The sequence below is a fragment of the Anolis carolinensis genome, chromosome 1 (assembly GCF_035594765.1).
Source record: "Anolis carolinensis isolate JA03-04 chromosome 1, rAnoCar3.1.pri, whole genome shotgun sequence".
Taxonomy (NCBI): Eukaryota; Metazoa; Chordata; class Lepidosauria; order Squamata; family Dactyloidae; genus Anolis; species Anolis carolinensis.
The window spans coordinates 311,662,373-311,788,631 of record NC_085841.1 but is presented as its reverse complement, the minus strand read 5'-3'; the positions used below and the strand labels follow the sequence as shown (position 1 = coordinate 311,788,631).

Sequence of the window (126,259 nt, the reverse complement as noted above, 5' to 3'; positions counted from 1 at the left end):
ACTTCTTTTGTAAAAAAACAAAAAAACAAAACATGAATTCTTTAAACAATGTAATTGAGAAGTTCTTACACAGCTTTTGCTTTTTTTCTGTTGTATGTTTCACTGTCACTTTATATATTACTACGTCTTAGCCTGCCCAAAAATGTGACATCCACCATAATTTGCAAGAGATTTGCTTTCCCCCTTCCAATTTGGCAACATTATCAGTAAATTGGCTCATTTCTGAGTGATCTTCTTGTACTTTCCAGTGTTTCAAATTTTTATTATTAATATATATCCTTGTGTATTAAGGTAAAGGTTTTCCCCTGACATTAAGTCTAGTCATGTCTGACTCTGGGGGTTGGTGCTCATCTCAATTTCTAAGCCAAAGAACCAGCATTGTCCATAGACACCTCCAAGGCCACGTGACTGGCATGACTGGAGCACCGTTGCCTTCCCACCAGAACTGTACCTATTGATCTACTCACATTTGCATGTTTTCGAACTGCTAGGTTGGCAGAAGCTGGGGCTAACAGGGGGGCTCACCCCGCTCCCTGGATTTGAACTGCCGACCTTTTAGTCTGCAAGTTCAGCAGCTCAGCGGTTTATTAGCTGACCTCATATATAACTTGAGGATAAGGTTTTGATATGACCCATGGATTCTACGAATAAGGGGAACTGCCAGCACCCCCTTGGTGGGCCAGCTGCTCCTGAACATTGGCACCACCTCAATTTTCCCACTCAGGTATTCAAAAAGGCCAGAAGTGCTGCTGCAGATGAGAGAATAGATCGGTTGAATGCTTCCTTTAGACTCTCCCAGGATTGACCAATTTCTTGCATTTTGCAACTCTATTCAGATAAAGGAATCATCTCTTTTTTGATAACACATGGATAAGTCTACCCAGTTCTACTGGCTGCTTTTTGACAAAGATTTCTAGGATTATACACAATTACATGAAGTAATTATTGGATATTCTGAAATATTATATTGACTGCTATGTCTGCCTGCTGGACTGCCCTTTCATCTTGATGTAATTCTACTCGATAAATCCTTTTTTTAAAGTTTTCTTTTCTTTCTATACACATGTATACAAATAGTGAACTAAACAGTTCACTAAAAGAGCCATAATCTCAATTCAGCTGTCTGTTTTATTACTGACTGAATTTCTTCTATATTCAATTCATACAATATTATGCCATATCCAGTCCGTTCCAGATAATCCTGCTTCTCAATGGTAAGAACATTTCTCAGGTAAGGGTAGCAGTCAGTATTAAAACGTATGTTTAGCTGCAGCAATAATGAGAATCATCACTACTCTGGAGCCCACAGTGGCGCAGTGAGTTAAACCCTTGTGCCAGCAGGACTGATGATTTGAAGGTTGGATTGCTGGCCTAAAGGTTGCCGGTTCAAATCCAACTCGGGGAGAGCATGGATGAGTTCCCACTATCAGCTTCAGCTCCATGTAGGGACATGAGAGAAGCCTCCCACAAGGATGGTAAAAACATCAAAACATCTGGGTGTCTCTTGGGCAATATCCTTGCAGACAGCCAATTCCCTCACACCAGAAGTGACTCGCAGTTTCTCAAGTCGCTCCTGACATGAAAAAAATCACTACACTACTATTTATCCCTATTATGTATTTATTATAATACTTTATACCTTGTCTTTCTGTCAAAAAAAATTCAAGATAGTTAACGGTAAACTGGTTTTTTCATAGTACAGGTGAAAAATAAAATCTTGATTAAAACCATAACACAAAAACTCTGTAGTAAAAGAAATGAACAGCAAGTAAGTAAGCAGTTAAGTCCTCTTCTTTGATGTCATAGGTCCTAATGGGTAAAAAGGGAGGCAGCCTAATCTTCCATGACAGAGCCAGGAGAAGCAGGCAAAGGCATTTTACAAAATAACAATAACCAAGAAAATCTGAACTTACCAACTCTTGTAAAAATGTCCTTTGAATTCAAAAGGCAACGATTCAGAGCAGTGAAAATAATTTCGATCTAGAGAGATATGGACTTATTCTTATGCTGAAAGTGAACTTTGAATGCTGCAGTAGCAAGAAAGTATATGTAAAACTCCACACCTAACAGGAAGGAAAAAGTTCACAGGAATATTGGGGCTAAAGGTTCTTAGTAGCATGGCATATCTGTTCAAAAGCTGATACAACATACTATAATAGGAAATCAGATTCCTATGCTGGCAGGTACTATGATAAAGAAGATATATACCTCCCACTGGTATGGGAGTTTCCAAACACCATAAAACTCATAGTACAAACATGAAAATATCATTCTAATAGGATACATTTTAATAAAAGTTTTGTTTTTGTTTGTTTTTTTAAAAAAACACCAACAAATATGCCACAACTGTTCAGTACAATTATTTCTTTCCTTTCTGAAAGCTTGCTGCAGATCAGCAGCCAATGGCTTGAATAGTACAGTAGAGTTTCACTTATCCAAGCTAAACAGGCCAGCAGAAGCTTGGATAAGCGAATATCTTGGATAATAAGGAGGGATTAAGGAAAAGCCTATTAAACATCAAATTAGGTTATGATTTTACAAATTAAGCACCAAAACATCATGTTATACAACAAATTTGACAGAAAAAGTAGTTCAATATGCAGGAATGTTATGTTGTAATTACTGTATTTACGAATTTAGCACCAAAATATCACGATAAATTGAAAACATTGACTACAAAAATGGCTTGGATAATCCAGAGGCTTGGATAAGTGAGGCTTGGATAAGTGAAACTCTACTGTACTAGCATCCCACAGACCACTGCTTTGAATAAGTGTGGTCTAAAATTAATCAGATGACTAGGACCTTGGGCACATCCACAAAGACCATATTATCCCGTTTCGAGCCGGTATTGAAGAAAGTGGTTTTGCTGTGCAGATAATTACACAAGAAATCCTGGAACCAGTTTAAGGCCCGGTTGTTGATTACACAAACTGATGCACATTAAGGGCTTTCTTTTGTGGGCTTTTGTGGGAGTTTGTTGTCTGGCTACCACAGTTTGAAGCTAGCTTTGAACTGCTTTAAATGATCAGTGAAGATGGATGTTTAGAGAGGCAATTAGACAAAAACCTGCATCTTATTCACTACCTGGCCCTATGATATTCTGATGCACTATTCCCAGCCTAGTCCATCATAGATAGCCATGTCCACTCTGGTCACTAGTATATTGAACTCATTGATGGAGCATATTGAAACTGGATTTTAACATTTGTGGGTTGTTTTGAATTGTATGTTCATGTTTTATTAGGTTTATTATTTTTATTGTTTACATTGTATGGTCAGTTGAATGTTTTGCTTTATGTTGGAAACTGCCCTGATTCCTCCTGAGGAGATAGGGCAGTATATAAATAAGTTTTTAATATTATTATCATTTAACACTTAAGTTAAGATTTTTCATGCCATTGTATTTCCCATTCCTATGTATGTGAAGACTGGACAGTGATCCATTTGAGATATTCTGGGAAAGATTTCTGAGGTTACCATGGACTGCTAAAAAGACAAGTGGCTTCTAAAGCAAAGCAAATCTGAACTCTCCCTAGAAATCAAGATGACTAAACTCAGGTTGTTGTACTTTGGCCAGAAAGTGAGAAGACATGATTCACTATAAAAGACAATAATGTTTAGTAAAGCAGAAGGCAGGAGGAAAAGAGGAAGGCCACATTCCAGATGGATAGACTCAGACAAGGAAACCATGGCTATAAATCTGCAAGACCTAATCTTTTGAAGGTCTCTCATTCAGAGTTACCATAAGTTGAAGTCAGCTTGTCAGCAATTAACAATAACCAAAACTATAATGTAAATCTTAGCTACATTGAGCATCCAATTGTATCATGCCAGCTCTTTAGATTAAGGTTAAAGCTCAGAACCTGAAAAAAAAAATCACTAATTGCCTTTCCTGAGAAATTCTATAGGAAGCATACCTTCTCTTTGTCCAGATTAGAGGCAAAGCTCTTCTTACATCATTACCAAAGTGGCTTGGTAGCTCTGGCATTGTGTCCATTCACTGGAGTACAAAAGTAACAGTGAAACAAAACTCATGTGGGATCTGGCCATATCAGGATTGCCCATTCCCCAAGCTGCTGCAACCCTGACATGGAAAACAACTGTGTAAGTTAGGTTGTAGGGTTCCCAATTCACTGGATTCAACCAAGAATCAAACAAGACTTATTATACCTCAAGGCAACACAAATTAGTGCCCTTTCTCTAAGCTATTCTTTCAACTTTGTTCAAATTTGGAGAAATGGCAGCTTCGATTTCATGGTGTAATATCATCAGTGATCTTTTGTACCCTGCACTATAATAGATCTGTTTATAGACCCATAAGCCTGATAATCATGACTTTTAAAGGATGATTTTAAAGGAAAATCATCAATGCTGAACACTTACGATACATTTCATGAAATGCTAGTTTGCAACAATTTCTACTATACGTGGATTATAATGGTTGTTGAATAGATTTGAATGTGAAACAAATACCCTGTTGCTTCTTGCCTTCTGTTAAAATTGACACAATTTTTCACTGCCTTCACAAAGGAGATGAAAGGATGACCTACCATACTGGCAGACACAATTGGTAAGGGAAATCAGAGAATTGAAATGGGTTCCAAAGAGGAAATTCAGCCAAGCATTCCTAGCAGGTAGCTGTCTAGCCTCCATTGAAAATGAATAGAGAAGTGACTCCATCACTTTTCTAAGCAATTGAGCCAATTATGAAATTGTTTTGCTCTCAAGAAGCTCCTTATAATCTTCAGTCAAAATCTATCATCATGAAACTCAAAACTATTAGACATGGTCTTCTGGGGCAGCAAGTAATACACCTGAACCTTCCTCTCCGTGATAGCACCTTGTTTTCAAAGACTGCAATCATGTCATCCTGCAATCCTCTTTTCACTAGGCCAAACAAACCCAGATCTTTCAACCGTTCCTTATACATTTTGTTCCTTACACATCTTATCGTTCTTGATGCCCTTCTCTGAACTTATTCAAACTTATCAATGTCTTAAAATGAGACATCCAGAACTGAATACAGCACTTCAGATGAGGCCTGATTAGAGCAGAATTTAGTGGGACCATTACTTTTTTGTCTTCAAAACACCAAAGATAATGTTGGTTAAAATATTATTTAGTTTCTTTGCTGCAAGATCACACTGTTGGCTGTTATACTGCTTCACAATAATTCCAAGTTCTTTTCATAAGTACTGCAACAAGCCAGGCATCTTTATCCTATGAGTGCAGTATTCCTATCTGTTGCAGTATTCCTTTTGCAACGCCAGGTGGCAGCCCCTTACAGGAATGAATAAATACACCAACCATAAGTATTTGTTTTAATTTTATTGACCATCATTTTTCTAATACAATTACAAAAAAAATCAATAGCAGATTAAGAAGCACATACAAAAATATATTACAGTTTCTGTTATTTTTGTGCATATAATCAAAGTGCAATACTAAGAAATTTAAACCTTTGGGGAAAACATGTGCACCAAAAGTTTGTTACTTTGAGTTTTAAAGAAAAATGTATAAAATATTATCTCTAGTTTATGCCTAAAATATTTAACATCGAGACAAGGACTAGTCAATCAATGTGGATTTTTCAAAAGCTGATTTCGCTTCTAATTAGTTAACACTAATTAAATAGAAACAACACTTTGATTAAATAAGGAAATTCACATTTTTAAAGACACGTAGACCTATTAACCTTCATAATCCTGAAAAAGTCCAAGAGTGCCTTGGGCTACAACTCCCATAACACTGTTAGGGGATGGAGTGGCACCATGTTTTGGAAGGCTGCATTAAAATAAAAAGACCACAGTTAGCGTGAGCTATATTTAAACTAGCAAAGACCAAATTTTGGATGATAAATATAATAATTTTTGTTTGAAATAAGTTTACATAGCTCAGGCACAATAAAAAGGAAGGATCAAGGTGAGAAATAACATTTAGGTTTAACAACTTGTTCAAGGTTCTAGGTCACAATGGGAGCATGGGTCATTTTAGTGAGCTGAACTTGCCAATTCAACATTGAATCTTATGTTGCCAATGCCATTTATCACTTCACAAAAAACTACAGGTTTATATTTACAGATTCCACTGGTCAGAAAAACTGGATTTCCATCAATACCATGGGGCTTTCTTGTTTCCTTTGTATGTATTTTTATGCAATTTTGAAAACCGGACATGTAGCTGAGGAAATCACAGCTGTATGGAAGTTTGTGGAAACTGGAAAAGGCAAGAATGGGCAAGGTTTTTTTTTATTTCTATGATTAATTTACAGCCTTAGGTCCTTGTTGTTTTGGCAACAAAACACCACAGACCTTTCAGAGGTCCATTTCTGGTCTTTGAAAATCGATTTTGAAAATGTTAAACAATGCAAGGAACACTGCAATCTATTTAGCAGATGAATCTTTATTCTTGGAGGCTTCCAGAAAAGGCTAGTCCAGGAAAATATAGGAAGCACATCAAAGGGGAAAACTTTGTCAGGGCACATTTTACTAACACCTGAAATAGGCAAAGGTGACATCTATTTGTATGGTGGTATTTTTTTTAAAAGATTCTTAAATATGGCCAAGAATGTGAAGGCATCTGTAATGAAATCCCAATTATCTAAATGCATTGCAAGAATGCAAGTCCAATTTACAATGCCCTGGTAACCACATTTTGGATGTAACAATAGAATTGCTGTGTCTCTGTGAAAAAGGGAGACCATGTTTCTAATGTGGATACAGCTTATACATCTCCCAAACAGGAGTTGTGCAAAGGAGACACTCAAGATGCCAGGTGCATGGGGGAATCACTCATGTAATCTTGTTCCAGGCTAGTAATTTTGTTTCAAACCCGTAGCTGTTGAAATAACAAAACCACAGCAGAAAAAAGACCTAGTACACTCCTTTGTGCATCTTAAAGACACTGCTGTGATGTTTTTAAAGCCATTATGGCATTCAAACACTGAAGTTGTTGAACAAGGGTGTTTTTAATCATTAAAAAAATGGAAAACAAAACAAAACAAATTTTGGTTGTAAAACTCCAAAATGCCTGCAGAATAACACAATAAAGAGGAAAGTAATTTCATAAAAAGAACTAAAGAAATTTCAAAAGAAAACAGTGAATTGGAGAAATATTCCCCATTGCGCTGGATAAAGGGAAGAAAGATGATCTCAACATGGCAATATTCAACCATATACATGGCTCTCCTTGAGTGAGGATCAAATGAAATTGGATGAACATGTTTTGTTCTTCCTTTGTCATGGGAAAAATGATATAATCCAGAATTTAACATCATGATGTCTATTTAATGCCCCATGGTTTACTATTTCCTATTGGTATTGGGAGGTAAACTTCCAGTCCTCATGGACTGTAACAAATGAGAACTACTTGCAGAAGAATCTTAACTAAAGATTGGATTTTCATCTGATCTTCCAGCTATTATTTGGGGCTGTGACCATGTCAATCCCCTCCCAAGACCTCCACATTCTTTCAATTTGCTATTACTATCCGTGGGGGGGGGGGGGGGAGGATGACAAAAGGTTTTCACAGATTATCTGAAAATCTTTAATTCCAAAGAGAGAGAAAAAAAGATCACACCACAAACCTAGACTTGTTTTTCTAAGCAAAAAATGCATCCAAGTAGGTAACATAATCAGGGTGTGAGTTGCTAGTCAATTGATATTTCTGACATGAAAAGATATACTAAGCAGATAGTGTCAGCTTTTCAGTTGTCATATGGTAATGAACCAGTTCCAAAATATAATGCATGGGAAAACTGCTATAACCAAGATGCAAAAACAGCATTATTGAAGTAGATGATAGATCACTGGCTGAGCATATGCTTTCCATGGTCAAATCCCTAGAAATTCCACATTAAAAGATCTAGGGTGGAGGGTTGAAAAATGTCCTATTTTGTGAAAAATGATTCTACTCTTCAGGGATCTTCCTTTTTCATATGATATCCCTAGACTTGAGACTGCCCACACGGTGAAAGGAGTGCATAGAAGACCAGGGGATGAAAGAAAGCTCGCTATGTGTATTTTCGGACTGTAGCCCACAGCTTTGGTTGCACAAAGTACTATCAAGTAGAACAAATCTTGCCAAGAAAACCCTGTGGTAAGATTGCCATAGATTGGAAACAATTTGAAGGCACACAACAACAAAGTTTGTGTCAGCACATATTTTACTGACACACGATAGCCCCATAAAATGTGCAGGTGTCTTTTGTAAAGTCATACTTTGGGATGAAACTGAGATTTTTGTAAACAAACATTGCAGAAAAGAGAAAGTGCATTGTTTTCAGTACAACATACTTTCTTAAAGCAACAAAAAATTCCAAATTAACAACCCCAAAACAAAATAAGGATTTCATAGTATTACAAGTTCAAATTAACTCCCACAATATTTGACAATGGTCACTAACCTACATCTATATATATAAAAGGGTAATGACATTTCAGCCTAGGACAAAACAACAAAACTAAACATCCCAGAAACACTAAACTTGGCAGCACAACCCCTCATCCATGCCTCTACGTTCATACAACAAAAAGAAAAGAAAAATAAAGTCCTAATTAGAGGGAGAGGAATAATTGTTTTTATCCAATTGCTGCCAGTTAGAAGGCTAAGCTCCGCCCACTTGGTCTCCTAGCAATCCACTCAGCCCAGGGGACAGGCAGAGTTAGGCCTCACTTAGGCCTCTTCCACACTGCCTATAAAATACAGATTGTCTGATTTTAATTGGATTATATGGCAGTATAGACTCAAGGCCCTTCCACGCAGCTATATAACCCATTTATAATGGACTTAATGTAAGGTAAAACCTTTACCCTTTACCTTAACTACCACCAATACTCAATACTTTATTTCCCATACCACCATACTTCGCCACAGCAAAGCATGGCCGGGCACAGCTAGTAGCTTTATAAAACAATAGGACAGTAGATACTTTGCCAATAGCTATCAGAGATGATGCAGGATGGAAATGTAGTGATCAGAGATAGAATAACTTTCAACTCTCTGTACGATTCCCAAAGACATTTATATTGGCAACATAGGGTTGGATTAGACAGAACCATGGTCTGATTCAACAGGGAAATTCTGGGCAGCCATAGTTATAAAAAGTTAAGGGGTAACTTCTATAGTAAGTACAAAACTCTGTTAGGATTTTGAATGTAAATGCATATATAACTCATTATAGCAATTGGTTGTTTTTCTAAATTGAACTCTATGTTCATACAAAAACACTTACACAAGAAGCAGGAATTTTGTAGGCTCCCAGATATTGTAGGACAGGAACACATGGGCATCTTTGCTATTGCCTATGCTAGATGAGGCTGCTGTGTGTTTCAGTCCAACAATATTTGGTAGGAAACATAGACTGAAGGGCGATTGCTGACTGCTACATCTTTATTTGCAGATATTTGGTACAAGCCTTTAATTTTTAATTCCAAGAATAAAGCTGCATCAAACTGAATCCTTATAATCTATGAATTTCAGACTACAGATATCATTAAGATAGTTCAAGTATCATTAATGAATAAATCAGTATCTTCTCCACAATGGTGGCTTTCAAAGTTACATTTCAATTTAAAGGGAATATATAAGCAGTAATAAAGAAATTAATGTACAAGAATTAATTTTCAAAGTTAAAATTATTTTACACCAACCCATCCTATTTCAGTGTTTTGACTGTAACTATGGCAAAAATGGCAAGAGCGTTGTTCCTGTTTGAAACAAAAAATCTTTCAGAAGGTCACTGAAAAGGCACTTTTAATATGCACATTTCAAAAGCAGACTTCCAATTCAACCCCTTGTTACATTGCTGGTTGCTCTAATTTGAACATAATGTAGCATCAAAATCCAGGGCCATGTTAAACTTATGAAGGCATTTACTTGTAGAAGGAGTAACAGCTACCACACCCTTTATCACAAATTATACATACACTGAATGTACTTGACACACAATGAGAAGACTGCACTAATAATCATGTATCCAGTGCACATACTTTCAGTGAAACAGGCTCTGATCACTCATGGATTTCATGGTTTTCTCCCAACACAACTGTGATTTTTATCTCTCTCTCTCTCTCTCTCTCTCTCTCTCTCTCTCTCTCTCTCTCTCTCTCTCTCTCTCTCTCTCTCTTAAGTAGCCAAATATGCTTGTCAATAGCCTTATTTTCAAAGGGTATTTAAAAATCCATCGTAGGTGGTTTTTAGAGTAACAGAACACAGCGGTTAATGTTTTCATAATGCACTGATCATTGTGCTCCACGTAAAGATTTTCTATGTGAAGGAGGTACCAGATGGACAGGCAAGCTACTGGGTAGTTCATATCCCTCCAATTTTATTTTGATGAGATGTTTTGCTAAGGCAAATTCTTCTTCATCCAACATGCCATCACTGTCACAGTCAGCAAGCTTCCAGATTTTTCCCAGAACACTGTTTGGCAGTTTGGAGGTCAACATTTCCTTCTTTGCGTTGGCCCCAGAGACTCTGCCATTGACTGGTGAGAGAGTGTAAAAGATTTCATCGTATACAGGTTTATCTTTGGCGACCACCCACTCGTCCTCATCTGCACCTTCCTTGGCACCTTCCCCATAGCCACGGTCAAATGGCCCTGCTGTGGTGCCGTCAAATGCTCCACCTTGCACCTTCTGGTTTGGCATACTTCGCTCTTCTTGGGTCACCAGGGTCATCAAGAAGGCAACCTTATTGGCCAGCATGTTGTCCACAGCTTCAATCAGCTTTGGCTTCAGAGAATGGAATTTGGTGAAGTCATAGTCTTCTAGAAGTTCCTGGGAAATGATAGAAACACAGTAAGCCAGAACACTTGTCAGCAACACTCTGATGAAATTCTTGGGTTTTGCTGAGACTGAAGCAGAAGACAAAGTTAGATGAACCAAAACTTAGAAAGAAATATTTTGAAAAATGCATATTTTGACTGCATCAAGGAAAATGATTCACACATAGTGTTCCATGAAGTTTCAAGGAGAAAATTGGAGCATAATCATACCCTCACCACTAATAAAGCCTTGAGTCTTTATATTGAGAGAAAGGCAGGATAAAAAATAAATAAACCAGCCAACAAACAGCAATCATGTTTCTGTGCTACTGTGGTCGAATTTATTTACCAGCACCAAACATAAGCACTCTCTTATGAAATGGCTGACAGGGGTATTTGAGCACAATGAAGTTGTCATAAATTCATGTTTCCACAAACCTCTAGCATAATGGAATAATCATATGATATTTACAACCTGTCACAACACACTGTACAAGATCATAGCAACAGTTCAAAATGTGGTTTGGAGGAAGAATTAACAGAGTCACCATAGGACTAAATTAAAACAGACTGGGGGCAGGGGGGGGATAACTTGGTATAAACAGCTCTGGCTGCTTGACAATACCGTAAATTTTCTGGCGTTTGTGTGTGTTGCTTCTGTTTTTGCTTAGGAATGCCAATTTAAACAAGCAGCTCATTTCCCTTTTGTCATATCTGTTCTCCATTCTACAAGTGTGTTGGCAGAACAGAATAGAAACAGAAACAGAGAAATGTTTGTGGCAATATTTTCACAACCTATAAAGGCATTTAAGGCCATACAAAGCATGATGATGAGCCATGTAGATTTCCCCTTAAAGTTTACTCCGTTTCAACTCAAAATGCCTATATATGTCTAACTTATAAAGTAATTTTTTCTTTCTCCTTCAGCAGTTTTCTCCTTGAAAATTGCCCCTTGTCCGTCAATCTTGGCCAGAAATGATATTGATAATGTATCCCCATCACTTGAGCCATAATAAAACACTTGGAGGGTGAGTGGTTTTAAAACCTTCCACCATTCTGCCCCACAGGTTACAAACCATCACAAGCAGTTTTGCCTTCAGAAGGGGCTATGCAACTGTAAGTAGCAGCTATTTGTAAGAAAAGCTGAATTGTTAGCAATCTTATTAAAGTTCCTCTTCTATACTCTTCTAATTTAAAACCACTCATTGTTTGAAAACAGTAGAAAACCCGATTTCATTTGGTTGCATTCCTTCAAGTCAGTTCTGATTCATGAAGACCCAAAAGCCAACCTATCATGAGGCAAGGTTTTGGTGAAGTTTTTTTTGAGGGGGGGTGGGAGTGCCCTTGCCTTCCCTTGAGGCTAAGAGAGTGTGACTTGCTCAAGTTCACCCAATGGGGTTCCATGGCTGAGAATTCAACCCCTGGTCTCCAGAGTCACAGACCAACACCCAAACCACTAGACCATACTGGCTCTGTTATATATACTGTGACACACACACACACACACAAACATACTTTGATGTGTATACTTTAGTCTGAAGAAGGGTATACAGTGGGAAAGCCTGCCATAATTTCAACCTGTAAGGGACCCCTTCATCTGTCCTATGGATATCCACTTCTGGTTTCACCCTCATCAGCGGAACAATACAGCAATTCTGTCCTTTTCAGTAGTAGCGATGCTAGAAATCATGAACTGGTGGAAAATTGGTAAATAAAGACCAACACCAGAGTCTCAAAAGGATCCTTCCAATGATTTAGCACATGTACATCCCTATCAAAATACAATCTAACACGGCAAGAGATTCTGGAGATTTTTGCAATGCCAGGGGTCTAATTCTGTGGGAATTTAGCACTTTCCATCAGGGGTAAAATAAAACAGTCTGATCCATTTGGAAGCCAGTGTGATTCAATGATTTCTCCTATTTTGTGATGTAATGATTTGAGTGTTAAGACATATGTGACAACTGGAGTGGCTGATTGCCTGGGAAAACAAATTACCACTGGGCCATGAAGTTCATTGGGTAAAACTAGGTTAATGCCAAGGCACCTTTATAGCAGGTGAGGCAGAGGGTTGGCACAGTCTGAAATGGTACGGTAATCTCCTTTCCTTCACTGACCATGTACCACTCAGGACTGCTGTATACTTATATGTGTGGTGTGTTTATATGAGGAACCATATATTCCATGTTGGGTTACTTAGAAGAAAAGTGTTATCTATGACGCCCATATCCACAGGAGATACATTGTTTCCACCGAATTTATAGTAGAAACAAATTATGGATAATAGTGAACCCAAATGAATGGGTTCTGCCAGTCCCATGGGTGTGAGGGTCATCCTGTACCAAATAAATGGCAGTGTCTGACTTCTGAGCCAATGTACCTGCATCTTCTTGACTTCTGGGAAATCTCCTGGTGAGATTTGGTGCTCTTGTTGCAACTGACGATAAATTTCAGGTAGCTTGCTGATCAATTCCTTCTTTTTAGCTTCTTTTCCAAATACAGAGGGCATTTCTTTCTTCAGCTGGCTAATGATATAAGCATGTACCTAAAAATAAAACAACAATGTGGTTTAGGGCCATATATATCTTTCCAATGCCTGCATTAAATGTAAACAACAACAACAACAAATTATCAAGAATATACATTTCTTGCAGCTCTGTGAAGGCTAAAAGTGCTACTATAAATCTGCCAAAGAAATATGAAATTCACTTACTTTAAGTGAAAGGAATAAGATTCTAGGTTTTGCAACAAGCTAGGCAGAAGTGCCACTTCTTAGTCATGATGGCCAGGAAAACCACAAGGACATGCTTCTGCCGGTAGTCAAGACAAAAGGGGATTTTCACAAAAGTTGTGGCCTTTCCCATTATTTGCTTCAAAAGTCTCTACAAAGCATAACTATATAGTAACCTCCCTCCCTGCAACAAATTACAGAATCGCTTGGTTATAAAAGTATGTAGTGAGATCATTGTCTCACTGTGAGACAATGATCTGGATGAACTGCATCTAAAATGGAAGCAAAGTATATGTCCAATGTAAAGAATCTATAACTTTTGTATTTACAGACAATCATGAAGAGGACTCAGAGTAAGTGTTACACTGTAATTAGAGGAAGCCGTGAGCACCATTATAAGAAGAAAAATCTGTGGAAAAAGTAAAATACTTTACTGTGTATTATATTTAGCAGAGCTTTTAAAATTACTGAAATTCATGGCTTATAAATGAAGTTTGGCTGAAGTTTTAATTTTGTCATCACAAGAATGACAAATCTTGTGGCCTCCTTCTTCATACTCCTCACACAATCACTCATTCCACCAGTGTGGTAGACTTCAAAGACATAGCTGTGTTAGTCTGGGTCACTATGCAATGGGATCTTGTAGCAACTTTGAGACTGAAAGAAAGGTACCAAGACTGATAGCTAATACTGATACGCTACTGACTTCATTATTTCAGTTTATTTTAAAAATGCTACAAGATCCCACCAGTGTCATCAATTAACTAAACATACCTCCACAAAGTATATTAGAGGCAAAGATGAAGTACTTTGGCCACATAATGAAAAGACAAGAAAACCTGGAGAAGATAATGATGCTAAGGAAAAAGGAAGGAAAAAGGAAGAGGGGCCGACCAAGGGCAAGATGGATTCATGGTATCCTTGAAGTGACTGGCTTGACCTTGAAGGAGCTGGGGTGGTGACCCAACAGGGAACTCTGGGGTGGGCTGGTTCATGAGGTCACGAAGAGTCGGAGGCGACTGAACGAATAAACAACACCTCCACAAAGGAACAAAGATAAGTAGAGTGCAAAAAAAAAAAAGCAAACAAAATAAACAAGGTGAAAAGCAGGGAGCCAAGTAGAAAGTCAATCAAGACACTTGATGAACAAAAGAAGAAAAGATAGCTTGCCCTTATAGTTCAAGCAGCTAAAGGAAATTTATATATCATAAATGTTAAAACTGATCCAACAGGTCAAGACTTTCTGCAGGCAGTACATTCACATGGGGCAATGCATACACAATCCATGTGTCCAAATGAGTGCTTTATGTGGTCTGTACACATTGTAGAATGTGTCATTTGCATAAGAAATATACTGTACGATGGGATTTGAAGTTTAGCAAGAAACACTTTTCCATAAATCACCTATTATATCAAAAGTGAAGACTTTTCCAGAAGAAAATCTGTGATCTGCTGCTCTACATATATCTTTTTACACCAAAATTTGGTGGATAACGCATGCTGAGCAAATATAGAACGATACACTTCTATGAAAGATACATATGTGGGATATAAATAGCTGGAATGCATTCGGAAGAACTCCCTCTGTTCCCAATCAACCTTCCCTCACCATCCATCTATCTCTCAAATAATTATGTCTCTTCAGATAGTTCACATATCTTTGAGAGATAAGTTCACATATTTTGAGAGATAAGACTGTATGCAGTGTGCAAAACATTCAGGTCTGACCAGTCACATGTGGCTGAGGCAATGTTAGAAAATTTGATAAGACCCTAGAGTTGGGAAGGAGCCAGCAATTCACTTGCTTTATTTTGACATGAAGGGAATTTCAAGAGTGACTTGGGAGGGGAAGGCAGGAGTAAAATAAGGAACTACCATCATGCTTTTTTATTTCTTTTTAAACACAGTATCACATAAGTGAAAGTCAGCTCAATGTCGTGGTTTGGGTACTGGACTATGACTCTGGAGATTAGGATTTGAATCCCCACTTGGCCACGGAAATCTCCTGGTTGACCTTGGGCAAGTCACACTATCAGAGGAAGTCAAAGGCAAGCTCTCTCTTAAGCAATCTTACAAGAAAACCCTGTGACAGGCTAGCCCTAGGGTTGCCATAAGTCAGAAACAACTTGAAGGCATACAACAGCATTACAAGTATTACTTTCCTGACTAACAGCCCTTTGAAGTTATTTCAATCCTTCAATTCAATTTGGGCTAAAGCTATAGTTTACACAATTAACTGCTGACTCCTCCTCGGGAATAAGTTGTTTTTCCTTCCTTCTTTGGCTGAATCCCAATACTAAAAGCAACTTAATATGTTACTGTGTGCTCTTTCTACTGATTGTCCAGTACACCAATCTGTTAACCAGTGATCACATTTATACTGTCAACTCCATATATATAGATAATTCATTGTTACACAGGCAGATAAAGTTGGGAACACATTTTACCTTTGCAAGTCGTGACCTCTTGATGAGATCATTCAGTTTTCTCACAGTTGCCTTTTGTGGAAGGTTCTGGATATCCTGGAAGAGATCCTGTGCTTCAGCCTCAAACAGTCTTCGGTTTTCTGTATTTTGAAGGGGCTGGGCCCAAAAAGAACCAATGTAGACCCGTAATACTTCTGGAGTGTTAATCACTTTCCCCAAAGACCACATGAGTGCACCATACACCCTCATTAATTGCTGAGTGTCGACTTGGTCAGCCTTATTCAACACCACTCGGATTTTATCATCCTGACCTCGGAATGCTTTGATTGCTTCTGAAAACTCATCAGAAATATCAAGTTTATGGGCATCAAATAAGAGGATGATGCGATCAACTCGCTCACCGAACCACCGTAGGACCTCACAAAAATCATAGCCTGGAAAAGACAGCAAATAAGGGAAAATTATCAAATATGACAATGTTTTGATTTCTTTGTTCTGATGCGGAACAATGGCTTCAAACTACAGGAAATGAGATTCCACTTGAACATTAGGAAGAACTTCCTGTGAGAGCTGTTTGGCAGTGGAATTCTCTGTCCCGGAGTGTGGCGGAGGCTCCTTCTTTGGAAGCTTTTAAGCAGAGGCTGGATGGCCATCTGTTGGGGGTGCTTTGAATGTGATGTTCCTGCTTCTTGGCAGAGGGCTGGACTGGAAGGCCCACAAGGTCTCTTCCAAATCTATGATTCTATGATTCTAACCTCAACATTCTTTAGAAGCCACTCTAATTTTCAATATCAATCTTGAAGGTCAGGGCATACTTTAATAATGCATGCAACGGTTAAAATGTAACATGGTCAGATTCTGCAGTGTGGGCAAGTGTCTTAAGTGTATGTTTCAGGTAGTATTACTCAGAGAAACTGTCTGCAGTTCAGATAGGTTTTAATGAAGAAAATTGTTGTTTTTTTTAAAAAAAATCATCAAATGTTGAACAACGTAAACTGTCAATAACACAGACAATTTTTGAAATATATATGCCTAAATCCAACTGTCAGTCCCTGTGATGTCTCATGGGCCTTGTAGTCCCGTTCCTAGTACTATTGTGGCAGACGAAGAGGAAAACATGGGATTTACACCGTTTCAGCCAGAAACGGAGCCCCTGCACCTGCAGGATGTTTGCCCTCAAGAAGTTAGCCAAACAAGCCTTGGGCAGAATTCTCCCCCGTTTTCTCGAAAGGACAATTATAATAAAGATAGAGGCGCTAGGGAGGCGAATCGCCGAAGCGCCAGAATCGCAGCCAAACAATTAGCTGATTAGGTCTGCTTCCCTTGGGAAATTCTAAGGAGTCATGCATCTGGACAGAGATGAGTTTCACTTCTAGTTCTCCAGGGAAAGTGTTCTTCTGGTGGGAAACGAGACCCTATTTAGGTGTTTTGCCGCGAAGGAAACCTTGCGGAGTCAATTCGTCAGCTTGAGGAACGAGATCGTGTGTAGACTTCGTACTCCAGTTCCCTGTTTCCCGGATCAAGTTCCCAGCCTTGCCTTGTTCCACGGACTTCTATGGACTCAGTTCTTGTTTCATGTTTGCCTTGTTTCAAGTTTGATCTTGCCAAGTTTCAAGTCTTGCCTTGCCTTGCGTTTTAAACCACGGACCTTGCTTCCTAGATTCAAGCCTTGTTTTCCAGTTTCCTTCGGATTTACCTTAAGCCTCGAAAGACTATGGACAGTTCCCCACACTATTGCTTGCCAAATAGTGTGTGTTTTGGTCAAGTGGATTATAACTTTGGACTCTAATATCACATATTGGACATTGTTTTCCTGGACTATATTTGACCTTTCCTGAAAGGTCTACTTCTGAACTATATTCTTCACTTGTTTTTATTGACTTTATATATTTCCTTAATAAAGATATTAGATAGATTCTGGTCTCAGCGCATGGTTATTGGTGTTCTGCAGCCTGGGTCCTGACAGTCCCAAATAAATCAGGACCAGAATGGAACTTATATCAAGTGTTGACATCAAATTCCCACTGAAATTCAGTGTGTCTAATTTAACTGCTAGTAACGACATTTATATCATAGTGAATATGTCTTATAGCAAAGGTCCATCTAGTCTAGTACTTTCTATCCTAACCACCAGAAGCTATCTCCATGGTCATAGGAAGATGGTTTTAGCAATGCTGTTTTACACAAAAGGTAGGATGTCTATCTGATGAAATTGCTTTATGTATTTTTTGTAGAGAATGTACTGAATCACCCTTGTGGTCTCTTCCAATTCTATGAGTCTGGGAATTTTAAAGGTTCCAGTAAATAGTATGAATAATTAATCTATCTCTCTCTCTATATATATAAATGTTCTGACTGTTTTTCCCTTAACTTAAACAACAAAACTACTGGAGCAAATGACACCAAATTTGGCAACAAAAGACATAGTCATCCAGTCTGTGTTTTTACAACAAAAAAACCATAAAAATACTACGTGGAAATGACAGAAAAAACCCAAAAACGCAATAATGCATTCTGCGCATGCTCAGAACAGCCCCCCTCCCAAAGGAAAAAAGGCACTGACGCAACACCATCTCATGCTTGCGCAGAGGAGGTGATGGCGCGGGGAGGGTTTTGAATTTCTCTCACCAACCAACTCCTCTTCCTTCCCCATTCCTGTGGGGATCTGCAGTAGGGCCTGGTTGAAGGAGGCATACTCGGCCAGGACAGGCAAGTCCTCCAGCGCCCAGGCCTGAAACGGAGGAGGAGGAGGCAGGGGAAGGAGAAGGACAATGACGGAGGAGGCAGCATTGCTGCTTGGCCCAGTTGATGGAGACATACAAGTCCTCAAACGCCCGGGCCGGAATGAGTATGGAGGAGGAGGGCCCAGAGGAGGGAGGAGGACGACAGGGGGAGGTGGCTCTCCTGCTCCGCACTGAGCGCTGGGCCAGCCAATGGAGCACTCACATGGGGGAACTTTTCCATGGCGAGGCCAGGCCAGGGCACTGACAGCTCTCCTCCTCCCTCTCCCTGGCTGCTACTGGAGCCAGGCGGCGAGTGAGGCCTAGCTATGGAGTCAGGAGCCTCTTGAGAAACTGTGCAAGGGAAAAAAAAACACCCATGCAAAAAGGCAAGAGCTGGCAGGTGAACGGGTAGAGGGAGGGAAGGCAGAAGAGACCAGAGGGAAGAACAAGCGGCAGATTTCCTTGAGATTCCCCTCACTTGCCAGGCACGCTTAGAAGGGCAGCACCATGGACCCACTCCTCCTGTCAGCTGAGAGCTTTTCACCCCTGAGGGAAGGCTGTGCCACTTGGCGGCGGCACTGCTGCTTCCCAATGGGGAGCGTGGGCATAGGCCTCCCCGCCCAGCGGCGCTTACAACATAATTAGGATAATAAATATAATAATATATTAAAAAATATGGTATATTAATACAGGACAATATAAACTCTAAGATCAGGACAGTAAATAAACAGCAACACTCTGAAAACAGGGAAATTCCAGAAAGAAAACAAACACAGCCAGCTAACACCTCCCAATAAAGGAATCACCCAGAGAGGAATCAGCCAGGCTTTGAAACTACAAGGCCACTAAAGGCTAATCAAGGTGACTAATTACAGCATTCATTCTTCCCTCCAACAGACAAGAGATCATCCTCCCACGCTAAATATTATTCCACAGGTATATAAACCACACTTACCTGCCTGTTTCTTACCTAGGTAAATCCATTGACAATGAAAAAAACCTGGCTCCCACCATAAAACATATCTAAAACCAGAACAGTAAATACAGAACTACAATCTGAAAACAGGGGAATTCCAGACAAGAAACAATCAGCCAAGCTAACACCACCCAACAAAAGAAATGCCAACTCAATAGTTACAAGAGAGTAGGATTTAATAAACCAAACAATACCAGACAAAAACATCAAGGAAAGTTCTCACCAAGCAACCAGAATAAACTGCCAGGAGGATTAATCTGGGAGTACCCAAAGCAATAGGACTTGTTATTACTTCTAAGCAATTATGTTTGGGATAAATTGTTAGTCTCTTCCTTGCCCTCCCTTAAACTGGTGTACCACTAACTGTATTTTATTTAATTTTTGAGCCCAATGCATTTAGGAAAGGACTTTAGTGATGTTGTGCCTGACTGCTTTATTGTTTAAAACATATTTGCAGGTTTGACTTTTGCTGATTTGTTTATTCATGGAAGTGTGCCAGTTGTGCTGGAGGACCTAGAGATTCATAGAGGGGTGCTTTCTCAGGCAATAAAATGTGTGGGTTTCTTCTTGTTTTCCCACTTTTATGGGGGTTTTGAACCCTTAATCCCTATGAAAGTGGAAGACCTACTGTACTTCATTTTAACCTTATTTTATTATTTCACTTTAATTTGTTTTAAGTGCTCAGTGGGAAAGAAAGGGAAATATTTGTTTTATTATCAACAAGCAAGCAAATTACCTCTACTGATTCGCTGTTTCTCGCCTGAAAGAATGCCTGGGCTATCGATGATGCTGATGCTCTTCAGAACCTGATTAGGCAACTGAGCACACATGAACCTACAAAGAAAAGAAAAGTAGCCCATTATAATAACACACTTCTTTCTGTGCTCACTAGAAAAAAACATTGTTTCTTACAGCAAACGATAGATGACTGCTTAACCATGCTCTCAGTATATGTAAGATGACGATAGCGTTATCTTAACTGATATATGTGAAAAAAGATTCATGCTTTTAGCATGATACAGCAGGGGACTGTGGGGTGCTGTGAATTACTTTAACTAGAGTAATAGGAATAGAAAAAGAAAAAAGGCTTTCAATGTGAGGAGAGAAGCTGGACAATCCTGCTCAGCCCCAGCCAATCACAGTCTTTGAAATGCTGTAATGAGAAGAGGCTTTGGGGGATTTAACGTGGAAGCCTGTCCTTAAAAGAGTCAGCCAGAGCAGTCAGAGACAGGGTTAAAAATCAAACAGATTTTTGGGGGGGATTTAGGAATGTGGACAGAGTTCAGAGATGTGTCACCTATTTGTTATACTTACAGGTTTTTTTTTTACTTTTTATAGCTGTGCCCGACCATTTACATTTAAGAACTGAAAGGGGATACAGTACAAAACTGATAGATGAACAAAGTCACGTGTCCAGTATAGAGGCCATTTAGCAACCTGAATACAAAATTCAGGGTAAAAGGCAAGTGATGGGAACCCAAGGACTGCAATGGTAGGGCCTCCCCACCATTCTCAATATAAAAGACAGCATTTGGAGAAACTCTATATGCATGATTCACCTCATGCTCACAACACAATGCTGTCTAGCACCATCGTATGATCCTGTTTCTGGACACATGTTATGGCATATATTTCTATGAACAGAAAGAACAAAAGTGCCATTTTATTATAGCAATTTTCTTTTCCAGAATAACAAAAGAAACAACACAGCACAGAATGGTCCCTTTAATTGGAATTCATCTCTACACATCCAGTACACCTATGTATGGATGGTTTATACAGATGCATGAAGTGCCATGCTGTACAGAGACTGTTTAACTGTGACATCTCTACTTGAGTTTCACTCAGCCAGAGGCTTTATTTAATGCAGCCTTCCTCACTCTGGTATCCTCCAACAATGTTGAACTACTTAAGGGGCAACCCAGCCTGCTGCCATTCAGCCTTTCCTGCCAAGGAAGAACTGGGACAGTTTAAATGTCACAATAAAATTGAGGAATATTGAAGTAGAGAACAAAATACTCTTCAGATTAATTAATTATCCAATTGACTTTTAAATTTGATTTCTTTTATCACCATCCAGATGGATTGAACTGCAAATGCTTCTAGATTGTACAACTATTCACCATGCTGGCTAAGAATGCAGGGCTCTAGGCTGAAGAACATTGTATGACAAAAATAGTGGGAGAGATGAAAGGGAAGGACTCAATGTTGACAGACATTTAGAAGATACACATGTCACTTACAAAGTTCTATGCAATATATTATGTGAACAAGTCTGCATTCTGGTGAAAAGATTGAGAAAACAGAGCAAACTAATACAAATGTACAGAGACATTTATTCTCTTTCTTTTCACACATAATTAACATTTTTATTTTTACTGTTTTTCATTATTTAAATTGGAGGGCTTGTACATTTTTTAAAAGAATTTAAAATGACAAGTAATAATTAAGTTGAAAAATAATTTAAAACAGACTGACAATGTATATGAATTCTGGGTTTTATGTCAAATACAGTGGGATCATTGAATCTGCTGGAGTTTGGTTCCAAGACTAAACACTAAAATTGGTGGATGCTCAAGTTCCATTATACAGAACTGCATAGAAAAACTGTGTCCCTTATATAAATTGGCAAAATCAAGCATTGCTGTTTTTTTCAAGCAGTGGATGCAAAATCTGTGAATATGGAGGCCTTACTATATATGCCTTTGCCTTAGTACTGACATCTAAAAAACTTAAGTATTAGGAGAAGACTGGTTCCTTTATTCCAGCTGAACAATGACACAATGTTTTAAATGTTCTAGATGTCAAGTGAAGTAGAAGTAGTGGCAGGTCTTTCCAGAAAAACAAGAACTGCAGTTATGTATGGTGACAGCACTGTGTAATACACTCAGACTATCCATAGGTAAACAGTAAGGACAATAAAGAAAAGAATAGGGCAAAGATATTTTGCAGTGATAGGAATGGAAACTTTCTGCAGTTTCTAATTTATAGCTGGGGCATAACGGCTTGCTTGTGTGGATACAGGACACTGGCAATGCATCAATAAAGATACCAAACAGCAAACCTCACCACCAGAATTCAATATTTTACACCCACTTTCAGGACTGATAAAAATACGGCATTGTTATATAGGAGTATTTAACAGTACCCAATGAAGGTGAAAAGACCAGGCAAATTAGGGATTAAACTTTTTGTTTCTCAGAATAAAGAAAGTAATAAGGCAGACTGAGAAGCAACAAAATCAGAAGAAAAATGGGACCAAACTTGGGTTCCAGGCATGATGTTAGAGCTGCATACTTGTAGGGCTGAATAGATGAAAAGCGAAAAAAGAGAACCTGAGCAATATCTTTGCTCTTGTCACGGACAGTAGGAGCAGAACACAGACTGTGTCATCAGATGTCTAGCTCTGATCATTTTGTCCTATGGATCAGAGATTTTCAATTCCTATTGGAAAATGTTAAGTCATCTTCCTTGAAACACTGCAACCCTTTTCAAGACATCAGGAGAAAGGTTTTGTAAACAGCAGAACATTTGATACTTAAATAGCCATTCAAACTGCAACAAAGTAATTACATTATCAAAGCTTATAGAAGTAATCCTGTGTCAATTTTAAACTGGAGCTATGTATTCTTTTTCCAGTAAAGATAACTGCGAAACCTTCAAAAATTAACTACTCAAATTTTATGTTTTGAAATCTGAATCAAATATTATGCCTCTCACTCTATCTGTTCTATGAAGAGGAATTATAACAAATGAAAGAGAATCCTAGCAACGGGATTGGACGTATTATAAGAAATAGCATGTTGCCTTTCTTTACCTGTTCAAAAATGCATTTCCAAAACGGTCAAGTTTACGAAATGGCTTCTTAGGGTCCACAACAAGAGCATTCCCTGGTGTACTCCCTTCAGTGTCTCCATACATGACAGCAATAAAAGAATCTGTAGTTGGTTCTGGACCAATCCTCATTCCTGGAAAGTCCTGCTCCAACAGATACCTAATTATGGAAGAGGAAAAAAGAATACAAAGTTGAAATGAACCACAGTCATTGACAAATAAAAACAGTTAAGGGTGGGTTTTCTTAATGAGTTGAGGGCCAGCCATACCCTCTGAATATGGATCTCTCCATCACAGAGCCATCCACTGTGCATCTGCTTTTGTTTATTAATAACTGTAAAGTCTTGTAATAAAAATGATCCTTAATATTTGGAGATATGCAGAAGTAGAGAAAGAAAACAGTCTACAATCAGTCAGGAAAGATTTAGAGAAGAAGTGAAGTAAATATAAATGAAATGAAATAGAATTAACTTTATTAGAACTAAAATGAAGTCTCAGCATTAGGTTTAGGTTAATGATAAGCAAATTAGGTTTTTCATTATTACTGTGCAGCAATTGCTTTATTTTAAAATATTGTAAATTCTTCTAACTCATAATGATGTTAGGTAAGATTCTATGATTCACTGCATGTTCCTTCCCTTTGGCTTTTATCCTGGAACATCAAGGTCAGCTCAGAGTTCCAACTTTTTAAAATCAAAACTATAAATAACTTAGGAAAGCATTCGAAAAAGTCATTTTGAAAGCATTTGTGCCAAACAGGATACAAACCAGTCTCTCTTCATCCTTTGCACTAACTAAATTGTAACCTCTATCGGTGTCATCAAATTTATCATCAACATCTTATTCTCTTTGTTCATCTAAATACCAATCCTATGTTCTTTTTCCATCTTAAATCGGAGTGCAGAGTGATAAGCTTTTCATGAATCATTTTGCCAGGCTGTTTGATTTTGCTCTTGAGAACCTGCAGAGCTATTATTCAAACTGCCTTGTTAACAAATGACACTATCCTGAATCATTTGAAAGGTAAAATACCAAATGCACACTGCCATTCTTGTCTTTATGAAATAACACTAAACAGGGGTCCAGTAAGACTATCTGACCAGTTAACTGCCAGAATGACAATCCTAAAGAATATATTAGACTTAGCTTGTTAACTATGGCCCTAAACTCAATTATCTAGTTATTTTAGTACTATCAATGAAATTCCAAGCGTCTGACAGCCACAATGAAATGGGAGTAATTCAATCCTAGCTGGCATGTCAAAAATCATTACTTCCAGTCATCTCTCAAATCTGTACCGATCACAGGACAACAATTTCCTCTACGGATATCCTCAAACAATTAGCTAACAATATTTTATTCAGTTTCACTGAGCGAAAACAAAGCCTGAATAGAAACCATGATGTATCAATTTTGCTGTGCTATGTTCTAGCCCTCTTGCATGTTCCCACTGAAAGAAAAAATGCCAATTCCTTTGTAGCATGGTAGCTCTCCAAATGTTGTCAGACTGCAACTGATAGTATTACCCGCCATTGGCTTTGCTGGAGGGAGATGCTGGCTGACACGTTTGGAAAGCTGGAGGATTCCCACTTCATTTTACACATTCTGGATTCTTTGATCTCTATACCTCACTTAGCATCCATACACAATCCACTCCACCTGCTAACTTTACTAACAGACAATTTAGTAAGACATCTACTAATAGTTCTATAGCAATGAATCAGTCAAATGTAATGTTAAATATTATTAGAAAAGGAAATGAATATTCAATAGCAATCATCATAATGATGTTCTAGAAATATAACAAGAAATTTCATAGAGCTGACACAGCAAACACCAACTATAATGATCAAGGGACTTGATCTTTGTCTCTAGGGATGCATTTGCTCTGTAGATTTAATGCAGTCTGACATCACTGACTGCAATGGAATTATAGTTTGGTGAGACACCAGGACTATTTGATAGAGAAGCTAGATGCTTTGTAAAATTACAACTCCCAGGATTCCGTAGCACTGAGCCATAGTGGTTAAAGTGGAGTCAAATTGCATTAATTCTACAGTGTAGACATGCTCTAAGACAGGGGTCCCCAAACTTTTTAAACAGGGGGCCAGTTCATGATCCTTCAGACTGTTGGAGGGCCGGACTATAGTTGGCCACAGAGTAATAATAATAATAATAATAATAATAATAATAATAATAATAATAATAATAATAATAATTAATAATAATAATAATAATAATAATAATAAAGAGGGTTAGAAGAGACCCTTTGGGCCATTGAGTCCAATCCCCTTCTGCCTTTGTGCACCAAAAGCACAAGCAAAGCATCCCTGACAGATGTCCACCCAGCCTCAATGTTAATAATAATAATAATAATAATAATAATAATAATAATAATAATAATAATAAAAAGAGGGTTGGAAGAGACCCCTTGGGCCTTTTAGTCTGACCCTCTTCTGCCTTTGTGCACTAAAAGCACAGGCAAAGCACCCCTGACAGATGGCCACCCAGCCTCAATGTTAATAATAATAATAATAATAATAATAATAATAATAATAATAATAATAAAGAGGGTTAGAAGAGACCCTTTGGGCCATTGAGTCCAATCGCTTTCTGCCTTTGTGCACTAAAAGCACAGGCAAAGCACCCCTGACAGATGGCCACCCAGCCTCAATGATAATAATAATAATAATAATAATAATAATAAAGACAGTTGGAAGAGACCACTTGGGCTATTTAGTCCAACCCTCTTCTGCCTTTGTGTATCAAAGGCACAAGCAAAACACCCCTGACAGATGGCCACCCAGCCTCAATGTTAATAATAATAATAATAATAATAATAAAGAGGGTTAGAAGAGACCCTTTGGGCCATTGAGTCCAATCCCCTTCTGCCTTTGTGCACCAAAAGCACAAGCAAAGCACCCCTGACAGATGGCCACCCAGCCTCAATGATAATAATAATAATAATAATAATAATAATAATAATAATAATAATAATAATGGTTGTAAGAGAAGAAGAGAGCCCTTGGGTCGTTTAGCCCAACACCCTTCTGCCCTTGTGCCGTGGGGGCCGGATAAATGGCTTCAATGGGCCGCATCCGGCCCCCGGGCCTTAGTTTGGGGACCTCTGCTCTAAGAGGAAAGGACAAAGAAGAGAAATGTTTATTGTGAGAGGATATGGTAACAATGTACTAACTTACAAATGCTATGAACAGAATAGCTACAGAATATAGGTTTATTTACATTTACTTATCCTATACAATGCAAAATTTACTTATACTTGAATTATATTAAGTTATAATGGCATGACAATCATTGGTTTCAAATATTTTTAAAGGACACTAGAAAAATCAATATGCTTAATTATCAGGCATAGCTTACTTCCGACTGTTAGACACTGTGAGCAAACAGAGCATGGTGATAATTTCACATGCCACCAGCACACACCTAAAGCTTAGGGACAAAATGTTGGCCAAGATGGCCTATTCAGGAGGGTGTTGCTTTTATCAACTGACTTTAATAGGATTTGGTATTATTTAATTTCATACAGAATTCCAAGCTTAAAGACAGCAATTCCAAAGCATATATTGTATTTGCATTTCAAAACATCTGCCTCACTTCCTCCTCTTTGCAGTTTTTCTCACTCATGCCCTCTCTTCTATTAATGGTGCTGCAAATCAGCATGTTGGATGTAATTTTAAACACATTTACTAAGGAATAAGCTCATTTAACCAAACAGGATTTACTTACAGATAAACATGCTTACGATTGTGCTAACAGATAATAGTAACACAATCTAAGGCAGAACTAGCAGACATTCATTTTTAAACTCTCCTTTAACAATCTATATGCTTTTAACCTAAGGAAGCAGAGGGAAATTAAAATGTGGTGTACTGATCTGAGTGCAGGACTAAGACACTGGGAAACCAGGGTTCACATCTCTTCTCTATCATGGAAAACTACTGGGTAGTCTTGGGCAAGACACTCTACCTCAGCTTCAGGGAAAAGCAAGGGCAAACCCCCTTTGAACAAACTCTGCCAAGAAAAAAACATGCTAGTTTACCTTGGGGTGACTGTAAATCAAAAATGACTTGAAAGCACACAACAGCTACAGCAATTTTCTTTACAGAATCACAGGAAAACTAAGAATTTATGGGATCAGTGGCTATGGCACAGACAAGAATTAAAAGGAAATGAATCCTAAACTGCAATAATAGTTTGCCTGCAAGTGTAAGATAGTGAGCTGATAACAGAGAGTTTAAAATGTATCTGCTGCTTCTGTCTTAAATTATATCATTCGCGTAACTGGTAATATGCAACATAAACATTAAAAGAATGTGTTGTCAAAGGCTTTCATTAAAAGAATGCTTCTTGTCTCCTAAGCTCAGTAAATGGAGTTAGTTCTTATAGATGCCCAGAAACAGTACTTATGACCAATAATTCTGTATTTCCAATTTGAATAGTCCTTGTTAGAATAGACATCTGAAGTAGTCATTTTCCAGTTCCATTCTAGGAAATCCTAGCCTAGCTGGAATCTCCTCATTGAGGGGGAAAAGCCCTGCCATGCTTTTCAGTGTTGACAAAGCCAGAATATATTCCAGGGACAACTGTGTGGTCCAGTTAAACCCAGACAGAAGTCGGCTTGTATTGCATCTTTAATACACAGACTGTGGAGATTACAGAATACAGGGAAGCAACTCAGAGGGTGATCTTTTGTATCCTTCCAGTGGACTAATATGTTATTGAAGGATGTAGGAAAAGGCCTTCTTTGCTGCAGCACTCCAGTTCCAGAATTCTTTCCTCTCGGGACTACTGTTAGTGATATTTTCCTGACAAGTAAAAGCATGACTCTTTGCTAAAACCGTGCGAGCTTAACTGAGACTGCCAAAGCCAACTGTGGTTTAAAATTGTTTTAACTACTTGCGAATGTTAAAAAGTTTAATATTTTTTAAATTATTTTATTGTTTTAAACTGTTCCAATTGATTTTATTGTATACCATCCTATGATCCTTACTTGTTGGTTTTTGTTGTGTGCTGTCTAGTAGTTTCCTATTGAAGACAATCCTAAGGTCATCATGGGGTTTTCTAAGCAAGATGTTCAGAGGAAGTTTTGCTTTATAGTTTACCATATCTATGGGATCTATGTGAATTCTGAAACATTTAAACAATATTAAAAGAAACTGATTAAATTTAATGCACAGGGGTTTGGTGGCAGACACATAAAGATACAACAAATAAAAAACCACCCATCTAAAAGATGGGTTGAACCAAGAACCCTCTAGCATGAAGTAAGACAATTCCAAGAAATTGTTCTCTTAAGCTGATGTAGAAAAAACAGGGATGATGTCTTTCCTCTTTCATAAGCACTCCATCCAATTACCAGGGTGAAAACTGTTTTTTCTATAAAAGTGCAACAGGGCAGAGGATGTCTGCTTAAGAGTGAGAATCCTGTCTGAAACAAAACTCACGACATCTGGAACTGCTAAGAAGGAAGTCCCATACTGAAAAAGTCAGGAGGTTAAAAATGATAAGCAATCTTAGTAGAACACTGTAAATACAGGCAGTTGCGGAACATTTGGCACCCAGTGTTCAGCTTCAAAATCAAGAAGGGTAACCATTAATAACACATTTCTCCATACTACAAGTACATGGGTGTTCTGAATGGTGAATGCAAGAATTTGGCAACCACTTGTATTACTATGGCTACTGTACATTCAACCATCAGAGGATGTTACTGGCTCACTTTATGCATTGTCTGGTTCACACAGTAACTTTTCTTCTCACAACCATGTATCTGTGATGTGCACATCATCTTTCCACCTTCACTTCTTTTATTAAATAAACTGGGAAATGATATAGTGTATTATGGACCTGTTAACATACTGTGCTACATACCATGGCTATTTGCAAAGAGACGACAATTGTCAAAATGGGGAAAATACCATCTAGCCAGAAAGGGGAAATTTCATACTTCCCAGAGTTACTTAATACCTATGATGTCTCTGTATATTCATTCTACTCTGCAGCCCTTTCTTTTTTTCCTGTTTGTAGGTCTGTTTTAAGCAACTTTATAGGTTTAAATTGAAGTGTGCAAAGACTCCGGATTTTAAAAAAATCTAAGCAATCACTGAGTGGCCAAGAGTCTTTCCTGAATTATGCAGTTGAATAGGTCATTGTTTTTTCTACTTATATTGAAACCAATTATCCAGATCTATTATCTGGCTTCTGACCCATTTTTAAAATTTAAAAAGCCTTCATTGCACAATTGATATTAGGAAAAAGAGGAAGGAGTTACACAATTTAAACTCTTCTACATCTCTGACCACCTGCTGATAACATCAGCTATAATATTCTTATGAACCATTTGTTCATGTTGTGATCTCAGGCCACTAAACATTAGAGAACTTCCCACCTAGTTGAACAGTCAAATACGATAATGCAATAATAATAATAATAATAACTTTATTTTTATACCCCGCCCCATCTCCCCGAAGGGACTCGGGGCGGCTTACATGGGGCCTTGCCCGATACAACAATATAATAACAACAACAAAACAATAAAACAAATATCCCAACAATAAAAACATCAGCATCAATAAAACAGTCATTAAAATCAACATACAGCATAAAATGTTAAAAACAAGAGACACAGATCTAGGCCAAAGTGCAGAATATTCCAAAATGGGGAGAGGTAGTTTCACAGCTAAAATGGACAATAAAGTGCAATGTAATAATGGCAAAGCATCAACGATGGCGCTATTGTAGAATGGGCAGATAATGCAATAATACTAGGGGACATCTGCTCAGGTCTGCTGCATTTATGCCATGCAAATACAAAATAAGGTTGTGTCCCTCCAGAAGCTGCAACTACTTTCATATCTCACCACAGGCTATGGCACAACATCTGGAGGGCCACAAATTGCACCCCCCTGTTCTGGAGGTTTAAGTGTTATGTTCCATTAATGTTTAACATGCAACATTTGGAAATGGTTGTCTGAGATCTGGAGCAATATGTCATTAGCAAGGCAGTGACTGGTCTTCAACTTTTTTCCTTAAACAGGTGAGTACAACATGTATGAGCAGGGACTTATAACTGATAATTGACTAAACGAGGGCAATAAACAAAAGCTTCAGATTGGTAAAACTGGTTAAAAGAAATGAGTGTCTTGTAAATTCTGCATACACACACCTACATAGGACCATTCAGAGAGCAACAATGAGAAATTCCAGAATACAAACATGATCAGATTGTAGGCTTGATTGATTCAAACACTCAACTTGAAGAGAGAATGGACAGTGAAATCAGTTTCCATGTCCATTCAAGATTAAGCCATTTGAAAATACTTTATATTTCGACAGAGGAAAATCTTCTCCCATGAGGATGCTGGTTAAAATCAGGCATAATAGGGCAGTCTGCATAAGATAAATATCTTACGATATTATCCTCGGTAATAAGGATGTTAAGGGTTTTTACTCTGACATACCATGGAACTGAAATATATCTTCAGTATCTATAAGTGAAATGACAGCTGGATGCATGCAGCCAACTGTTCAGAACAGTACACACAGATCTAATTCAGAAGCATAATAAATATTGTTTCCTATCCTAAACATATTCCTAAATATGTAGAGGAGAGATGTATCTGCCAGTGAGAAGTGGAAGAGGAAGTAAAGTTTGCAAAAGGAAAGACAGCGCAGCTAAACTAGAAATGATGGGTGGAGGCTATGCTTATGCTAAAACAAAACCTAAAAAAGGAAGATAAGTTTCTAAACACAGAGACAGACTTCTTTCAGCTGCTTTAAGATCAACACAGGAAGCAACTGAGACAAATCAGAGAACATCCTTTCAGAGGAGAATCTTTTCAGGTATACTAGCCAGCAACTCCCCTCCCAACCAAAAACCAGAGTCAGACAGTCAATTCATATTGTGCTTCTCTTTGATAGGGAGGTCTGTGTAATACAAAGCAAGGAGAGATGTATAATTATTGATCAGTATATTCATATGTGGAAGTGTACATTATACTTTTTGTAGTTATGTGGTTATGTACATACCCATGATACATACACACTGCTCTGGCTGCATTCTGGTGCATTCTTTTCAGCTTTATTTAGGAAGAGTAAGTGCAAAAGCAATTCAGTAATGCACACATATACATATACTCATATACAAAACACTTCATCATGTAACGGTGTGTCACGCAACCCAATGGCAAAGCCTCATATTGTTACTGGGAAGTCAACATGCCTGAATAAGTGTTCGAATTAGTTCTGGAAGCATTCTTAATTCTTCAAGGCTTTGGGATATGACAGGCTATTAGTTAAATAAATAAACCTGTAATGTGTTATTTAGCACGAAACTATGTAGTAGTTTTCCAGGAGATAATCCGGCTTAGTGGAGCTCAGAAGTGATGAATCACAGGCAAGCAGTTATGCTTTGGATAAAGAGTGCATAACAAGGCCATATTTAAATGGCACAAGGGAAAATATTTCATACATGGAAACACTTCTAAGTTCCAGTGGTGTCCAAAAATTACCTTTCGGGGAAATTGCCTAAATAAAATTCCATAGGGTGCTTTTTATCAGTTATGCCATTGTGTGAGAGCTAGTGTGATGCTGTGGTTTAAGTGCTAGACTAGGACTCTGGGGACCAGGATTTGAACCCTGACTCAGCCATGGAAACCCAACAGGTGACATTGAAGAAGACACCCTCTCAGCCTCAGAAGGAGACGAGGTAAAGACAAACCCTCTCTCAATAAATCTTGCCAAGAACATCTAGTGGTGACATCACCGTAAGTCAAAAACTACTTGAAGGCATGCTATGACATCTGCAAAACACGCACTACAACAAACCACTTCATCTCTTCCAGCAGAACACCGGAAACCAGTTGGGGTGGGGGATGTGTTAACTTGGAAAAAATGTGGTTAGGACTGCCACTTCCACCACCCATCTGGGACCCTATACTTCTAAGAGTGCATCTACAACTTTAATAGTGTCAAACTGCATTCATTCTATGGATCGATGCTATGAACCATCAGAGTTATAGTTTGACATGGTCTTTAGTTTTCTTTGCTACAGAGTGCTGGTGCCTCAGCAAACTACATAGCCCAAGGTTTCATAGCATTGAGCTACTATGACATAAATTCCACAGTGTAGATGCACCCAAAGTCTCGATCCACTTGCTAAATGTATATTTAGTATTAAAAGTACAGCACATGATGGGTTTGGGCCAAGAGATGTTTGCTGAGCATTTACTATACTTTAAGCTTTATAAGTCAGTGCATAATGGGTAAAATTGTACAAAACTGCATTAAATTCCTACAATGTAGATCAGGCATGGGCAAATTTGGCTGTCTAGGTGCTTTGGATTTCAACTCCCACAATTCCACAATTTGGTGCTGAAGTCCAAAACACCTGGAGGGCCAAAGTTTGCCCATGCCTGGTGTTGATGTACCCTCAGACAAAGGATTCAGAGGAATATTTCACAATTCAAGTGGCATGACATTGCATTAATTCCTAGAATGTGGGTGCACCTTTCAAAGAATTGACTCCATTCTCTGAGGAGAAGAAGAGAAATCAGAGAGAAGAATAATTTCTTTTCATAGTGTGTTTAGTATTACCAGTCACCAGTATAACACAGTCTAAGGCAGAGCCAGCAGATATCTTTTGAAACTCTCCTTTATCAGCTTACTATCTAACACTTTGTCAATGAAGAACTCCCAGGATTCCATAACACTGAGTGATGGTAGTATGAAGCTGTGTTAATTTCTACAGGGTATACCAGGCATGGGCAAACTTCAGCCCTCCTGGTGTTTTGGACTTCAACTCCCACAATCCCTAACAGGTTGACACCTGGAGGGCCGAAGTTTGCCTATGACTGGTGTAGATGCACCCACAGGCAGAAGGCGGCCAGAGAAGAGCCTGGCAATTCAAATGGTATGAAACTGCGTTAATTCCAACAGTGTAGACCCATCCCCAGGCAAAGGCCACCCAGAGGAGCACCTGGCAATTCAAGTGATATGAAACCTCCTTAATTCCTACAGTACAGACCCACCCAGAGGTAAAGGGTGCCCAGAGGAGCAGGCTACGGGCCATTAGGGATTGTGGGAGTTGAAGTCCAAAACACCAGGAGGGCCCAGGTTTGCCCATGCCTGATGTAGACCCACCCACAGGCAGAAGGTGCCCAGAGGAGCACCTGGCAATTCAGGTGATATGAAATTGCGTTAATTCTGACAGTGTAGACCCACCCACAGGCAGAAGGTGTCCAGAGGAGCACCTGACAATTCAAGTGATACGAAACTAAGTTAATTCCTACAGTGTAGACCCCACCCGCTGTAGGAATTAACCTAGTTTCATATCACTTGAATTGTCAGGTGCTCCTCTGGGCACCTGCGTGTGAGTGTAGATCCCACCTGTAAGGAGCTCCGGTGGCGCAGTGTGTTAAAGCACTGAGCTGCTGAACTTGCAGACCGAAAGGTGCCAGGTTCAAACCCCAGGAGCTGTTAGCTCCAGCTTCTGCCAACCTAGCAGTTCGAAAACATGCCAATGTGAGTAGATCAATAGGTACCGCTCTGGCGGGAAGGTAACGGCGCTCCATGCAGTCATGCCGGCCACATGACCTTGGAGATGTCTACAGACAACGCTGGCTCTTCGGCTTAGAAATGGAGATGAGCACCAACCCCCAGAGTCAGACATGACTGGACTTAACATCAGGGGAAACTTTTACCTTTACTTATTCTCCGAAGGCCTGATCGCACAGCCAAGTTTTTACCTTTCAGAAGTTATTCAGCACAAAATTCCCTCATGGGTTTTTTCTATGTGGAAAACAATGTTTTCTGGACATGAAATAATATTTATGTGCAAGCAATTTTTCTGCACATAAAATACTTTTTATGGGGACAAAACACATGGGACAATTTTGCAGACTATTTCTTGAGTGACAGCAAACCTTGGAGATGAGCACCAACCCCCAGAGTCAGGCATGACTGGACTTAAGGTCAGAGGAAACCTTTACCTTACCTAGACCCCACCCGCAAGTAGAGGGCGCCCAGAGGAGCACCTGGCAATTCAAGTGATACAAAACTACGTTAATTCCTACAGTGTAGACCCACGCCCCCCCCCCCCGTCAGAAGGCGCCCAAAAGGCGCACCTGGCAATTCAAGTGGTATGAAACCGCATTCATTCCTACAGTGCAGACCCACTCTGACAGAGGGCGCCCAAAGGATCAAGGAGGCGGCGCGCCTGGCAGTTTCAAGGGGTCTAGGTAAGGTGAATCTGCATTAATTCCACAGTGTAGGTGGAGGCAGGCCTCCCCTCCACGCCAAGCCCTTTCTTACCTGATGAAGGTGGTCTTCCCGGTGCTGTACTGCCCCACCAAGAGCACCATGGGCTTGTTGTCGAAGTCGGCCTCCTCCAGGGCGGGCGAGTGGAACTCATGGAAGCGGTAGTGCTCCTCGAGGGGCAGCAGCTTCTTGGCGTAGAGCTCCTTCAGGCCTCCGGTCACCGTCTCCACCACGTCCTCGCCTTCGCCGGGCCGCGAGCGCCCGCCCTGCTTGCCCAGCCAGCTGAACATCTCGGCCGGCCTTGGCGGAGGGAAAGAATGGCGGAAAGAAAGGCCAAGCCGGCAATCCAGAGGCGGCCCCGCCCTTCCTGCCGACGCCTCTCCGCGGCCTCCTCTGGGGCGAGGCTCAGAGAGAGGCGGTCAGTGCAGCCACAGGCCTCCCCGATACGGATTTTCTCTCAGACATGGGCAAAATTGGGCCTTGCCGATGTTTTGGACTTCAACTCCCGCCATTCCTCACAGCCTCAGGCCCCTTCCTTTTCCGCTTAAGCGGCTGAGGGGGAAAAGGAAAGGGCCTGAGGCTGTGAGGAATGGCGGGAGTTGAAGTCCAAAACACCTGGAGGGCCAAGGTTTGCCCATACCTGCCATAGAATCATAGAGTTGGAAGAGACCCCGTGGGCCATCCAATCCAACCCCCTGCCAAGAAGCAGGAAAATTGCATTCAAAGCACCCCTGACAGATGGCCACCCAGCCTCTGCTTAAAAGCCTCCAAAGAAGAAGCCTCCACCACACTCTGGGGCAGGAGCCAGTCGGTTAAACCCTTGTGCCGGCAAGACTGGTGACTTGAAGGTTGGGACGCTGACCTGAAGGTTGCCGGTTCAAATCCAACCTGGGGAGAGAGCAGATGAGCTCTATGAGCTCCAGCTCCGTGCGGGGACATGAGAGAAGCCTCCCAAAGGATGGTAAAAACATCAAAAAACATCCAGACGTCTCCCGGGTAACGTCCTTGCAGACGGGCAATGCTCTCACATCAGGAGCAACTTGCAATTTCTCAAGACAGTCCTGACACTGGAAAAAAAAACCTCTGGGGCAGAGAGTTCCCCTGCTGAACAGCTCTCACAGTGAGGAAGTTCTTCCTAATGTTCAGGCGGAATCTCCTTTCCTGTAGTTTGAAGCCGTTGTTCTACGTCCTAGTCTCTAGGACAGCAGAAAACAAGCTTGCTCCCTCCTCCCTATGACTTCCCCTCACATATTTATACATGTCTCCTCTCAGCTTTCTCTTCTGCCGGCTAAACATGCCCAGCTCTTTAAGCCTCTCCTCATAGGCCTTGTTCCAGAAGCATTCTCTCCTGAAGTTTGAAAGGCACTGCAGACTAACTCAGCCAGAGAAGTCAACCATAGCAGAGCACTTGATGAACCAACCTGGACACAGCGTATTATTTCAGAATACAGAAATGCTGGACCACTCTAACAACCACCATGTCAGACTACACAGAAATCCACAAGCATGTGGGCAATGTCAACAGAAAGGAAGAAACCATAAAAATGAACAAAAGCTGGCTACCAGTATTTTAAAAATCTAGAATCAGGACAGTAAATAAAGAAGAACACTAAAAAATCTTGGAATTCCAGGCAGGAAACAATTAGAGCCAGCTAACACCTGTCAATGAAGGATTCCCCCAGGCAGGAAGCAGCCAGGCTTTGAGGCTGCAAGGCTATTCAGTGCTAATCAAGGTGGCCAATTGCAACATTCACACTTGTATCAAACAGACTAGAGTACTTTCTCCTGCCCTGGACATTCCACAGATATATAAACCTCACTTGCCTAGTTTCCAACAGCCCTCACAACCTCTGAGAATGCCTGACATCGATGTGGGTGAAACATCAGGAGAAAATGCTTCTGGAACATGGCCATACAGCCCAGAAAACTCACAGCAACCAAAATGAATTTCAACAAGGACAAATGTAATATATTTATTTTTATTTATTTAATTACAATATTTATATCCCGCCCTTCTCACCCAACAGGGGACTCAGGGCAGCCTAAGATATTACACTTAGGCAGTAAAAATGAAATTCAAAGATACAGGATGGGTGATGCTTAGCTCTTCAGCAGTCTATGTGAAAAAGATCTTGGAGTCTTCATGGACAACATGTTGAACATGAGCCAACAGTGTGATGCAGCAGCTAAAAAAAACAATGGGATTTTGGGCTGCATCAGAAGGAGTATAGTATCTAGATCGAGGAAAGTGATAGTGCCTTTGTATTCTGCTTTGGTTAGACCTCACCTGGAATACTGTGTCCAATACTGGGCACCACAGTTCAGAAGAGATATTGACAAGCAGGAAGGTGTCCAGAGGAGGGCAACTACACAATCAAAGGTCTGGAGACCATGCCCTATGAGGGGAGTCTTAAAGAGCTTGGTATGTTTAGCCTGGGAAAGAGGAGACATGATAGCCATGTATATGTGAAAAGGTGTCATAAGGATGAGAGAGCAGGCTTATTTTCTGCTGCCCTTGAAACTAGGACTCGAGCAATGGGTTCAGATTCCACCTGAACATTAGGAAGAACTTCCTGACCGTATGCGCTGTTCTACAGTGGAACTCTCTACCTTGGAGTGTGGTGGAAGCTCCTTCCTTGGAAACAAAGGCTGGATAGCCATCTGTCAGGGAGACTTTGATTGTACTTTTCCTGTATGGCAGGGGGTTGGACTAAATGGCCCATGTGGTCTCTTCCAACACTATGATTCTATTATTTCTATTCCACCCTCTCTCCCCATGAGGACTCAGGGTGGTTCACAACAGACAATGGCAAACATTCAATGCGAAATATATATACACGTACATACATATATATACACATGCGCGCACGCACGTGCAGGCAGTCCCCAAGTTATGAACAAGATAGGTCCTATAGGATTGTTCTTAAAATGGAATTTGTTTGTGAGAACAGATATATTTTGAAGTGTAACACCAACCAAAAATATGTACTTTTGTATAGCATAGGGATGGGTAAATGCACTTGTGATGTTTGCTTTGCTCTCTATGCCCCTCCCTGTTCAGGAGATTTCACCTCACTTTCTGGCCCTGTGATCATTGGATTTTGAAAAATGTGGCTTGTTGTGGAAACAAGGATCAGAGATAAATCTTCAGTGGAGACCCTTTTCCCCATGATAACTCTTCTAGAAGTGGATTTCCCTTCCGAGGGGTACATTTCTTTTACTTCCTGTTGTCTCACCCCTGTTCTTAACTAGGAGTCATTTGTAAGTCTGATGTTCATAACTCAGGGACTGCCTGTATCTGCTTTGAATTAGATTATATGACAGTATAAAAAAGCAGATAATCTGGATACAGAAACTGGGTTATATGGCAATGTAGATCCAGCCTGGAATTCTTAAATAACAGGCAAAATGGAGGAAATAATATTTCAGATAAAAATAAGATCAGTTTTTAGTGGAAATGAACATTTAAGTTTGGTGTTCTGCAGCATGAATAAGCCCACACGTATGTTAGTGAAATTCATGATGTTGAAAAGTTTATTTATTGTCATTTAAATACAATTATTGTCATTTAAATAAAATAAAAATAAAATTTAAATAAAATACTGCATCCACAAAGCTGCTTTTATAAAACAGTAAAACTGTTACTTTAAGTTACAATGGTCTTTATTTTTCTTAATTTGCTTTTAATTACTGCATTTCAATATTAAGATCAAGTCAACACAGTGTTTATGGCAAATAATAATAATAATAATAATAATAATAATAATAATAATAATAATAATAATTTTATTTATTACCTGCCACTTCTGATGGCTCGAGGCACGGTACAACAAAGTCAAAAACATATGAACATGAAATATATAAAATAAATTACGTAAAGACACACAAAATATAAAAACTTGCACCAGACAGATAAAGAATTGACATATTGTAGCAATCGAATGTGAATCAAAACTCATGATTGAAAGTTGACTAGGTTTAGATTATTGTTACAGTATTGGGCCTATAACTCAAGCAGCCAGAAACCATCTACCGTTCCCCATGGTCATTTAACGAGAAATCTTGGATTATTAGAAGAGTTGAGTATTAAATTAGTACGGTGTAGCTAAAATAGATTAGAAGTTTGGGTGAGCTATGACCTTTTCTTAGACAAGGAAGACTCAGGGTGCATCTACCACTCTAACTCCCATGACTCAATGTTATGGGATCCTTGGAGTTGAAGTTTTACCAGATTTTCTCTGTCAAAGGTGACTGATGCCTCAAAAACTACAAATCCTAGGATTCCATAACATTGAGTCATGGCAATTGAAGTGGGGTAAATTGCATTAATTCTACACTGTAGATACGTCCTCAGAAGTGCTTTGCCATTAGCATCCTCTGTAATGTAACTGAGAGCAGCTGATATTCTTTGGTGGTCTTCTACTGAAATACTAACCAGGACTGACTCTGTTTAGCTTCCAAGATCAGATGGGATCTGTGCCATCAAAGTATATAGGCAATAATCAGGATGTTGTTTACACTTATCTCTAACAACAGTGATTCATTAATTGGAAATTATTTTATTTGGAACTACCTCTGCCCCTTTTTCTAGTGGAAATTATGAACTGCCATGATATGAATCATGTGAAACATTGTGACATAGCTAGTGTTGAATCATACATCTTTTCCTCCAATTCTATTATATCAAACTTCCTTTTATTCCCTTTCCATTGCTACCATTTGATGTCTAGGGCATCCATGCAGTGGTTACCGTTCCCTCCCAACCCCCAAAATGTTCTGTATTTAAAGCTTCTTGAGCAAAGCACCTTTACACTATGGTAGTTCCAATTTGTAAGCCCATATTTATATATTTATGTATGAGGGTGGGTCAAAAAGCTTTGCCTCCTGTGTCATAAAAACGTTATGAATGAACATATAACAGCAGACGTTCTTACAGATCATAGCCTGAGCTTTCCTCTACACAAAACCATCAATTTATACACATTTGCACCATTGTTTAACCCAGGCCTCAAAACATTTTGGAAAAATTCCGGGATTTGCTTAGTGACCCATGATTTTAAAGCTGTTTTAACATCATTCAAGTCATTGAATCTGAAACAACAGATTGTCTTTCTGGACCTCTGAAAGACAACGTATGTATTTTCAGATTAAATGACTTGAATGACATTAAAACAGCTTCAAAATCATGGGTCACGAAGCAAAATCCGGAATTTTTCCAAAATGGTTTTGATGCCTGGGTTAAATGTGTACAAATTGATGGTGACTATGTTGATTGGTAGTTTTGTGTAGAGGATAGTTCAGACTATGATCTGTAGTAACTTCTGCTGTTATATGTTCATAACATTTTTATGATGCAGGAGGCAAAAACTTTTGACTCACCCTCTTATAAACTAACTAGGAGTGACCCAAGACAGTTTATTATTTGAAGTAGATAAGCAAATGATCCTTCCACCTAGGTCAAGACTCACATGTTCCCTTCTTATGGGAGGGCACTGGGTCTGAATGCAAACACCATGTTCCCATTTCTCAAAATATATTTACTGTTGCTAGATAGAACTAGTTAGATCCAGTAAATGAGAATGTATGTACACAAACAAAGGTGCAGCCTGTTCCCACTCATTTCATTTTCTTTTAAAAATCATATTACATCAAACAAAGTATTTGTAGGAAAAATTGTTGTTCATGCATAATTTATACAGAAACAATTGAACAATATGTAAACATATCAAATTGGTTGGAAAAGTGCATACATTCTAGAGTAAAGAGTTGTATCTTTTTTGATGTAATGCATACATTGAACAAAAATACAGCACCACAAGCTGTACGACTATCTGTATAATATTTTATTCAAAAGTTCGTTGCTACTACAACTAATTTAGAGCACTTCTAAATAGGTTCAGAGTAGAAAATTTGTTTCCATTTCTTGATCACTCTTGCTCAGTTGCTGATACAGGTTAAATATCTCCTATCCAAAATGGTTGGGACCAGCGATATTTTGTATTTCAGATTTATTTATTTATTTGGATTTTGGCCTACCTGTATTTGCATATGCTATGTAATGAGCTATCTTGGAGATGGGACCCAAGTTTAATACAAAATGTACTTATGCTTCATGCCTGTCTTAAAATATAGACTATAGGTATTTTCATACAATATTTGTAATGATTTTGTGCATGAAACAAAATTTGTGCACCTTGATCTAGCAGAAAGCAAAGATTTCTCTGTCTCAGCCACCCATGTGGACAGTTTTGGATTTTAGAGTATTTGGGATTTCAGAATTTTGGACAAGAGTTGCTCAACCAATATAGAAAATATATTCTTTAAAATAGTCTTTATAATTTCATTCTGGAATGAGTCCTGTAGTATTTCTGAACAAAATGTAAAACCTTTGCTGAACACTCTCTCAAATATGATCACTACAGGTTATAAAGCAGCTATCTCTTATGCTGCCTTTTCCGTCCCACAGCTGCATGCAAAGCCTTCAATAACATATCTTTGTTGTTTAGAATGTTATATTCAGTTAGTTTAGTTAGCTTTTCAAAATCTTCTTCAGGATATCGCAAAGTGTATACATTGTAAGGACCAAGAGTACTGGTAAGATCAATGTCACCATCTTTCATTTCCTCAGGACTTCGTTTCACACCTATAATTGTAAATAAGAAGAAATGGTTATTCTTTTGTCTTGTCCAAATTATGTATCTCAGGTTATCATCAGTTTGCCGGCTATGAAAGCGTGCTGCAGCAGAAAGACTGGCTTTGTGTTTTGAAACCCAGTTGTCACCTCTGCCTTGGACTTAGGAATGGGCAACTTGGGGCCATCCAGATGTTTTTGACCTTCAGCTTTTCTCAGTCTATACAGCAGGCATGTGCAAACTTCAGCCCTTCAGGTGTTTTGGACCAACTCTCCCATTCCATCATTCAAGGAACCAAGTCAGTCACAATGAAATGAAATCCAAAGGCACACTAGCCATGATGCAGACTTACCTGGCGCTTTGTACTCTCTGAAGGTGTCGCAAACCAAAGGGAAAAGCAGCACTAAAGGAGACTCAGGGCCTTCTTCTTCTCCCAGCAAATAGCACTCCTTTACGTGTTTTTCTGTTTCATCTCTTGGAACATTTTTGGGGAATGGGATTCCTTGTTTTAAGAAGTAATCTGAGGCCTTTGACAGGGGCTATATTGAGGTTGAGTAAATATAAAAACAGGATGTTAGAAGTTGATCCTTTCACAAAAGGAATGAAGCCAGAATCAAACTTGTACCCACTATGTAGCTCATACTTCAAATAAGGTCCATCTTTATCTTACTTTGCTTGCCTCATTCATAGCTCCAAGAACTGAGTCCCACTGATATATTCCATAAGCACTGCAGAGTTTGTGCCTTGTCCATAACTAGGTGTGCAATTTAAGCAAATCTCTCATAATGCCTAAGGCCTTCGAAATTTTGTCTCAATGTGGCTTATATACCATAGTTATAGAAATTCTATAGGCATCACAGGATGAACTATTTTTGCTATTAATCATCTTTTTTAAAAGGTGAAACGTGCCCCTAGCATTGATCGAGTCATGGAAATAATGTTTGGAAACTTCCTAGAAAGACTTGTTGCCCTATCTTACAACATTGATTTTGTCTGATCTTTATTTGATTTCTGGAAAATTTATTTTTGTTCTTAGTGGAATGCGTGAGTATCTTTGATGCTTAATTTGTAATTTCTAATCAGTGATTGCAGTAGCCAAAGCAAGGGATTTTTTCTTCATAGTAGAAAGGACTGCCAATAAAGTTTTCAACTGTACAGGAGACTTTGGCTTCCCTAATACCATTTTTGTAGACAGGATGTGATAACACGAAATAATGATATTTTCCTGTGCATTCATGTATGTATTTTATTTTGTGTTATTGTAATTGCCTGGGCTTGGCCCCATGTTAGCCGCCCCAAGTCCCTTCGGGGAGATGGAGGCGGGGTACAAAAATAAAGTTGTTGTTGTTGTTGTTGTTGTTATAAATAAAAATAGTGGAATATTCTTTTCTTCTCACTTTCTTCACTTTAAACAGTTGTTATCTCACTTTCATCAGACAGGAAATAGTCAGCAAAGACAGACAGCATTTGTCATTTTCTTCCTCTCATAGCCCTCAAGTTGCTGATGGGAGAGGAGGAAGCAGCTGCACAAAGAAGATTTCAACGGAAGAGATGGCAGTGAGTTCTGACAAACAACTTCCTCTTTATATCAGAGAAACAGAAATGAGTCACAAGAGCACATTAGTTATGCACAATTATTGCTATATATATATAAGAACTGTGAATCTTCTCACCAGTAACTGTGATCCTGAGCTGTAATTTAAATGTATAATTAAATCAACTTTTCTCTCTGGTCTCATGAGTGGTGGATAACTGGTATCAAGGGAAAATGCAGTATCTACTAAGTAGAGATAGTCTTCAGATCCTGTCAACTGGTTTGGAAAATTGTCAAGATCACAGTCTAAAAGAAATGAAGTTGTTTTTAAAAGCAGTGAAAATTTTCTCTTTGCAGAAAAAAGTGAATGAAACAGAAAGCATAATGTAGATTCAGTTTGTCTTTACTTCTATACATGTAACTTTTCAAATGGTTATCTATCCAGCTGCCCTACTTAGTAAGCCTCCTGCTAACTAAGTAGCTAACTAGGTTAGGGATCCAGAACCCTCCCTGTTTTCTCCCTTTCCCTCTTTCTTTCTTTTAATACTTTTCCCTCTGGAAGAAGAGCAATGAGTGGGGCTCACAAAATGACGAGGAGAAGTACTATGCCATTTAGCCAATCGTCTGTTTATGAAGAGGAGTCATCAGTGTTCAAAGGAAAGCAAAGGTACCCGAGGCCGTCCAAGTACTTTGATTACAACTGCCATCAGTTCCATCCAGCATACCATATGGCAAGGAATTCTATGGCAGTACAGTTCAAAATATTTGGAGGACCAATCTTTGTCACCTTTGCTTTAAAGCAGTGGTGACCAAAGTGCAGTTCGTAAACTGTACATGGCCCCCCATAACCACTAAGGATCATTAATTAAAAAAAATCATCCAAGTGCATATTGACTGCCTCTGGGCCTTTTTAAAGACCAGAGTTGCCAAATTCAGTAAAGTTCCAGGTCCTGAAGTTTTGGAGCCAAAAACAGATTGATTGACAACTCCTACCACCTCATTGCACAAGGAGAAATTAGTGTCCTGGCACATTTCCAGAACACTTTCTTCTCCGAGCTAGCTGGACAACATCACATGAAGCCCAGTGGGGCTTCATGGACAGTGTGGTAGAATGCTTACCTCAGAGATTGGAGATTCTCTGTGTTCTATAGACAACAACAGAGCCAGCATGGGGGGAAGCCACACAGTGTGATGGGGAAGCACCTCTGTGGCCAAGGCAGGGTGCAGGGCAATAGGATTTCCCTGCAGATTTGCCACGGAGCCCGGCATATCACCCTGTGCACCCTCATCAATGTGATGAGGTCCACTGTGATGTCATTATACATAATGTATTAAATAGCAACTGCAGTTACAAATAGGCTGTCATTCAAACATATGCATATGCACACGTGCATAGAACATATTTCTCTGTTTGGAAATTGATAGTTAGAGCTAGCTAAGAAAAGAATGAACAATATAATATTGAAAATGAAGAACAATTTTAACCAACATAAATTTAACAGTATTTAAGTGGAAGACCCCTGGGGCCATCCAGTCCGACCTCCTTCTGCTATGCAGGAAAAGCACAATCAAAGCAACCCCATTAAGACCATTGATAATAAATTGCTCTCTAGATATCTGTTGTGATAAAAACCATTTATGTGCTCAGTGTTAAGAAAGAAACTTGGATGGAAGCCATCCTATGAAAGATTGAGAAGTCCCTTGCCTGGCAAAGGGACAAGAGTAAGCAACAGTCTATCCAGGTAGATTGTCCCTGCCATCTTTCAGACTGGCAAGGTTAGCAAGGACATCTCCTTGTCTCTAGTCTGTTGCAAGGATGGGGGGAGGAACATTGAGGAACCAAACTTCTCTATCCCTATTGTAAAGGCTTCTTGCAATGTCTAGACACCAGACATTGGCCATACAAAGTGTTGAAAGGAAAAGTTTGTTAAAAATGAAGTTTTCACAATACCTTTCCACTTAGAAAAATCACTCTCTAGATATCTGTTGTTCATTGGGCAGCCCTTCAGAAAATTAGGGATAACTGAAACAGCAGGTCGCCACATTATAATATCTTGAAAAACATTGGCAAGACTGTTTGGAGGACACTCTGTACGAGTAGGTAGAATATATGCCTCATTAGATACATCTGAAGAAGAAACAAACAAATAAAATAATTATATTTTTATTAGCTTTTGACAGTAACAATTTGTTTTGTGATTTTTTAACGTTGATTTTATCCTTTTCTCATGTTATCAATGCTTCCTAAAAACCTTCCTATTGTCTTTATTCTGGTTAAAATATCAAATTAGAAACCCCCCAGTGGTGCAGTGGGTTAAACCCTTGTGCAGGCTAGGACTGCTGACTTGAAGGTTAGGTTGCCGACCTGAAGTTTGCTGGTTTGAATCCAACCTGGGGAAAGCGTGGATGAGTTCCCGTGGATCAGCTCCAGCTCCATGAGAGAAGCCTTCCAACAAAGATGTTAAAAACAAAACATCTGGGCATCCCCTGGGCAACATCCTTACAGACGGCCAATTCTCTCACACCAGAAGCGACTTACAGTTTCCAAAATCGCTCCTGACACCAAAAAAAGTTCTTCTGGGATAGTCCACACATTTACTTTCCTCATATGAAGGAAGCTGGAAAGAAACTCCACCTTATGGTTTCTTTATGTCACTGCTTTTATTGTCTAAACTAAAGCATACAATTTTTCTGTGTTATGCAGAGCAGCTTTCCATGGTTTACTCAATAGGTACACCAAGACTACAGCTCCCATTACTCAACTACCAGTGTAGTTGGCTATGAGAGCATGGACATAATGAACCAAAAGATGGGGCAGGGGAAAGCTGATACAGAGGGTTTCTACTCAGGCCATTGCACTGTATGTCATGTGCCTCACACGAAGAGATACCACTAATAGGAAGACATGGTACCATTCTTGTGTAGATATAGCATTTCTGGTGCCACTTTGGGTTCTGCTCTGGGATACAGGTGGCAAATAAATTAAACAAACAACTTTCATCATTAGATTGATGGATTGATTAGAAAGGTATTGACTGACAAGTGTTACAAATGCTACAGGGGACAACTATGTAGAAATGCCATCATTTGGTTGTATTCCACCCTGAACTCTTTTACAGTGCAATTCTATTCATGTCTACTCAGTGTTAAATTTCACTGGGTTTAATGAAGCTTATTCCAAATAGGATTTAAGATTTACTCCATGTAAGAAAAAAGTCTTATCATGTTTGTAATGATTGAGAGTGCTAAGGTGATATGATACAAACATGCTTTGAAAATACATGCATTGAAAGAGTCAGAGGGTTTTGTGTGTGTGTGTGTGTCGGGAGGAACTTGAGAAACTACAAGTTGCTTCTGATGTGAGAGAATTGGCCATCTGAAGAGACGTTGCCAAGGAGATGCCTGGATGTTTTATCATCCTGTGGGAGGCTTCTCTCATGTCCCTGCCTGAGGAGCTGACAGACGGGAGCTCACCCCGCTCCCTGGATTCAAACCGCAGACCTTTTGGTCAGCAGATTGCCAGCACAAGGGTTTAACCCATTGCACAACCAGGGCCTCCAATCGGAGGTGGTTGTACCCCTCAGCTTATAGTTAATGGAAATCCTAGATATCCGTCTTTGTAATTAATTTTGAAGAATTTGTCTTATTTGTTGTGCTATAATTATACATCACCTTTTAGGGAAAAAAGCCCCACAAAGGTAAAGTAGACCAAATAATAATAATTGGGTGCTGTGCCAAAAGATCTCAGCCGGCATTTGGAAACAATAGACATTGACAAAATTACGATCTGCCAACTGCAAAAAGCCACCCTGCTGGGATCTGCGCGTATCATCCGAAAATACATCACACAGTCCTAGACACTTGGGAAGTGTTCGACTTGTGATTTTGTGATATGAAATCCAGCATATCTATCTTGTTTGCTGTGTCATAATAAAATAATAATAATAATAATAATAATAATAATAATAATAATAATAATAATAATAATAATAATAATAGCAGCAACAGACCATATCCTACATATCTATCAACTGCATTTCAGATGGCAGTAGAACATATAGCACAATTTCTCCAGCAAGTCCTAAAAGGTCAAGGCAATTTTAATTCAAGATCAGGACAGAAGCCAATTTCAGAAGAATTTATTGTGAATAATACATTATTGTAAGCTGGGAGGTAGAAATTTCTCATTAATGGCATCCTGGTTACTTAACCATTAAAATCTGCATCCCGCCTTTAAGACCTTGGTTAAAAAAAATTATCAGTACATGCTTCTAGAAGGAAATGGAAGTGTGGTTAGCTTTTCACTGCTGCTGTTTTTATTTTTAACAGAATTTCAGAAAACATTTGTAATGTATGGTTTTAAATATTTGTAATTTAGACATGCAATTCTGTTTTTTTTTTTTTTAAGGTAAGTAGTTTTAGGTGTTTCAGGTGATGTGATTTTAATGATGTCAGAATGCAGGAGGACAATGCAGGTAACCTCCATCTGCATTAATAAACAAAATATCAACTTGCCAATCTCAGTTACTCTCTCTCTTGTCCATGCCTCCCAAAAATCCTCTGAACTCACAGTAAGGAACCAGACATCCATAAGACTCAATGAAAATACACTACTCCAGATTCCTGTGATGTGCAAGAAAAGAAATAGGAGTAATTCATGAAGCCTTACGCATTTTGACTAAGGTAATAATAACAACAACAATAACAATAATGATGATCAATTTTGGTTCTCTGTTAGTTCATCATGTTGAGCCCCCAAGAAATTATTGGAGAATATCACTTTCCGATTCTCCAGAGAATATTCAGTAAAGTGGTTCTCACAGAACAGTACCAGACCTACATTAAACCCACTCCGAAGCGGGTTTAAATCCGCACACTCCGGGCAAACAAACAGGTTTTCCCTTGAATTGTCCCCATTGCAGAATGGTAGTTACTGTGCTGGAATGGGGTGACCACAACTCCCCCCAAACCTTAAAAATAAAAAACCCTTACCGGGCTGCCATTAGGGTTCTCTGGAGCTTCCTGGAATGCACCAATGACACGTGAGGAGGCAGGGGCCATTAGCAATTTGGTTAAGGTTTTCTTTCGTAAAGCTTTTGGAGGTGGGTGAGAAAGGGCAGGCACCATCTTGCATCCAGGAGCCCAAAAGATGCAAGATGGATGTGTGGACTGACCTCTGGGTAGTCACGAGACCATAGCCCCTTAGAACCACGCCTTTCAGAAAGGCCCGTATCTAATGGGCTATCACATTAATTTGGGACAAAGCAGGGTTTTCCTGCTTTGTCTCAAATTAATTTGCTTTTACTGGAGGCGTCCAAATGAGAGGTGTGAGAGCTTACGCATTTTAGGCCCTGTATGGATTGGCCCACAGTTTTGCTATCAGCTAATGAAGTGGAGAATATCCGCTAGATAGTTCTCTTGGTTTTGCAAAGACTTTCCCATCACATTTGCATAAACACATGACACCTTCTGTTAGGAAATTGAGATAGATTTATCGTTATAAAATAATTTGTACTGAGGTCTATGCAGCATATTTAGCAAAATTCTGAATTGATTCAGGGCAATGTGTAGAAGATTCAGATCAGATTACATTGGCCCTTTATATTTCTAAAGCAAAACAGATGGTCTGGAGTTTTTGGAACATTCTTGATATTTTGATGTCAAAAATAAGTAAGGTCCCATTTACACTGTTATATAACATCCAGATTATTTGCTTTGAACTGGATTATATGGCAATGTAGACTCATATAATCCAATTCAAAGCAGATAATGTGGATTAACTGTTTTGATAATCTGGATTATATGGCAATGTAGAAGAGACCTAAAACAAATCTAGAAAGAATTATTCCAACATGCCAGTTTAAGAAAAATGTCAAGATGGTGGAGGAGAAGGTCTTTATGTACGTACAATTCTAACATGCGTTTTAGAGCAGAATATCATCTTAATTCAATAAGCATAGTATTTGGGAAGAGTTAGTGCTAGTTATATAATCAGTTATCTCCAGTACCTCTTCGTTCATTTACTAGATTCCATTGTTAGTAGCAGATTAGTGAGAAATGTGGTGAGGATTTGAGAAATGTGCTGATGGGCACATAAATTTGCTCTCTTTGAGGGCCCTTCTACACTGCCATATAATCCACATTATCAAAGCAGTTAAATCACATTGTCTGCTTTGAACTGGGTTATATTAGTCTACACTGCTATATAATCCAATTCAAAGCAGATAATCCAGATTTTATATGGCAGTGCAGAAGAGGTCTGAATCAGTGGGATTTATATAATTTCGGAGTTTAATTTGCCTAGTTTATTTTAATTTGGTTGTAGTCTAGCTAGGACTAAAAACTGGACTTAAACACTATATATACATTCAAGATATATATAGAGAGCGGGGGGGGGGGGGGGGGGGGGGGGCGGGGAGGGAGAGACAGCTCTATATATAGAGCAAGTGCTATAAAACTATCTATCATCTTCCAGAGCTGTGTGTACTCATGTTTCTAAAAACCCAAGTAACCTTCTAAAGAAAAGGATTAAAGACCTGGAGCTGAAACTATTTGTCATACAGTCCTGGTATTTAGGGAAAGTTACTATAATGGAAATTTGCAGTCAAATTACCTTCTAAGTAGCAGATTCGTGATTCAGGAATTTTCTTCATCAATTGGCCCATGAAGAATTCACTGCCAAAATATTCAGCAGGAATGTAGGCACCATATTTTTGAAATCCTATTTCATATGGCGTAAACTCCATCCATTCTTTAAAAAAGAAGATAAAGAAATTATGAGTGTTGCACCATGGTTGTTTGATGAGAAAGTCTGTTAATTTTTAAAATAATCTTGTGTAATATTTAACTGAATTGTAACAAGTATATATAAAACATGCAGGATAAGAAGAAATCTCTTTGGGGGATTTAGCTGAGCAGTGATGAGTGAAATGGTACATGATCAAACACTTTTGAAACAATGCCAGTTCATACCAAGCAAGGCAGGAGGCAGGAATTGGGGTCTAATGAAAACATGTTCATCAGATATTTGTTATTTTTTCCTATCATGCACTATGCTTAAATGAAAAATCAGTTCAGAGTATGAGAAACTTAACTACATTAATTCATTTGATGCAATGTATCTCCCCAATAACATCCAGGCTTGGAGTCTACCACTGCAGAAACACTACCAGTGGTAAATCTTTACTTGGAGGACTTCCTTGGGGTTTACCACTGTCTTTGTCTAAATCAGAATTTCTCAAACTGTGCTCCTCCAGATGTTTTGGACTTCAGGTCCCACATTTCCTAACAGCTGGTAACCTGCCTGGGATTTCTGGGAGTTGACACCAAGACACCTGGAGGAGCAGAGTTTGAGAAACACTGGTCTAGAAAAATGAAAGCCCCCCCCCCCTTCTCTGAAAAAAAATTTCCCTCATTTTTTCCTGAAGCCTTTTTTCTCCAGAAAAAAAATTAAAATTGGTTTATGGAATATTTTCTTTTACAAAATATAATCGTTAATACAAGGTGTCCACATATCACCCCTAATTCATTTCTGAAAACTACATAAGAGGAAGACTATATACAATATCAGATTCTTCCAATTGCTTGTCTTAGTTTCCCTTATTCATTTCTTATTATGGGAAGGAGTGAACTGTATTTCCTTGGCACTCTAGGAAACTAGTGGAGACAAAATGATTTTCTCTGTTTTACTAAAATTGACGTTTTCTTCTCTTTCTCATATGTTTGTGTGTGTGCCTTTTGACTTGCTTCTCAAACTGGTAAAACCAAATAGATTTTGGTACTGTTCCACTAACAATTCACTGTTTTCCTGTAGTTCATGAGCTTTTACATTATTCGTAAAACATTTTTAAAGTAAGTTCAAATTGTGCATTTTAAAATATGAAGCACAATACTTTTATGCCAAATCAAAACATGCAATATACTTAAGATTCCTAAATTAACAATTTGAATTTCGGTCTGTTAAAGCTGTTCATATAGCATTTTTTATTTTTTCTACATTTCCATTTGTTCTCAAAGAAATGCTGAAGAATAATCTGCATGCGAATTGAGGTGTTTCTGGACCCTTCTACACTGCCATATAATCCAAATGATCAAATCAGATAATCCACATTATCTGCTTTGAATTGGATTATATGAGTCTACACAGCCATATAATCCAGTTCAAAGCAGATAATCTGGATTTTAAATGGCAGTGTAGAAGGGGCCTCTCTCTGGCAACCCCATTCTAGGAACCAGATTCAAAGGTTAAGATTACAGAGGTTTTTTTTGTAAATTTGCTCTCAGATGTATGTCTCCTATGGAGAGTTAACACATAATCTAGTCAAACACTATTTTTTACCCATAGTCTTTTCTGAATTCTATGAAGCTCTAAATTATTGTTATAAAGAATTAAGTTCCTAAATCTAGAATATACCATTACCTCTGAACCCGTGATTACTTCGTTTCTCTTTCACATTGAGACACAAATATATTGGGAGAGGGTTCTGACCATGTGCCAATGCTTGCTGCTGATCTGTGAGCTTATGAGGATTTTCCTATTGATGAAAACATACAATTTGAGATGACATTTTTGAAAATACAAAATAGCCTCTTTGAAGCATGATTTAGCTGTGCTGATTTTAATGATCTAGTGAGTACTTCTATTTTTTCCTCACTATTTATTACTACCGGGTGGCATATTCTGTGCTAGCAAGCACTTCAATCTTGTGGCTCAGATTACTTTTTACAATCAAGAATAATTCTGGACCAATGCCCATTCTATAGCTTTCTAAATTTGTTCCACTTGAACTAAGGGCCCATCCAGACAGGCCCATATCCTGGGACCTGTCTTGGTTTTTACCAGGGGCATCCAGACGATGCTTCTGGTAAAAAGTAGGGTTGCTTACCTGTAACCGTGTTTCTTCGAGTGGTTATCTGTGAAATTCGCACCTGTAGTATTTCCTGCATCCACACAGTTGTTTCGGATTGTTCCAAAAAGCTTGTTTAACACCAGCCCTGCCCATCCCCAGCAATGATATAATCAGGCAGTGGGGCTTGAGCCCTCAGTTCCGTACCGCAAAGAAGCAGTCGCAAATGAAGGCATGACAGAATGTGAGGAGGATGGGCGGGTTGTGCGAATTTCAAGCAACCTTACTTTTTTCAGTGTGGTTTCTATGAAATCCACACCTGTGGTAGACTAGCAAGCTGTCCCATGGATGGTGGGCATCAGGTCAGTGCAGAAAAAAGAATAGCTCTCCCAAAAGCCACATGCTTCTTGGTGGCCAAATCCAGTTTGTAATGGGAGATGAAAATGTGCAGTGTCGACCAAATGGCTACCCGATAAATGCATCCAGTGGCATTCTGTGCAAGAATGCTATAGACGGTAGCCACTGCTCGAGTGGAGTGTGCATGGATCTAAACAGTTAAGTCGAGTCCTGCCAGCAGATATGCCAGATATGTTCTCAATGCCCAGAACATGAACGGCACTGATGGCGATGTTATTGGCTATATACCAGTCCCAAATTCTGATTGTGAGGGCAAGCAAAGCATGAGAGCATATCCCGCCCTGTTTCTTGATACAGAATACCACTGTGGTGTTGTTGGTAGTAAGGTGAACAATATGGTCTTTGAGCAAATGACGGAAAGAGTGCATTGGCCTGTCTAACTGCAAGTAACTCCAGATAGTTAATATGTTGTGCACCCTCTATGGCTGACAAGGGACCATGGGTGGTGTGACCCTCGAGGTTAGCTCCCCATCCTGATAGGGAAGCATCTGTTGCTAATATCATTGAGGATCTCAGAGGACAAAAAGATATGCCCACACACAGATTGGAGTTATAAGTCCACCAGTTGAGAGACCTGTGGAGGGCTAAAAGGATGACAAGATGTTTGTTGGAGTCATCTTGCATGGGCTGGATTGCCCAAAAAAAGCAATTCTGGAGGGGCCAAAGATGCAAATGAGAGAAAGGAGTGACAAGGGGCACTAAACATCCGTGGCACAGATGTAAGACTTCTGTCAGAGTCAAAGAGGTAATGCTCACAGATTCCAGAATCTGTCCTCTGGCAAGTAGGCCTCTGCATGCTTGGAGTCCAATATGGCCCCAATGAATTAGATTGAGGAGTAGAGAACACCAAGTTGTTGCTGCTTTTGTGGGCAAAAGGAACTGAGGGCTCAAGCCCCGCTGCCTGATTATATCATTGCTGTGCATGGGCAGGGCTGGAGTCCCTTATTGAACAAGTTTTTTAGAACAATCCGAAACAGCTGTGTGGACGCAGGAAATACCACAGGTGTGGATTTCACAGAAACCACGCTGAAGAAATGAATGAATTAAAAATAAACCAAGTTATTCTGAATTAATTTGACACCCCATTAGATCCGGGCCTTCCTGAAAGGCCTGGGCCTAATGGGATATTGAGCCAGCAGGGACTACCTAGGGATGAGTCCCCATTGCCATCCTGAACCTTTTGAACTTCTGGAGCACAAAGGTCTGAGATGGTGCCCACCCCTCCCCCCAAACCCCAAATTTACCCCTAAAAAATTAAGTAAAACTTACCTGTCCACCATAACTTTCTTCCTCACGTCCTCTTGGCATGAGGAAATGACACGCCAGGAGAAGGGGGAAGAAGGATTTTTCTCCTCACCCCCAGTCTCCTGCTACATCATTTTTCGCACTAGGAGTGCACGTAGAGGAAAGTTATGGCAGCCAGGTATGTTATACTTAATTTGTAGGGGTAAATTGGGGGGGGGGGGAGGGGGCTTTGAGGTGGCTGCATGCCATCCCAATTTTAATTAAGATTGCATGTATCCACCCCCCCCCCCCCGAAAGTCTGTTTTTGTGGGGGAAGTGCGGATTTTGGCGTTGTCTGGAATCTCCCTAAGGGGTTTTGAAGCAACAGTTCACCTCTCTTGAACCATGGCTTTAAGTAGAATTAGATGCTGCCTGGAAAAGTCAAAAATTTAAAGGTGAACAATATAGTACCCCATCACGTAGCATGGATTCAATTAGGAGTCCCCAGAGGTCTGTAAAAGAGATGCTATGACCTTCTTGTTGTCGCTGCCATAAGTCCTTTGCATAGTATTCCAGGCGTTCTGGTGAAAAACAGGCAAAGAACTTGTTTTTTCTCACTTGTTTGTGGACATCACTGAGGGTCTCTTCTAAATTCTTACATGACCAGTAAGGATCTTCATACAAATGTGACATTGTCCTGGAAACAAACAAACAAACAAAAAACTAGGCGTCAGCAACATGAAATATAGATAGGTGCTTTGAAGAACAAGTACATCTATTTTTTAAAAGCCAACGAATAAAACATTGGTCACAAAATGTCATCATCATCATTTAGAAACTCTCTTTCTGACAAAGAAACAATGGAATTATTATAGATGATTTTCAGTAAAGGTATGCAAGCACTTGAGAATCATATTTCTCACTTGATGTTGTTTTCTTTTGCCTCCTTTTTCTTCTCTTCCCGCTATTGTTCAAAAGACCATACATAAAACATTGTTTTATGCATAGTTTATTTGACTGAAATCTGATCAAAACAATAAAATAGCAACACTTATCAATTATAGATATAATAAATTTATTAGTTATCAAACTCTTCATCTTTTTCTTATTATTATTACCTGCCTCTTCCCATGAAGTGGGAAACAACACCAGATTAAAATACCATTATAACAACAGTTTTATAAAATGAAACATTAGTTAACATATAAGCCCGCTAAAACATATAAAATCACTTTAAAAGAACATACAAGCAATACATATTAGGGTAAAGGTAAAGGTTTTTCCCTGACAAAGTCTAGTTGTGTGCAACTCTGGGGGTTGGTGCCCATCTCCATTTCTGAGCCGAAGAGCCAGTGTTGTCCATAGACATTTCCAAGGTCATGTGGCTGGCATGACTGCATGGAGCACCGTTACCTTCCCGCCAAGGCGGTACCTATTGATCTACTCACATTTGCATGTTTTTGAACTGTTAGGTTTGCAGAAGTTGGGGCTAACAGCAGGAGCTCACCTTGTTCCCCGGATTCAAACCACTGTCCTTTACCTCAGCAAGTTCAGCAGCTCAGCGGTTTTACCCACTGCGCCACCGGAGGCTCCCCTATATATATTACTATTCATTATTTAAAATGTATAATTTTAGAATCAGCTATAGGGAATTTCTGGAAGAGAGTGTTTTAAATTTAAAATTTAGGTAGCATATTATTCAGCTCTTTTAATAGGTCATTCCACAGTCTGGGGGCAGCTGAAGAAAAAGTCCTTTGGGTGACAGTTTCCAACCTCGTCATGCCTGAGCGGAGCAAACCTCTTCCAGAGGACCTAAGTACAGTAGAGTCTCACTTATCCAAGCTAAACGGGCCGGCAGAAGCTTGGATAAGTGAATATCTTGGATAATAAGGAGGGATTAAGGAAAAGCCTATTAAACATCAAATTAGGTTATGATTTTACAAATTAAGCACCAAAACTTCATGTTATACAATAAATTTGACAGAAAAAGTAGTTCAATACGCAGTAATATTATGTTATAATTACTGTATTTATGAATTTAGCACCAAAATATCACGATATATTGAAAACATTGACTACAAAAATGGCTTGGATTATCCAGAGGCTTGGATAAGCGAGGCTTGGATAAGTGAGACTCTACTGTATATGGAGCGGATAATATGAGAGTAACTTTATTTAAACTGGACCCAACCCCAACCATGTAGGGATTTAAATATAATAACTAACATGTGCACTTTGCCCAGAAACTAATTGGCAACCACTAGAGTGATTTTGGTGTAATATGATCACTCCTAGAGGTACCATGTTTTGAATTAATTGGAGTTCCCAAACTTGATACAGAGGTATCACAATGTACAGCACAGTACAATGCAGAAGTCCAGCCTGTGTGTGCACTGCCATCTTTAGATCCTCTCTAGCTTTAGGAAGGGACACAGCTGACATAATAGTTAAAGCCGATCATAGCTGCTCCTGGCCATAGCATCTAACAAGAGTTGTGTTTTGAAGTGATGAAGCCAGAAGGAGTTCCAGATTGTGATTACTATACATCCAGTATAGGCATCTGCAAAAGAGGTGGGTTTTCTAATGGATTTTTGACAGGTAACAATTGAAAATTGAGGTGGCGGGGGGGGGGGGGAGCCTTCAGGGCAACAGGGGACTCCTATAGGATTGGAGGACCTCACTTTTTCCCATGATGAACTACATGTACTCTTGTTCACATTTGCTTACCATGTTGTTCCAGATAATCCAGCCAGATAGGAAATACAGTCCAAAATATCAAGACTCTGGATTGTCAACAGATGGACATAAAATGCTGTAAGAGCTCTGATTCCACCACCTGTGGTCATGATCGCTACCACTGGTACCTGTTTAACATACAAAAAAAAAGCTAAGCATTAATCCTGATAGTTTACTGTGCACAAAAAACAAACTGCATTAAAGTAAAGCTGTAATTAATGTTGAATATTTGAAAAACAGCAGGCATAAAATTTCAAATACAAAATGTATTGAGGGTTTTTTCTACCATGGTGAGTTCTACATAATATAGTATGACTTCATTTCAGATTAGGAGCATATTCAACACCATCAAAGACTTTCCTCAGGCTATAGCAAATAGATTAAATACAAACTTTAGTATGAAGAATAATAAAGAAAACCCCTAAGTGATTGCGGGATTTATTTCATATTGATAATTGTAAAGTAAAATGGGGACAAAACATATTCAACATACCATATATACCCCATCTATTTTTTTGATTTTTGACTTTTTGCAAATAATAATAATAATAATAATATATTATTATTATTATTATTATTATATGCCTCAAGTACCACCTCCCAGCTGCAAAGAACTGGTGGGATCACAAACCTGCAAAAATATTGGAAAATGAGCACGCAAAGATACTGTGGGACTTCCGAATCCAGACTGACAAAGTTCTGGAACACAACACACCAGACATCACAGTTGTGGAAAAGAAAAAGGTTTGGATCATTGATGTCACCTTCCCAGGTGACAGTTGCATTGACGAAAAACAACAGGAAAAACTCAGCTGCTATCAGGACCTCAAGATTGAACTTCAAAGACTCTGGCAGAAACCAGTGCAGGTTGTCCCGGTGGTGATGGGCACATTGGGTGCCGTGCCAAAAGATCTCAGCCGGCATTTGGAAACAATAGACATTGACAAAATCACGATCTGCCAACTGCAAAAGGCCACCCTACTGGGATCTGCACGCATCATCCGAAAATACATCACACAGTCCTAGACACTTGGGAAGTGTTTGACTTGTGATTTTGTAATATGAAATCCAGCATATATATCTTGTTTGCTGTGTCATAATAATAATAATAATAATAATAATAATAATAATAATAATAATAATAATAATAATAATAATAATAAACTTTATTTATACACCGTCACCATCTCCCCATGGGGACTCGGGGCGGCTCACATGGGGCAAGGCCCGACTAGCACAATTTACAAAAACAACAGCATAAATACATTGAACAATATACAAAAAAAAAAAACCACAGTAAGACAATAAAACAAGAGTTAATACATCAGTAATAATATCAATCAACCACCAAGTACAATTCAGTCGACTTCATTGATGGGGGGGGGGGGGGGGGACTGCAGCAGCAATATAAAAATAACATCATCAGTTAAAATACCAGAATAAATGGACCTAATAAAATTCAGGATAGAGTTATAATAATATAGCCTGTTATAAATTTATTTATTTAATCCATTCAATTTATTTTTAGTTTTGTTAACATATTCGTCTTTTTTTACAGGCATGGAATAAGAACATTTATTTGTCTACATGAAATTCCAATCTGCTGACCTCATCATCCTGCAAGTCTTCCTCAAGCTGGAGAACCTGCTTAAAAGCAGCTGCTGCCACTCTTTTCCGTTTCTTGAGAAATTCCTGTTCTTCTGGACAGAGATCAAACCCCAAGCGTACATCAGGGCATGGTGGGCTGTAACAAAGATGAATGTATATCTTCTTATCTGAACTTGCATACTAATATGGTGCACACTGATTCAAGGGCTGAGATCCTGCATCAGAGGCTGCAATTTGCAACATATTGATAATGTAGCTGGCTATGCTTCTGGTACAAGTGAATTGTAGCTATGCATATCAGGGCACCTTGTAAGACACTGTGATGTTATGATTTCAAAGATGTAGCTGCAACTCTACTCCCCACCTAAGAATATGAAAGCTGCACAAATGCACAGTCCAGCTTTGCATAATTGTAAGAGAGTGTGTGTGTGGTGTAGTGGTTTCAGTGCTAGACTATGACTTGAGACCAGGATCTGAATCCCCACTCCGCCATAAAAACCCACAAGGTGACCTGGGGCATCAGTCTTTTAGCCTGGGTCAAACAAAAGATGGGAAGGCGCACATTTAAAAAAATCCAGTCTATAGGGCACAAACAAAAAAAAAGTATGTTTTCTTCATGATGCATGCCTGGGCTTGGTAAGGAGTGCAATCAATGGCTTCTTTTGCCTGAAACCTTGCTTGTTGTGTGTGTGTGTGTGTGTGTGTGTGTGTGTGTGTGTGTAGTTGCATGGTGTGAATGAGTGAGGTATCGGAAGTGGCAAAAATGTCCTTAGTAGCATTGCTATTGAAAACCTATGGCATAAAATAACTGACAATGGACTCAGATCAAAATAAATAGATAAATATAATACTTCAAATGAGATCACACAAACACTTTCAGCAAATTAACATTCAGATCTCACTTGTGATATTGCAGAAACCAAGAACTCTGACAATATTTTCTCTGCTTCTAGAATGACAAGGGGAACATAATCTTCAATTCAGTGAATCTCAGCAAAGGTAATGGAAATAACCTAGCTGCAAATGATTTAAAGGCATTGCTGGGTTAATCTGTTTCAGAATAAAAAGACTGGAAAAAGGAAATTTCTAGCATAAACACTTGTGGACTCCAGCATCTTCATTACGTGCAGAAAGGAGTTCATGTTAGTCATGAAGGAATTCATCCCAAACTGAAGGGGAATTGTACATTTTCTCAAAGTGATCTTACCTTAATTTCTGGCTCATATATATTAATAAATTGTCAAGTCAAAATTATATTATTTCCATTTCAAAATTTGATTCCTAGAATTCTCCTTAGTGTTGTGCATCTGGGATTCTAGAAACACACATTGGGTGCATGGATGCAAAGAGGCAAGAAATACATACACAAGCAAATGCTTACCAATCCTTTACTTTGAAGTGTAAATTACATCCTTTCTCCTGAAAATCAAGAACAAAAGTAACTAAATACACCTTGCAGCATTTTAATTTTTGTATATTTTCATCATGTTTTAATTGTTTTGTTTTATAGTATATTTGTTGCTGGCCGTCGTGGCAGAATGTAAGCCGCTCTGAGTCCCCTTGGGGAGGAGGGTGAGGTATAAATGCATGTAATAAATAAATAAAATAAATAAATATACCAGTCATATTACTCCATCTTAACCTTTATCTGAGATGTCCATGCTATTAATCTACTGTATTTATTGGAGTCTAATGTGCCATTCAAAACCTCCCTATCAACTGGTTTACTTGTGAAAATTAATGCACCATCAAATCTAATACGCACCTTAATTTTAGAGGTGTAATTTAGCCACAAAATGTGCATTAGGCTCAAGTAAATATGGTAATCACACACCTACAATGATAACATTGCTATTGTCACAGTTGGATTTTTCAACCTGAAATTGCATACCTGCTGCATAGCTATGGCCAACAATTATCTTTTTTGGGGGGGGGGGGGGGATTAAAAGCTTACAATGACATTCCAATAACTAACAGACAACCTCATCAGATGGGGATTTTTCTGGAAGCATATGCCGTTTGAGCCCTAAATGATCCACTGAGCCCGCCGGTTCCCATCAAATGATGCACAGGAACTTCTGTTAGGGCTTTTTGGGACATCTAGAGCAGAGCTGGCATATGCCACTACTGCAGCAACACAGGAGGCTTCCCGTGTTGCACAGGAAGCAATAGGGGGAAGCCACGCAGTCAAAGCTTCCCCCATGGGATCAGCTTCCTCTCGAGCCAGGTGATGCAGGGCATGGGGTGATAGGTTCCCCGTGCCTCTTGACAAAGATCACCAAATTCGCAATGATGCATGGCGGTTGCAGTGGCCCGTCATTTAACTTATTTATGTCCTAGAAACATTATGGAAGACCAAGTTATAAAACAACTAAACAATAAATTTTTAGAAATGTATTTCAAGTATTTACCTCTTTAATTACTTCCTGATCAATTGGAAATAAATTTACAGGCAAGGTCCAGTGCTTTTTCCTGTTTAAACTTGCTCCACGTGAAACACAGGAACACTGAAAAGGAAGAGGTTTTTTAAAAGCCAAAAAAAGCAGGATTACTTTCAACACCTCTCCAATTTTGTCCAAAAAATATCATTGCTCTGTGTAATTAACCATGCTATCACCATGCTCAGCTATGACGTACAAACAAGGGAAGTGATCTCTTCCTTGGAAACAGGACACCCAGTTCTGCTTGCCTGTATTTGGCATAATGGAAGAGGGATGGCTCATTGAAATGCCAGCTGGAGACACAGCCTAATGAAATGCTTTGGGTTTCTTCAAAGGATCCTTTCAATGTACATGTGATATCTTGTTCTAAAATAAAGAATTCACAACAAAAAATAAAATGTCACCGCAGAAAAAGAAACCACAGTCTTTACAAAGAAAATAAGCATCAATTTCATAAAATCTATATCCAAAAGACCCAAATAAATTAGAAGTGTGTAACCCTGTACAGGTATCTAAGGCTCCGTCTACATTGCCCTATATACCAGGATACGATACCAGATTATTTGTTTTAAACTGGATTATATGAGTCTCCAGAGATAATCTGGGATCAGGTCCTGGGATATAGGGGCAGTGTGGAAGGGCCTAAATAACCTACTGTTAAGATGAATGTAAAAGGGAAAAATAATACCCAGGGCTTGATTTCAGTGTAAGAACCTGATAACAGTCCAATCCTTTCTGTTTGGACTCTTGACAATTTCTGTAGCATTTCAAATGATTTCCTGGTACTTTCTTGAAAAAAGAGTTTCCATCTCATATACAACTGATGTCAGCAAATGCCTGGAATGTGGATTCCAGCAATTATTCCTAGGCTAGGCTGGACTTAACACGTGAAGTCTAATCTTGAAGCCTCAAAAGCTGGCAGTTATGTATAAACATTTAATGAAACAATACCCTCACGTTTAGAACGCTTCTTTTTCTTTTTCTTCTTCCTTTTCTTCTGAGTGCTCAAAATTTCCATGCAGCAAAGTTGACGAAACTGGAACACAAACAATCCATAAAACAGTGATTAACAAACTGATTAAGTGCACCCTTCATTTTGTCAGAAATTAAACAGCATGCAGATGATAATGAATCAAGAATTGAGCAATTAGAAAAACAGATGATTTTGAGAACTAAATTAATTGACTCTGAGAATCAGCAGAGATGTAGGAATATTCATCTGAAGGGGGTGTCAGAGCATATTAAGGACTTAAGCCATTTTGCGATAGAACTGTGTACTAACTATGGCATAAGCCTCTCAGAAAATGATATTGAGAGAACTCATAACCGTAGGAAGGTTAAAACTTGGTTGTGGGGCCAGGCTTTCGAATAAGAATCAGCAGCACTAATTATTATTATGTAAGCCAGAACTCAATTGACAGACCCAGTCTTTTGAACTTGAACACATCCATTTGCATTTTAGAATGTTTTTATGAATGTTGATGTAAGTTAGTAATTTTTAATCTGATTTATAGTGTATTGTATAATTTTTATATGTGTGCTTATTGTAAGCCGCCCTGAGTCCCCTCTCAGGTGAGAAGGGTGGGATATAAATGTTGTAAATAATAAATAATAAATAAATAAATCCTCCCCTTCAAGAAACCTCAGTCTGAATTCCCCCGGGATACCTTTGTGGCTTTCGCCAGAGAGAAAACTTATCTTTAAAAAAGCTGAGGACTATCTGGAACCTATGTTACAAGGATTATAAAATATTTATATACCCAGATCTGGCAAAGGAAACGCCTTTCCTGGGCCAAGTGCCATACATTCCTCTGTTCTGAAATGATGCTTCTAAATAATTATACTATAGATCACTGGAGAGCAAAGTGATATCAAATCTATAAATGAATTAACCACATGACAGTTTACATCATACTATACCTTAAACTAACTGTTTCTTCCTATAAATTGCATAATGAACAAAAAGACCCAACCTCAGCAACATCAATATATTAAATTGTATCAGTAAATACATATATATATAGATAAATGCAAGTTACCATCATTGTTCCATTAGTAATTATTGTTTCAGGTGGACCTGCTCTGAGAAACAAAGATATGTAATGTTACAACTTCCAAAGAAAAGTTTAAAATGTAAAGTCTTTCATGTGAGTAATGACCTTACCTGCTTACAGTTTACTTTGCTTGAATCTGTAATCTGTTTAACGTTTACATTGGTTTTACTTGTTTCGGTTTTCATTTAAGTTTTACTGTTGTTAGCTGCCTTGAGTGCCAGTACCAGGTGGGGCATCTATCCATCATCTGTCTGTCTGTCTAGAACTTTATTCACTTGTAGAAAAGTTGCCTTTAAAATCTGAGGCTGTTACATTTTGCCTGAATTGCATGCAGCAAAGGCTAAATACTAACAAAATGCTTCTGAAAGATCCACATGAAATGCTGCATTGGATTTTCCCATTTATTATGTCAGAAGTCCTTATGATAACCAATTTTAATTAATGAACTTTGTGTTGAGAAGAACAGCAACTGGATTAAATAGGAGCTCATTGTTAATTTGTTTTCTTATGAGCTCCAGAACCTAATACTCTCCATCATTTCATGGATTAAAAGTGATACATGTTGGCTAAGCAGCATTAGGATACTGGCAAAGATGGCAAAAGCATCCTAGCTTGAGTCTAAAAAGGGCAAAATTCTACCTTCTCATGTCCCCTGCCTGCTTTGAGTGAGCCGAGTGCAAAATATGTTTGCACTTTTAATTCAATTTGCATTACTTGAAGTAAGCCAAGGACAAACAGGGAAAGGGAGAAAAACCCAGAAATAAAATTGGACATTTTAAAGGCAGCTGAGAAAATGGGACTGCAGATGATTATTTGAGATGGCGTCTAATAAATCTCTGCCAAATATTATTCAGCAATTCAGTAGTGATTTCTGTGTCTGTGTTACTTACATATTCTCCAGTGTGAATTCAACTTCCAGTACTTCATGTTTCTGAAAGGGAAAATGAAACATAAATGGCATACCTTTTGCAAACAATTCTACACATTTCGCTGTCCCTAAGAGCATTTAAACACAGAAGAATGTCTAGCACAAAAAGTAAAAGGTTTTCACCCCAATTCAGTAGTTCCAAAACTTTGATCCTCTAGTTTTTTTTTGGAATTCAACTATTTCCTGATAGTTAGCCAGGATAGCGGAAACTTCTTTGAGTTGAAATCCAAAGCACCCAGGGGATTAAAGTTTGGAAATAATTTACCTAATCTTTTTAGAATAAATTAAAATTGAGCATTGAAATCCTTGGCAAAATATTTTTCCATATAATTCTCCGGATGTAAACCACTATTCCAAAGTGATGATTTTGTTGAGGGGCAGAGCATATGGGTATAAAGATTTAAAAACCTGTTTTGCAACTTCAGAAAAGTGCAAAGCAGCTTCTTTCCCTGCCATTTATCTCCCTTTAGTCCCGCACCCTATGAGATTTTCTCTATGGATGTAAAAGTCTGTCAGTCTTATCAATTCAATTTTCATTAGCATTTTGTACAACCCTACCAACATCCTTACCCTGTCTGTTCCACTTCTATTTGTCTTCTAAATGTAATTCTCATTTTCAAAATTCAAAACTACTACATTTAGCCAAGTCCAAACCAAAGGGACTTTGTAAGCTAAATTTTTTTCTTAAATCTATAATGTCTGCTAAATGTCATATATGATGGAAAGTTTATTGCAGTTTTATTTATATAAGAAGGAACGCTGGTTTTAAATCCTAAATATCACATCAGCCTTGGGGACAATTTCACATCTGGAAACTTAACATAAGACACCTACTGGGAAATACCAAAATATTTATGTAGTTCAGATCTCATTTTCCACAGTAGTCAACCCAGGGTCTTTGGCATTACTTAGGTAAAGGTTTTCCCCTGATGTTAAGTCCAGTCATGTCTGACTCTGGGGGTTGGTGCTAATCTCCATTTCTAAGCCGAAGAGCCGGCATTGTCTGTAGACACCTCCAAGGTCATGTGGCCGGCATGACTGCATGGAGCGCCGTTACTTATTTGTATAGAAATATCGGTTCTGATGGGGGGGGGAGCACATCTAGATTGGAACCACAGTACAAGAGTGAAAGGGGAGACTTATTCCTGTGGTATTATTGTATTGGCCCCACTTGAAATCGGAGCAGCCATGCAACCACTACTTCCAGTTTGGGGGGGAGGGTCTTTATCATGTATACCCCACCCTTCTCACCCCAAAGGGGACTCAGAGCGGCCTCACAAGTAGACAATAATTTGATGCCTTACAAATGCATACAGATAAAATAAAAAATACAGTAAAAACTAAAAAGTTAAAAAACATCAAGCATTAAAACCAATAATTAAAACCATGTAGTCCAAAAACATAATCCAAAGTTGTTCTATTCATCATTGCATTATTTTCTTTACAGGAGCTACCCTCCTGTATAAATAATCAGGTGTGTCAATGTGATCTAACCTTTAAGATAAATAGAATCACAAATGTTTGAGTGAAAATTACGCTACCTGATATAGATACTAGATGGTGTAATCTAAATGGATATATGGTTTTCCCTACTGCATCATTCAGATTTGAAATCCCACACACAAACTTTTTATGGGTGTTATTTGTTAGACGAAACAAATTATTCATATTGGTATAAATAACCAGGTGTGTCAGTATAATCTAACTAAGCTTTGGAGTATCATCACAAATGTTTGGGTGAAAATTACACCACTGGTATAGATACCAGGTGAAATTTAAATGGTTACAACTAGGCTTGTGCACGGATTCAGAGTGGTCGGTTCCCTTCTGCCAATCCGGCTTGGTCAGATGCCCATAACGATAAGGGCTCAGCCATCACATTTTTTCATCCATAATGGGACCATTAAAATTAAACTATAATTAAAGGTCATGACTATACACACACACACACACACACACACACACACACACACATACACACACACACATATACATTTTAAAAGCTTAAAGTGAAAAATAGAGCTCACATATATTTCATAAAAATGATCCCTGCACGCAATTACTCTTTAAAAGCCTGTTTGAACAAAAAAAGATTCCCCCTACTGGCAAAAGGGGAGCAGAAAGGGATCTGGTGTAGGCTCTGATGGAAAGGAATTCCACAGGGTGGGAGCAGTCACTGAGAAGAGAAAATTTGCACACTCACCTGGGAATTCAATTCAAATTTCATGAAGATTGATTCCCCAAGAGGCACTTTAGCTATATCAAATAAAATAATACGGTAGTTGTCATCTATCAAGACATCTTCATCACATATGGTTAATTCCAAGACATTCTGGAAACAGAAATAAAGAAAACTATACATTAATTGTAGAGGTGCAGCATCACAATAGAAGACAGTGTATTTAGACTATGAAGGGGCAATATCTTGTCAGTCAAGGCTATAATATATCAGTGTCTGCCTATAAGAAAATTCAATAATAATAATAATAATAATAATAATAAAACTTTATTTATACCCCGCCATCATCTCCCCAACGGGGACTCGGGGCGGCTTACATGGGGCCATGCCCAGAACAGTACAATATAGCAAAATATAAAACAACATATCATAATACAATTAAACAATACAATAAATAATCATATACAATGCAACACAATATATATATATATATATATATATATATATATATATATATATATATCTCAGGGCGGGCCGCATGAGACACTTAATTAAAACTTGGGGTGAGAAAAGGATAAGAATACAATCACGGAGACCAGGGACATAAGATAAAAACAATCTAGAGGGTAGATGTTGGGGGAGTAACAAAAGAAGTGTATAATAGTTACTCTCCGAAAGCACATCGGAAAAGCCAGGTTTTTAAATCTTTCCTGAAGGCTAAAAGAGTGGGGGTTGCCTAATTTCGATGGGCAGTGAGTTCCATAAACGGGGGGGCCACAGCAGAGAAGGCCCTCTCCCTTGTTCCCACCAGGCGGGTCTGGGATACAGGCAGTGGCGACAGGAGGGCCTCCCCTGATGATCGAAGAGATCGGGCAGGTTTATGGTAGGAGATACGGTCACGAAGGTAGGTGGGTCCCATACTGTTTAGGGCTTTATAAATGATGGTCTGCACCTTGAATTGGGATCGGAAAGTGAACGGCAGCCAGTGGAGCTCTTTAAACAGGGGAGTAGATCTCTCCCTATAACTCGCCCCCGTTATTAATCTGGCAGCTGAGCGTTGGACCAGTTGTAATTTCCGAGCCGTCTTCAAGGGAAGCCCCACGTAGAGCGCATTACAGTAGTCCAGTCTAGAGGTAACTAGGGCATGGACCACCGTGGTCAAGTCAGACTTCACGAGGTATGGTCGCAGTTGGCGCACAAGTTTGAGTTGTGCGAAAGCCCTCCCGGCCACCACCGACACCTGAGCCTCAAGCGTCAACGCTGAATCCAGGAGGACCCCCAAACTGCGGACCTGTGATTTCAGGGGGAGTGCAACCCCGTCCAGCACAGGTTGCCACCCGATACCCTGATCAGACGAGCGACTGACCAGGAGAGCCTCTGTCTTGTCAGGATTGATCCTCAGCTTGTTCCTCCTCATCCAGTCCGCCACAGCGGCCAGGCACTGGTTCAGCATCCGAGGGGCTTCCTTGGATTCAGATGGAAATGAGTAGTGGATTTGCGTGTCATCCGCGTAGAGATGGCAACGCCCTCCAAAACTCCGGATGACCTCTCTCAACGGTTTCATGTAGATGTTAAATAGCATGGGGGATAAGATAGACCCTTGCGGGACCCCACAGGTCAATGGCCAGGGGTCCGAGCAGGTATCCCCCAGCTTCACCATCTGGGAACGGCCCGCCAGGAAGGACTGGAGCCACTGCAGAACCGTGCCACCGAGCCCCATCCCAGAGAGCCTCCCCAGAAGGATACCATGGTCGATGGTATCGAAAGCCGCTGAGATGTCCAGGAGAACCAGCAGGGTCACACTCCCCCTGTCCAGCTCCCTGCGGAGGTCATCCACCAAGGCGACCAAAGCCGTCTCAGTACTGTGCCCAGGGTGAAACCAGACTGTGAGCGGTCCAGAAAATCATTGTCATCGAGGAACTCCTGGAGCTGCGTGGCAAATAGTATTAAGGTTGTGTGTTAAATATGTGACAAATGAAAAAGGAAAGAACTCTGGTGAAATCCCTAGAGACCCCATTTGGGGTTGCAACCCATGGGTTGGGAACCACTGGTCTAGATGGAGGACAATATTTTTCCCATGGCCCCACTTGTGGGCTGCACAAGCACTTCTTGGTACAAGTTATTTCAGAGTTTTGAGAGAGTTGGAAATCTGTTGTCAAAGACTTTCATGGCCAGAATCACTGGGTTGCCATGAGGTTTTCAGGCTGTATGGCCATGTTCCAGCAGCATTCTCTTCTCACCTTTCGCCTACATCTGTGGCTGGCATCTTCAGAGGTTCGGACTTTCCCAGAAGACATTACAATCCTGTTTCAAATGAAGTAGCCATCTTAGCCCTGTCATAGCAAATTTTTTAATGGAACTCTTTGAGAAACAAGCCCTGGAAACAGCACCAAAAAAGCCCAACACATGGTTCAGATATGTAGATGACACCTTCACCATTTGGAGCCATGGAGAGAAGAACCAAACAAGTTCCTGAACCACCTCAACAACATCCCTCCAAACATCCGATTTGCCATGGAAAAATAAAATGAAGGAAAACTACAATTACTAGATGTCCTAGTTATCCGCAAACCAAATCAGCAAGTGGACCACACAATTTACAGACACTGATAGATACCTACAAAAAAACTACAACCATCACCCAGGCCAAAAAAGAACACGATTAAAGTCCTGGCAGACTGTGCAAATAGGATATGTGAACTCCACCTCCTCCAAAAGGAACCGAACCACCTAAACTGGGCTCTACAGGCCAATGGATACTCCACTAGAGAGATCAGAAGAGCTGCAAGACCAAGAACGAGCAACAAGGGTAAAGAGAAAGATCCAGCTAGAAGCAAAGTGTTCTTACCATACATCAAGGGAACCACTGACTGCATGGGGAAGCTGATAAAGAAACACAACCTATAAACTATCTACAGACCCACTAAGAACATTCAACAAATTCTACGTTCAGCAAAGGACAAGAGGGATCCTCTCATGTCTGCAGGAATCTACCATATACCATGCAGCTGTGGACAAGTCTACATAGGAACCACCAAACGCAGTGCTCAAACACGTATCAAAGAACATGAAAGGCACTGCAGACTAATTCAGTCAGAGAAGTCAGCTATAGCAAAGCATTTGATGAGCCAACCTGGAAACAGTATATTATTTGAGAACACAGACATTCTAGACCACTCTGACAACCATTATGTCAGACTACACAGAGAAGTCATTGAAATCCACAAGCACATGAACAATTTCAACAGAAAGGAGAAAACCATGAAAATGAACAAAATCTGGTGGTCAGTATTAAAAAACACCAGAATCAAGACAGTAAATAAAGAATACCACTCAGAAACAGGAGAACTCCAGATAGCTAACAATCAAGTGCCAGTTAACACTTCTCAAACAGAGGATGCCCCCAGGCAAGAGAGGTCAGGCTACTTTTATGCAGATACCCTCACTGGTTGACTTTGCAGCTTCATGGCTACTCAATGCTAATCAAACTTGCTAATTGCAGCATTTACACTTGCTTTAAACAGACAAGGGTTCTTTCTCCCACCCAGAACATTCCATCCACACACACACACACACACACACACACACTCCACTTGCTTCACTGCCAACAAAACCTCTAAAGATGCCAGCCACAGATGCAGGTGAAACATCAGGAGAGAATGCTACTGGAACATGGCCACACAGCCCGAAAGACTCACAGCAACCCGGTTAGAAATTTGTATTAGTAGCAAAGATGAAATACCATGTTTGTGGGTTGTTTTCTTCACTTTTGGATACTTTTTCAGCAAAAATGAAATTACCTCAAAATTGGGAGGAAAATTGGGAAACACTGAGGGTGGTTTGAGGAGCACACTTTCTTGTGAATCAAATGTCTGGAGTCTATTTAGCACAACTTATAACCTGCTTATAACTTATAAGACCAGCAGTTTGGAAACAGCACAGAGACACAAAGCAAGACAGATTTACTAGCTAGGGTCGACACTGTCACTCCACATATGATTATTTATATATAAATTTATAAATAAATAAACAAATTCCAAAACACCAAGAAATTGCCGTAACAGTCTCTAATGTAGTAACTTTCTTTTAAACCTGGATTTCAAAGTAACTAAGTTACTACATTGCAACTCAGAACTTCTCATCATTGAAGAAAATAATAGTACAGTATATACAACAGCAGGCACACAGCATTACTGGTGCCTGAAATTTAATTTGTTATAGAAAGTCACTGCAATGTTTGCCTAGAACCAGGGCTCAAAGTGAATCAGACTAAGAACAAGACTAGATAAGAAACAGCCAGGAATGCAGAACCACCAGTAAAGATAAGAAGATTATTATGCAACAGGCGTTATCCTACCTTAACCTGACTCTGGATCCTGAAGTAAAATACTTCGTTCCACACTGGATCTTTGCAATTTGAAACCGTTTTTGTCTGAACTTTTTCAGAAGAGGCAGTAGGGAGCCACAAGGTCACATAACAATCTGTTTCACTTACTGTGGGGAAAAGTACAGAAAAAGTACTATTTTATTTATGCTGCACACAACTGGGTATTTGGTTTAATCTTGTGGTGATGTACTACATATGCCTATTCGGTGTATCTACCATATTTTTTTGATCTCTTAAGTATGGTAACATGGCAGCTCAATATCTGGGACTTTTTCAAAGGGATTAAAAACAAATAGCACATGGACTTCATGGGAGCAATACATTTAATAGCTGAAAGGGAAAAAAAAATCAAGGAAATTTAGTTTTCTTTTGTAAGCATCTTTCTGCAAATGGTAGAAACAGCCAGATTCAGGATCTGCATAAAAATGTTTGAAGGGTGTCACTTTGAGGAGGGAGCAGGCTTGCTTTCTACTGCTTCAAAGATTAAGGGCCTCATTACATGAAGTCGCCCACTGAAGGCAACAGTGCAGGGATTCACAGGCAGTGTGATGAATCTGATGGACAGCAGGGGAATCCATTGCCCCCATGCCCCGCATCGTCCACAGCACCACTCTCCCTATCCCACTGGGGAAAGTGTCATTGCCCAGCTTCCTCCCATTGCTGGCAATGAGAACACAGGAAGTCTCCCATGTTCTCATTGCTCTGTCCTACAACACTTTCACCACAGTTCAGGGACAGAGCCCCACTAGAAGTAGCTCTATGTCATTTGATGGGATCTGGAAGACTCCATTCCAGAACTGTGGTGAAAGTGTAGTAGGATGGGTAAATATTTCCATGTGATGAAGTCCATAGACACAAAGTAATCGATTCAAGCTATAGGAAAAAAAGATTCTACCTAAACATCAGGAAGAACTTCTTGACAGGGAGAGCTGTTAAACAGTGAAATATGATGCTTTGCAGAATACTGGAAATCCCTTCTCTGAAAGATTTTAAGTAGAGGTTGGATGGTTATATGTTCAGGGGTGTCAGGACCCAGGCTGCAGAGCACCAATAACCATGCGCAGAGACCAGATTCTATCTAATATCTTTATTAAGGAATTATATAAAGTCAATAAAAACAAGTGAAGAATATAGTTCAGAAGCAGACCTTTCAGAAAAGGCCAAATATAGTCCAGGAAAGTAATGTCCAATATAAAATATTAGAGTTCAAAGTTATAATCCACTTGACCGAAACACACACTTTGCCAAGCAAAGTGTGGGGAAATGACAGGGTCTCTAAAGTCCAAGGTAGCTTGACAACAAGGCTGGAAAATAGGCTTGAATCTTGGCTAGATCAAACTTGAAACGAGGCAACATGAAACATGAACTGAGTCCAGAGAAGTCAGTGAAACAAGGCTAGGCTGGAAACTTGATCCGTGAAACTAGACAAGGCTGTAAACTCGATCCGGGAAACAGGGAACTGGGGTACGAAGTCCACACACGATCTCTCTCCTCAAGCTGAACAAATTGACTCCGCAAGGTTCCCCTTGCGGCAAAACCCCTATATAGGGTCTTGTTTTCCCGCCAACAGAACACTTTCCCTGGAGAACAAGAAGTGAAACCCAACTTTGTCCAGATGCATGACTCCTTAGAATTTCCCAAGGGAAGCAGACCTAATCAGCTAATTGTCTGGCAGCGATTCTGAGACTCCGGCGATTTGCCTCCCTGACTCCCCTATCTCTATTATAATTGTCTTTTCGGGAAAACGGGGGAGAATTCTGCCCAAGGCTTGTTTGGTTAACTTCCTGAGGACAAACATCCTCCAGGTGGCGAGGCTCCGATTCAAGCTGAACCGGTGGAAATCCCAAGTTTTCCTCCTCATCTGCCACAATAGCACTAGGAACGGGACTACAAGGCCCATGAGACATCACAAGGGGGCTTTAATTTCCTACATGGTGATGTGGAAACCACTATACTAAAGCTATTTCCCCCTCTTCTTTCTCCTTTTTCTCCTCCTCCTCCTCCTGCTCCAGTATTGCTTCTATTGTTATGCTTCCTCTCATTTAAGTGGCTTCTTTTTGTCTTACACATCCTGTTCTGGCAGTCCCTGCATTAGAGATTGTCTTCCTCTGGCTAAATCTTGTCAGAAGCAATCCATTGCCCCACCCTGTTCTGATTTCAAAAGTATCTCAGTTCATTTTGCATGTCTTCAGTGTTGCTGTGATATCTCAGGGCCTTGTTACACTAACCTAATAATAACTCACTTCCTCTCGGGTTTCAGTCCCCACCCCCAACCCAAACCCCAGGCTATTCTGTGAGGGGTTGATAGATGGCCACCCCTCACAAATGACACCAGGCGGCGGGGGAGGAGGAGGAAATCCCTCCTCCTCTCCACCTCCTGATGCGCCTTTTTCTCACCCAGAAGTCTTGTACAGAGGGGCCTGGACTGCCCACAGGACCCTCCATTATGTTTTGGGGTGAGAAAATTGAGCCTGAAGAACCAGGATGACTGTGGAGATTGTCTCCCAAGACTGCAGAAACAGTCCGGGGAGTCCATCCCCACAGGGCCCACACTTGGAAAGATGTGGACCTTATTTTACTCTGCACTAATTTGTTTTTACCTGTGGCATCATTAAGATGCCTCAGGTAAAAAGTGAGATAGTTCCCGCATTTTGGGTCTGTTTGGAAGGACCCTCAATCTGAATTTCTTTTCTATTTATTTATCTGACCAAAAAATCTTTCTTCCCTCCCAACATTTCTACTATGCTTCTTGAAAATTTCAGAGGAAAGAACAAGAGTAAACCTTTAAGATGTTCTGAAATTCTATTATATGCTCATTTATCAGTATAGAAATTTTAGTTACAAATTCAAGCCAAAAGACAATCAGGGTTGAGTTATTTGTTGGTCAATGTAAGTTCAGTACTTTAAGGTGTATCAAAAAAGGCACCATCTTTTTCTCTGAAATCAGTAGCAAAAGGCAAAAGCTTAGCTCATCCTAGAAAAACCTAAAAAGAAATACTAAACCCCGCTTTTCTTTCTACCAGCATGCTGCTTCTGCCTTTTTCAACACCTGGGCAGGGAAATAGCAGCAGAATCAATGTTTTCCCCTCTCTGCAAAATGACCTTCAATTTACCCATGATTTGGATTATCATATCAAAATCCATAATTTTGTTTCCAAAATCTCCCATTGATTTATACATGAGGTCGACTAATATTTGAATATATATGGTCGTTTATTGGACACAACAAATTTCAAACCCTTTCAACAACAACAATCTTCTGTTTTAGCTCTGGTTTGGTGATTCTATCTACAGTTTTCATTCTTGCTTTAAGGCTGCTCAGTGCCACTGAAAGAAATAGTAATACTTGGCTGGGTTTGCTCACTTGAAATATATGCTGATCACCTTCCCTTTTGACAAGCACCATCATTTCTCCTCCCTGATCACAAGTATTGCTACAATACCTTAGAATCTCTTCTTTATCTTTCGTGCTCTACTGTGCCCTGCCTTTCTTCCTCCACCTTTTCTCCTTTTCATCTAGGAACTCTTGAGATAAAAACTGATGCTATCATCCTTAGTAATCCTCCCTGTCATCTGTTTCCATACCCTTTGCATATTTTCCTACCACTAAATACAGCGACACCAGAGGCACTTGAAGTGGCCAGCTTCTGGTCAAAGAAAATTTAGTATAATGCCAAGTTCCTTTACTTTGTTTGTGGTTTTTCCTATACATTATAACTATATTCTCAATTCGCTTCTGACACAATAAATAAATAGTACCACTAAACAAGAGAACCATATTGTTGTGGCTTGTTTCCCTGTGATCCCATTGCCTCCTACGTACTAATTAGCATTGCCCAGAGGATGAGCCATTATTTTTTAATACTAATATGATGCGTTACTCATTTGTGTAATTTCCTGCACCACAGACTAATTCATCCCTTGTAATGCATTGCTTTTGAGCTCTGCTTGTCTTTTTCAGGAATGAAAAGAACATTTCTTGAGTGCCAGGAAACTCTGTCCAGGAAAATCAAGGTTTGCTGTCACTCAAGAAATAGTCTGAAAAATTGTCCCATGTGTTTTATCACCATAAAAAAGTATTTTATGTGCAGAAAAATTGCTTGCACATAAATATTATTTCATGTCCAGAAAACATTGTTTTCCACATAGAAAAAAACCCATGAGGGAATTTTGTGCTGAATAAGTTCTGAAAGGTAAATACTTGGCTGTGCGATCAGGCCTTCGGAGAATAGGTAAAGGTAAAGGTTTCCCCTGATGTTAAGTCCAGTCATGTCTGACTCTGGGGGTTGATGCTCATCTCCATTTCTAAGCCGAAGAGCTGGCGTTGTCCGTAGACACCTCCAAGGTCATGTGGCCGGCATGACTGCATGGAGCGCCGTTACCTTCCCGCCACAGCGGTACCTATTGATCTACTCACATTGATATGTTTTCGAAGTGCTAGGTTGGCAGAAGCTGGAGCAACAGCAGGTGCTCACTCCACTCCTAGGATTTGAACCTGGGACTTTTCGGTCTGCAAGTTCAGCAGCTCAGTGCTTTAACACACTTCGCCACCGGGGCTCTTTTCAGAGAATTGTGCAGTGCAATTAACTCAGAGGAATATTTGGAATGACTATGGAACAGCTTGGACTACGACTATGGATGGCGTGATTTTAATATGGAATGGAATGTTTTTAAATTTTTAATTTAAAACATGTTTTAATTCTAATTTAATTTAATTTTAATTTTTTTTAATTGTATGTGTTGTAAGGCATTGAATAATTGCATCTATGTAAGCCACCTTGAATCTTCTTTGGGGTAGAGAAAGGTAGGGTATAAATAGAGTAAATAAATAAATAATAAACTACAAATAGTGTGGTTATAGTATTTGAAGAGTAGTAAGAATCATGTTTAGTAGAAGTGTATACAGGTTGTTTAGTCTGATAAATGACATTAAAGAAAGTAATTCTCACAAACAAATATACCTTCTGCGGGGGGAGGGGAGATCAAATCCTGTTTAACCCACTCCCCTCCCCTTTTTGTGTGCATTTGATTTGGGATATTTGTTTATATATTATAGTATGGAATAATATGTGTGTGTGTGTGTACCTATTATGTATTAAATAAAGATTTTTTTAAAGGAAGTAGTAGATGGTCCTCTATGACGCCTTTCATTCCACTTCTCCTGTTCCTGTAAAATTGTTGATTTCACTGATAAAAGCAATTCTTTTCTTCCTTCCCTTCCTTCCTTCCTCTTTCTCTCTCTGTCTCTTTCTGTAGAGAAAAACACATTTTGGAGCTATAGATATGATTTTATGCAAAGGTTCCTTGAGGGCCTTCATGGTGGTGGCCCCAGGCTCTGGAATGCCCTCCCTAGAGAGATTAGGTTAGTTCCCTCTCTTCAAACTTTCTGATCCAGTCTAAACACATGGTTTTTAAAACAAGTCTTTGATTTTGTGTAGATTTTAAGGGTTAGTATAATGACTTGGTGGCTTCACTTCATCACTGAGTTTGTTAATTAAAAATAATCAGTTTTATCAGCAGTTATGGCTGCGTTTTATGAATTCAGTATTTTAATTTTAATATGTGATATTTTATGGCTGTCTTCTTGTTTTTATCACTTTGATGTCTATGTACTTGTTTTTATGTGCAACACTTTGGAGTGCTTTGTTAGCTACCCCGAGTCTTTTTGGGGAGATGGTGGCAAGGTACAAATAAAAATGTATTATTATAATTCATTATTATTTCTTGGGGCTTTAGCGTTATTTCAGTGGTTTCTTCAGATAAAATTGCAGCAAGAAAAGTCTGAGCCTATTTTAAATAAAACACACAGATATTATCACTTCCCCATCACTATAGTTAATATGATTATATTTACTGCTACTATGCCTGTTGAACATCCAGTGGAATTTCAGGTGCATTATTTAAAGCACCTGAAGACCAGTGGCATTTATGTAACCAAGCACATTTTGTAGAGTTCGCTTTTTCATCCAACTGGCAAAACATCATGATCACAATGTAACTAAAATGTGTTATAAGTAACTAAATAAATTGTAATGGCCCTTGATGAAGAGATTTCATCTTGAACTGCATAAAATATTGTAATTATCATTAACCTGTAGCACTCTGCTATTTTAGGGTAAATTACCTGAAGTACTTGGATATCCAAATTGTCTGGTATGTGTAGCAGTAAATGTGATAAGAACTATATTTCTAAGAAGTCTAATAGCAATGAACAGTCCACTAGCCATGACTGAAAGCTTCTGTTTATGCTAGGAAACCTTGGATATACTGTTTAAGAAGCCTCTATGGATTGGAAATTGAGCTCCAGATCCCAAATCACAACAGAGAAGATTTGAGGCCTTAAGCATGAAATCCCTCACTGTCAGCATTATTATTCCTATTTCTCCACTCTGAAGAAAGTTGTTGTAACAACAACAACAACAACAATATAATTCTTATGAGGTATTATTATTATTATTATTATTATTGTTATTTAACTTCATTTCTATCCCACTCTTCTCACCCCACAGGAGACTCAGAGACAACATATGTCTAGGCAAAAATTCAGTGCCTCATTATACAAAGCAAATAAAACATAATATTAAATCAATAGAAACAATCAACATATAAATACAATTTAAAATCATTAACATTAAGACATTAAAACATAAAAACAGTATCTAGATAAATACTACTAGGCCAGCCTGCCCCCCCCCCCCCATTATTCTCTCTTAAAGAAGACTCAAAGCAGCAAACAATGTTAAAAGGAATACAATGTGCAATTTAAAACTTACAATGTATAAATCAGGCATGGGCAAACTTTTTTGTCTTGGGGCCACATTGAGGGCCCCACCGGAAGGGTAGGGCCAGGAGGGGGCAGGGCAGAGCCCGGGTCATCCTCAGGTTGTCCTCCCAGCATAAGGATGGGGCTGCTCACCCTATCCTTATGCTTGGAGGAAGGCAGGACATGTTGCAAATGCCCCAATCGTCCCCCCAACCCCCCTCCCCATTCTCCTCCCCGATCCGTGGACTGTCCTCATGGCATTATGCCAGGAGGAGGGCGAGACAATTGAGAGTACTCTGGAGAGCTCTCAGCTGCCGCGTGCCTTCTTCAAGCCATCCTCCCGGCATAAGGCTAGGGCCACTCGCATTGTCCTTATGTTGAGAGGAGATCAAAACACACAGTGGCTGAGAGCGCTCCAGAGGACTTTCAGCTGCTATGTGCCTTCCTCCCCCATCTTTTTGTCATAAGGATGCAGCGGGCTGCGGTGTCCTTCTGCCAAGAAGACAGGGAATATTAGGAGGGCCTGAGGTAAGGACTAGAGGAACACTAAGAATTAAACAAAGAACTATTAAAATACTGAAATCATATAAAACCATTAAAGTACTTAAAAGTTTATGCCACAGGTCCTCAAACGTTTTAAGTGGAGGGCCAATTCACAGTCCCTCAGACTGTTGGGGGGCCAGACTAGGATGAAATAGTCCAAACTTAGGATTGTTGTTGTTGTTGTGTGCCTTCAAGTCATTTCAGAGTTAAGTCAACCCTAAGTCTAAAGTTTAGGACAGAGGCCAGGTAAGTAACCTTGGGGGGCCGCATCCCACCCATGGGCCTTAGTTTAGGGACCCCTGATCTAGACGATCTCATAAGACCATAGGTAAGCCAAGAGACCTCCCCATTGGTAAGGAAAGGGACCCTCAAGACCATCTAGATGATCTCATAAGGTCATCAGGAGACCATAGATAAGAAAAGGGACCCTCAGAGACCATCTAGATGGTTTCATAAGACCACAGATAAGGAAAGGGACCCTCAAAGACCATCTAGTCACAACATCAACAACTTACTTGTTGGAGGATCTGAACACATTTCCTCCCTACCAGAAAAGGCAGTGATGCAGTGACAAGTATTTATTATTTGCCCAAATCCCTTATCCTCTGCCTGTTTCTAGGATATTTCTATTCACTTTCTTAATTCCACATTCCTTCTTTAATTGTTTTTCTTAAAATCTACTGTTGACTGTGGTGATAAAACAATATATGCCTAGGTTTGGAAAAATCATAGAACCCCAACAAACTAGTCTATTTCAATTTAGATTGAAGCTGTGAAAGAAAAAGATGGGAGGAGTTGATCAAGGCATTCTTCAGGTAGCCTAATATGTTTCTGTGGCATCGATCTTTCCTGCTGCAGTACTTTACTACATTTGCAATAAGGAGCTAGATATTTTTCAAAAAATATGCAAAAAAGATAAATCTGTTCCTATGTTTGTTTTCATAAAGAAATACGATCCCACACATAGAGATATATTTATGCATTCCATGGGAAATCCGACATCTTCAGCATAAATATCCTTATCAGCAATTTTTTGCATCAGTACTATGCAAGCCCATAGAATATTGTGTAACACATGCCAATTAAATATGCAGACGCAATCATATTGCAACACAGTGTTGCTGTATGTACAACTCTGCTTCCGCTACTGTCAGTAGAATGGAGCGATCATCCAACAGTGATTCATTTTCCCTGCACAGCTGTGTGGCTTATACAGGTGTGTGCCACTAACAGGATGCCAGCCCATTTGTGAATGGAAACACTGGAGCAGTAGAGCTCTTGCATCACGAAAACATTCAGCAATAGCACCCTTACACCTTACCATGAATCAAGAGACGACTTCCAAAATAATAAGGTGCATTGGGGGAGAAACAGAAAGGGACCACATACTGAGAATTAAAGCACAACTAAATTATCAGGTATTATGGCACACATCACAAATGAGACACCCATAAATGAACCAATATTTAATATTTAAGAGTTTTTTAAAAAAGTGTCTAGAAGGGAAAATAAGAAGAAATACCAAACACTGTAAAGAAACAATATTAAAATAGTGGAATACAGCACAACTGTCCACTCCGCAGGGGATACACGCCTGGAATTTGTATGGGTACATGAAACTGCAAACAGGAGTGATGCCTACTCAAATGAAAGAACTTATGACCTAAGAATATAATAGAGTTGCCCTGGAAGATCTAAATAATGTCTAGAGATTACATATTTTATTAGATGTGGAGAAATGAATGCTAGTCCAGTGGATGCAAGGGTCATACTACATAATTAAGTACAAACCATCCTGAGGAACCAATGCCATGATGACTGGACATCATAATTTAGAAATGCTAATAGTGCCAGTAAAGGAGGGCACGGGGCTGGCTAAGCTGGAGACCCAGTTCCAAGTGAAAAGTGGTATCTGAATATGAGGGTAGACTGACTGAAGTGGAATCAGTGACAAATATGGTAACCAAAGGGCACTATCACAGCAACCACCACAACTTGCAAGCTCTAAGGGGCAAACACTATTAAGGTCTGGACTTCTTTGTTACTGTTTCTGAGTCATGATTTTACCCATATTCCTAGCCACTGGAACAATCAATAGTGTTTGCTTAGGGGATGGAGCCACAAGTGGTGAGGGAGTACGTACATTATGGGTCTACCGTGGAGCAAGTGGCATGTGCCTGTACTTGAATCTTTTGATATTCTGGTCCTCCATCAGTCAGTGAAGTCACATTCATTAATGACTAAGAATGAAATATTAGTAGTATTATTCTGAAAAAGTTGTGTTTACCCATTGTGACATTATGGTTATAATAGGGTACCTTTCAGTGCTTACTATTCCAAGAAGGAACAAATTATAAGCAACACATTGTTTATATGTATTCATATATATAATATGTTACTTCCAAGCTCTGAAGAAGCCACAGACTGACAGCTATGTCTCCTAGAGAAGGATGATGGCGTTTTGGTGTCAGACCACAAATTTTGCATGCAAGTTTCTAGGTTCAATCTCCAGCATCTTTACATTGGGCTAGTAAACTTTTTTTTTTACTAAAATCAGGACAGTCAGTATAAATAATACACCTGGAGCAATAGTCCAAATCAGAAAGCATCCAATGCTCTTCACAGAGGTAACTATAGAAAGGAGGACTGAACAGGTGAGAAATGAAAATGAACTAGAAGCTCTGAATGATGGCAAGTTTTTATGGAAGCACAAACTGTCCCTTGATGATCTAATTACAGTCAATTGCTAATTTGGGTGATGTAGAACACCAGTATTTATTTCATCCACATCCAGCATATGTGAATGGTAAATAGCTTATTAAATCTTAACAAGGTTGGCTTTCTCACTACGCCTCTCGGTGTTCTCATTCATTAGACATGTAATTTGTTTTGATATGTAATTAACCTGGACAAGAACCTATTGTTGTTAAGCGATGAGAAAATGTTACAATCATAAGAAATTAACTTTTCCTTATAGGAATATTATTATTGCATAGCTATAAATGGCTATAAACTGAATGAATAATTCCCTCTAGTAATATTATTGCTTCTTCTTCCCAGCAGAAAAATTTATATTTAATAAAGTACATACAGAGATTTTAGAAGTTATCTGGCCACAATGATGTGCAATCAGAATTAACGCTGTCATAATTCAAGTAAGTACATTCTTTCTGTGCACATTTCCAAATAGAAAAATAGACCCAAATCACACGAATTCAAGTTTCTAAAGAGATTTAACTAATATTATACCTTTTATTTTTTTTCTTCCTCTTTGCTGTGTGAACAAAAATGAAGTTAAAATGAATCAAGCACCTATTATACCGGAGTACATTATTACAATTTTTTAATTAATATATTTATATAAGAATGCTCAGATTATTCACAAATGAGTCAAATGTACAGATACTATTATTTGATATTTTTTGTTTTTGTTTTTTTGTTTTCAAGGTTTTTTGCAACATGATCCATATGCCTCCTGCCCTATCCCAGCAATTCGTGAAACTAGCTGCAACAGTTGTAATATCTGAAATGGGTTTCTTTTACAATCTGAAATATATTGACACAAAAATGTATCATTTTATTTTTCCTTTTCCTTTCCTTCTTTTCAGAGAAGTTAGTGCATTGTGCCTCAGGGAAATGGACTTTTGCACTATAACTCATTAACTCTAAGGAAACATTTTTTTTTAAAGGATAAGAAAAGAATCATCCTTCAAGTCACTGGCTCTCCCAATATACCAAGAGCTGTTTTTTTTTAACCCCTTTGGAAGACCCATAATGCAAGGAATTGCTACAAACAATCTCCAAAAGAATGGATTGATACAACAGGTGAATCCTGGCAAAACCAGTGGAACCATATTGCAAGAAGTCTTTAGAACAGTCTGGGAAAGCTCAAACCTAACCTCAGGCAGACGGTCTTGTACCAAAATGTTTATTATTATCCTCAATCTGGAGAGTAGGATGTGGGGCTGAGTGACACTGAGTAAATTTGCATGTAACAAAGAACCATAATCACAGGTTCAATAATGGAGGAGGAACATTCCCAAGATGAACATAATTCCCAAGATGAACAGAACAACTTCAAACCTTGCACTGCTTTTTGTGTGTTTGGGTTAGAGTTCAGTTTCAACAAGAGTTTCTGTTTTGTACATAATGCCAAACTGAGGATCCATTAAATCAAACTGGAACTTTAGTTGATTCTTCCTGCAGATTACATCTCAGATAGATGAGGCAACACATCTGTTAGATGTTTTGCATAAACTACTCATTGATGCAACCTTAAATTATAGTTTACTGTTACATGCAAATGTGGCCAGTGGATAATGAGGCCACCAAATTGAGTTCAATGAAAGGTTGACATTTAAACTAAAGGCCTGTAAATTTATATTTTCTATCATTTCTTTTCTATTTTATTATTTGATTGTTATTATTTAAATCTTCCACTAGAAGCCCAAATTGTATTTAAATAATTAATATGTCACTATTGTTTTAAAATAATGTATTTTCTAGAAAGTATGCAGTGCACATAATCAGGTGAAGAAAGCCATGTGACAATTCAAAACATTAACTATGCCCAGGAAATGGCACTGAAATTGCCTTATTGAACATTGTTGCTGCGGCATATTCAAAGAATAACAACAAAATATGAAAATACTCACAAAAATCTTCTTGGTGGAGATTGCGCATACGTATTATTCTTACAGTCAGCAAATAGCATGGTGATTCAATACCCTGCCAAAAAAGGCAAATAAGATCAACATTTCAAGTACAATGTGCAGGATAACAGCATTCCTTTTTTTTCTTTTTTACCATAATTCTGTAGAGGGCCAAATAATCAATAGATTGATTTGTAGAATTGTTCCAGGCTAGATCTCAGTGCTCAAATAAAATGGTAAAGCTTGATTTTTCTTTTTACTCACTTCTTGAATCTTTCATTGTTTCTATTATGGTCAATGTTTTGTGTTACTCTACTGAATAGGTGAAAAATTCATGGCATCAGGCCGTTGTTCTTGTCAAACTTTCAGGGCGAAAGGTAGATCCAAATATAGAAGTTCTTGCATTATTGTCTGTTGCAGTGTTTAGTTTCTACACCACTACATCTAGGATAGCTTCAACATAAAGGACACCTCATTTTAGGAAATGCTTTTACAAAGCTAGGCTCTAACACTGGGGGATGACTGCTCTAAATCTGGAATGCAAAACAGCTTATAAGAGCTCCCCCACTTCCATGTGTTATTTATTTATCGTGTCAGAAGCGAACTGAAGGTAAAAGTTGTAATGTATTTGAAAACACAAATTGAAAAAAACTTTGACCAGTAGCTGGCCACCTTGAGTGCCTCTGGTGTTACTATAAGAAGGTTCATAAAATTGCCACTAGTGCAATTTTAATCTTCATCTTGTCTCATTTAATTGTCTAAAAATAAATGTGTTTTAAATGCTTTCTTTGTAGCAGACAGGTAGACTAGATATCCTTCAAGTTCCCCGACAACACTGTCATTCTATGCCCATGATAATGGCTGATCACTGGCACTTGTAACATGGAATAGTTGCATGGATTCCATGAGTTTGTTCCAGTGAACAGACAGATCTGAGACTTAGGGCTTATTCTCACTGGGCCAAAATCCTGGACTCACCATGAATGGACCACTGGCTGTCTTCATGATGCACAGTGGTTTCCACTGAGCATCCCATGTTTTTCAATACTCCGACTTTGCCCTTCTTTAAGCAAAGTCGAGGTGAGGGTTACACAGTAGTTTTCTGGAAACACCCATGTCACAGGACTTTGAATCAGTCTGGACAGCTGGATTGAGTTCATTTCAGCCTGAACCACTGTCCCGAGGGACATGGCTGCTATCACACTTTCCCAGTCTGATCACCCAGAACTACACCTGAGTGCCTGGCTGCTGTGGGAATCTTTACTGATGTCAGAGGGGGACGTTTTTTGTATTGATTACATGGGTGCCCTATTATCACATCAGCAAAGGCACTTGCAGCTCTGACTAGTTAGGAATGGCAGCTACAAAGAAGAGGTGACAGCCCATTGGTGCAGAAGTGGTCCTGGACCATCTGGACATTGGCTCCAGCTGCTCAGAAGACAAATTTACACCAGGCTAACTTGCCTGGCATAGACACATTCTTAGATCTGCTATTTTTTCACTGTTACATACCCAGTCTTAAATTAACTTGATGTCTTATTAAAGCCTTTGGGGTCCAAGTGATTTTATTCCATCTGCACATGCCTTAATATTTAAAATGTAAAATTATTTTAAACAAATTTAAATTGCCTGGCTTTTGATAAACTTAATTGATAAACTATTTAATAGATTTTAATATTTCAATTATTGTTATTAAATTTATTTTATTGTAAGCTGGCCTGAAAGGAAATTATTTCCAGGTCAAAATACATATTTAGCAATAACAGAACAAAATTCCAGTTAAACCAGTGGTTCTCAACCTGGGGTCCCCAGATGTGTTTGGCCTACAGCTCCCAGAAATCCCAGCCAGTTTACCAGCTGTTAGGATTTCTGGAGTTGAAGGCCAAAAACATCTGGAGACCCCAGGTTGAGAACCACTGAGATAAACTAATAGAAATTATTTCCGAAAGATGGACTGTGAGCTGACATTTGAAAAAGTCAATACCAAACTGTAATATGTGTATTTATTTATTTATTTATTTTATATACAGTATTGTCTCACTTATCCAACATAAACGGGCCGGCAGAACATTGGATAAGCGAATATCTTGGATAATAAGGAGAGATTAAGGAAAACCCTATTAAACATCAAATTAGGTTATGATTTTACAAATTAAGTACCAAAACATCATGTTATACAACAAATTTGACAGAAAAAGTAGTTCAATATGCAGTAATGCTATGTAGTAATTACTGTATTTACGAATTTAGCACCAAAATATCACGATGTATTGAAAACCTTGATTACAAAAATGTGTTGGATAATCCAGAACGTTGGATAAGCGAGTGTTGGATAAGTGAGACTCTACTGTACCGCTCTTCTTCCCCAGGGAGATCCAGAGCAGTTACTGATAAAGTTATGAATTTTCAGAAAATTTCACAAATGAAATTATTTCAGCGATTAAATAAGGATTTAACCTATGAGGGTGAGTCAAACATTATCTGCACTCTGGCTACAGAATTTATTTTAATCACCTTTTTAAAAAAGACAAATACATCATTTTTGACCGAATCTCCCTGCTTTTCAATATACTTTGTCCATCTGTCAACAGGCTTTTACGTTCCCTAATTAAAAATGTTTTAGGCTGAGCTATGAGCAGTGAATGAACTGCTGTCTTCACTATCAGACATGAATTTTCATCCTTGTAGGCTTCTTTCAGGGGACCAAAGATGCTCAAACACCCGCAAAATAAAAAAAGGCACTCTTCTGCCCCTTTTCTTCCTAATGCACAGTACCTTGCATCCAGTATTCTGTTGTATAGCATGCTGGTATATCCATTGTGTTTCTTGGGTTTCCTGTGACTTTGTTTTGCAGTTTACAACCTGTCAATGAAGAGGAAAATCCTTGAAAAATGCTGGAAAAGGTTGATTATTTTTGTTAGCATATTTTAAATATTAACTCCAGTTCCTATAGCCCTACTGTTCTTCAGAAATATTTACTGAATGACTCACCTTTCTTTTTTTTTCACTTCAATATTCACTTGAAAATACGGAATTGCTGAATATGGTACTGAAAGATGGCTGCTTTATTGCTTTTCCTATTGTACAGTTAACTTTAGCAGTTCTATTGTCACCTCCTCAATAACCCTAAATGTACAAAGCAACAGTACAATTTCTTTTCTGGGCTTCAGTGGCATTATTGTTAGCAAAAAAGCAAGTACAAACATTTTTCTTCAGCTCTAATTAAACACTTCCATTCTCTTCTAATTCTTAATTTTACAATTCTCTATTCTCACCTGCAAAACATATTCTCCTTTCTCTCCGTTCCTTTTTCTTCTGACTCCCCAATATTTGGGGAAAAAATCCTGGAAATATTAAAGAAAGGAGGTCCTTTCCAAAGAACATTTTATTTTATTTTATTAGTTCTCCTAATAGCAAGCCTGTTTTCCTAGATGCTTGTCTGGTCTGGGCAAAGAAAGAAGAAAGTAGCAGAGTCACTAAAGCAAGCATTATGTTTTATGTTTCTTACCTTTGGAGAAATAGCAGATGATCCCATTGTAAAAATCCACTGGATTCCCACCACATACTCATGAGACTTTTTAAAACTGAGCACCAGTCCCAAAAGATATTAACGCAAGTTGAAACTGTAAAGCGGCTCAGCAGGTGTTATAAGCACATTGAGTCAGAGCCCCACCTCTTTGGGGATTTCAGGACCAGAATGAATCCTTGCCTACTTACCTTGCAGCTCTGTTGCAAAGATAAGGTTAATTGTGTTGCAATAAAGCACTTTCTTAATCCTCCAGATGGTGACCATGGAACAGGAATTTCAGTGATCCATATTCCATAGATTCCACAGCAGAGGCTAATTGTTCCATAGTTATGGGTAAGTTTCCTACAAGTTCATCCATTAACAGCATTCATTTGTTGCTTATCACAAATGTCCCATGATCACAAATGCCAATTATTTAAGTACTCATTTTATTTATTTATTTATTTATTTGTTTGTTTATTGCGCTTATATATACTGCTTTTGTCACCCTTAGGGGGACTCAAAGCAGTTCCCAACACAATCCATGGCAAAATTCAATACCTTACATGTACAAAATAACACATATCAAAACAACAACAATGGCAATAGAATAAAACCATTAAAATTATAAAACTATAAAACAATAGTCACACACAATACATAAAACATTTCGGCCTCGCACAATCCTGAGGATATCTTTAACAATTTCCATAGTTTCTGTCATTCACCGAATGCCTTCTTAAATAACTAGGTTTTAAGTTGTTTCCTAAAAGCTAGGAGGGAGGGGACCGATCTGATCTCCCTGGGGAGGGAGTTCCATAGCCGAGGGGCCACCACAGAGAAGACCCTGTCCCTTGTCCCTGCCAATTGCACCTGCAAAGGCTGCGGGACCGAAAGCAGGGCCTCCTTGGTAGATCTTAGTGTTCTAGCTGGCTCATAGGGGGAGCTATGTTAAACACTTTCAGCATACTGCATAATTTTATACATAGCATGCAAATCTTCCATATGACATACAAATGTGCAAACAGCAGCCTTACAGCCCTTTGGTAAAAAAGAAAAAGAAATAAAAGGGAACATGTTTGGGGTATGTGCAAGACAGCATGGTGTAATGGTTTGAGCATTGGACTAAGCACCTCATCAAATTCGTGATTTTCAGTGTCTTAGTACACGTGCAGAACGCTAGAAAGGCAGAGCCTGCTGGATGCTAGTACACAGCTACTTCCAGTGGGGATTTGTCTTTCCAGTATGCTGCAAGCGTCCTACAATGTTGAAAAGCCTCCAGTGTTCTCATAGAGAAGAATGGATCTAACGTGGTGATGCTTCCCCCTCGTGGGATGGGTAAGTGGACGGTGCGGGCAATGCAGGGCAATGCGTTGCCCCGCTGCCCACTGAATTCACCACGGTGCATGGTGAGTCCCCCCGCTATTGCCTATAGATTGGACTTCAATATGATGAGGTCCTAAAACTCTGGAGAACAGGGTTCAAATCCTCACTTGATTGTGAAACCCACTGTGTGACCTTGGACAATCAGACTCTCTTAGCTTCAGATGAAGGCAATGTCAAACCTCTTTTGAATAAATCTTTACAAGAAAAGCCTATGAGCGTGTTGCCTTACAGTTACAATAAGTTGGAAATTATTTGAAGACACACAACAAAATTAAGGGTGAATAAATATAATAATAATAACAACAACAACAACAACAACAATAATTTAATAATACAGTAGAGTCTCACTTATCCAACATAAATGGGCCGGCAGAATGTTGGATAAGCGAATATGTTGGATAATAAGGAGGCATTAAGGAAAAGCCTATTAAACATCAAATTAGGTTATGATTTTACAAATGAAGCATCAAAACATCATGTTAGACAACAAATTTGGTAGAAAAAGTAGTTCAATACGCAGTAATGCTATGTAGTAATTACTGTATTTATGAATTTAGCACCAAAATATCACGATATATTGAAAACATTGACTACAAGAATGTGTTGGATAATCCAGAACGTTGGATAAGCGAGTGTTGGATAAGTGAGACTCTACTGTAATAATAATAATAATAATTTAATAATAATAATAATAATAATAATAATAATAATAATAATAATAAAACTTTATTTATATTCCACCTTATTTTCCCAGGGGAACTCAGGGTGGATTCCAACATACAATGACAAACAAGTACCAACATAATAATCCCAGAAAAACCCCACGTATGCATGGGTTAGTTGTGTGGCCAGTGATGGTAACTGGGCTAATATGAACTAGCAGAGCCTGGAGTTCTCAACCAGAGGTCTGGTAGTGATTGCTCATTGTTTAGTCCTCCTCCTCTCCATATGCTAGTGAGCAAAAGTAAATCTTCAGGTTTTTTTTGAAAGAGAAGAGGGAGGGGGGCAGCTTTATTTCTTTAGGGAGGGAGTTCCAGAGGTGGGGGTTGACCACTGAGAAGGCCCTCTCTCTCGTTCCCACCAGACATACTTGAGATGGGAGTGGGACTGAGAGCAGGGCCTCCTTTGCTGACCACAGTGCCCAAGCTGGTTTGTAAGAGAAGAGGTCAAGTACCCTGGATCCAAGCTGTTTAGGCCATTAAAGATAATGACCAGCACTTTATATTTAACCCGGAAGCAGACTGGCAGCACTGCCATAACATAGAAGTTGATCTCTCCTTGTACGGGGCTCCAGTAAGTAATCTGGCTGCCGATCTCTGAACCAGTTGAAGCTTCCAAATTATCTTCAAAGGCAGTCCCACATAGAGAATGTAGCGAGATATGACTAAGGTGTGGACTACTATGGCCAGATCTGTTGTCTCAAGGCATGGGCGCAGCTGGCACACAGGCTTTAATTGTGTGAAGGTGCTCGTGGCCACTGCTGACCCCTGGGGGTTCCAGGGTCAGCGATGAGTCCAGGATCACCCTCAGACTACAGACCTGTGTTTTCAGGGGGAGTGTGACCCCTCCAACACAGGCTGTAATCCCACACCCTGACCCACCTTCTGACTGACTAGGAATACCTCTGTCTTACCAGGATTTAATTTCAACTTATTAGCCCTCATCCAGTCCATCACTGATGACAGGCACTGGTTTAGGGTAAGGACACCTTCCTTGGCATTAGGTGGAAAGAAGTAATATAGTTGGGTGTTGTCCACATAAATCTGACACCAAACTCCAAATCTCTGGATGATCTCTCCCAGCAGTTTTATGTAAATGTTAAACAGCATGGGGGACAGAACTGAATCCTCAGGGACCCCATAGACCAATGGTAAGAGAGTCAAACAGGAGTCCCCCAGCTTCACCTTCTGGGTCTGACCCTCCGGGAAGGACCAGAGCCACTGTAGAACAGTGCCACAAAGCCCCATCCTGGAAAGACAGCCCAGAAGGGATACCATGGTCAATGGTATCGAAAGCCGCTGAGAGACCCAGGAGAACCAGCAGGGAAACACTCCCCCTATCTAGCTCTCTTCGTAGATCATCCACCAAAGCGACCAATAAATCGTTCTTTTCCTATCCTCAGTATTCCTGCTTCAGAGTCTAGCTAGGTTTTTTTTTTCCTGCATGCTTCTGATCATTTGTTTGTGTTTTCTGTGGCTATGCAACTGATTCAGCAGTGTTCAAATAACCAAGTGACTAGTTTGATTTTGGCATGCTGGAACGTGTCCAGAGAAGGGTAACCAATTTGATCAAAAGTTTGGAAACCAAGCCCTATGAGGAATGGCAGAGGGATCTAGGTATGCTTAATTTGAAGAAAAGAAGACTGAGTGGGGCATGATAGTCATGTTTAAAGATTTGAAAGAGCATTACATTAAGGAGTAGGCAAGCTTGTTTTTTTTACTAGACTGGAGACTAGGGACCTCATCAAATGAGCAGAGGGAAAGTGGTGGAATGTGTGGGACAGTAGAGAAAAGCATCTTGCTCTATTCTCCCATCGAGGTCTGTCTTCTGCCATCCTACATCCTTTTCCCCTTCAGGTCTATGTTTCCCCCACATTCCCCCACTTTGTGCCATTAAGAGTCGGGTAGGAAGTACACGTGTGTTGTGTAATGGGCTCCATCGGAAAAGAGAGCAACCAGCGTACGACAGGGAAAGGAGCCCATCTAATGAGGTCATAGGAGAAGGCTGTGCACACAAACAGTTCTCTTGGGTGCTCTGGGGAGGAATCTCACTAGCACTCTCCAGTCACAGTGGTTGTAGCAAAAGATTATATGAGAACATTGAAATTATATAATTATCTTTGCCAGTATCTCTTAACTTGATAGATTTAGTGGTGAAAAAACTGTAATTATGGTGGTTAGTTGTTCCTTGTCATCTCAGTTGATCTTAAAGAGTCTTTCTTTTTAATTTCCTTTAACTTGTTGACTAGTGTTTACATATTTATTTTCCCACCCTCCACCCCAATTGCCCCCAGCTGTTTTTTGTCAGATGGAAGGCAAGCTCTCTAAATCATCTCAGGAAAGGAAGAGTATGGAGGATGGGGGTTTTCAACAATATACAATAGGGAGGATTTTCTCAAATTGTCAGAATTGCAGGGGTTTCTATTTCTGCTACCACCAAATAGGTAGAGGATTCGAACTCACCACCTCTATAAAATGCTGCCACCAATAGTTTATTCAGGAACCTCATCTATATTCGGATGTTTGAGAGAGAGAGAGAGATGTGACACTTTATTTGAGAAGAAACAAGAAATTGTTTATTTTGTAGTTTAAACAGTAAATATGTGTACTAGAAGGTCTTGCTTAGGTCTTCTATATGAGCTTTCAGGTTGCCTATTCACTTATGGTGATCTTAAGAATTTCATAGGGGTTTGTTAGGCAATGAATACCCAGAGGTGGTTGTACCAGTTCCTTCCTTTGAAATATAGCCTACAGCACCTAGTATTTATTGGCAGTCTCCCATCCAAGTGTTAAACAGGGCTAAGTCTTCTTTGCTTCCAAGAGATAAAGAATTTTATGCCTTTAGGATTAGGACAGAGACATTAAAATTCCAGTTGGCAAGGTAGGACATTTATCCCATGAACAGATAGTGTTGAATCCTCTGGCCAAATTGGATCCGAGAGCTTGTCTACATTCACTCTTTAACCCAGTGTTTATCAGGAGTCACTCCTAGACATCCAGACAATGTCCAGTGATTTCCAGTTAGTAATAGATTGCTATGAGTTCATTCTCTCTTTCTCCCTCTCTCTTTCGCTTTCAATTTTTTAGTATGGAGTTGAAAGAGTTACACTTTTTTGTACAGTTACCAGAACACACTAGCTAATGGATTCTAGATTTATATAATATTTTCAAGCAATAAAAAGGGTTCCTAAGATTAACTATGGCATGAGTTTATGACAGCATATTGCTGCATTCACCTTTTGACTTTACATCCCATTACAGGTTAGTGGGAGGCTCCTTCTCCAAATGAATCTTGCATCCTATGCTAATTGCTAAAGATTCCTCCACCGATCCCAGCCCTAGATAAGTAAAATATAAAGAAAAGCTTGGAATTTAGACTTACTTACCCCAAAACCCCTGCCCCTAACCTTAGAATAACGTTATGAAATGTCTAAATACCACTAGAAGTCTTACAGATGGGGAAGGTTTAGTTATAAATTCTGTTTTAAAACAATGCAGTCAAAATCCTGTGTAAAGAAAAGTTACATATTATTCATTTTATATATTTTTCAGTTTGGTATTCAGATAGGTTTATAGCAATCAAGTTTTACAGTGACAGATTTTAACATTTTATTGGTTATTATTAGTGAGGAATTTTAAAAAGTGGCATTTATTTATTTATTTATTTACAGTATTTATATTCCGCCCTTCTCACCCCGAAGGGGACTCAGGTCGGATCACATTACACAAATAAGGCAAACATTCAATGCCATAACATAGAACAGAGACAGAGACAGACGCAGGCATGGGCTGGCCTCGAACTCATGACCTCTTGGTCAGAGTAATTTGTTGCAGCTGGATGCTATCCAGCCTGCGCCACAGCCTGGCCCAATTAGCTTCTAAATAGTATCCTATCTTATCCTATCCGAGTTGTCGTCAACCTACTCCTTTGGGCTTCATGCGAATCTCCAATTTGCCAAAATATGTGATCCTATTCTTTTCTTTCCCATTTCTGGCTGAATAGCTTAACCATTGGTTCATCCCATCGAGTACGAAGTCTGCCCAAGGGCTGCTTGTGGTCTCTTGGTATCCAGTTCATTAGTCAACATGTCCATCGGTTTTGTTTGTGCTATATGCCCTGGCCATTTTCTTTTTGCCTCATAGATTTCATTGACCACATCACATATCCCGTTTCTTGATGCAGCTCTTTATTGCTAACCTTATCTCTTATTGTCATGCCACAAACCCTTTTTTCCATTGCTCCCTGAGTCTCTTTCTATAAATTCACTATCAATCATTTGTTAATATGAAACAGGCTAAAGTCATACATTACATGCAATAAGTAGATGACGGATCAGTTTGTTAGGTCCCAGCCGGCTAGGGCACCAAGGCCTGCAGTGTTTCAGGACCTGCACTTTGACATAGATAATGAGGAGGAATTCACTGACATTGCACCCTCCACAGAGGGGCCTTTACAGCTGTAGGTGCCCGAAAATGTTGACGTTGGAGAATTGTTAATTGGGGAGGATTCTTCTAGTCCTTCCTTGCAGACAGAACCAGATGTGGAAGAAATGCCTGGGAACGGGGTGTTTAATCGTAGAGATTTTGTGACTAGACAAAGAAGTGCAAAACAGGAAATTCGCCACAGCCAGAGACTAGCAAACAGATGGGAAAATGGGTAGCGTTCCCTTGAGAAAGTTTTGGGAGTTTGTACCCCCCAAATTCTGAACAGACCAGAATCTGTTAAAAGTGTGTTGTTCGGTAGATTCCTTTGCAGTGTCAACAATGCTTTCTGGAGAAAGGTTTCTCTGTTCCTAGTTCCTGTTCAAGCCAAGTTTCCAGTTTCCAGTCAGGCTGTGCCAGGCCGCAACTCTTAAGTAAACCCTGACTTTACTTCGAATGTTATTCCTGTTCCTGATTCAAGTTTGCCTCCACTTTAACAACTTGTTTACCTTGATTGCTACGAAGCATTTCCAGTGGATAGAACTCTGTTTTCTACCAGCCTTGTTTCCCTGTTTAACTTCTTGGACTTGATTTCTTGGGAGAGCTAACAAGTTCTCATTTTGGATTATAATATCGGACCTTTTCCTTCACACAATTGAAACTGTCATTGACTTTCTGACAAGAACTATTCCTTTACTCAGACTTTATACCTAATTTCGTTTGGATCTATAATTGTTTTAATAAAGATATAGTGTGTTATATTGGCTCTTGTCTGGTTTTCGAGCGCTCATGCTGCCTTGGGGTGCAACACAGTTCTAAGTGTGGAGGTGAGAAAGATAGGCCAGGGAGTTTAAGACCACCCCCCCCCCCCCTCAAGTTTGTTGGTTAAGATTTCCAGATTTTTCAAACAGAATGGACCTCTCTATTGCCATGATAGCTCAACATTGATTAGTTCATTTCAGGTAGGCCTAGGGTTGCTAAAGTGAATGTTGTAGTGTCATGTACTTCAAATGGTTGTGTAAAAGATGAAATATAGTTGGTTGTGTAACACACAACACCTGCTGAATCTCCTTCTTCTATAGAACTGTTAAGGAACCCTCCCAAGTTGTAATCTTGCAACACTCCTGTTGTTCAGTTCTATACTTATAGCAACCCTATGAATGAGCGACCTCCAAGTCACCCTTTTCTCAACAACTCTACTCAGTGCTTGGAAATGCAGGGCGTCGGCTTCCTTGATTGAATCTCTTAATCTGGAATATGGTCTTCCTTTTTTCTTACTGCACTTTACCAAGCATTACTGTCTTTTCAAGTGAATCATATCTTCTCATGATATGTCAAAGTATGACTATCTTTAGTCATCTTGGCTTCTACGTAACTCATTTCAAGTTTTGTGAAGGAAAAGCCTTTCCCAAGAGTTCCAAATATGCACAAGATCTTCCTCTTGGGCAACTTGAGGCAGACTTTTTATGCAGAACTGCTTCACGTGTTACACACCTCAGTCACCTAAACCTGTAGAATGGGTGCCAGATGTGCTTGCAACACACAAACATGCTCACATGCTGCTGGGCCCCCAAAACAAAAACATATCAAATGCATTTTACATACCTTTTGGATAATTGGTCCTCCATCTTTACCTTTCTGCAGACACAGGTATAATTTCACATACCCTTTTGCTTTTAATGGATATTTGGCATTTTTGTGTTTGGGTTTATATCTGATAGACATCTGCTGCAGTTGCTGTCATTGTTATTGTTAGGCTATTTTAAATTATTTATTGGCTTTTAAAATTAAATGGTTTTTTTGGAGGGAAGGTATTATAAGCATACCCATGTTGGAGTCGAACCGGCAACTTTCGGGTCAGCAACCCAACCTTCAAATAATCAGTCCTGCTGGCACAGGACCCACTGTGCCACCGGGGCTCCCTAAAACATGGGTGATGGGATTTCTTTCTGTTGCTGTGATGATATGAGTAGGAATTGTAAGCACTCTCCTGATTAAATCATGATTCCAAGGAGGTTTTCCAGAATTTATCCAGTTAATTTGCTTGAATCTTAATTCCAAAGCCACGTTTGCTTATATGAAGATGTTTAAGACAAAAGCAATGAAGCTATTTGACACATATAAAGTTGCGCCCAACCTATGAATCGAAGAACTGTAAAACAAAATAATAAACATAACTGTGAAGGAATATGTAAAGAGAAAGAATCTATATTTCCTCTGATAAATAATAATAATAATAATAATAATATTAATAATAATAATAATAATAATAATCTTTACACATGAACACTAGGTTAAAACTCGGGGTGAGAAAGGAAGTAGGAGTAAAAACCACAGAGGACAGGGTCATAAAGTGGCGGTGCAATCTGGAGGACAAATATTGAAGGAGAGCAGCAAAAGGGATGTATGTAGTGATTACTCTCCAAAAGCACAATGGAAGAGCCATGTTTTCAGGTCTTTCTTAAAGGCTGCTAATGTGGGGGCTTGCCTAATCTCACCGGGCAGTGAGTTCCACAATCGGGGGGCCACAGCAGAGAAGGCCCTCTCCCTTGTTCCCACAAGGCGGGCCTGAGATATTGGCAGTGGCGACAGGAGAGCCTCCCCTGAAGATCGAAGGGATCGGGCAGGTTTATGATAGGAGATACGGTCACGAAGGTAGGTGGGTCCCAATCTAATACATAGATTTCTTTCAGTGGCATGTTCATAATAGAATATAATGCAAAATACATTACATATTTTGTATCATAAGAAAAATGTAGAAGAAATATGAAACACAGGAAAAATACTACAAAACTAACCAATGAGAACTGCCGTATCTGCACCCACTATTACATTCCACAACCGAGGTGGGGCAAATAAACAATAAAATCTTCATTTCTATCCATCCACCCGTCAGAATGCATATTAACATTTGTCACATCTCAATATTTTCCCAACTCCATATTTTTCTTCCATCTTTTGAAAGTTGGTAATATCATTTCTTAGACATTTTTATATGCTGTCCTTTGCTGCTACTGAGAACCTTTTCCTCCTCTATTGAATAAACCGATTGATACTAGTGTTGTGTGCGGTATTTGTTTCATCTGTTTCATTCGTATATTCGTTTTGTACCATCCATTCAGATGCACGAAATGAAAGATGCCATTTTCATATGAAACAAAAGGCGACATGAAAGAGAAAGCTGCACAAAAACTGTACTTTGTTTTTGTTTTTAGGCCGTGTGCCATCCACTCCTGCAAACTTCTTCCTCATGCATCAGAGGAGGAGGTGGGAGGAGGTGATCCTTGGCCAATCAGAGGCCAAGGAAACAGTGACATGAACTGGACAGGGAGGGTATATTGGGGGGGGGGGACTGCCCCTAAAGCGGCCATTGCGGTCATGTCCTTTGCTGCTGCTGGTGGGTGCTGGTGGGCTGGCTACGTTGCTCTCTCTCTCTCTCTCCCCCTCCCCCCCCCCCCTCCAGCTTGGTTTGCTGGTTGCCTTGCCTTGACTTTTGCTTTGCCTTGCTGCTTCCTTGCCTTACTTGTGAGGGCACTGGACAAAGATTTGGGTTTTATTTTTTGCCTGGCTGCTTGGGATATTTTTTTTTCTTTGAAGAGAAGGGGCTGGGATTTTTGAGGTGGTAGGGGTAGGTTTGGCTGGGCTTCTCTTCTTTATTCTTAGTGTAAAACCCCCGTTCTTCCTCCCTCCTATTGGTTTTTTTAAAAAAAAAATTCAAAGGAAAGGAATTGTTGTGCTTGCCTTCTCTGTTTAGAAATCAAACCTGTCTCTTTCTCTATCTCTCTGTATTGCCTATGGCTTGGTCCTCCCTCTCCTTTGGGCTGTAAAGAAAACAAATACAATAGGATAGTCCCATTATTTGTTAGAGATTACATATATTTTTGAAAGCAAAGACATTTTTGGGATCCTGTCTGTATTTATACCTTCAGTCTCTCTCTAAAACTGGCCCTTAGGAGAACTATAATTATTTTCTCCCAATGGTCCAAAAAAAAATTGGGTTTTTTAAGGACAGGAATTGAAAATCCCATTCGGATAGGCGCCCTGTTTTCGGAAGTGGAGAAGAAAATGAAAATGAGCTGAAACGAACGAAACTAAACAAAATGAATAGTGATTCCATACAAATGATTCTTTTTAAACTTGTCTAGTTCAGGCTACTATAGTTAGAAGGAAAACTGGATTGCTCTTTTTTGATGTTCCCTGTAATTTCTATCATAGCAGTAATCTTAATAATGCTTCTCTTAGTTTAATTGGAATCTGGAGCTTGTTAATTGGATTTTGGGTTATGACTGTGTGTGTGATTGCTCTTGCATCAAACTGGAATAAGGGTAAAGCAGGTCAGACCTGCTCAGTTGTGGCTGACACCCGAATTCTAGCCAAAAACCAGATATGGAGTTTCTCTCTTTCAAAATCCACGATAATCTGAACTCTGCTGACAGTAATGATTAAAATGAAGTGCTGCATGTTCGCCCTTCTATCTAGGACAGTTGGCATCTTCTTCACAACACCATATTTCATCTCATGATAATCACACTTTTCACCTTTTATTAGAAATAAGGAGTGTGGAACTAGTACACAATGAAATAAAATTGGTACCTTGTGTTTGATGGTTTCTGGGTTTTGTTTTTGTTTTAAAACTATCTTATCTCCAAGACGAATAGGAGGGAGAGAGAACTCTGTTTGTTTAAACTATCTTTGAGAGTGAAAGAGAAAGGGAAAGTTCCATGTTTGTTTTGTCTAAAACTACCTGTGCCTATCGGGCAAGGAAAGGAAAAAAACATTTTGGGATTCCCCTCAAAAGGGGAGGGATGACAATTATGTGGTGGCAATATTGCATAATTCCAAAAGTCTTTCAAGCTCAGGATATTTTCTATGAATGGCCAAACTTCGCAAGCAAAATAGGTGACAATAACACCCTCTTCTTCTCTATTAATTAGTATTAATTAATTAATTAATTAATTCCCATACTTATACCCTGCCCTTCCCACCCCCGAAGGGGGACTCAGGACAGCCTCACAACCGGCAATGATTTGATGCCCACATACAATCACACAAATTCAGTACTGACAGGATGATGATATTGAGGGTGACATAATGATACATAGCTACTGAGTGTCTCATTCTCGATTAACGTATGTAGTCCCTTTTTATTGTCATACAAATTGGTAACCATAACTATACCTTCTGGAACTAAATTCAGGCCCTCCAATATTTCACAGGTAAAAACCAGAACTCATGTGGCTAAGGAACATCAGAGCGAACTCAAGATGGTGTATAGAAACTAGTCAAATTGCAAGATGAACAAGAGAGACAAACAGGGTGTTTGTGTGGGTGTGGGAAGAAAGATAGAATACAAAGTGAACTTGTGTCTCTTGGGACAAGCTTCTCCAATCTCAGAGAGCTAAGGTTATGGTCTTTTTTGTTTGTTTGTTTGCATTGGGTGGAAGCTTGCTTGCTCTCTCATTAGGGTTCTATTGTTCTGGTGTAAATAGCCACAGGTCAGCCTCAGGTTATGTGCATGAGCAACTGGTTAAAGGAGGGAAGGTACCTGCATAGAGAAAACAGGCCACAGGATTTAGATCACTGCCTGGTTGGGGGAGAACTAACTGTCCCTAGCTGTGATCTACTGTATTTCAGTACATAATAATTACACTCCCCCCATTGGAGGTGTGGGGAAGGGAGTGCAACGAATATGTGATGGTAACTAGTATGTGGTGAAAAAAAGCCACTTTGATTTGGGGGAGAGTTCACCGCATAATAGTCTCTTTGAGGGTGAAGCCGTGTGAGTGGATAGCTGCCTGCACAGCTGCACACTCAAAGCATAGCTGGGGAGGAGAGATCCACTTCTCCCCTCTGAGCTGTGGATCCTCTGTAGCTTGGAAGGTACAGACATCAGCGTTGCCTCAGAAAAATCCTGCAAATCTCTTGGGAAGACAGGCGGACAAATGTCAGCGTGCTTGAGGAAGCAAAGACCACCAGCATTGAAGCGATGATCCTACGCCATCAACTCCGCTGGACTGGCCATCTTGTCTGAATGCCCGATCACTGTCTCCCAAAGCAGTTACTCTACTCCGAACTCAAGAACAGGAAACGTAATGTTGGTGGGCAGGAAAAGAGATTTAAAGATGGGCTTAAAGCCAACCTTAAAAACTGTGGCATAGACACTGAGATCTGGGAAGCCCTGGCCCTTGAGCGCTCTAATTGGAGGTCAGCTGTGACCGGCAGTGCTGCGGAGTTTGAAGAGGCACGAATGGAGGGCTTAAGGGAGAAACGTGCCAAGAGGAAGGCCTGTCAAGCCAACCCTGACCAGGACCGCCTTCCACCTGGAAACCGATGTCCTCACTGCGGGAGAACATGCAGATCAAGAATAGCTCTCTTCAGCCACCTACGGGCATACCCCCAAGACACCAGAGATGGGAGACAATCATCCTCGAACTACAAGGGATTGCCTAAGCAAAAACTGGGGGCAGGCAAGTTCACTCAGTCACAGCCTCTCCCTTTCAAGCTGCACTTGTAGCTGAGGCTGGGAAACTCAAACTTGCCAAAACAAGGCAAGGCTCTGTAACTGCAAAGGGGACAAGTGGGCGGGCGGGTGGGTAAACTCACTCCCCCATCTACCTGGCCCTTTTCCTTGGCACTGTTGTGCTTGACCCGGCTCCCAGCTGAATCAAGTCCCATAGTGTCAAAAGAGCAGTCGCACCCTTAATTCACTGGCCTAGGCAGGGGAATTAAGAGTGCGACCATTACATGGAGAAAGGCAAAATACCTATTTTGCCTTCCTCAAAAGCGGGTGCCACTATAATGTAATGGCAACAATTGTGTGATGAAATACAGTATTTATTCAGGTGAGCCAATGTACAGGCAGTCCCCAAGTTATGAACAAGATAGGTTCTATAGGTTTATTCTTAAGTTGAATTTGTTTGTAAGTAGGAACAGGTATATTTTAAACTGTAACTCCAGCCCCCCCCCCCTCTCGATAACACAGGAAAGGGTTAGCACCTATGTAATGTTAACTTTGTATGCAGAACACATCATGCGACATGCGGGGCTTGATGAATCCAAGGCTGGAGTTAAAATTGCTGGAAGAAACATTAACAACCTTAGATATGCAGATGATACTACTTTTATGGCTGAAAGCGAGGAGGAGCTGAGGAGTGTTATAAACAAGGTGAAAGAAGAAAGTGCAAAAGCTGGGTTGCAGTTAACCATATGCAACCAGACTGATTGATAACTGGCAAATAAAGGGAGAAAACATGGAGACAGTGACAGATTTTATATTTCTAAGTGTGAAGATTACTGCAGGTGCAGACTGCAGCCAGGAAACCAGAAGATGTTTACTTCTTGGGAGGACAGCAATGACCAATCTTGATAAAATAGTGAAGAATAGAGACATCACACTCGCAACGAAGGTCCACATAGATAAAGCAATAGTATTTTCCATAGTAACCTGTGGATGAGAGAGCTGGACCATAAGGAAGGCAAGGCAAAGGAAAATAGAAGCTTTTGAACTTTGGTGGTGGAGGAAAATCCCGAGAGTGCCTTGGACCGCAAGAAGATCCAATCAGTCCATCCTCCAGGAAATAATGTGCGACTGCTCACTGGGGGGAAGGATATTAGAGGAAAAGATGAAGTACTTTGGCCACATAATGAAAAGACAGGAAAGCTTGGAGAAGATAATGATGCTGGGGGGAATGGAAGGAAAAAGGAAGAGTGACGGCCGACAGGGAGCTCTGGCGTGGGCTGGTCCATGAAGTCACGAAGAGTCAGAAGCAACTTAATGAATAAACAACATCAAAAGTGTTTGTTTTGCTGTCTATGCCCCTGTTCAGAAGATGTCAGCTCACTTTCTGTTCCTGTGATAATTAGATTTCAAAAAATTTATCATGTTGTGAAAACAAGGATTGGTGATACCTTTCGCCCATGAAAACCCTTTCAAGAGTGAATATCCTTTCCTTGAGGAAGATTTATCTCACTTCCTGTTGTCTCACTCCTGTTCTTAACTATGAGTAATTTGTAAGTCAGATGTTTGTTACTCGGGGACTATCTGTGGCAAATATTTCTTACATAGATCCAATTGAAAGCTTTTTCTGGCACTTTTCAATGAAAAGTCTTCTTTGTTTCAAAAAGATTTTATTGGGTTTTTAAAGATAACAGAACAAGAAGACGGGGAAAGTACACAGGATATGAACAAGAGCTATGTGATGACTCATGGGCCATGTAGTCCCGTTCCTAACACTGTTGTGACAGATGAAGAGGAAAACTTCGGTTTCCCACCGTTTCAGCCAGAATTGGAGCTTTTCCAGCCAGAATTGGAGCCCTTGCACCTGCAGGAGACTTGCCTTCCAGAAGTCTGCCAAACAAGCCTTGAGCCGAAATCTCCCCCATTTTCTCGCCGCGATTATTATAAACAACAGAAAGGCGCTCAGGAGGCTTCTCGCAGGAGCGCTAGGATTGCTGCCAGGCATTCAGATGATTAAGCCTGCTTCCCATGGGAAACTTTAGGGAGTCATGCATCTGGACACAGAGAATGGCTTTCGGTTCTGGTTCCCCAGAGAATTGTTCTTTGGCGGGGAAACGAGACCCTATTTAGGTGTTTTGCCCACGTAGGAATCTTGCGGAGTCAATTCGTCAGCTTCGGGAGTAGGTTGTGTGTGGACTACGCTACTCCCGCGTCCAAGCCCTTTGTTCCCGTTTCCAGCCTCGCCTTGCTTCCCAGGACCTTGTCTTGCTCCACGGACCTTGCCTTGCTTCCCGGACCTCGCCACGAATTTACCACGGATCCTGTTCTTGCTCCTCGTTTCTTGTTGCCTTGAAATAAGCCTAGTGTTCCAAGAATCAAGTTCTGCTTCCTAACCTTGCTTAAGTTTCATGGACTAAAGGACCTTGTCATCTCCCCTCACTTTGCTTGGCAAAGTGAGTGTTTCGGTTACTGGATTACAACTTTGGACCTTAATATTTCATATTGGACATTGTTTCTTTGGACTAATTTTGACCTTTCCTGAATGGTCTACTTCTGGACTATTTTCTACACTTGCTTTTATTAACTTTATATATTTCTACAATAAAGATATTAGATAGATTCTGGCCTCTGTGTTTGGTTATTGGTGCTCTGCAGCCTGGGTCCTGACAAGCTATGACATATATACTGATTTAAGCTAACCATATATTCATTTTCTTAAAGATGACATCTGTAGCATGCATGTTCATGTGTAGCTAAACCATTAAGATCTTCTGACAAGTAAAACACTGATAGTCTTTTAACCAGTGCAAAAAAAAAAATGCAACCATGCTGAGCATAATTTAAATTCGAAACTCCAAAAATATATAAGCTGAGCACTCCCTATCCAAAAACCCAAAATTCAAAAGTGTCAATGTGGGTGACTGAGATAATAACAGCTTTCTGATGGTTCTATGTATACCTTTTTTTGTCATGCACAAGTTATTAAACTATTATATAAAATTACGCTCAGGCTATGTGTATGAGGTGTATATGAGACATAAATAGATTTGGTGTTTTGACATGGGTCTTATCTCCAAGGTATATCATTATGTACATATATACAAATACAAGTACTGTACACCAAAATCCAAAAAAATTAAAATCCCAAACACTTCTGGTTCCAAGCATTTCAGCTAAGGAATATATAAACTGTAATTTCAAAGTTCACATGCATCTAAAAAAGAATATGATTTTTCTGTTGCAAAATGAATATGCTGTCGTATCTCTAGCAGGAAGAAGCCACCACTGAGCACATCACATGCAACAAGGAAGCATTATCTTTATTACATCTTGAGCATTCAGTTGAAGTAATGTTGTCCAATATAGTTGAAAAATCAGTTTCGTTAAACTATAGTATTAAATCTGAAAACTACAACAGATTTCTACTATAATTTGTAGATGATAATCTAACTCTTTATTTCACTCAGTTCTAATTAACATTAAAATTACCCCTCTCCAACAAAGACTTATTATCTAATTTTGTTGTTTCCAATTAACTTTTCCAAAACATCAGGAAGATAGTCAACATAACGACATCAAAAGACACTGCAATTCAAAATGATCTTGACAGACTAGAGAGATGGGCCGAAAATAACAAAATGAAGTTCAACAGGGACAAATGCAAGATACTTCACTTTGGCAGAAAAAAATGGAATGCAAAGATACAGAATGGGGGACGCCTGGGTCGACAGCAGTACGCGTGAAAAAGACCTTGGAATCCTCGTGGACAACAAGTTAAACATGAGCCAACAATGTGATGCGGCTGCTAAAAAAGTCAATGGGATTCTGGCCTGCATAAATAGGGGTATAGCATCTAGATCCAGGGAAGTCATGCTACCCCTCTATTCTGCCTTGGTCAGACCACACCTGGAATACTGCATCCAATTCTGGGCACCACAGTTGAAGGGAGATGTTGACAAGCTGGAAAGCGTCCAGAGGAGGGCAACTAAAATGATCAAAGGTCTGGAGAACAAGCCCTATGAGGAGCGGCTTAAAGAACTGGGCATGTTTAGCCTGCAGAAGAGAAGGCTGAGAGGAGACATGATAGCCATGTACAAATACGTGAAGGGTAGTCATAGGGAGGAGGGAGCAAGCTTGTTTTCTGTTGCCCTGCAGACTAGGACACGGAACAATGGCTTCAAACTACAGGAAAGGAGATTCCACCTGAACATTAGGAAGAACTTCCTGACTGTGAAAGCTGTTCAGCAGTGGAACTCTCTGCCCCGGACTGTGGTGGAGGCTCCTTTTTTGGAGGCTTTTAAGCAGAGGCTGGATGGCCATCTGTCGGGGGTGCTTTGAACGTGATTTCCTGCTACTTGGCAGGGGGTTGGACTGGATGGCCCATGAGGTCTCTTCCAACTCTACTATTCTATGATTCTAATTCTGCCACTGTGTACAAAAGGACAGATGATAAGCACACTGCAATATTAAGATTATGTAAAGTATAATTCCACAATCAACCTATTTTTCTATAAAAAGGATTATTTTATATCCTTCAAATTTGGATTATCCCATAAAGATAGTTTGGCATGACTATATATTTATTTGCCGCATTTGTACTGTGCCCTTCTCACCCGAAGATGACGCAGGTAACAATTTGATGCCATACATTTACATATTATAAAATAAGCAAATACAATAAAATCCAAGCAGTTAAAAGCATCCATTATTAAAATATCAATTAAAATCACACAATCCAAATCATGATCCAGGGCCGTTCCATATAGATGAAATTGTAATTGACAAGAAATCATATACAGACAGTCCCTAAGATACAGACAAGATAGGTTCAGTAGGTTTGTTCTTATTAAATTTGTTTGTAAGTCAACACAGGTGCATTTTTAAAGTTTAACTCTGGCCAAATATATATATATATATTTAGCATTGGACAGCATAGGGAAGGATTAACACCCTATGGTGTTTGGTTTGCGGTTTTTGCCCCTCTTCAGAAGATTTCACCTCACCTTCTGTCCCTGTAATCATTGGATTTTGAAAAAATTGTCTTGTTGTGGAAACAAGGAATGGTAAAAAAAAAGCTTCAGTGGAGACACGTTTTCCCCCTAAGAACTCTTTCAGGAGTAAATTTCCCTTCCAGAGGGCAGATTTCTCGCAGTACCTGTTGTCCTATCTCAGGTCTTATGAATTATTTTTGAGTCAGATGTTTGCAACTAGGGACTGCCTGTACTAGTCTAATAACAGAAATTGCAGCAGGCATTATCCCTTTCTTCCTCTGGCAGGTGAACCTATAGTAATCCAGTTAAAATTAACTAGGTTAATTGTAAGGTAGGTCAAGAAAGGGAATAGAATCTGGTCGTATTTGCCAGTTATTTGTATGAGTCAGGAAGTATGTCTTATAATATCAACTCAAATCTGGAAAACCCATCTTCAGAAAATGACAGTTGTGTCTTTTTAAAAAAAAAAAATGAGGCAGTAATGTCCTCATATAAATGCCCTAATTAGAGTGTTAATTTTATTTATTCATTATTTATTAAAATATTTCTATCCTACCTTATATTTTGAGATCTGAGGGTGATGTACAAGAAACACAGATATTAACAAGTTTAAAAGTGTAAAACAACCAAAAATAAAAAGACAGAAATATCTTAAACAATTTGACAAATTAAAATAAATCTAAACACTTTAAACCACAGCATGTTATTGAAGGCTTTCATGGTCGAAATCACTGGGTTACTGTGAGTTTTCTGGGCTGTATGACCATGTTCTAGAAATATTCTCTCCTGACGTTGGATGTTTGGGTGGATGCTGTTGAGGTGGTCCAGGGACTTGTTTAGTTCTTCTTCTCCAAAAGACCTCACAACCTCCAAGGATGCCTACCATAGATATGGGTGAAACCATTCCAATGCATGTTCCAGAAGTATTCTCAGGAGAGAGTGCTTCTGGAACATAGCCATACAGCCTGGAAAACTCACAGCAACCCATGTGCATAACGTTCTGAAAATAAACTCGAGTGATATACAATAAGATAACTCAAAAGAACATGCAATCACTGGCATTGTGTTAGTGATATCTGCTTGTGTAATTTACCTTATTATGCCTGCATGAGTCTTTTTTTTATCCAGGCAAAAACAGTTTTTATGTCCAAATATCAAAAAAGGGTGGCAGCAGACATCTACCAATCCTAGTTCAGGTGTGTGTCTTTTAATTATAGCATCAGAACACACAATTTAATTTGCATCATGACGTTTCCCATCTAAAATGGGATAATGAATATCATTAACATTCTCCTCCCTATCTAATTGTCATATAGAGTCAAAGGTAATGCTAGTCAACTTGATCATGAAAGATATTAGGAAAATCCAAATTTGTGGCATATACATTTATTGTCATATTTGAGGTTTTAACATATAAGGTTGCGATCTTCTGTGTCTAGAGTGATTTGAATCACTGAAAGTGGAACACTCATGTAAATGACAACATTATTTTGCTTTTGAAGAATTGCCACTTGTTCTCCTGCAAAAGAGCAATATCAGTTTTCTGTTTCTTTAGGTTAACAAGAACCATTTTTCTCTTTAAGAATGGTTACCTCTAAGATTCTATGTAATAACATTTGCAAACATGTTAAGTTTTAAAAACTATTCTTAGTAAAGGAGGGGGAATGCCTTCCCATATGTTGTAAAGAAACATTTGCGTTGAAAAAAAGAGAATATAAGGACAAAAATAAAACAAAAGAAAGAAAGAAAAAAGAAAAGAAAAACAAAAAGGAAAAAAGGATACAGTGCAGTGCTTCCAGTCGGGATAGTGGCATACCCATTGCATCTCACGTTAATCCACAAACCTCCAGTAAGATCTGTCAAAGGGGAAGAAAGAAACCCTCTATTTTTATGTCTTGGAATTTAGCATTTGGATGCATTAGAATTTCCACAAACAGGAAATACAGGAAATAAGAAATAATTAAAATATCAACAATTATGCAGTAGACTGGAAATCTGATCTGAAGAACATGTAGCAGCATTTAAAACATTCATGGAACATAACTTCTGCCAGCAGCGTAGGATGCTTGCAGCACAGCTGATTGACAGAGCCCCATGCTGCCCATCACACGATACACACTAATTTCTGGCAGGGCTCTGTTAATCAACACTTTGCCCAGAACATAGGGGGCTTCCTGTGGTCCATAGAGAACAATGGGGCCAGTGTGAGGGGAAGTCATGTGTCGACACTTCCCCATGAGTAATAGGGTAACATCACTGTGGGCGAGGCAGGGCACAGGTCATCAGGATTGCCCCACTTCCCCACAGATTTGCCACAGATGCTGGCAAATCTCCCACTGCTCCTGATCAATGTGATGAGGTCCTTGGCCACAAAAGATGAAACAAAAGAAAAAAAATCTTTGAATATTTATAAATGCAAGTGGCACTTCACTAATCTCTCTTTTCTTGCATCTCAGTTAGCCAGTGAAATAATAGAAGAACGATGTTCCAGTTTCAAATAGTATTTTGAACACATGAAGTTGGTCAAGGTGTTGTTGGCAGATAGTAAAATAGACCACTGTCAGATAACATGAGGCTATTTGTGGGCCTCCCAGGAGATGGTGGAGGATCATAAACACACTACACAAAAATGCAAACTATTTGCTCCCCCAAATGCCATCTCCCCCCCCCAAATGTTTTTTTTCTGCCCATGCCATTTTAAGTTCAGTAGAGGCCATTTTTATAAGAGGTTACCCAGAACTTAACTTATGTTTGCTTCGTGTTCATCAAAAAGACCTCCCGTGGCAGAAAAAACAGTGGAAATAAATCCCCCCTCAGCCCCTAAAAAAGGATTTGCCTACCTCCATCCCCTCCCCGGATCAGAAGCTGGCCCAGTAGAACCACATGTGGCCATGAAGTAATTTTGCCTATAGAACATGCTTGTTACAGGGTCAGGATTGGTTTCCTGATATATTTATTCTCTTCTGTTTGGTCTTTCTTTCTTTCTTTTTTGCAATGCTTAGGGCACTATCTTCTGGTACTGAAATACTGCCCTCTACAGCAACCGTTTTGCTGTTGGCATATTTAAAAGAATGGCAATAGATACCTTGACACTTTTCAGATCTCTAGTCACTGTTTTAAAAAATGCAAATTGTCTTCTTATTCTAATTTTTCAGTCTTGTCAGAACGAAGCTTGCATTTTTTCTGAGGTTCACTTTTCTTCTTAACAGGTTCCCTTTTTGCTGCCTTTAAGACCAATTAAGAAGTACTTAGTCACTTTAAAAACATGCTTGATTCTAGTCAAAAGTACAGGTATGCCTCAGTTAAGGCAGTCAATGTGTTCCTGGGTTATACTTCTTTAACAAAAAAAGGGCTACCAGAGGCAGAAGTAACATGGAATAAATAGGGACACAAAATGAACAGAAGTTGGCCATATTTTGACCAACTTTTGATTTGAAATTATCAATATACACATGTGATATGAAACAATCAGGTCAGGCAAGCCTTGAATAAGTAAATAAACATTTTGAAATTCCTACACTCCATCAGAGCTTGTCTTCCAAATGGCACCAAGACTTGATCCCTCCCCCCTTTTAACAATGTCTACCTTTCTTATACCTTTCTTATAATTTTCATTTTGGTGGGCTTTTTATATTATGCTTTTTAAACTTGCTTGGGAAGTAAGGCAGAACCTTTCTACACAGCACTAAAATACAGATTTTTCTATGGTGTGCAGATGATGTTTCAGGCCAATCTATTAAAACTCAGAATAAACCAAATGTACTTGGTTTATTTCAGATTTTTAAAACGCCTCTTAACTGGTGAGGGCCCTATGTGGACTGACTCTTGGGACTACTCGATGGTGAGTCCCTTCAGCCATCTCACTTCTTCAGGCTTCCAAAAGCCCTGAGGAGAGGTCTGGTGGCCCATTCCCTCCTCCGAAACTTACTTCACAGGCTTGACAGACATGGAGGGCCTCTCCGGAGAGCTGTGAAGTAGTGTGAGAATGACACTCTTCCTGCCACTGCCTCCTCCAGTGTTATTCTGATGTGACTCCACAGCTCTCTTGGCAAGCCAGTGGGGTAAGGTTTGGGGGAGGGAATGGAGGGTGTCTGGATGCCCTCCTGAGTCGACCTTTGGTTGTTCTGGGAAGTCATGTAGCCACCCCAGGAGGAAATTCCCAGAGTTGTGGGAGGGGGTGAGAACTACATCGCAGGTGAAAATGGTTTTAGCTGTTTTTGCCCACATTTTACTTATGTCTGGAAGTGCCCACAGTTTAACTTGATTTTGCCTTTTCCATCTCTTTTGCTGTCCATGCATGCTCAGTAAGGGATTCTTAAGGCAGTTTCTCTTTTTCTTGTATAGCAAGAGTAGGATTACACTTTACTGTAATCCTCAAACTTTTAAAGCTGAGGGCCAGTTTAAAGCTGAGGGCCAGTCCCTCAGACTGTCAGGGGGCCGGACTGTCATTTGAAAAAATTCCTATGCACACTGCAGATATCTAATTTGTATACAAAAACCATGAAAGAACAATATAATATTTAAAATGATTGAACAATTTCAACCAACTTAAACTTACCAGTATTTCAATGGGAATTGTTGGCCTGCTTTTGGCTGATGAGATAGTCAAGTTAATTAGGATTCTTGTGATATTCCTTCAAGTTGTTTCAGACTTAGGATGACCCTAACTCAAAGGTTTAAAGCAGAGACTGGGTAAAATGATCTTGGAGGGTTGCATTTGGCTTGTGGGCCTTAGTTTGGGAATCCCTGCTGTAGACGTATCGCTGCAATCTAGCCCCAAAAGTGTTTCTCCACGTCTTCTTCACCATCATTCCAGTGCTGCTAAAAATCCCCCATCTAGATAACAGGACAAAAGAAAAACATGAGCAATGAGCAGGCATAAAAACATTTCTGCAAAAAGGAGCTTCTTTGTCAGAGGCTTAGTTAACCAAGGAATGCCTATACAAGTGTGGATGTAACAATCTGGATCTAACAAAGCAGAGGATAAAGTGAGTAGATAAGAAGTGAAATTGATCAGAATGCTATCTTGATCAGAAGTCCTTTTGATCAGTAATCCTTATACTACTACTACTGGCTGGGATTTCTGGGAGTCGTAGGCCAAAACACCTGGGGACCCACAGGTTGAGAACCATTGCTATATGGAGTCAATATTTCCTTTGGGGTTTCCCATGCTGAATAAAGGTCTTGCCTTTTTCCATTCCTCTCAGAATGGATGGTTCCTATTTTGATAAGAGTTAAGGTACAGTATTGACCCATAGATTGAACCAGTATTTTTACTAACATTTCTAAGCTTATACATGACAATAAAGAGTCATTAGTTATAATTCCAAGCTACAAACCTTTGAATAAAGCACACATCAGATCAGATAGCATCATGCAGTATTACTAGCAGAAAGTAGAAGACTTGGATCAATTACTAAAGAAAGTCAAGGAAGAAAGTACAAAAGGTGGATTACAGCTAACCCCCAAAAAGCCCCCCCCCAAAAAAAAATAATGACCACAGATTATTTATGTAATTTTAAACTAATAATGAAAACATGGAAATAATTGAAGAATTTCCATACCTTGTCTCAGTCATTAATCAGAATGGAGGCTGCAGGCAAGAAATCAGAAGACTAGGGTTTGAAGGGCAGCTATGAAGGAACTAGACAAGATCCTGAAGTGCAAATAATACTAAAGTTAGGATTATCTATGCCATCACATTTCCCATTTCTTTGTAATTGTTAAAGCTGGATAGTAAATAAAGCTGTCAGGAAGAAAATTGATTCATTTGAAATGTGCTAGAGACAAATCCTGAAATACTGTGGATTGCTAAAAAGAGAAATGAATGGGTCCTAGAACAAGTCTAGTTGGAGTCTCTCTAAAAGCCAAGATGACTAAACTGAGACTGCCATAATTTTGACACCTGATGGGAAGACATGACTCACTAGAAAATACAACAATGCTTTGCAAGGTAAGATGCAATAGGAAAAGAGTAAGACTGCATTCCAGATGGATAGACTCAATCAAGGGAGCCACAGCCTTGAATTTGCAAATAGGGCTATGGATGATTAGGAGACTTGGAAGTCTCTCATTCATGAGTCCAAGTTGACTTGATGGCAATTAACTGATTCAAATAATAATGATAATAATAATAATAATAATAATAATAATAATAATAATAATAACTTAATTTTTATACCCCGCCCCATCTCCCCGAAGGGACTCGGGGCGGCTTACATGGGGCCTTGCTCGATAAAACAATCAAATATCAAAACACAGCAATAAAACAGTTATCCAATAAAAACATCAATTACAGTAAAAACAATCGTTAAAATCAACATAAAACATAAAATATTAACACTGGAGACTAATTCATAGAACCCAGGCAAGGTGCAACATGTGCCGAAATGGGGAAGGTAATTTCACAGTATAATAAGGGCTTTAAAAAAAAAAGAGGTTGCATGTCTAGACACTCTTGGATGGGGTCACCTGGCCCAGAAAGCCAACTTCACCTGCCATCAATGCAAATAAGACTGTAAAAACCTTTTCCAGTTGAGTGCCAACACACTACTCTCCGAAGTCTTCAGACGCTCGGTCAATTGTTTCTCCAGTGTGTCATCAGATAGAAACAGAGTTCTGAAGGAGGTGTACATAAATAATGCAGGTGGCAGTTTACATAATTTAGGTGCCACCACCTTATTTCAGCATTGTAGGTATGTAGGCTCACAGGCCTGTGAACTCTTATGGCCCATTGGAAAAAAACATGATAGTAGATAGCACATTTTGAAATTGCAAATACGTTTTGATTAAATGTGTTCCTCTTTAAATTTATGAACTAATATATTTTTGTGCAGCTTTTTTGAAGAAATGTGCTGCATAATATTCAGATGACCTTTTATTTGAAGTATACCTTCCATCTGCTTTGAACCACTATGCCCCTTTAAGAACATTTCAAATATTGAACCACATTTCACAGTTTTTGAAAAATTGGAGGCAAGCACAGCTTTCTAAATTAATTTGGAATTCATTTTTCTTGTCTTCAACCAAGTATTTTGTCATTAGTTGTTGTTGCTATATACTCTTACATAAGTTTCAATTTTGCAATCCTATGAGAAACTTCCAAGGTATCCTAATGTTAACAGCTTTTCTCAAGATACAAAAAAATTAATTGCAAAACAAACATTAGTGTTCCTGGTTGCATTATTTCCCACTACTGCATTGTTGAAAGATTTTAAAAGTAATTAACCATAGCTGGATTCCTGAAACCAATTGCTCAATGGATTTTTTAAATAACAAATGTTGTTAATACCTTATTAGCAATCAGGCCTGTAGAGAGGGGGCGGTTTTAGGGGTTCAACCCCCCCCCCCCTGAAATTTTTCAGGTTATAAAAAAAACCTGGTTTACTCATGAATTTTAACTGGTTAACCAAATCCCCATGCTAAGTCTATGAGACAGAAAACATTAAGAGTCCCTCCAGGCACTATCTCAAGCAGATATTGACAGGTTTGTAGCGGGGAGGGGTGTTTGCAAGGTTTTAACCCCCCCCCCCCAAATTTTCAACCCCCCCCCCCCCCGAAATTTTTTCCTGGCTACGGCCCTGTTAGCAATACATATCAATAGATATACTGTACACATAGGCACATACACAGATGTTCATTTACATCTGGCCCTCTATATTCACAAGTTTCACTTTCACAGATTTGATTAATATATTCTCTATATGTATCGCTTAGGGCCCTTCCAGACAATGCCCTACATCCCAGGAACTGACCCCAGGTTTTCTGTTTAAACTGCATTATATGAGTCCACACTGCCAGATAATCTGAGATAAATAGAAAACTTGGGATCAAATCCTGGGATACAGGGCCTGTCTGAAAGGGCCTTTAGTCCTCCAGTGTGAGTCTATTGACCTTTTCATATGGTTGGAATTGCCACTCATTGTTGAGGTATGGGGAACCTGGTGCTCCATGTCCCACCTGATTTAGGTGATCCCATGGGGGAAGCATTGACTGTGTGGCTCCCCGCCCCCAATTGCTTCCTATTGCAACACCGAAAGCCTTCTGAGCTCTGCCCTACATCACCCATGGAGCCCCACCAATGGGAGCCAGTGGGCTCCATGCTGACCTAGGGCATAACCGGCATATGCCACCAAAATTAGCCCTTTGCAATGAGGTATCTCTGTACCAGGTGGGTAATCCTAAAATAGTTAGATGGTTCTTATGGTCTTTTCCAACTCTATAATTCTATAGTTCTATGAAGAACATCCACAGCAATTCCAAAAACAACATAAGCCCCCCTGCTCCCTATTCCACACAAACAATAACTGAGCATGCTCAGTAGCCATTTCATGATTACTGATGATAGTGCAAGGCCAACATTGCAAACACATTGTAGGTGTAAAATAGGTCTTACCCCCACCCCCCAAACAATCAGATGCAAGTTAGAACACATCTTCACTGGATTTCTAGAACTGTATTAGGCTAATTACAATTGCTGTACAGAACCCCCTTCAGATTGTTACAATTATTAAGGAATGTCTTTTAGTCTTCTGCTTTGATGTAAGACCTTGTTTACAGTTAAAAACCCAGATTACTTTTGGTTTAGCTGAAAACACCAAATTAAAGACGTATGATCCATATAAGACAAGAGTTTGACAGCTGTAGACATTTGCAAAGTCTATGGCCTATATCAGTGGTTCCCAAACTTATTTGGCCTACCGCCCCCTTTCCAGAAAAAATATTACTCAGCGCCCCATGGATTTTTTAAAATGTTAATAGCAATTAAACAGAAAGGTATATGTATTAATGCCTATGGCAAATGCACCTGTGGCCATCACCGCCCCCCTGGATCGCTGCAGTGCCCACCAGGGGGCGGTAGTGCCCACTTTGGGAATCACTGGTCTATATCAATTTCTGCAGTTATCCTAACACACTTCTTCTAACACATAGTAGGTTCCGATTCCAAATGGGGTCCCTTTTGCTCAATGTTGGGGTCACAAAAATGAAAACAATAAAAGGTTTCTGAATGCCATCCATTTACACAAATCCATTAGCAGCAGCATTCAGTGTTTACAGTGGATTCTTCAAAAAATCAGCCTGTTTAGCAAGTCTTACAAATTCTGATTTATTATCATTAATGTTTGATTTTATATCAATTTTATATTTTGATATATTTGAGATCACATAAAAAATTTCTTGGGCAGAAAGCAGTTATGAGTGGTAAAAATTAGGAAGCCATGGTCTAATAGATGGTAAGATGAGATGAGGACGTTTGCACTTGTATTGTCACTTGTATGCTAATGTTTATCAATTGAAAGTTTTAAAAATGTTGTTATATATCCCAGCTCTCAATCACGTTCTAAAAACCATGACGGCTATGGCTAGGTATTTCTTGTGACACTGTTAAAGAGATATCCTAAAATCAGGAAATGGCTTTCAACATTTAGGTATGTCACGCCCATATCACACCTTTTAAAATTAATTTAGCCTCATATGGTATTGTGAAATAGGTAATTGAAAAGGAAGGATGAAAGAACACAGGACTTGCATGTAAAACATCCAGAGATGAATTTCTGGCAACCAAGGCTGAAAAGATGCATATCTGAAAGTATGGAGAGTTGCAGCCATTCATTGTAGATGTAGGTGGATGACCCTTAGCCTTCCAGATGTTTTGATTTATCACTCTAATCAACCCCACCCAACATGGCAAATGGTAAGGTACTACAGATGTTGGATTTCAAAACACCTGAAGGACCAAATGTTCCTACCTGTGGTGTTGACAGTAATGAGCTAGGTGGAGCTATAGTTTGGAAGTAAAAAATCTGTTTCAGTTCTTCTTCATTGCTTTTAAATGAACAAACTATATTAACCCGGGATCAAATAAGTATGTATATGCCACTTGCTTCACCCTATAGAGACCTTCATTGATTTTCTGAGAGCATTATGGGAAGATTAATAAGGTTCTGATCTTTTTAGTATCCAGATCCTGTGTAACCTTGAAGAACAGTCTTGATCAAGAAATTAATTGAGTTTCTGTTTGTGTTTGATTTTGTCATGTAAATAAGAGGAAAGGGAAGCTTTCCAATTTGGATAAAACCTCTAGAAAAGAGAGTCTGAGGGAGGACAGTGTAAAGCAGAAATATTTTCCCCCTAAGTTCGAAAAATTGATATGTCTGCACTTTTGACCTTATGAAATAGAACAATCTGAAAGGACTCAGAAAGTTGTTTTTTAAACTAATTATAATCATAGTAAAAACCCAGTTACTAGTCAAAAAATAGAGTAGATCACAGAATCAATGGTTGAACTTAGTAGTTAAATTTATTACTTCAGTGGGCTTACTCTGGGTGAATTTAGCAAATGGATTTGGGCTATAGTTCCAGAGCTCTCTAAAATACTTCATTGCTTTTGTGGTGGAAATTCTTAAAACTTTACTATTTAATTTCTAGTTTCTCAAAAATTACGAATATAGTTACAGTAGAGTCTCACTTATCCAAGCCTCTGGATTATCCAAGCCATTTTTGTAGTCAATGTTTTCAATATATTGTGATATTTTGGTGCTAAATTCGTAAATACAGTAATTACAACATAACATTACTGCGTATTGAACTACTTTTTCTTTCAAATTTGTTATATAACATGATGTTTTGGTGCTTAATTTGTAAAATCATAACCTAATATGATGTTTAAAAGGCTTTTCCTTAATCCCTCCTTATTATCCAAGATATTCGCTTATCCAAGCTTCTGCCGGCCCATTTAGCTTGGATAAGTGACACTCTACTGTACTTTAAAAAATTAGGAAGCTGGTTTCTCACAACACTTGAAACGTATGATATTCCACTTCCATCATTTAGTTACTACTGTAACTAAAAAGAAACTAAAAGTTAATTTCACCATAAAGGAGTGGTGTAACCTGTATAGAGCTTTCAGAATGCAACATAGTTATCCCTTATTTACTAAGGAAAGGAATTAGTTTTGGAACTAGTTCCTGCAAAGCTTTAGTTGTCAGGCACCTTTGCTCATCAATTGTACACACTCTTTTGTCCTAGATTTTCACATTATTTTAAAGGACAGATCTCATTTCAAACCTCTCATTAACTCCTTTCAAATTTAGTTAGTATAGCCAGTGAATGGATGAAGCCAACCCTCCAGCAATGCAAGAGCCTGAAATTACTCCTTTGTGCAATTAAACATGTTTATAAAGAACTTAGAAGAAACCACCAGTCACTTATAAAATAAAAGAAACAGAAACTGAATAGGATCCTGGGAATAACTCACCAAAGCTTTCATGGGAAGGACATCTCTGGAGCTTGTTATCCAGTGGCTTGTTATCCATTTGGCTTAACCTTCTTTGATTGCAGAGCTATAAACAGAATGCAAAAGGGAAGGGGATAGGAATGTTAATTTCTTTAGCATCTAATCAATTTTACCAATGCAAATTCTCATGTTAACCACTGCATATTCATATTTGGCTAAAGGAGTATCTTGCCAGAAGAAGAAAAAAATGAAGAGTCAACTGAAAGTATGGCTGAAGCTGTCCTTCTGCTCAGGATGGTAATGAATATGGTTTCTCCCTATGGAGCAAAATGGATATTGGGGGAGACTGGCTTTCTGCCCTCCTTAGGAAGGGGAAAGGACAGTTTCTAACCTCACTGGCCACAAGGAGGAGGCACATTCGGCTCAATGATGGATTTGAAGTTTGGGACTCATTTCTTTAGGACTGGTATTGTGTCAACAGCAGTGGTCTTAGGATTTCACCACTAAACCATCAAATCCATGAGTCACTAGAGGTTATCAGCTTTCCATAACTATATTTGTCCCTTTTCCATGTTTTAACATTACCACTCTTTTTTACAGATCCCACTTTATCTTTATTTATTTATTTACAGTATTTATATTCTGCCCTTTTCTCCCCGAAGGGGACTCAGGGCGGATTACAATGAACACATATATGGCAAACATTCAATGCCAACAGACAAACAACATTCAGTTTTAGACAGACACAGAGGCATTTTTAACATCTTTCCAGCTTCACGATTCCGGCCACAGGGGGAGCTGTTGCTTCACCGTCCATTGGTGGCTGTTCTTCCTCTTCTTTTCCTCGTGAGCAGTTTTATGGTGTTGTAGATTAGTTAAATTAGCCTCCCGCATAAAGCGTACCTAAATTTTCCCTACTTGACAGATGCAACTGTCTTTCGGGGCTGCTAGGTCAACAGCAAGCCGGGGCTTTTTTTAAAAAAATGGTCGGAGGCTTAACCCGACCCGGGCTTCGAACTCATGACCTTTCGATCAGTAGTGATTTATAGCAGCTGGTTACTAGCCAGCTGCGCCACAGCCTGTCCTGCATGGGTGTTGGTGAGTCCTTTTCTGAAGCATACTGTATCTACTGGGCCAAAAAACAGGCTCACCAGAGCAAACCTAGCCCCCCCCCCCCGAAATTATACCCCCCAACATACTGGTGGCGGTGGCGGCGCACTCTTCAGCTGCGGAACTATGAAGGCCTCCAGGAAGGCCTCGCTTTCTCGCAAGATTTCATGAAATCTCGCAGAAATCTCATGATATTTCGCGAAATCTCACAGAAACCTTGTGATATTTCATGAGATTTTGCAGAAATCTCGCAAGAAGAGCGGGGACTTCCTCATTCTGCGGCAAGTGACCCAATGGTCGCCACCGCCGCCACTGCCTAGAGAGCGCCCCCCCCCCCCAAGAGCTGTGCCCGAAGCAACGGTTTCAACGGCCTCCATGATGAACCGGCCCTGCACCAGAGCTATTTTGGATGTCAGTTTGGCCTGAGTAACCTCGTTACAATCGAATGGCTAGATAAAAGGGGTTTATGTTGACATGGTCTTCTCCCATGACATTATGTAATATGGTTTTTGTTCCTGGGTTATAAATGTTATTTCCTAATTGGTTCTATCATAAAAACATGGAAAAAAGTTAATTAACCTGCAAAAACAAAGACATCTTGCATTCTCTGAATACTTCATAGAATCTCAATTAATTCAACACAATTGTGGCAGTCACAAAAGCAAAGATTCTGGAGTATAACAACTACTTTCAAAGTAAATGGCGCACAATTAAACAGGAAATAACACTTTCAAGCCAGGAACACTTTTTTTTTTTCAAATTTTGTTACATAGTGTTATTGTTTCAGCACCATTCTGGTCCCCTCCCCATATTCTCACTTGGGTGAAAATGAATGGGGATTGCTCAAAGGGAAAGCCTTATTAACCAGAACATTTTTTTATTTTTGCCAAATATAGAGCATTTGGCCTGATACTAAGGCCCCTTCTACAATACCATATAAACCCAGATTATCTGCTTTGAACTGAATTATATGGCAGTGTAGAAGGGGCCTAAGTTAATGTGGTCAGCTCTTATTAGCTTTGGCTCAGATAGGTAATTTCTGTCATATAGTTATTGCACACAACTGTCAATAAGGAGGGGAAGTGTGACCTACAAAGTGGCCTAGGTTACTACATCCTGCACCATGAAATTACCTACCATAAACCTGAGATGCTCTGCAAGGATGGCATTCATTTGTCTGAAATTGGCAACGAGACATTTCTTGGTGATTTACAAAAGGGAATTATGGATCTATTAAGCCTTGGGGGGGATAAGGGCTAAGCAGATGCTTGACCCCTATCTATGACTGATGGGGGAGGATATTTGATCCGGTGAGCACATTTTGATGAAGGATACAATTTTGAACGGCCTCTTGGATTCATGCAATTGGGGGTTGAGAAAATTGACTGTGCTTGAGGCAGGTCTTGAAATACTTCCCCTTATAAGGGGCTGTGTGGTTGAGGGTTTGCACATTTTGATTCTCTTTCCAGTTTGTAGCTAGCCTGGGAGTAACCCTATAGCCAGGAATTATCGTCAGGCCAGCTATGGTGTCTTTCACCTGGGGTGGCCTAGGTGTGTGGTATTGTTAACCCACTGTCCTAGCTCATCCCACCAAACATTTCCCTCCTTTTAAGTTTTCTCAGCAGCAAGAAGCCTAATTAAATAGGTCATAATGTTATCGAGCAATTTAGGGCAGTTCACAGAGAGTGAGATCCAGAATTCAGAAACTGAATCCGTGCCTGGGAAGGCTTAAAGTTAAAACCCAATCAAAGAAGTCTCACCAGTTTAAGCAGAAGCCACTGAAGTACTTTATTCAATCTGGCCTGAAAGGATGGTAGTCAGTGGTAAGCCACTCACAGAAGCTGAAAGGCTTGGTACAAGTAAAACATACATTTTTATACAGAATGGTATTTTATTTTTCTCGCTCACACCAAACTGGGGCCAGCGTTACACTGATTGGCAGAGCCCCATCTTGTGAGGCAGGACTGCAGCACCTGCCAGCCAATTCGGGAGTGTTCTCCGCCTCCAATGCAGATTTCTGCTCTCCTATGGCTGACAATGGGATGGCCAGTGAGACAAAAGAATTCATAGTTTTCTGAGTGAATCACATTGTCTCTATCTTGAGACGAACAAAGCAGGGCCATCAGGTCCCTGATGATTATGGGTTTGTCTTTTGTATCATGAGTGACCCATTAGGGTGGGCCAAGCACCCACGGGGCCCATGTCCATTGTAGTCCATGTTAGGGTATTGTGCAAAGTGAGGAATCTAGGGTTGAATCTACATTGCCCTATATCCCAGGTAAATGTGGGTGAGTGTATGTGCTTGTGCAACTTGTAGATTCAAGCTTGTCTGTAGATTCAGGCTATAGATTCAGGCTTGAAGATTCAGGTTGACTGTTGATATTAAGCAAAATGGGTTTCTGGGTGAAAGGTCACCTTAGACTTAGCCAGCAAGATCTTTCCTTGGGCATGAATTTTGGGGTCTTTTTTGAGGTCCCAGGAATAACAAAACCAATAGTTTTTCTTGATTGCTCATCATTTCTACCAGGGACTTTGTTCCTGTCAATGCAATGACAATTGTGTGTCGCGAGGGGAACAAGTTGGTCCGCCATTACTCGCAGATCAAGGATAGCTATTAGAAAGTGGTCAATGAAATACATTGGCAAAGAAACAGGCAAATTAAATAAACACATTGAGATTAACATGGTTGAAAGGACCTGTGGAAATCCAGGGGTGATGCCCGACTGCATTATTGCAAGTTTCAGAAGATAATGTCCCCTTTGCAATTACTATGCATGTAATTTTGTACAACATTTCTGCATTTTCACAACATTTACACATTTTGAACAATATGAGATGAAGAGCCCAGGTGATTGCAACTACTTCAGAACCTTCTGAACATTCTGGGAGCACCAATGAACAATGTTCTGGGAAGGAAAAAAATTGAGGTGGGGGCTTTTCAGGATGTGTTGACCAAATATTTTTGGACTGGGAGGAAACAGATGGTGAAATTATCCCATATCCCATTTGTTTTAGAGGTGGGGGTTGGAGATATGTTCCTCCTACTGATTGGTTGTGTGGTGATTGGGAGTTGTCTTGTGGCTTTTCCCATTTATTTGAAAAGAGCTACCAGTGTTATGCTGTGCTTTAGATGGATGGGAGTGTAATGTAGCTGTTTCCTTATTTCTAGAAGAAATGATACCAGTCACCTTTATATTTCAAAAGAATATACAGGAAAGACATGAATATTCATATTAGGGCGTTAGGTGCCAGAACGGTAAATGAAATTGGATCATATTTATTCAGCAACACTTTATACAACACACATATAGCAATCACAATAAGGCTGGCTTAATGCTTGGTAGGTGTTATTCATGTTTGACTGAAACTATCATTTGACCCACTATGCAAGAATTTCAGATACTTTAATTTCTGTTAATGTGCAAACTCTTTAATCTTCATTTTTACTCATAGAGGGAAAAATTACTGACATGACTCAAATATAAGGAACAGGAAAAGGAGAAAGGGACTACATATGAATACATTCTGTATAATTAGCACTGCCTTATTCCTGTATAATTAGCACTGCCTTATTCCGGTTTATTAAATCCAGGCATCTAATGTGCATATTATGCAAATTACTGTAATTTTCAATTTCTGGATGCTGTTCATTTAGATCACATCTAACGCAAGACCCGCAGGCCATACCTGGCCTGTCATGCCATTTCATGTGGCCCACAAGGGTTTCAATACCAGGGCAACATAGTTACTGTTGTGACTGCGCCTTCGGGGATTATGGTTGATGGGGATGGAATTCGAAGAGGAAGAAAAACCCCTCGTGATGAGGGTTCACTGGAGGAGTTGCGCAGGAAGCGACTTAGAGAGCTATATGGGGGATCTTCTGAGGAAGATTCAGATGGGGAGATGGATGCTGAGGAACAGGTGGTGGCTGGGGAAGCGGGCACTGAATGGGCACAGCCACCGGAGATGTCTGGGGATTTGGGGTCTATGGATACTTCTGAACCTGGGGTTTCTGCAGGAGCTGATCCCAATTGGGATGCTTGGAGAAGGGAGGATGGTTCTTTAAGTGTTCATGGGGCTAAGTGTGGGCAGGATGATTGGGACTCCGATGAATTGCTAGGTACTCCAGATCCACGAACTCTAGCTGTGTGGAGCTCAGACTCTGAGTAGATTTGGGACACCTGGTGTTTGGGTGTGAGTGTTTGGTCACCCAGGAGGAAGGGGAATAAAATGGGAATGTTTGGCCACTGCACTTTGCATGTGGCAAGGTGTTGCTGAGGCGCCATTGGGATCTCTGTGTTTCCATGAAGACTGGACTTGGACTATGATTTGAATCTGCTGTTATTACCTAGCTTGGCTCTCGCTGTGTCTTATCGTGGACCTGTTTTGGATGACTGCACCCTCTTCAGACCTTGGATCGGAATTTGACCTTGCTACTGCCTTCGCCCTGTGATTGATGACTACTATCGGCTTTTGACTCCTGGCTTGCTCTTTGGACACCGCTGTTATCTCCTGACCTGACCTTGGAATCCCGGACAACGTCTTTTCACCATCCTTTTGGAGCCTTCGGCTTTATCCACATTGTGGAAGCAGTCTACTGCATTCTTAGTTTGTTTGTTTGTTTCCTGACCAATTTGGTGTTTTCTTTTGGGAACTGTTCCTTTGAAAACTACAGAGCCGGCTGGCAGGGCTTGGACTCAGAAAGTGCAGTTTGCACTAAGTTTGTTTAGCTTTGTTTTTACCTGCTTGTGTTGCTGAATTATATTTTTGTTTGAACTGCTCTTGAAGCACTGATAGTGAAGTGTTTCAAGGTTTTTTCTGTGTTAACATTACTTTTTGGCTTATCTGCTGAATAAACTCTATTTTTGTTCGCTAATTGGCGTCTGACTCTTGACAGATTGCCACACGCCAAACAACAACAACAAAGGGCCAAGTTAACATGGCTGGGCTGGACGCCAGAGTGGCAGCTTTGGAACTGGAATTGGAAGCCTTAAAGAAGGCACAGCAGATCAAAGGACAAGTTATTGTTCCTGAACGTTTTGATGGAGCCAGGGAGAAACTCCCAACCTTTTTGGCTCAAGTGGACCTATACTTTTTGCAAATATCTGACCTCTCGTTTCCTACAGACACTAACAAAGTTGCATTTATTTTGAGTTTACTAACTGGGCCAGCAGGGCGTTGGGCAGTTAATGTAATTAGGGGCAATAGCCCAATTAAGAATAATTTGGTGGACTTTAAGGCAGCTCTTACTGAGACTTTTGGAGATCCTTTACAAAAGGAAAATGCGGGTTGGGCTTTATATCGGTTAAAGCAGGGTAAAGGATCTTTAACTGACTATTTGAATAAGTTTAATTTGCTTAAGCATCAGTTGGACTGGGGAGAACATGCTTTTATGTTGGCATTTACTGCTGGGTTGAATGATGGTTTGCAGGATGAACTGTCTCGTGTGGAACCAGCTCAAAATTGGGATGAGTTGGTAACCAAAGTTTGCAGAATTGAGGCTCGGTTGGAGTTTAGAAAGAAAACTCACAGGACTCCAGTTGTGGAGTATCATGCTAGTGCCCCTGTGAACTCTGGGGAGGAACCCATGCAGCTTGGAGTGCAACGCAAACTGTCCCAAGAGGAAAAAGATCGACGCAGACGATTAAGGCTGTGTTTATACTGTGGAAATGAGGGGCATTTTGCTCATAATTGCTCTTTAAAACCGTCTCAGCTGCCGGGAAAAGGGAAGCCCTAATGCGCCATGAGTCCAGCGCATTAGGGCCTATGATGCAATTGCCTAGAGGAAATAAGCATGTGTTTGTGGCCATACAATTAAGTGTAATGGGTCAGAGACCAGTTAGTACTCAGGCATTTTTGGATTCAGGGGCTACCGTTTCGTACATAGACCAAAGTTTTGCAGAAAGGAATAAGATCTCAATATTGAAGAAAAAAGTCACAGCTTGGGTGGAGGGTGCTGATGGAAGGTTGTTGCATTCCGGGATGGTGGATCAAGAAACAGCGTGTGCAACCTGGCAAGTGCAAGGGCAAAAGGGGACGTTAACTTTTGATGTCACTGCACTACCTAGATATGATGTCATCTTAGGTATGGACTGGTTGACACAGGTCAATCCTCGGGTGGATTGGGCTCGCAAAACTATTAGCTTGGACCCGCCAGTGTGTTTAACTCTAAACAAAGTGGGTGGGGATATGGAAGGTGTTCCATCTTGTTATCGGGACTTCTGGGATGTGTTCTGTCAAAAAGAAGCGGATAAATTACCACCACATAGGCCTTATGATTGTGCAATCAACTTGGTGGAAGGAGCTAAGTTGCCTGCAGGCAGGTTGTATGTGCTCACGGTACCTGAAAAACAGGCTTTAAGGGAGTATTTGTATGAGAACTTGCAGAAGGGTTTCATTAGACCTTCTAACTCGCCTACGGCCGCTCCAGTCTTTTTTGTGGCAAAAAAGACAGGCGACTTGAGACTTGTGTGCGACTACCGTGTGCTAAATAAGTACACTGTTCGGGACAGGTACCCTCTACCTCTAATTCCTGAGTTATTGTCTCGGGTTCAGGGAGCTTCCATCTTCACTAAATTAGATCTGCGCGGGGCTTACAATCTGGTGCGTATAAAGGCTGGGGATGAATGGAAGACCGCGTTTAACACCTGTTATGGCGCTTACGAAAATTTAGTAATGCCATTTGGGTTGTGCAATGCGCCAGCGGTATTCCAACGGTTCATTAATGATGTGTTCCGGGACCTTTTGGACATATTTATGGTGATTTATTTAGATGATATATTAATTTATTCGAAAAACGTTCGTGAACATGGGGAACATGTGCGTCAGGTTCTGTCTAGGCTCAAGGAAAATGGGTTGTTTGCTAAGGCCTCAAAGTGTGCCTTTCATGTGTCTGAGGTGGAGTTTTTGGGACATGTTATATCTGGGAGGGAGCTAAAAATGGACCCGCGAAAAGTGGACGCTGTCAATACCTGGCAAGAATTAACCTCCAAAAAGGATGTGCAAAGGTTTTTGGGTTTTGCCAATTATTATAGGGAGTTCATTCCCCATTTTGCACAATTGACGGTGCCTTTAACCCAACTCCTGCAAAAGAAGCGTTCATTTGAATGGACTACAGAGGCCAAAGAGGCATTTGTACAACTGAAACGTAGCTTTCAGAATGGGAACATTCTGGTACATCCAAATGTGAACAGACCATTTGTTGTTGAGGCAGATGCTTCTAATTATGCGCTGGGAGCAGTGCTCTCGCAGAAGGACCCGTCCGGTAGATTAAGGCCTTGTGGTTTCTATTCTAGACAACTCACTGCGTTTGAACAAAACTACACGATTTGGGAGAAAGAGTTGCTAGCTATCAAGGTGGCCTTCTAAGTTTGGAGGCATTGGTTGGAGGGGGCTAAACATCAGATAGTGGTCCTGTCTGATCATAAAAACCTGGAGCATTTGCAGACTGCAAGGAAATTGAACCAAAGGCAAATTAGGTGGGCATTGTTCTTTTCCAGGTTTGACTTCAGAGTGCAATTTGTAGAGGGGAAGCAGAACTTGAGGGCTGATGAAGGAAGCCTGAGTTTAAGACTGCTGAAATATCCTCTGAGCAAACCATTTTACCTGTTTCATTGTTAAATATGGTACAGGACAGGCAGGATCTTCATGACCGGGTGTTGTCCTCTCAAAAAGAGGATAGGTGGACGCAAGAACAGCTGATATTGCTCTCTCAAGATATGAGGACTATACTGCCTAATTTACAAGATGAGGACGGGGTACTATCACGTAATGGGCAGATTTTTGTATCGCCTGGTAAATTATGCTTGGAAATCATCCAAGCATATCATGATGAGCCAACTGCGGGACATTTTGGGAGATTTAAGACTGTACAAGCCATCACTCGTCATTACTGGTGGCCCAAAATGAGGCAGGACATTTTAAAGTACTGTGATAGCTGTGCTATTTGTCAGCAGTGTAAACATCCAGTGGGTCGACCTTGTGGTTTATTATCGCCTCTACCCGTCCCTGAAAAGCCCTGGCAGATTATTTCTATGGACTTCATTACTGATTTGCCTAGGGTAGGTGGATATACTTGTATTTGGGTGGTGATTGATTTGTTTTCCAAGATGGCTCATTTTGTTCCATGCTCTAAAGTACCGGCGGCTACTACTCTAGCCAAGTTATTTGTGCGCCATATTTTCCGTTTGCACGGTGCTCCAGAAGTTATTATTTCGGACAGAGCACCGCAGTTTGTGTCGCAATTTTGGAAGCAGTTCCATGCGCAACTTGGAACTAAGCTGAACGTCTCCACTGCGTTCCATCCGCAGACTGATGGGCAGTCTGAACGGGTAAATGGTCTGCTGGAACAGTATTTGCGCTGTTTTTGTTTACAGCAAGCTGGGGATTGGGTTCAATGGGTACCGGTGGCAGAGTTTGCGTATAACGCGGCGACACTTAGCGCTAGCCAATACTCGCCTTTTGAAATTATGTATGGTTGCCATCCACGTGGGGTAGTAGCACCTGCGCAGAATACAGTGTCGCCTGATCCAGTATATCGTTCCAGTGAACTCAGGGCCTTGCAAGACGTTGCAAGGAAGCTTCTGCTGGAAGCTAAAGCAAGGCAAAAATCACAAGCTGACAAACATCGTCAGCCTGGAGTGGAACTGAAGGAAGGGGATATGGTGTGGTTGTCTGCTAAGCACATCAGGATGCATGCAGGAAAATTTGGAGCTCAATTCTTAGGACCTTTCCCCATTGTTACCAAGATCTCTCCTGTGGCATTTAGATTGCGGTTACCTTCCACTCTGAAGGTTCATCCGGTGTTTCATCGATCTTTACTAAAACTGGACACGTCATCTAACCGGTCCTCAGTAGTTGCGGAGGTCTCGGATCCCACATTAATTCCGATGGGAGGGGCCTTTGCGGGGAGGGATAGTGTTGTGACTGCGCCTTCGGGGATTATGGTTGATGGGGATGGAATTCGAAGAGGAAGAAAAACCCCTCGTGATGAGGGTTCACTGGAGGAGTTGCGCAGGAAGTTTTACTCAAAGTGGTGGTCTAATTTATGTCTGGGGCATGTTTCCAGGGGGAAAAAAAGTTTGCAGCCAACTGAGAGAATTGTGGTTGTAGGCCTTCTCTCATTGGGTTGGGGTGTGGGGTTTCCTGTTGGATCTCCACAAGTAGCCCAATGTCAACTGTTGAAGCTGGCAATAACATCTAAAAGAAATAAGAGGCTAAATGCATATACATTGAAACAGTACTTCTTGTTTTAGGATATCCACATGTAATAGACAATTCTCTTTCAAACCAGTACCAGCTTCAACAGCAGCATTTTTCTCAGAACTGAAGCACAGTAAGTCATTTATCTCTTTTCCCCAGTATTAATTTTGTGTGTTCTTTTTTGACACGGGCAGTGGCTAGGGAATCCCATACAACTTGTTTTGACTTTTTCATCAATGCTGCTTTGCACATACCTGAAGAACCATCCTAATGATTCTATACCACTTGAGTGTCATTATTTGAATGGGGTACTTAGTAGGTGATGTTATGCAACCTTTCCCTTGACAGGGTTTGTAAAACTTTTGGTACATGGAATAATAAAGTTGTATCCTGTTTCAACCCAATGCTGATGTTTTTACATCCTTGGTCCTTCTTCCTTCCTTTGCTGTTCTCCTTGCACACATTATGAGCATCATGTATTGGAGCACTTTAAAAGTATAAGAAAAAATAAAAATTTATTCTTATTAATCTTTATTTATAGTTTGGGACCATAATATGAGGTAGTATTAAGGTGAAGGCGTCTAGATTTCACCTTCCTGTTTCTGAAATGCAAACTTACACAAAATTTTCAGTTTGTTGAAAGATTTGTGGTTGTTAATCCTAAATTGCAAAAAGTTTATATTGTATCTATCTGTGCAGGTGATTATCAACAACAATTGGATTTATGTCATTGTATATGTCTGATGCTTTGCTTTTAAATGTTGATCATTTGATCCTCATTTGCTAAAATTACATATATGAGAGTAAGAATCCAGTTCTATTACAAGTTTCCTAAACGTTGACCTGACTGAACACAGTGAAACAAATTCCCGATAAACATTTACAGGGCTTTGCTGCAAGAGTTCATGAATAATCACTGAATGTTGCTTCCAAATATCATAGTCTGCTTTTTCCATTTGGCAACATCAATCAATGGATTCAAAGGAGAGTTCAGTTAAATTTATGAACACATGGAGAGCAAGAGTCCACATTTCAGCATGTCATTCTATAAACAAAGGCACTGAGTAAGGTAATTATTTCTTAAGTAATTTTTTCCGTTCTACTGCTCTTTGCAAGGCCTGTCGAATCAGATATTGATTATTCAAAATATTGTATTCACTCAGGTCTACCAGCTGATCATACTCTTCTTTACTATAAGTCATTGAATATGTAGAATAGGGGCCATATTTGCTGGAAACATCAATATCGCCATATTTCATTTCTGACTCGGAGCGCTTCACACCTATGGAAACATTACAGGAAGGAAAGAATTTAAGAATGACATTTGCAATAACAAATATCTTATATATTCAAAAGAAACCAAGACCTTCACGTACAAGATATTTTTATGAATGTTTTTAAGCTGAGCATTTTTTAAAGCTGAAATTCGCAGCTTTTATGGCTGATCAGCATTGCGAACGTTATTAGTACTGAAAGTAGAAACATTGATGTAATGAAATTAGGGTCCTTGACAATTTGTACTTAGGTATTTGGGTGACGTGATGAGT

The 126,259-nt window shown here is 39.7% G+C and overlaps 3 protein-coding genes and 3 long non-coding RNA genes across 6 annotated transcripts in view; 2 read left to right on the top strand and 4 right to left on the bottom strand.

The window, feature by feature from the left end:
• Window positions 1-5,316: 5,316 nt before the first annotated feature.
• On the bottom strand, window positions 5,317-35,266 carry ehd4 (EH domain containing 4). Its single transcript, XM_003214570.3, has 6 exons — window positions 34,793-35,266; window positions 23,442-23,618; window positions 20,361-20,458; window positions 15,947-16,359; window positions 13,149-13,313; window positions 5,317-10,781 (listed from the first exon to the last, which is right to left on the bottom strand). Exons 1-6 carry the CDS (start codon window positions 35,026-35,028, stop codon window positions 10,245-10,247), a joined length of 1,626 nt encoding a protein of 541 aa, XP_003214618.2. The 5' UTR covers window positions 35,029-35,266; the 3' UTR covers window positions 5,317-10,244.
• LOC134295467 (uncharacterized) lies at window positions 34,513-49,254 on the top strand. The gene is made up of 3 exons (XR_010002048.1): window positions 34,513-34,719; window positions 41,443-42,927; window positions 47,477-49,254. It is a non-coding gene; the product is annotated as an uncharacterized LOC134295467 (long non-coding RNA).
• Window positions 40,561-85,727, bottom strand: LOC100561608 (cytosolic phospholipase A2 epsilon). Its single transcript, XM_016992060.2, has 21 exons — window positions 85,191-85,727; window positions 84,458-84,544; window positions 81,686-81,758; window positions 69,695-69,831; window positions 65,362-65,490; window positions 63,121-63,161; window positions 62,216-62,258; window positions 61,128-61,212; window positions 60,373-60,542; window positions 60,147-60,242; window positions 59,117-59,154; window positions 57,736-57,871; window positions 56,119-56,255; window positions 53,863-54,088; window positions 51,324-51,438; window positions 49,518-49,655; window positions 47,420-47,527; window positions 44,856-45,032; window positions 43,044-43,210; window positions 41,723-41,909; window positions 40,561-41,381 (listed from the first exon to the last, which is right to left on the bottom strand). The coding sequence occupies exons 1-21, from the start codon at window positions 85,215-85,217 to the stop codon at window positions 41,173-41,175; spliced, it is 2,526 nt and encodes an 841-aa protein (XP_016847549.1). The 5' UTR covers window positions 85,218-85,727; the 3' UTR covers window positions 40,561-41,172.
• Window positions 56,141-59,358, top strand: LOC134295468 (uncharacterized). Its single transcript, XR_010002049.1, has 2 exons — window positions 56,141-56,205; window positions 57,686-59,358. It is a non-coding gene; the product is annotated as an uncharacterized LOC134295468 (long non-coding RNA).
• A 19,307-nt stretch (window positions 85,728-105,034) lies between the features above and the next one.
• LOC107982601 (uncharacterized) lies at window positions 105,035-109,300 on the bottom strand. Its single transcript, XR_001730067.2, has 3 exons — window positions 108,730-109,300; window positions 107,724-108,001; window positions 105,035-106,390 (listed from the first exon to the last, which is right to left on the bottom strand). It is a non-coding gene; the product is annotated as an uncharacterized LOC107982601 (long non-coding RNA).
• Window positions 109,301-125,352: 16,052 nt separating this feature from the next.
• Window positions 125,353-126,259, bottom strand: part of LOC100561409 (cytosolic phospholipase A2 epsilon) — a 25,870-nt gene continuing 24,963 nt past the window's right edge. Inside the window, exon 19 of the mRNA XM_062968143.1 lies at window positions 125,353-125,994. Within this exon, the coding sequence (XP_062824213.1) occupies window positions 125,786-125,994 (209 nt within the window). The 3' untranslated portion in view covers window positions 125,353-125,785. The remainder of the gene's footprint in view (window positions 125,995-126,259) is intronic.

Coding starts and splice junctions, on each gene's coding strand:
- ehd4 (XM_003214570.3), bottom strand. CDS start 35,028: ATGTTCAGCTGGCTGGGCAAGCAGGGCGGGCGCTCGCGGCCCGGCGAA. Junction 23,619..34,792: donor GGGAAGACCACCTTCATCAG/GTAAGAAAGGGC, acceptor TTCCATAATTAG/GTATCTGTTGGAGCAGGACT. Junction 20,459..23,441: donor GGAAATGCATTTTTGAACAG/GTAAAGAAAGGC, acceptor TTTTCTTTGTAG/GTTCATGTGTGCTCAGTTGC.
- LOC100561608 (XM_016992060.2), bottom strand. CDS start 85,217: ATGGGATCATCTGCTATTTCTCCAAAG. Junction 63,162..65,361: donor AATTTGAATTGAATTCCCAG/GTGAGTGTGCAA, acceptor TTTCCCTTTCAG/AAACATGAAGTACTGGAAGT. Junction 51,439..53,862: donor AATCCATGCTACGTGATGGG/GTACTATATTGT, acceptor TTTCATCAATAG/GAAAATCCTCATAAGCTCAC.